The sequence below is a fragment of the Oreochromis aureus genome, linkage group 22 (genome assembly GCF_013358895.1).
Source record: "Oreochromis aureus strain Israel breed Guangdong linkage group 22, ZZ_aureus, whole genome shotgun sequence".
NCBI classification, from domain to species: domain Eukaryota; kingdom Metazoa; phylum Chordata; class Actinopteri; order Cichliformes; family Cichlidae; genus Oreochromis; species Oreochromis aureus.
Genome location: NC_052962.1, coordinates 16,814,410 through 16,957,283, shown reverse-complemented (window position 1 = coordinate 16,957,283; position 142,874 = coordinate 16,814,410). Strand labels below are relative to the sequence as shown.

General features: G+C 40.7%; 8 protein-coding genes and 1 long non-coding RNA gene across 14 annotated transcripts; 7 read left to right on the top strand and 2 right to left on the bottom strand.

Annotated features, from left to right (window-relative positions):
• Window positions 1-5,092: 5,092 nt before the first annotated feature.
• LOC116333644 (galactose-specific lectin nattectin-like) lies at window positions 5,093-6,579 on the top strand. The gene is made up of 2 exons (XM_031756879.2): window positions 5,093-5,284; window positions 5,620-6,579. Exons 1-2 carry the CDS (start codon window positions 5,209-5,211, stop codon window positions 6,051-6,053), a joined length of 510 nt encoding a protein of 169 aa, XP_031612739.2. The 5' UTR covers window positions 5,093-5,208; the 3' UTR covers window positions 6,054-6,579.
• A 5,620-nt stretch (window positions 6,580-12,199) lies between these two features.
• On the top strand, window positions 12,200-17,918 carry LOC116333675. Its single transcript, XR_005609938.1, has 3 exons — window positions 12,200-12,540; window positions 16,722-16,963; window positions 17,384-17,918. It is a non-coding gene; the product is annotated as an uncharacterized LOC116333675 (long non-coding RNA).
• Window positions 17,919-28,315: 10,397 nt separating this feature from the next.
• LOC116333645 (galactose-specific lectin nattectin-like) lies at window positions 28,316-30,261 on the top strand. Its single transcript, XM_031756880.2, has 2 exons — window positions 28,316-28,392; window positions 29,822-30,261. The coding sequence occupies exons 1-2, from the start codon at window positions 28,329-28,331 to the stop codon at window positions 30,259-30,261; spliced, it is 504 nt and encodes a 167-aa protein (XP_031612740.1). The 5' UTR covers window positions 28,316-28,328.
• A 5,060-nt stretch (window positions 30,262-35,321) lies between these two features.
• cdca7b (cell division cycle associated 7b) lies at window positions 35,322-42,543 on the top strand. The gene is made up of 10 exons (XM_031756904.2): window positions 35,322-35,501; window positions 37,244-37,387; window positions 37,478-37,578; window positions 37,805-38,027; window positions 38,179-38,244; window positions 39,275-39,457; window positions 39,827-39,982; window positions 40,128-40,277; window positions 41,194-41,330; window positions 42,043-42,543. The coding sequence occupies exons 1-10, from the start codon at window positions 35,454-35,456 to the stop codon at window positions 42,062-42,064; spliced, it is 1,230 nt and encodes a 409-aa protein (XP_031612764.1). The 5' UTR covers window positions 35,322-35,453; the 3' UTR covers window positions 42,065-42,543.
• Window positions 42,544-49,653: 7,110 nt separating this feature from the next.
• On the bottom strand, window positions 49,654-56,544 carry sp4 (sp4 transcription factor). Its single transcript, XM_031756902.2, has 7 exons — window positions 55,742-56,544; window positions 55,388-55,458; window positions 54,033-54,383; window positions 52,740-53,940; window positions 51,856-52,054; window positions 50,583-50,782; window positions 49,654-50,276 (listed from the first exon to the last, which is right to left on the bottom strand). The coding sequence occupies exons 1-7, from the start codon at window positions 55,746-55,748 to the stop codon at window positions 50,005-50,007; spliced, it is 2,301 nt and encodes a 766-aa protein (XP_031612762.1). The 5' UTR covers window positions 55,749-56,544; the 3' UTR covers window positions 49,654-50,004.
• A 20,553-nt stretch (window positions 56,545-77,097) lies between these two features.
• sp8a (sp8 transcription factor a) lies at window positions 77,098-79,539 on the top strand. Its single transcript, XM_031756912.2, has 2 exons — window positions 77,098-77,268; window positions 77,778-79,539. Exons 1-2 carry the CDS (start codon window positions 77,248-77,250, stop codon window positions 78,975-78,977), a joined length of 1,221 nt encoding a protein of 406 aa, XP_031612772.1. The 5' UTR covers window positions 77,098-77,247; the 3' UTR covers window positions 78,978-79,539.
• A 625-nt stretch (window positions 79,540-80,164) lies between these two features.
• Window positions 80,165-99,784, bottom strand: itgb8 (integrin, beta 8). 3 transcript variants are annotated; one of them, XM_039605787.1, is made up of 16 exons: window positions 99,193-99,784; window positions 98,182-98,267; window positions 94,232-94,403; window positions 93,301-93,407; window positions 92,737-92,876; window positions 92,343-92,508; window positions 89,592-89,750; window positions 89,360-89,455; window positions 89,091-89,183; window positions 87,929-88,069; window positions 86,229-86,643; window positions 85,910-86,132; window positions 85,678-85,790; window positions 83,903-84,025; window positions 82,893-83,059; window positions 80,165-81,791 (listed from the first exon to the last, which is right to left on the bottom strand). In XM_039605787.1, exons 1-16 carry the CDS (start codon window positions 99,284-99,286, stop codon window positions 81,666-81,668), a joined length of 2,421 nt encoding a protein of 806 aa, XP_039461721.1. In that variant the 5' UTR covers window positions 99,287-99,784; the 3' UTR covers window positions 80,165-81,665. The 3 variants fall into 3 exon arrangements, with proteins under 3 accessions (XP_039461721.1, XP_031612778.2, XP_039461722.1); XM_031756918.2 differs by having other exon boundaries at window positions 85,687-85,790; XM_039605788.1 differs by lacking the exon at window positions 98,182-98,267 and having other exon boundaries at window positions 99,193-99,783.
• A 9,222-nt stretch (window positions 99,785-109,006) lies between these two features.
• On the top strand, window positions 109,007-132,556 carry LOC116333677 (transmembrane protein 196). Of its 4 annotated transcripts, none has more exons than XM_039605952.1 (6): window positions 109,011-109,096; window positions 112,960-113,353; window positions 127,454-127,510; window positions 129,152-129,287; window positions 131,660-131,778; window positions 131,858-132,556. In XM_039605952.1, the coding sequence occupies exons 2-6, from the start codon at window positions 113,351-113,353 to the stop codon at window positions 131,927-131,929; spliced, it is 387 nt and encodes a 128-aa protein (XP_039461886.1). In that variant the 5' UTR covers window positions 109,011-109,096; window positions 112,960-113,350; the 3' UTR covers window positions 131,930-132,556. The 4 variants fall into 4 exon arrangements, with proteins under 4 accessions (XP_039461887.1, XP_039461886.1, XP_039461885.1 ...); XM_039605951.1 differs by lacking the exon at window positions 109,011-109,096 and adding an exon at window positions 112,421-112,572; XM_039605953.1 differs by lacking the exon at window positions 112,960-113,353 and having other exon boundaries at window positions 109,007-109,096.
• Window positions 132,557-135,813: 3,257 nt separating this feature from the next.
• On the top strand, window positions 135,814-140,106 carry polr1f (RNA polymerase I subunit F). Its single transcript, XM_031756915.2, has 4 exons — window positions 135,814-136,165; window positions 137,436-137,577; window positions 137,818-138,026; window positions 138,921-140,106. The coding sequence occupies exons 1-4, from the start codon at window positions 135,864-135,866 to the stop codon at window positions 139,429-139,431; spliced, it is 1,164 nt and encodes a 387-aa protein (XP_031612775.1). The 5' UTR covers window positions 135,814-135,863; the 3' UTR covers window positions 139,432-140,106.
• The last annotated feature ends 2,768 nt before the right edge of the window (window positions 140,107-142,874 follow it).

Genomic DNA, 142,874 nt, shown 5'->3' with positions numbered 1-142,874 from the left:
CCCAGTGTACATTTTTATGTTTCTGTGAACTGTTTCTGTTACTTCCTATTTACACCACCAAGTCTGTGTCCTCTTTCCTCTGTCCATAAGATACACCAAACACCTCTTTGGCATTTTTTCTTTCCACTGAAGTCCCTCCAATACAGGGCACACAATCACTGCATTCAACTAAATAATGATTCTAGACATCTGAGATTTATGTAACCAGATGAAAACTCGAATGTTTGATTTTTAAAATATGAAACAATTTGATAATATATGTTTAAATCTGTTTGTGTTTAGGTGTAAAATAAAAATGAAACTTTTTGGTGGGAATATCCTTATATAAATTTTATTACCTTGCTTGTGAAAAAAGTGCAAAGAGTAATTGATAAAGTCCTTCTGAGATTCAAGTTTAAAGTTTTATTTTGTCATATACAGGTAACAATGGCACATCATGACTGGCAATGAAATTCTTAGGCTCATGGAAACTTGCACATAAGGTAGCATTTATAAAGTAAACTATAAAAATAAGGAAATATATATCAATAAGAAAGAGTAGAATAAATACATGTACAGTGTGTACAGTAATTGTGCCTTCCTCATACAAAGCTGTCTGTAGAGGTCCTGGATTGCTGGTGTCACACAGTGGAAATTTGTATTTATCTTGTATATTGTTTTTATTCTGATTTTTAGTGGTTATTTATGAGTGTCATTTTATTTGCATGGTTTTATTCTATTTCTATTGCATGGTTTTTAGTGTTTTATGTGACATGGTTTTTATCCACTGTGGACTGGCTACACCTGGGACAAATTAGCTGATAGGTACCACCTGCTGAGGCATGGGTGTGTCCAGAGGTGGCCTATCAGCTGTGTAAAGACCTTTTAAAAGCAGGCTAGCTGAGCGCTGAAGGGAGAGAGGCCTCAGACTAGAAGGTTAGTGCTAGATGGCCAGCGTGACACAGCGACCCGGCGACCCGGCGACCCAGTCCTGACCTCATGGAACGGCAACAGTAGGAGACAACGCGTGTGACTGGCAGCAGGGCAGAGGTTTACCTCTGCCTGCATTTGTGAGTAGGGTCTCTACTGTTTACTGGGTGCAGCTGGATTGGGAGAGGGTCGCCATGGCCATGAGCCGGGCCGCTTCTGGGACCATTGTTCTGGCCCCTATTTGTTATGTTACAGGACACCGACGCAAGGGGAGCTGTGGCGGTGGTCGCATAACAGATTCGGGTGCAGAACGCAAGCCGGGCTGGGAAGTGATGGGCCAGCGGAAGAAGAAGATGGGAGGCTCTTTCTCGTCTGCTGAAGACGAGGCTGGTGTGGACTCAGCTTTAAAGAAGAACTTCCTGGCCTGCTGATGGACCCATAATGAACATGTGGCATAATTATAGCAGGGAGGTTTTTAGTGAATGTAGAAAATGGTAGTTTTATGGGTTTTAGAATTGTTTTATTTAGTTTTAGTAGATAACATTTTATTTCTTACATTTTAAGGGTGTTTTTATTTGTGATCCCTGGCCTAGAAATAAACTGTTTCTGATGAGACCTGCTGCATCTCTGTGCCCTGGGTATCTGACTCGCTTGCTCCCCCTTGTATTTTAAAGAATCTTTCTTTTTAGCGTAAAAAGTCCGCCCGTGTTACATTGGCATTTCAAATATTTACTCTTCATGCTTTTGAAGTAGAATTTTTAATTTATTAGTTAACATTTAAGTAAACAGTGATTTAAATTTAAGCTAAAATGCAGCTACACACAGGTCACAAGTTAGCAAAACTAACTGTTTGCAAATATCATATCAATTGTCATACAAAGGCCCTGTATTAGTCATTTTAAATATGAACTTGTACATGACTGAGACATAAAAACAAACCTCAGTGAATTCTTCAGGGATTTAACAATTAAGACGTAACCATGTTTTGTAGCCGGTTGAGGGCAGCAGTAGATTAAGTGAGTGTGATGATGATCAACCTGCTCTTAAACGCTGTAATGGAGGAAATCAACACAAGCATATTTTGCTTTACGAGCCATCGTTAAAGTTCTGTTTTTTTTTAACAAAACACACAGTGTGTGTTTTGTTTTTTGTTTTTTTTCTAGATTATTCTTCTAACTCTTAACAGACTGCTAATGTGTAAGCAAAAGGCTATATTTGTTATTTATTTGTAGTAAACTGAAATAAAAACACATTACTAAAAAGATCTATTCTAAGATTCATATTTATTTTCTTACTCTTCTTATATTTATTGTTTGCAACTTTTACACACAGGTAAGAGTCCAGAGCATCACAGCAGATTCTTTCAATCCATTCAAACAGCTCCAACTCCCCACAGAGAGCCATCCACTTCCACACCTCGGCCCAAATGTCACTGTCTGTGCCCTGCTATGATTTAAACACACGTCCTTTTGGAAGAAATAATTGACAGAAGGTATTTACATGACACTGTTATGAAAAAAAATCTTCTTTGTACTTTTTGTAGTGCTTTATCATTTTAGTGCTTCTTGTTCCGCTAACACCATCGCTTGCATTACATTGAAACTATCGTCACAGCTTAGTGACAAAATAAAGACCTTCCCTCTACATATAGGAAGCAACTGCCATCTCTACCTGTCTATGAAACTTTCTCAGTAAATGGCATTGGTGTGACATCTTTGTGACATCATGTTGAATTTATAATAAAGTGTAACTTAAAAATAAGGGTTAGGGTTAGGGCAGCCCTGGCACCGATTCTGTTCATAATTTTTATGGACAGAATTTCTGGGCGCAGCCAAGTGGCCGACACTTTCACTTGGGTCTCAGACTCTCATCTCTGCTTTTCATGGATGATGCGCTTCTGTTGGATTCATCGGGTGATGGCCTCCAACTCGCACTGGAACGGTTTGCAGCCAAGTGTGAACCAGTGGAAATGACAATTAGCACCTCCAAATCTTAGGCCATGGTCCTCAACTGGAAAAGGGTAGAGTGCTGTTGTGGAAAATTTAACAATAACCTGCAACACACCCAGTGAGCTTGATTTGAAGTGGGTTTATTGAACACATTGCAATTTGGAGAGAGCATCCCAGTGAAACACTTGGACCATCTCTGCCTTGTGGCCACCGCCCTTACATCTTATATACAGACACACAGACAAAGAACATTCCACAAACTCTTACATGTTGGCCCCTCTCATGGGGGGGCTATACCTTCTCCCTCACAGAGAGAATTATGACCTTGTTTTCTGCTTGGCCGTCACCTAAAGATTTACATCCCTGAGAAGCAGAATCTCACTATCTGTTTAACGTCTCCCATTACAATGGCCTCACTGTGTTAACATTCCACATGCAACTGGTGACAGGAGTGCTCTTACTATAGTAAAGTGAGAAAGTGATACTACTATAACTAATGTGATATGATTAAATATGTGATTAATACATGAGAAAAGAAATCTGCCACCACAGTGCCCACTCCGGACAAGTTCCTGCCCCAAGTGGAAGAGTTTTAGTATCTCAGCTTCTTGTTCACGAGTGACGGGAGAAGGGAGTGCGAGATCGACAGGCGGATTGGTGCTGAGGCTGCAGTGATGTGAATGCTATACCGGTTCTTCGTGGTAAAGAGAGAGCTGAGTGTAAAAGCGAAGCTCTCAATTTACCGGTCGATCTATGTCCCTCCCCTCACCTATGGTCACGAGCTGTGGGTAGTGACCGAAAGAACAAGATTGCGGATACAAGCGGCGGAAAAAAGCTTCGTCCGAAGGGTGGCTGGCCTCTCCCTTAGAGATAGAGTGAGAAGTTAAGCCAGCCGAGAGGGGCTCAGAGTAGAGCCGCCAGTTGAGGTGGTTCGGGCATCTGACAAGGATGCCTCCTGGGTGCCTCCTGGGTGAGGTGTTCCAGGCATGTGCAACCAGGAGGAAGCTCCGGGGCAGACCCAGGACACGCTGGAGAGATTATATCTCTTGGCTGGCCTGGGAACGCCATGGTGTTCCCCCGGACAAGCTGGAGGAGGTGGCTGGGGAGAGGGAGGTCTGGGGTTCTCTTCTTAGGCTTCCCCATGCCTGGCCCCAGATAAGCGAAAAAAGATGGATGGATAGATAGTAAAAAAAATGTAATTCTCTATTAACGCCAGTGACTGTGGTGTTTGTAAAAGCGTGTTTGTTTTTTGTTTTTAAATCTCAGAACTTCATGAACTCGTTAATGTGGGATTAAATGATCCTTTAACACTTGAAGCTACTGAAGGTCATGCTCTCTTTCTGCACTCCCGAGCGGACAGCCTCTCTCACCTTTTCTCTTTGTGCATGTTTGATTGTAGGAATGGAGTCCGCTGTGCAGGTCACCAAATACTACTGACACAAGTACCTGAACTTTGCTGTACTGTAATTTATGTATCATAAAAGTCCTTCTTGGCAAAATGAAACATTTAGATTAGATGTTAAAATGTGAGCTCTCCACTCCCTTTTTCATAACAGGAAACCTGCATGAAAATGGATCAATTATGGAAGGCCTACTTAGAGTAACTAAATAACTCTCTATACAGTAGTTTCTATATACAAACCACTTGAAGGCTATTAAAAGATAGAGGTTCACTTCCAAATGTCAGTTTCACTGTTAGAAATGTTATCAGGAAACTTCAGTAAAGGGATATGGTGGAAGCTCAGATGAACAAAGCTTTAAGACCATCACACAAACCTCTCACATGAGTGCCAAATATCTGCAGGACAGTGTAGCTGACACAGCAGTGGTAATGATCTGCTTTTAGATTAGTCTGGTTACTGCAGGGGTTTTATTTTGGATGCTTTACAATTGTAATAGACACAAGGGTGAAGTGAAGTAAGTCTACTAAACCAAAGGTCCTAATAGTTTATCTATTTCGTCATTTACTCCAATCAGGCCTGCGACAGCAGTCACATGTCTCTGGGTCCAGTACTAAGAGAGGATCCTCTTGATTGTGTGGAGTTCATTCTGTATTTGTTTAATGGACCAACTCAGGAGTTTTTACCTGTTAGAGCTCTGACCTGTCCTGTTTGATTAGTCATTGTGCTGATAACGCCTTTATGGTGCAATAAATACAAATAACACAGCAAAAAAACAAACAACCTTTGTTCCTGTTTTTGGAATTTTATCTTTTTTTTCTGGTTTGTGTTTAGTGTGAAAACACCCTCTCAGACAGCAATAAAAGAAAGCAGCTCCAACTCTCTGCAGGAATCCTGTACAAAGAAGCTTCAGCAGCTCTTCATCAAAGGTTGAGACTTAAAGCTCCAACATGATCTTGCTCCTCTTCCTGTTCAGTCTGACTCTGGGTGCTCCTTCTGATGGAAGTGAAGTGAAGCTAAAACTTGGTAACCAACCCAAATTCTAAATCTTCCCTTCCCTCCTTTATTTCAGCTTTATGTGTGTGTGTGCATTTATTATCTTAATTACATTTTAGTCAAACACATAGATTTTTTTCTGCATGTCAGATTGGTTCTACTATACTGTAGAGTTATGATAAAGACCTGCTTGTAAACATAATAAGAGCAGCTGCATGTTTTAACTTTCACCGTGTCAGCTGTGCAGACATGCTTTTCTGATATTCTTTAGTGGGTACATCAAAGAAAAAATGTCAGTCACACTGACAAAAACAGTTATTAGTTTGTATTTCATCAAGTTCTGACTGTGTCTGTGTCTTCTTCAGATGACCACAGAGTTCAACTACTGCAAGAAAGCTGTCCCATGTTCTGGTACAGCTTCAATGGCCGCTGCTACAAATATGTGGCCACACACATGAGCTGGGCTGATGCAGAGCTCTACTGTGTGTCACAGCGAGCCAACCTGGTGTCTATCCACAGTGAGGAGGAAGAGGAGTTTGTTAAATCATTAATTAAGAACTTTGACCTCGCTGAGGGATGGACCTGGATTGGACTGAGTGACATTCATAAAGAAGGCAGATGGATGTGGTCTGATGGTTCCGCTGTGAATTTCACCTACTGGCATGCAGGACAACCAGACAATTATGCAACAAATGAACACTGTGGTCACACTAACGTGTTTGAAGCAAAGAAGTGGAATGATCACCAGTGTTCTCTCAATTTAGCTTCTGTTTGTGCAACACGAATAACCTGCCCTTAGAAACTCTGAGGTTACAGGGCTCGTGACAAAACATTCAAGCACGTATCTGGTGTCACAGACATGCGCTTGCATGTTTCATCAGCACGCATTTAATACTTTAGATAGGGATGAATACAGAAAATACACCTCCTCACTGATCTTCCCAGAATTGATTTTAACAATAAATTTTCCGTATTTGTAGAAACATGACAAATGTTTTGTTAGCTGTAGCTCAGGTCACCTACTAACTGGAAGGTTGGTGGTTCGATCCCAGTCTGCTCCAGTCTACATGTCAAATATTCTTGGGCAAGATACTAACCCCATGTTGCTCTCTGATGCATCCATCAGACTGTGAATGCTGTGTGAATGTTAGTTAGTAACAACTTAGGAAAAAGTGCTTGTGTGATTGGGTGAATGAACAAGTTGTATAAAGCGCTTTGAAATCTCAGAGTAGAAAAGCGCTCTGTAAGAACCAGTCCATTTACATGAACAATCAATCACTTCAACTCTGAGATGAAGAAATAAAATCCTTTAACCACCCTTTAAAGACTGTGTTATAAATTTTTTTATTCTTTTCCTCAAAACCTTACTGACCTCCATAAAGAAGGCAGATAGATGTGGTCTGATGGTTGTGCAGTAGATTTTGTCTACTGGGATGCAGGACAACCAGACAACTGACACAAAGAAGTGGTCTGACTGCATTTTACCTTCTGTTCGTGCAGTATGGATAAACTGCCCTCAGAAACTAAAATTTATATTTTCCCTGCACTGTCTATGCTGTCTGTCTTTAGTGTGTTTGTGCAAAAGTCACAAAATTCCACGAACCTCGATTTTCATAAATGTGGAATCAACCGCTGGCAGCTGCACTCAAAGGGAATATTTACTCATCGTTTCAATGTCAAAATTTATGAAAGCAAAGACTGTTTTTGGTGAACGAATAAATGGTTAAAACTGCTCTAAAGTAAAAGGAATGAAAAGCTGTAAATGAAAACTCATGATCAGTGCCTCCATTGTGTATCTGGGGTTACGAGACACGTCTGCAACATCAGTTACCACATTTCATCAGTAGTAGTTAATAAACACTAAGTATTAAAAAACAAACAAATGGAGATGATACACATCTACCTTTATCATTACCAGAAAAAACTCAAATCTAATTAAGATCTGTTGTTTGGTTTCATCCTAAAAAAAACACACACAGAAGTATATCACTGAGGAGGTGAGGAGAGAGGTACAGCAGTGAGTGTCTACAGCCACAGCTGTAAAGCTAACATCCAAAGAAGAGGTTTGACTGTTTTTCAGGAAACATACAAAGAGGACCACTTACTTACGGTATGCAAACATAGAGAATGTATACAGCAACTGGTCTACTTTTGCAACCTAAATGGGCTTGTAGCCAGTGTTAGCCACTGTGGCTGCCAGTAGTGATAAGGACTCCAACATCCATCCATCCATCCATTCGCTTCCGCTTCTCCTTTTCAGGGTCGCGGGGGGCGCTGGAGCCTATCCCAGCTGTCATGGGGCGAGAGGCGGGGTACACCCTGGACAGGTCGCCAGTCTGTCGCAGGGCCAACACACAAGGACAGACAACCATTCACACTCACATTCGCTCGCACATTCACACCTAGTGGCAATTTGGTTTATCCAATTAACCTATCCCCACAAGTTGCATGTCTTTGGACGGTGGGAGGAAGCCGGAGTACCCGGAGAGAAGACCTGTTTTCTATGAGCCTGGGCCACATAAACCAAACCACAATCGAGCCAGATATGGCATGCCATCACATAGACAGTGCCATCTATGCCAGGCCTGGCCCATATCTGGATGACACACGTCTAATCATGCCAGAAGTCAGCCAGCAGTGCCGGCTTGACACCAGATCCGGGCCATACCTGTCTGCTATGTGGGAGAGGACAAAGAGGCTATAGAAGAACAGGAAGAATGAAGCAGCAAATAGTGAAGTTAGGTGGAAAAACAAAAATAATTTTCACAAAGTAATTTTTCAAGTATTTCAAGGATGCTTTCAGTAGCAGCAGTAGTAGTAGTCATAAACGATATTGATTAATCAAACAGATCAGGCCAGAACTTACACAGGAAGAAAAAATCTCCTGAGCTTAGTAGTAAACAAACAGAGAACAAACTTCCTCCATGCAAGAGGATTTCTTTCTTTCTTTTTGTCTTTTCTTTTTTACATGCTTTAGTGAAAACTAAAGTGACAAGAGGTACACTTGAGAGACGTCAACAAGATCTTGAGTTAGCAGCCACAGACCACTGCTCTTTTCTTGTCTCTTCTTACTGATTTTTCTCTAGTTTTGCTTTTGTTAGTGTCTTTTTCATTGCTAGTAGCATGAAAATGTAGCTTTAGCTTTAGTTCATGATGAAAATGAAGTAAAGCTACAGCTTGGTAACTGTCCCACACTCTGGCTCCTCTTTTCCTTTAAATGCACTTTTATCACGTCCCCCCAACCAGGATGCAGTAAAAGGACTAGATGTTATAATCCCTGATGCATTGCTTCAAATGGAGAAAGTCTTGAGGGATTGCTGCTATGAGGAAAGGCACCCCAGAAACTTTACCAGCGGGACACATCGTTGTGTGCCTCAACTCCACAGGGTCTTTGGATAGAAAAGGGATACAAAAGGTGATAGAGAGAAGTAAGACAAAAGAGACAAGATAGTAGAGAGGAGAGCTGGAAGGGGGGGGCCTGATCTGGCATCCCACACCTCCCTGTCGGATCGGGCTGTAGGCTCTACCTCCCCAAGTCCCCAAGGGGAAAAGAGCAGAGGGGAGAATAACCTTTGTCAAAAAGGAAAGCTTAATATTAAAAGTATAGAGGTCATCTGTCTCCTGAATAGCTGGTTCCACAGTAGAGGAGCCTTTAGCTAGAAGGCTCTGTGTCCCATTCTACTTGAATTACCCTCAAAACCACAAGTAAACCAGCAGTCTGAGAGCGACGCACTTTATTGCTCTGGATTTAGCAGGGAGCCGATGGAGAGAAGCTAATATCTAATGTTTCTTTCTATTCTCTGAAGTACATGCAGAAAAGCAGCCTGACAGCAGGTCTCCCCTTTAGGATCTCAGCAGTACAGATCAGTTTTGTTTCAGTCACAAAAAAATTATGATCTTTTTCCTCTTCTTGTTTCTGTCTTCTTCAGATGACTGGGCAGTGAAGCTGCAGCATGGAAACTCTCTATGCTGGCTTGTACACGAGAGTTCTGGGACACTGAACATGGGACAGGATGGATGTGGTCTGATGGCTGTTTGGTACATTTTTTTTTAACTGGAAAACAGGTGGGCCAAACAATTACAGAGGAAAGGAAGACCGTGTTACAAACAACTATCATACAGCTAAGAAGTGAATTGACAGCAAATGCGCTGATAGTTTTGCGTCTGTATAAAACACAAAGTCTGTGCTTAGAAATTAAGATACTAATTCATCATGAACATGCTATGGTGACATGCATAAATGATGCTCTTTAATGTAAGGAATTTGATTGGTCTTTCTTTATGAGAGCAGCTACTTGCCTTGTCTTGTTACAACTGTCCTGTTTCTTTAATCGTTATGCTGAAAAGGTCTTTGATCAAACCATAAATATAGAATTACATCAAAAACAGTCACGTTCTCCTGGAAGTACCAAGAAACGTGACTGTTCAACAACTATTAACTTTTTGGCATGTGATGTTTTTTCTGGCTTCTGTTTAGTGTTATTGTGTACAATGGAAAACTTTGGTCCATGTGGCCAATGATGTCACACCAGGAGTGAAATCACCCTCTCAGGCAGCTATAAAAGAAAGCAGCTTCAGCTCTGCAGAAATCTGAACATCCTGTACAAAGAAGCTTCAGCAGCTCCTCATCATACTTTGAGACTTAAAGCTCCAACATGATCTTGCTCCTCTTCTTGTTCAGTCTGACTCTGGGTGCTCCTTCTGAGGCTCCGTCTGATGGCAGTGAAGTGAAGCTCCAACTGCTCTTTTCTCTATATTTACCTTTATGTGTGTCTTTATTTATTTCACTGTGAGAACATGTTGTTCATGTTTCTGATGTTTCCGTTTCAGCAGATTCTGAGATACAAAATTCTTGGTGTTGAACTGTAGCATAGATTTTTTCCCAATGTCTATACTGTAGAGTTATGATAAAAAACTTGCTTGTAAACACAATAAGAGCAGCTTACTTCTCTGCATGTTTTAACTTTCACAGTGTCAACTGTGCAGATATACTTCTCTGATGTACTGGAGAGCCAAACAGTGGTGGAACAAATGAACACTGTGTTCACACTAACTATTCAAACTTAAAGAAGTGGAATGATCAGAAATGTTCTGTCAATTTACCTTCTGTTTGTGCAACACGGATAAACTGCCCTTAGAAACTGAAATGTACATTTAACCTGCACTGTTTATGTTATCTGTCTCTATGTGTTTGTGCAAAAGTCACAAAATTTCACCAGCCTTGATTTTCATGAATCTGGAATCAACAATTGGCATCTGGCAAGGGGATATTTACTCATCGCAAAGACTGTTGTTGACACATAAATAAATGATTAAAATAGCTCTGAATTAAAAGGAATGAAAAGTTATAATGAAAATTCATGAAAATTCATGATCAGTGCCTCCACTGTGTGTCTCTGGGGTTACGAGGCATGTGACAAAATGCAAGCACATGCCCGCAACATCAGTTACCCCAATTTCATCAGTACACAGTTATTGAAGCTGAGTATATCAAAAGGAGGCAAATGGAGAAAAGATACTTCTACCTTTATCATTACCAAAACTAACTCAAATCTTATTAAGATTTATTTATTAAGATTTATTTAATTCATTCATTAATTTATTCATTCTAAAAAGAAAACAAGACAGGAGTATATCAATGAGGAGGCCAGGAAAGAGGTACAACAGTGAGTGTCTACAGCCATCTGCAAAGTGAAAAAGTTAACGAAAAAAAAAAAAAGCTTTGAATGTTCTTCAGGAAATCTGGAGAACTTTTCCTGAAGACTGAAGTCATACCAAACATTGACTTTCAAGCTTCCCTCCCTCCTGCTTTAACAGCAGCAGATTAAATGTGCACATCTAACCTTACTGCACAAAGAGATTACTTGTTTTTATTTAAAGTGTTGTACATTTCGTCATAGATTTGTTCCTCGTGCATTAGGTTTTATTGAAGTTATCATCTTGTTTTTGTCAGGAAAAAAAAGGTTGTTGACGGTGTGTTGATGCTTTTCTATAGTCCTGTCCAGCTCGTCTCAGGTAACAGCCTTTCTCCTGGTACCTCCTACACACTCTTGAGACTGTGCCTGGGACTCACAGCAGACCTTCTTGCAACAGCATGTATGGATGTGCTAACACTGACTTTCTGGCTGTAAACCTGTGTCCCTATTATTTGCCCAGAGAATTCACACACGCTGTTGTTGTCATTGTTTACATTCCTCCAATCTGACGCAGAGACTGTGAGTGATGTCATCCACTCCACTGTTGCTAAAGTGCAACAGTACCTACTGTATGGAAACAAAGAGAATGTACACAAAGTTGTCATTTGCCAAGTTCATTTGCACCAAAGCATGTGAAATGGATTCAAAATATTTATGCTTCCTAAATGGAAAGATTAGCAGGTAAACTTCAGAAAATGATGTTCATGAATCATACTGTGATGCTTCAGTGCTACCATACATTGTAGTTTATTTGATTTGTTTTTTTATTTAATGAGCTCCCAGAACTTCTTCTGTATTTTTACATGTTTATTTCTTACAATTTATGTCCAAAGAGTTGTGCTGACAGATTTTTTTCTATGTCATGTAGAAAAACAATATGTAACTTCTTCACACTGACAGAAAGGGGAGTTTAACTGGTCTGCCCCACTTAAGATCAAAGTGGGCTGTATGTGGCCCATGGTGTAAAATGAGTTTGGGGCTGGCTATAAATTGGGACCCATCAAGACCATCATGGCTCCTCCAGCTTCCAACCCGGCTGTGTCTTTGTGTATTGTGTCTGATAAAGTTTGTTTATCTATAAGGGCTAGAATAGTTATTTGTGTATATATTGTACATATTAGTTATTGCCAAATGAAGCTTTCTGAAGCATTGAAAGTGTCAAGGCTGGGGCGGCAGTCGTGTGGAGGTGAGAAAGGAGGATCCAAAAGCAGACAGCGGCGGAGGTGCAAGTGGGTTTTATTTAAGTGCACAATAACCAAGGTGTGGGCAGAACTGAACATAAACTTAAACTGGGAAAACTAATACAAAAGGAGGACATGGAGCGAGGAGCAGAGAGACACGGAGAAACACGGAATAACATTAAATACACGGAAGATTCACAGGGAAACACAGACGACGCGACGAGGAGCACAGGCAGACACACAGTATAAATACACACATCAGGTAATCAGGAAATGGCACACAGGAGGGGACACAGCTGGAACTAATGGACATACTGAGACACAGACCTACAAAGTAAAGCAGGAAACACACGGACTATTTTACAACACAAACGCGGGGACCCAAATGGAGCACAGAGGGAAGACACAGGTAGGGATAATAAACACGACGACCAAACCCAAAGAACTAATACAAAATCAGAATAAACTAGAAAAGGACCACGACAGAAAGTAGTGCTGAAAAAGGGTTCATGACTCGAAGCTTTTTAACACTGTCCTCTTTGGTGACATCTAGTGGTCAGAAATATGAAGAGCTAATTAAATGAATTTTTAAATGAAATTAAATGAACTGCTTCATTATCATTTCCCACTCTACAGACCTAATTTAACAGGTCGTGTTCAGTATCATTTGTCATTTCTGTCTGATATGGGGCTACCACTGTAGGTTTTGGGGTAAAAAAATTGTTTTCTCTATTTAATGAATAAATCAAATAGAAATAGAATTTGGCCCCCCACACCATCTGGTGTGGGGGGCCAGGAGAAGGAGCTGGCTGTATGCTTGTCTCCACCCCAGAGTAAACGGAAACATCTCTTGGATCTGGGGGCGGATTGCCCCTCTGGGGGTGATGGTACCTGGACTACCAAAAAGCACCACTGAACAACACAGGAAATCATTCCTGCCCGTGGCCATCTCCCTGTACAACTCCTCCATCTAATACACTGTAGACACTGCAATAGTTACACCCTTTTTGAAGACGCTATTTCTACTTTCCTGTAACATTCCTGTCAATATTCTTGATATTTATTTATAATCACCGCTGTTAATCCTTGAATATATTAGTGCTATTTTTAGATGTAAATCTGTAACATATTGTATCGTTTAATTAGTTTAGTCTGTTATTGACTGTACTGTAACCCACATAATTTTCTTAGGGAAGAGGCAGGGTACACCCTGGACAGATCGCCAGTCTCACAAAGGGCATGTTATTAGCAGTACAAGGATAAAGGTTTTTACCATTACTAGACAGTTTAACCGCATAAAATACAGACACTGTGTTTAGTGTTTCATCATTGAAAGAGGCATAAAAAGGGGCTCATACAAAAAATATACTGCAGTAGTTAGTTAGTTAGTTAGTTAGTTAGTTAGTTATAAGTGCAAAAACTTCATGTGTTGAGAGGTAGGAGAGAATAAACACTTTATTAACATTCAACCTGGTCTTAATTAACAACAATGCAAACAACTTTTCCAAGTCCCCACAGACTAAGAAGATTTTAAACTGTTTAAGCAAGAGATAGTTAACAACCATATCTATATTTTTTTTTTTACATTTTCTATATCTTTTCATCTGATTATGCAATGAAAGAATCATCATCATCATCATCATCATCTGACCCCTCAGCCTGAATGTAGCAAATAAACCAGGCAACATTTATGAGAAACTGCGCGACCTGGCAGGGACCATCTGAATGCCCTCCCCAGCTTTCTTAAGACTGTTTATGAATAAATAAACATTTTAATAGCACAATTTGTAAAATGCGTTACATAGTTATCTTACCAGGAGTTTTACTAATAATACATGGATTGCACAATTTTAAAATGTAGTAAATTGTCTGCTGTAAAGAACTTGTTGTGTTTTTTTTGGGGGGGGGGGGGTGTTTACACTGGATAAAAAAACAAACAATATTAATACTGGACATTTCTTGTAAATCACTGCAGTAATTTCAAGGCCAAAAGCAACTTTTACACACAGGTAAGAGAGTCCAGAGCATCACAGCAGATTCTTCAATCCATTCAAACAGCTCCAACTCCCCACAGAGAGCCATCCACTTCCACACCTCGGCCCAAATATCACTGTCTGTGCCCTGCTATGATTTAAACACACTTCATCGTGGAAGAAATAATTAACAGAAAGTATTTACATGACACTGTTATGAAAAAAAAATCTTCTTTGTACTTTAGGTCAACATTACATTGCAAGCAGCAACTGTCATCTCTACCTGTCTGTGAAACGTTCTCAGTGAATGGCATTGATGTGTTTTTTTTTTTTCCTTTAATAAAATTAATCAAAGAAGATTTGATTCTGGTTGTAATCCAGAGTATATTAATAAAACTGGTCTTAAGATATCTGCAAACTTTGTGACATCAAGTTGAATTTATAATAATATCATTTCCACTTGATAGAAATGACTTCTCGATGGAAAGTCAGAATATGCCTGTTAAGTTTTTTTTGTTTAGGTTTGTTAAATAAGAGAAAACAGTTTTCAGGTCAGAGCTGTGTTCATTAAAACTGTGGCATCACAGTATCACTCTTGTTATCTTGGTGTAATTGTGAGAGATTCTACTCTCCTCGGGAGACATCGCCAGCAATTGTTTTCAACAAAAACTTAACAACAACAACAACAACATTTTATTGGTAGTCTTCTACCTTCCCGTCAGAGGCGGAGCCAGACATTTTATAAACATTTTATGTTATCTCTAAAAGAACCCCAGCATTGTTGTTCGGCTTTTCATTTCGCCATTTGTTGATTCACTCGAAGAGCAAGTAACGTAATATGGGTAAAGTGATCAGTTTGATATCAATCTTTTGTGATACACAGTCATATTTATATTATTTGTACAGTACGAATGATTTGCTTTGGTACCTGGTCAAACTTAAGCTCTCCTCTGTCTGCCTGGCTGCACTTCTACAGCAAACTCGCAGGCAGCAGCTTCTCTCCCCTCGCTCACATGCGTAAGTGCTGTGCTCAGTCGGCTAGTGCCTGAGCTCGGACCATACTAAAATTAGAGGGAATTTACGACTGTGCGCTATGTGCTTCGAATATTGTGTGTAGTTTTTGTTTTATACAGTTGTCAGTCAGGCATCTAACTATGAAACAAATTACACTCCAAAAGACCCCGGGCTTCTGAAACAACAACCCGGGCTTAAGCCCAGTAAACCCCCCCCCGCTCGGCCGAAGCTTCCCATGAGGCAACCATGAGATTGCTTTGTGAGTTTAGATGAATGTGAAGTGTTACAGCCTGGAAACAGTCCTGTGTTCTGGTACAGCTTCAGTGGCCATTGCTGCAGTTATACAGCCAAATTTAAGACCTGGGCTGATGCAGAGCTGCACTGTGTGTCAGAGGGAGCCAACCTGGTGTCTATCCACAGTTTGGAAGGAAGTTTATTAAACTGCTACTCCAAAACTTTGATCCTGCTCATAAACACATCTGGACTGGAATCAGTGACTCAGTCAGGATGGATTTGGGTTAATGCATGTGAAGTCAGCTTTGTTCTTAGAAATGATGGAGAGCTGAGCAACAGAGTATATAATGAGCACTGTGTGCATTTCAACCAGGCCACAGACTTGTTATGTAACAACAACACATTTGAAAAAATTCTCTTGTGTTTGCTGAACTCTCGCACTGAGCAGCTTATTACTGATTTAACTCACTGATTTTACATCTGCTTTTCTGTGGTGATGATTAAGTGTGCTTAAGTACAAAAGTCTGAAAATTGTATTTTCATGCGTGCAAACAAGCCAAAAACATTTGGATAAAATCGCTGCACTATTTTTCCTAATTGAACAATAAAATAAAGATTTAATGTAAAGAGTGTAAACAAATCTATTCTATCCACTGTCCTTCATCATTATCATTCACATTCACAGGCAAAAATATTATTGTATCCTAAACAAATATCGGAGCATTCTGCAGTTAAGACAGAAGAGAAACAGATTTTAAACAAGTTTTATTAAATGTTTAAAAGGACAGTTTTAGATTTATCCCTTCAGCTGCAACCTTGATGGTTTTTAATGGGCTAAGAGCAAGGAAATAATACATGTAAAAAGACTTCAACTTATAAGCTCGTGCAAATTTGGTACAAGGTCAGAAAGTACCAATATGTGTCCTGTCAGGATCAGATATTAATAAATTACAGAAAATTAAAGTTGCTGTAAAACTGTTTGCATCCAACAGGTTAAAAATCAAGTAAATAAGCTGTATGTGTAATTCTATAGAATTTACATTTCTTACTGATTCTTAGGGAAAGATAAAGACTTCAGATGCCTTTAAAATCTCAGACCCTCCAACTGTCAGTTATCTTTCAAGCATCAACGCAAAAAAGAAAGAAATCCTCTTGCATGGAGGGAGTTTGTTGTCTTTCTGTTTACTAAAGCAGCTCTGGAGTCTCTTCTTTTCTCCTCCTGTAAAACCTCTGCCCTGTCTGTTTACTTAATCAATGCCTTTTATGACACAATAGAATATAATTGGACAGTAAAATCAGTCACAGTCACGTGTTGGTATTCGTTGGAATTCAATGGTCTTTTCTGGCTTGTGTTTAATGTTGTTTACAGTGGAGGGTTCTGGTCAGTTTGGCCAGTGATGTCACACCAGCAGTGAAAACACCCTCTCAGGCAGCTATAAAAGAAAGCAGCATGAACTCTTTGGAGGAATCCAGTACAAAGAAGCTTCAGCAGCTCCTCATCACACGTTGAGACTTAAAGCTCCAACATGATCTTGCTCCTCTTCTTGTTCGGTCTGGCTCTGGGTGCTCCTTCTGAGTCTCCTGATGAAAATCAAGTGAAGCACCAACTTGGTAACTGTCACACATTCTGACTCTTCCATCCCTTCCTTTATTTTAGCTTTATTTGTGTGTGTGTTTAATTTTCTTTTAATCACAATTTAGTCAAACACTCCAAAAACATGTTGTTTAGATTTCTCATATCTCTGTTTCAGCAGTCAGTGATACAAAATTCTTGGTGTTAGATTATTTTGTTTTGGATTTTTTTCCCTCCGTCACATTGGTTCAACTAGACCGTAAAGTTATGATAAAGACTTGCTAGTAAACATAATAAGAGCAGCTTATTTCTCTGCATGTTTTAACTTTGACAGTGTCAACTGTGCAGACATGCTTCTCTGATCTACCCTCTGAAAAATACATTTTTTCTAAAATGTCAGTCACACTGACAAAATTAGTTTGTATTTCATTAAGTTCTGACTGCTGTGTCTTCTTTAGATGACCACAGAGTTCAACTACTGCGTGAAAGCTGTCCCATGTTCTGGTACAGCTTCAATGGCCGCTGCTACAAATATGTGGCCACACACATGAGCTGGGCTGATGCAGAGCTCTACTGTGTGTCACAACGAGCCAACCTGGTGTCTATCCACAGCAACGAGGAAGAGGAGTTTGTTAAATCATTAATTAAGAACTTTGACCATGCTGAGCGATGGACCTGGATTGGACTGAGTGACCTCCATAAAGAAGGCAGATGGATGTGGTCTGATGGTTGTGCAGTGAGTTTCGTCTACTGGCATGCAGGACAACCAGACAACGGTGGAACAAATGAACACTGTGTTCACACCAACTTGTTGGACTTAAAGAAGTGGAATGATCGCACATGTTCGCTCATTTTACCTTCTGTTTGTGCAACACGGATAACTTGCCCTTAGAAACTAAAATGTGTATTTTCCCTGCATTGTACAGAAGCAAAAACTTTTTTGCACATGAATGTTTAAAATTGCTCCAAAGTAAAATGAATAAACAATTATACATGAAAATTCATCATCAGTGCCTCCACTGTTTAATTCTGAGGTTACAGGGCCCATGACAAAACATGCAAGCGTGTAACTGGTGTCACAGACATGCGCTTGCATGTTTCATCAGCATGCAGTTAGTATTTCAAATAGGGATGAATGCAGAAAATGCACCTCCTCATTGATCTTCCCAGAATAACCTAAAATCTTGTTTTGTACAGTTTTTCTCAATTGATTTGGCTGAATTATCACAGCAGATAAGTCTTCATGCAATTCTCAAAACAGTGAGGGCATTTTTTCATAACACTCAACTGGACAAAATACGTTGATTTTTAACAATAATTTTTCCACATTCGTCAAACTTTGATAAGCCTTTTCGTGGCTGTCGCTCAGGTGGTAGAGCAGGTCACCTACTAACCAGACAGTTGGTGGTTCAATCCCAGTCTGCCCCAATCTTCATGCCAAATATGTTAATTTTTTTCCTCAAAACCTTACTGACCTCCATAAAGAAGGCAGATAGATGTGGTCTGATGGTTGTGCAGTAGAATATGTCTACTGGGATCCAGGACAACCAGACAACTGACGCAAAGAAGTGGAATGACTACCCATGTTCTGTCATTTTACCTTCTGCGTGTGCAATATGGATAAACTGCCCTCAGAAACTAAAATTTACATTTAACCTGCACTGTTGATGCTGTCTGTCTTTAGTGTGTTTGTGCAAAAGTCACAAAATTCCACGAACCTTGATTTTCATAAATGTGGAAACAACCGCTGGCAGCTGCACTCAAAGGGAATATTTATTCATCGTTTCAATGTCAAAATTTATGAAAGCAAAGACTGTTTTTGGTGAACGAATAAATGGTTAAAACTGCTCTAAAGTAAAAGGAATGAAAAGCTGTAAATGAAAACTCATGATCAGTGCCTCCATTGTGTATCTGGGGTTACGAGACACGTCTGCAACATCAGTTACCACATTTCATCTGTAGTAGTTAATAAATACTAAGTATTACAAAAGGAGACAAATGGAGGTAATACACATCTACCTTTATCATTACCAGAAAAAACTCAAGTCTAGTTAAGATCTGTTGTTTGGCTTCATCCTAAAAAACACACACTGAGGTATATCACTGAGGAGGTGAGGAGAGAGGTACAGCAGTGAGTGCCTACAGCCACGGCCTGTAATGCTAACATTCAACGAAGAGGTTTGACTGTTCTTCAGGAAACATACAAAGAGGACCACTTACTTACGGTATGCAAACTTACGGTATGTATACAGCAACTGGTCTACTTTTGCAACCTAAATGGACTTTTAGCCAGTGTTAGCCACTGTAGCTGCCAGTAGTGATAAGGACTCCAAAAATAAAAGCAAAACTAGAGAAAATCAGTAAGAAAGGACTAGAAGAGAGCAACGGTTTGTAAAATCACTCCCTTCTTGATGATCTTTTTCCAGTTGTCAGTGTCATTTGCACCAAAGCATGTGAAATGGATTCACAATATTTATGCTTCCTAAATTGACATATTAGCAGATAAACTTTAGGAACTGATGTTTGTGACATTGAAATGACTTATACTGTGGTTCTTCAGTGCTACCATAAATGTTATTTTATTTAATTTATTTATTTTAAGGAGTGTATAAGTGGGTTCACTGGAAGAAAGGAATCCTCTTGCATGGAGAGGAGGAGGGGGTTTATTCAGTCTTTGTTTACTGGAGCAGCTCAGCAGTTTCTCCTTTTCTCTTATTGTTCTACCTCTGACCTGTAAGTTTGATTAATTATTATGTTGATAAGGCCTTTTATGATACAATAGATGTCCAACTATGGCCTTTTTCAAGCTTATGTTAAATATTCCCAGTGTTTTTCTCTCATTTGACTTAACTTCAGTAGTTATAATTATTATTATTTTATATACTTGCATCTATGGATTTTTTCTTATCTTTTCTTTTTTTTCATAAGAGAACTGGAGCAATAGATTTACGGCCAATATCAGGGACTCTGGAGGTGGCAAGAGAGACTTTAACCATAACCAGGGGTTAAAGTGGGCTGGAAGGATCCATAACTGTGATCTGGTTCCTTCAGTTGACGAGCAATTCAGTCTGATAGACAGATGAATGTGTATTACTGGGAATGAATGAATTTATTGTGTACTGCAGCCTGGTGGTGAGTCTACTGACAGAGACACTTGCTCGGTAAGAAGAAAATAAGACTTCTGACGGCTCGCTTATCTGTACACGATGTGCTGCTGAACTATGTTCTTCTGAAGTGGCTTGAAAAACAAACTGCAGAAACATATGTTTTTGGGGGTTTTTTTGCTATTCAGAGGTTGCATGAAAATACTATAACAGGCAGTTTTGTTCAGGCTAAGCTAGTTTATAGTGATGAACTGTGCTGGGCTGCTCCACTGCAGTTCTGTGGTGTTCATGGTCAATGTTAGGATGTACATCAAGGGTAAGAGACATGAATTTATATTTAAAGTGATGATACTGATTAGTTCAACACACCAAATTACCTTTTATACCAGCTTTATGGTCTCAAGGAAATTAGTTTGAGAAATATCTGTTTATATCTTGTTGAATTCAGTTGGCTAAATTCACAAAGAGCCGTGAACATTAGAAAAGTGCAGGTCAGTGGATAACAGTCGGAGATAACAGGGGCAAGTGGGGAATTTTATATACATATAGCTACTTTGGGTGGCTGTAGCTCAGGTGGTGGAGCAGATGATTTACTAATTGGAAGGATCTAGTTTGATCCCTGGCTGCTGCAGTCTACGTGCTAAATATCCTTGGCCAAGATAATAACCCCAAGTTGCTGTCTCATGCATCAACTGAAGTATGAGCGTGTGTGAATGTTCTGTCTTTGTTTATGAGAGCAGCTCTACTTGCTCCTTCCTGTTACAACTGTCGTCTTTCTTTAATCATTATGCTGAAAAGGCCTTTGATCAAACCATAAATATAGAATTACATCAAAAACAGTCACGTTCTCCTGGAAGTACCAAGAAAACGTGACTGTTCAACAACTATTAACTTTTTGGCATGTGATGTTTTTTCTGGCTTCTGTTTAGTGTTATTGTGTACAATGGAAAGCTTTGGTCCATGTGGCCAATGATGTCACACCAGCAGTGAAAACACACTCTCACTCAGCTATAAAAGAAAGCAGCTTCAACTCTGCAGAAATCTGAACATCCTGTACAAAGAAGCTTCAGCAGCTCCTCATCACATTTTGAGACTTAAAGCTCCAACATGATCTTGCTCCTCTTCTTGTTCGGTCTGGCTCTGGGTGCTCCTTCTGAGGCTCCTTCTGATGAAAATGAAGTGAAGCTCCAACTTGGTAACTGTCTCATATTCTGACTCCTCTTTTCTCTAATTTCTCCTTTATTTATGTCTTTTTTTTATTTCACTCCAAGAACATGTTGTTCATATTTCTGATGTTTCTATTTCAGCAGAGTCAATGATACAAAATTCTACAAAATTACCAATATCAGATGGGTTCTACTCTTGTTAATCTCGTTAAAGCCATAACCGCATTAACGTGGCAAATCTCCGTTAGCAAGTTATCGCGGATCGCCCCATCCGTGGGGCTGGATGGCACTAATGCATTAACGAGCTAACCGTGCTAAGACTTTGACACCTTGCACCTTCCCGCGTTGATGCGGCTATGCCATTAAAGTCATTTTAATGAGATTAACGCTGACAGTACTAGTTCTACTATACCACAGAGTTATGATAATGACTTGCTGGTAAACATAATAAGAGCAGCTTACTTCTCTGCATGCTTTAACTTTCACAGTGTCAACTGTGCAGACATGCTTGTCTGATGTGCCGTCTCTGAAGAATACCAAAGAAAAAAGTCTGTCACACTGACAAAAACATGATCCCTTTCATTCCTACTTTTTCATCAAGTTCTGACTGCTGTGTCTTCTTCAGATGACCACAGAGTCCAACTACTGCAAGAAAGCTGTCCCATGTTCTGGTACAGCTTCAATGGCCGCTGCTACAAATATGTGGCCACACACATGAGCTGGGCTGATGCAGAGCTCTACTGTGTGTCACAGCGAGCCAACCTGGTGTCAATCTACAGCAACGAGGAAGAGGAGTTTGTTAAATCTTTGATTAAGAACTTTGACCATGATGAGGGACGCACCTGGATTGGACTCAGTGACCTCCATAAAGAAGGCAGATGGATGTGGTCCGATGGTTGTGCAGTGAGTTTTGTCTACTGGCATGCAGGACAACCAGACAACGCAGGAACAAATGAACACTGTGTTCACACTAACTATTCAAACTTAAAGAAATGGAATGATTACCAATGTTCTGTCAATTTAGCTTCTGTTTGTGCAACACGGATGAACTGCCCTTAGAAACTGAAAAATACTTTTAATCTGCACTATTTGGGCTGGAAGGATCCATAACTGTGTTCTGGTTCCTTCAGTTAATGAGCAAATCAATCTGATAGACAGATGAATGTGTATTACTGGGAATGAGTTAATTTGTTGTGTACTGCAGCCTGGTGGTGAGTCCACTGACAGAGACACTTTATAAGTAACAAGAAAATAAAGGCATCTGACGGCTCGCTTATCTGTACACGATGTGCTGCTGAACTATGTTCTTCTGAAGTGTCTTGAAAAATAAACTGCAGAAACATGTGTTATTTTTAGTGATGAACTGTGCCGGGCTGCTCCACTGCAGGCTGTGGTGTTCATGGTCAATGTTAGGATGTACATCAAGGGTAAGAGACATGAATTTATATTTAGAGTGATGATGCTGATTAGTGCAACTCACCAATTTACTTTTTATACCAGCTCAAGGAAATTAGTTTGTAAAGCATCTGCTGATATCTTGTTGAATTCAGACCTTCTCTGCAGGTCACCAAATTATACTACCCTAAGTATCTGGACTTTGCTGTAGTTTAATTGTATCATAAAGGTCCTTCATTGGCAAAGTGAAACATTTAGATCAGATCTTAAAACGTGAGCTCTCCACTCTTTTTTTGTTATAGAAGGCCAACGTAGAGTCACTATAAAAACATAGACATGAGCTTTCAAGTATCAGCTTTCATTGTCAGAAATGTCATTTTAAAACGCTTAAGTAAATTTTTATGGTGGGTGTAAAGATGAGAGCTGTAGAAAGCTGATGAATCTGATGAAGAAAGCTTTAAGGCTGGATTTCACATTTTAGGATGGAAAGCCACACAAACTCCCAACATGAGTGTCGGATATCTGCAGGACAGCCTAGCTGGCACAGCAGTGGTAATGATCTGCTTTAGTTTAAAAGTCTATTTACTGCAATGGTTTTGTTTAGTTTGGCTTATTTAAAATAGACACAAGGGCATTTAAACATTTGTACATACTGTAGATAAAGTGGCAAAGTAAAAACAAAAATTAAAGATTAAGTGTGTAACTCTTACAGTTACATAGACGGTCTTTCGTTCTTTATTGACTCTGAACAGGCCGGCCACAATCACTTCATTTATATGTGTTTACTGCAATAAAAAGTGTGCACAGGGTTTGTTTTAGATTTGTTTACTGAGAGTGATTGCACACTTCTATTTCCTCTTCCTGATATAGTAACCTATTCTGTTTAGCATTTTGCTGATGATGTGATTTTATAATATAATAAAACAATAAATACTCAGACAAACAAAGAGTGAAGTTCTCTGGAAAAGGCCAGAGCTCAATATGTGTCAGTAAGTAGTTAAGTTTTGTCTTTGAGTTGTGGATAATTTTACCCAAACACATCTGAATGGGTTTTGCAAAAAAAAAAAGACTAAAAGCTCAACGATGATCTCATAAATAAAAAATATGTCTGTCCTGAGGCTTTAGTTAGAAATGAAGTAAGCTAACTAACACTAGGAAAGACAAGCAGTTTCTTTCATATGGACTTCACTATGAGTTTAATTTCCACCTGTTTTGCTTTTCTTTTTTGAAAAACACAGTTTACTTATAGCGGACCCATCCTACTGTCTCTTTCTCCTGCTGAGGTCCAGTTCTAGGCTCAGCATCAGCTGGGAGCACGTGCACCTGGACCAAACCAAAACATGAAATAAGGAGGGGGGAGGCTGACTGGATATTATTGTTGTTGCCAAAAACAAAACTACATTAATCATCCTCTCTGTTGTAGCTCAGGTCTGTTTTTTGATACTGAAATTATTCGGATTAATATTAATAAGACGTGACCAAAAATACTTTTATAAACTGCTCAATGTCATGATTTCAGAGTTTTCTAATGAAATGTAGCTTTAGTGACAAGTATTTAACAGCTGGTTTGATATCATGATAAATATCACGCATGGTGTGTATCAATATGAATGCATGAAAACATTATTACTTTACTTACTTTTATTCTAGTAATTAGAGTAATAGTAGTAAGTATTTCTGGCTGTCTCCCTTTGCATATTTGCACAGAGGCAATCAGGCGATATTCAATATGCAATCTAAGAAAAAATCAGTTTATTAATATCCATTGATGTCTATTTAAAGCATTGTGAGATTATAAAAAGCTTGATAAACACTAAATGTTAGTGACATTGACATTTGGAAATTTTTTTAAATTAAAATTAAATTAAAATTTTTTACATTTTAATGTCTGTTTTCACATTTCTTATTAAATTTAAATCAGAACAAATGTTTAATATGCAGTATTTACATATTTACAGAACAATTTAAAACAATGTTTTAATGTATTAAAAGATCCATCTATAAACCAAAGGTCCAAATTGTATTATTTAATTTTTTTTTTTCATAGTGTTATTTACTTCAACTTTGTCTGCCATAGCAGAGTCACACATCTCTGTCTGGGTTGACTACATAGAGAGGATCCTTCTGAGAGGGGAGAGTTCAATCTGTCCTTGTTTACTGGAGCAGCTCAGGAGTTTCTACTTGGTCCTTCCTGTTAGAGGTCTGATTCACCCTGTTTGATTAATCATTATGCTGATATAGCTTTATGGTACCACAAACATAAATTACACATCAAAACAAACAACATTGGCTCAGTTCATTGGAATTTGATGTATTTTTCTGGCTCATGTTTAGTGTTATAGTTTACAGTGAAGAGGTTTGGTCTATTTGGTCAATGATATATACCAGCAGTGAAAACACCCTCTCAGGGAGCTATAAAAAAAAAAGCAGGACCAAATCTCTGCAGAAATCTGAACATCCTGTACAAAGAAGCTGCAGCAGCTCCTCATCACACTTTGAGACTTAAAGCTCCAACATGATCTTGCTCCTCTTCCTGTTCAGTCTCTGGGTGCTCCTTCTGAGTCTCCTTCTGATGACAATGAAGTGAAGCTCCAACTTGGTAACTGTCCCACGTTCTAGCTCCTCTTTTCCTTTTTTATTCATTGTAGTTTTTAAATTTTTTTATTCTCAATTTAGCAGGGAGCCGTTGGAGAGAAGATAATATGCAGCTTCTTTCTAATGTTTCTTTCTCTTTACGGAAAAGCAGCCTGACACCAAGTCTCACCTTTAGGATCTCAGCAGTACAGATCAGGTTTCTTCTGTTACTAAAAAACAAATCATGATCTTTTTCCTCTTCTTGTTTCTGTCTTTTTCAGATGACCGGGCAGTGAAGCTGCAGCATGGAAACTGTCCCGCGTTCTGGTGGAGTTTCAATGGCCGCTGCTATAAGTATGTAGCTACACCAATGAGCTGGTCTGATGCAGAGTTCCACTGTTTGTCACAAGGAGCCAACCTGGTGTCTATCCACAACATGGAGGAAGAGAACTTTGTCAAAACCCTGATCGAGATCTTCGATCATGCTCAGAGAGCCACTTGGATTGGACTCAGTGATGTCCACAGAGAGGGCAGATGGATGTGGTCTGATGGCTCTGTGGCACGCTTTTTTAACTGGAAAACAGGCAAGCCAAACAATGATGGAGAAGACAACTGTGTTACAAACAACTATCATACAGTTAAGAAGTGGAATGACTGGCCATGCTCTTCTAGTTTTGCCTCTGTTTGTGTAAAACACAAAGTTTGTGCTTAGAAATTAATTAAAATTAATTACTAATTCAGCACGGACATGCTATGGTGACATGCATGGGGCATCACGATACAGAATGTAAACTTTTATGTTTGTATATAAACAGCAATTCACTGAACTTTAACATGAATGCCTTAATCAATCATACTAATCAATTTACACACTTCCTAATGAGCTGAAAACTGAGAATGTAAAATAATTTTGGTAACAAACATGTTCTGGTAAGAAGTATTTGGATTATATAATCAAGCTGCATGCTCACTGTACTGTTAGTTACAGAAGCTTTATGAGGTCTTTTCAAGATAAAAAAAAAAAAAAAAAAAAAAAAAAAAAAAAGCCCAAAGGAGTTATTAACAAAATGTGAAATTTAATGATCAGTACCTCTATTGTGTAGTTATATGTATAAACAGACTATTGTATAACATGCAGCCAAGTCAAGTCATGTTTTTGTGGAAAAAAAAAGTGCTTGGTTTTCTAACTACACCTGTCAGCAGCAACAGATCACTGAAGCTCACTTAAAGAGACAAAGAAGGAAACCACACGTGTTGCTTAATCACTCCAGAAAAACTAAAAATCTTCAAATAGATGACAAAAGGTGCACATGTTCTCCTTAAAGATAAAGGCAGCAGTGGAGAGGTGATCGTTTTAATTTCAGATTACTTGTGAAATTAAAAGCCCCAAAGTAAGTTGTTGCTGCACACAAGGCACTGAAGTACTAAGTTAAAGTACTAGAATTTGTGGTCTCTTTAATACACTGTTAGAGAAATATTTTCATCATATGTTTGTTTGTTTATTTGTATCACTCTTTAAATCAATAAAATGAAAGTGTTGCACAGCAACAGCCAGTTTGCATCTCCTTCATTTTTTTAAATTATTGTTTTGGTTTCTTTTATTTTTAAAAAAAAAAAAAAAAAAAAAAGGAAGAATTTTTAAAAAATACTCTTAATTTTCAAATAAGGAGCTCTGGGACTATTTAAGGCCAGGATAGAACAGTTCAGCAAATCAGTGTTTGGAGGACATTAGAGCCAGCGTCTCTAACACACCCTGCTATCAAAATATGATAAAAGTAACCGGTGCATGACAGAGTGGCCAGAATCCAAACACACATGTTTGTCTGCACAATCAGCCTAATGAGACTTAACAACTTTCACAAAACAGTAACAGAGACCTTTTCTTTTTCTTTTTCTTTTTTTACATTTCACAGCTGGAATGTAAGTACCTGTTATGAACATTATGTCCACTTGAGGGCAGCAGAAGAAAAAGTCAGTGTAATGCTGTTGATGTCACATGCTTTAACATCCATTAAGATATAAAAGAGTGTTATTGGAAGCATTTGTGTATGACAAATAACATGTTAGATACTCTATTCTAGTTTTATATCTGTGTAACATAGATAGTAGTTACATATTAGCATGGTATTATTCATATGCTGAAAATTAAAAAACAAACAAAAATCATCTAAGTCTACATTTTACATTACAGGTTTTAAGTGATACTCCCAGGTTATTGGAGGGTCTTGTGTTCATCTTCAGTGCCAAAGGTTCAGGCTTAGGATCCCGATCCCACCTGAGCAGTGCACATCAGTCCTGTCAGCGTGACAGAAAGCATTATCTTGTTTGTTCTACTTATGTCACACATCAGTAGTGATGTGATTTAATATACCCTAGTAGAGGGTCTTGTAATTGTGTCATTGTTTCCTGAACCCACAGTGAGTGGAGCTCTGCAGCCAGACGTGTACAGCTGTTTCACAGGCAGCAAATTAAACACATTTCATATTTTTATGTAAGTTAATTGAACTCTCCTTCCAATGAATTGCTGTATGCTTCTCATTATGAGCAGAAATTATTTTCTCAGATTATTTTTTTGCTTGCGTGCTTGTTATGACATAAATATAATTCCATACTCATACAGCACTGTCTGTAGAGATCTCAGATGGCTGGCAGTTCACACTGTATTTACTTTTCTTTCTAAGAAAGAAAAAGAAAGAAAGAAATCGGGCTCGAGGGAGTTTGTTGTCTCTCTGTTTACTAGAGGAGCTGAGGAGTTTTTTCTTTCCTCTTCCTGTAGATGGTCTGATCTGTTTCAGTAATCGATTCCTTTTATGACACAATAGAATATAATTGCACAGTAAAAACAGTCACGTGTAAATTTTACCTTTTTACTGGCTTATGTTTAGTCAGTTCGTTTTGATTAGTCATCATGCTGATAACAATAAATATAAGATACACATCAAAAAACAAACAACCTTTGTTAATCTCTTTGGAATTTGTTACATTTTTTTTTCCTGCCTTATGTTTACAGTTGTTCACAGTGTATAATTTTGGTCCATCTGGCCAGTGATGTCACACCAGCAGTTAAAACACCCTCTCAGGCAGCTATAAAAGAAAGCAGCCTCGAATCCTGTACAAAGAAGCTTCAGCAGCTCCTCATCATCTTTGAGACTTAAAGCTCCAACATGATCTTGCTCCTCTTCTTGTTCGGTCTGGCTCTGGGTGCTCCTCCTGAGTCTCCTTCTGATGGCAATAAAGTGAAGCTACAGCTTGGTAATCATCCTGTTTTATTATGTTTCTAATGTTTTTTGTTTCAGCAGGTACTGTTATACAAAAAGTATTAGTGTAGGATTATAATATGGATTTTTTTTCTTCCCATACCAGATGGCTTCTGCTAAATCATAGAGTTGTGATAAAGACCTGCTAATAACCATAATAAGCCCCACTTTCTTCTCTGTGTATTTTAACTTTCACATTGATGGACAGACTTTCATTTTTCATTTTGGTGCTATAAATAAGTACGAATAAAGTTAGATAATAGACTAATTACAAAGTGAAGCTGCGTACACAGTAACAGTCATTTTAACTTTCACAGTGGTAGTTATTTATAATATTCATTTGTAAATGACAGACATGTAACCACACCTCTGCGAATAGTTCAGGGGTTTAACAATGAAGATGTAAAAGCTAGACCAAAGAAAACAGTCTGTCACCAGGTGTTACCCTTGAGATACGACGGCTGACCAGCTTTATTTCTGCAAAAACACAATCTCTTTAACTCTTACTTTTTCACCCGATCCTAACTAGGGATGGATATCATTTAGGTTTTATCTGATACCGGTGCCAAACCGGTACTTTTGAAACAGTGCCAGTGCTTAAACGGTGCTCAAACCGGTGCTTAAAGAATGGAAAAAACACAAACTTTGTCCAAAAATCTCTCATGTTTAGCTGTTTTCCACTTTTTCTTTGGTCATTTTAGCCTTTTTGGCCAGGGTGAAGGGAGTATCTGCCATCAAACAAGAAGACAGCCGCATGTAACTACGACGGTGTTTGCTAGTTCACCTTACATGCATTAATGTAATAACGTGGTTAGCGTACTCAACGTAAATTACACACGAACAACATTAAGCTACTGACCCAGAGAAGAACGGCTGCTGCTGCCATCATCATCCGTCATCATTTCTGCTACACTGGCAGGGCTAGGGGCCAGGACTCTACTCTTCGTGTTCTTGGGGGATGTTGCTAACTGTGCATTTCTCGGCTTTTAAAAAAACGCTATGCGTCGCCAGGTTCGTCGTCAGATTCAAGGTGTTACCTCCTTTGCACAGTATCACAGTATCACCTTAAAGCACTTGTTGCAGGCTGCTGAGTTTGCAACTTTTGCCGTGACGTACAGCCAGACTTTTGACCGCTTTGCCTTGGGCATTTTTAATCTGTAGCTGCTCTAAAACAATGTATGTACCTGGGCCCGCCTACTATCCTTGCAAAGGTAAAATGATTGGCTAGAATCCAAAGTGTATGACAGCTTAGGAAAACAAGAAGACACAGACACAGTTAGGATTAGGGATGGGTACCGGTATCCGGTGCCACTATGGCACCGGTTCTGACATAAACAGTAGTAACCAGAACGAAAAGCAGCGCACATTTCGGTGCTTTATTTCTGTGCTTTTTTTTTCAGATGACCACAGAGTTCAACTACTGCATGGAAACTGTCCCATGTTCTGGTACAGTTTCAATGGCCGCTGCTACAAATATGTCGCCGCACACATGAGCTGGGCTGATGCAGAGCTCTACTGTGTGTCACAGGGAGCCAACCTGGTGTCCATCTACAGCGAGGAGGAACAGAACTTTGTCAGAACCTTAATTAAGAACTTTGACCACACTGAAGGAACCACATGGATCGGACTCAATGACCTTTATAAAGAAGGTAGATGGATGTGGTCTGATGGTTGTGCAGTTCGGTTTGTCTACTGGTTGCCAAACCAGCCAGACAACTGGAAGGGAATTGAACACTGTTGTGAGATTAACTCTTTCGACTTAAAGAAGTGGAATGACTGCTCATGTTCTACAGTTTTACCTTCTGTTTGTGCAACACGAATAATCTGTCCTAAAACGTAAAACGAAACAAAAATGTACATTTAACCTGCACTGTTTTTGTTATCTGTATTTTTATGTGATTGTGCAAAAGTCACAAAATTCCATTGACCTTGATTGTCGTAAATGTGGAATCAACAACTAGCAATAAATAAGTAAAGAAAGAAAAAAAATACATTATATTGTCAAAAGGTATGTTATACTTTTGTTTTTTCTCCCTTCTAAATTTCAAATTCAAATTTTTATTTGTCACATACACAGTCATACACAGTACGATATGCAGTGAAATGCTTACACAACTGCTCGTGACCTAAGGAAAAAAGAAAGGGCTATGAATAAGATAGGAAATAAATATGAAAATTAAAAAGGGTAAATTTAACTAGGAAGGAATAAAATAAAATATATATATGAATTTGTTGAAAATAAAATAACTGTACAACACAAATTAGAATGAAGGGTAAATTTAGCTGGGAAGGAATAAGATAAAATATATATGAATTAAAGTTTAAAATAAAATAACTGTACAGCAAAATACACAATACACAGTATAGAAATATATAAGAATGTATGAAGAAATATAAATATATATACAATAACAGCAGCATTTTACAAGTATTAAATGGAAATGGAGAAATATAATGTCCAGTGTTGTGCAAACCACATTGTAGGTGTCTTGTGCAGTGCAAATATGCTTAAAGTGATTAAGTGTAAACAAAGTCCAGACTGTCCAGTGTGTGTGTGTAAGAACCATATATGTGGGTCCGTTCTATGTGGTGGTGTGATGATTGAGAGACCTCCTTAGTGGTGTTTAGTTTACTGACACCAAGGAAAAAATCAATGTAACAGATTTCAAATATAGTTTAGCTTGGTGATATACTCTTGTAAATACTGATACACCTTCTCAGTACAGAAAATCCAAAGTTAACCCTGAAGTTGGGTTTCTAGTCTTCTCTTTGAAGAAGATGAAGAGTGGAAAGGCACCTGGTCCAGATAACATACCCATACCAAGTACAGAGCTGTCTAGAAGAGAGGGGAGTGGACTATGTAACCAGAATGTTTAACACAATCTTGGAAAGTGTCATGGTATGGCTATGTAGGACCCAAACGCAAATGGAGGAATACACCTAAAGAGGCTGCTTTATTGCATTTGCATAAACTTCACGAAGATAAACTTACAAAAACAAACCAAAAAGTGTGTATTTTTCGTGCACATATGGATTAGTCCTTCATATTACCATTATTTACCCCTTAAGGTGTAGCAATACACAAAAATAGAAAGAGTATCCTAATTACTTGGTGACAACTTCGCTTTTAGCCTTTATCAGAAAGCCTTAAGCCTTAAGTTGCCTAGTTATGTATCAGGCTAACGTTTAAACCTTTCACTCCAGGGAAGTAACTCACATTACTGCTACTGCTAAGTATTGAATGTTACTGAGAGTTTCCGTGTCATCTGTGCTTACCTCCACATTGGGTGTGAGTGGAGCCCTCTAGTGATCCATCACAACAGCACGATCAATAAATCACCATGCCATAACTAACTGCTATAATAGCGCTGCCGTACTGCATCTCACTCAGTGCATTTCAATAATTTATCCCGCAAGTTTGCTAGCTAGCAAACTAATAATGATAATTTTAAAAATTAGCATGTGTAAGATACACATCCTCGAAAATTATTTACTAGGACTCGAGAGCGCAAACTTCACAATTTTCCATCAAACACTCATTAAAACAGCAACCTCCAGGCATGTTAGTGCACTCATCCCCAACTGTCCGGGGGAGGGGCGGGATCACAAATTGAAACAGACATGCAGAGGTTCAAGGCAGCCAGGGCGGAGAAATTTTACTCTTATACTCATTTTATCTGATAGCAACAAAGATTTCTGGCACAACTTCACCTGCTTCCAATGTGCATGGATAAGTATAACAACTCGGAGCCTCCAGCAACACTTGTAGAACTAAAAATGTAATAAATAAATAAATGAAACATTGCCCATGTAATAAAATGTATATAGGAGAAACATCCAGCCCTCTTAAAGCTCGAATTCATGAACACAGAAGTTCGAGAAGTAAGAGAATTTAACCAGTCCTGTTGCAAAACATTTTAATGAAAAACATTAGAATTCACCTTTATTTTTTATAGAAATTGAACCCAGTCACAGAGGTGCTGATATTAATTTTATCAAAAGCATTCTAGATATGTCGTTTACAGAGTTTACACCGGAGAGGCATGAATGAGGATTTTTCTATTAATGAGTTTCTGTGAAATGTACCTTTTGTGTTTTTATGTTTTTAACTAGATTTTGGCATTGTCTCCCTCTTTTAATGTTCTTGTACTTATATAAATTTTTATCTTTTTGTTTTTTTATTAACGTATTTGCATTTTTCTGTGTGATTTTGAGTATGTATCATGTTAAGACATGTGGGGATATTCATTTTTTAAATTTTTTTCCCCATTTTTTATTTTTATTTTTATTTTTTTAAATTTTTCTCCCTCCCCCTTTTAATCTTCAATTAACCAAATAGCCAATACCACCTCGTTAAATGTCGTTAAATATCAGTTGGTCAGCTGGTTTATTTGTGAAGGTGTGATTGGTCCATTTGAAAAATTATTTCAGTTTCTTGTCTTTTATTTAAACACAAACTGTTTCACATATTACAATGACCCTGATGAAGGCCACAAGCCGGAACGAGGTCACGTAATAAAGTTGTTTCTCATTACTTTTAAGTGTTGCTGGAGTCTCCGCGTTGTCAACTCTTTTTATTTCTCCATCTGATAAGAAAACTATTCAATCAGATAGTTATTTGTGGTGAGTGAAATAAAGTTACAGTTTCAAGCACCTTTAAGCGCCACATCTGAAATTCAAGCACTTATCAAACCTTGAAAATATAATATTAAAATTCAAGTATTTTCAAGGATTTCAAGCACCCGTACGAAGCCTAATAGATTGATCTGAAGGTCAAAGTGGAAATAATTCTATATAGACCTTTTTATTAAAACTATGTTTCATACTGCCATTGTTTGTATTGACAGGATATAGACAGTGAGAAAATGATATGTGGGGATTCTAAATATCACATTACTTTGGACCTCTGACCTTTTCTATAAGGTCAAACTTTCCTAAAATGTCTTTTAGCTTTAAAATTTGCTTAAAACTCTACTGCCTTTAGAAACTTTGTTTCTAAAAATACATTATAGTTTACATTCGAATATCATGTCACATTTCAGACACATCACAGTTAATCTCTGATTTTAACTGTAATACAAATGTCTCATAGCACGTTTAAAAACAACAAAGAAAACAAAATGTTTTGTTTTGTTTTGGTGGTTCAGTTTTTTATTGACAGTAAGATGGCCTGCCATAATCAATTTATTTCTGTGCATTTACTGTTATTAAAAAAAAATTTCATGTACTGTAAAACCTCACAAACTTCTATTTCCCCTGTTTAATTTATTTATTGAGTTTATTCAAAATCCTTTCAAATAAGGAGCTCTAGGACTTCCTGGGCTGTTTAAGTGGGCCAGAGTAGAACAGAACAGCAAATCAGTGCATAGAGGATATTAGAGCCAGTGTCTCTAACACACCCTGCTATAGAAAATATGATCAAAGTAACCAGTGCATAACAGAGAGGCCAGAATCCAAACACACATATTTGTCTGTACAATCAGCCTAATGAGACTTAAATGAACTGGACTGGTACTTATTTAGCACTTTTCTACTCAGTTGAACTCTCAAAGTACTTTCTACTCCAAAGCTTCATACAGCAGCATTTTTGTAATGTGATTTATTTTTGCCGTGACATCAGAATACTCCTACAACTGTGTGAGTTTTTCGAGGGTTAAGCCATGTAGAAGAGCACTCCTGAGAGGAAAAGGTGTTTGTGGTCTGAATCTTCACAGCTGGAATGCAAGTACCTGTTATTTACTTTGTGGCCACTTGAGGGCAGCAGAAGAAAAAGTAAATGTGATGCTGCTGATGTCAGATGCTTTAATTAACAGGTGTCTTATCAATACTTTAAGATCCATTGTGATGAGTGTTGTTTGAAGCATTTCTGCATGACAAATAACATGTTAGATACTCTGTACTAGTCATATGGTATTATGATATTATCATATATATCATGAAAGTTAAATAAAAAACAACAACAACAACAACAAGACAATCCACAAGTCCACATTTTACATTGCAGGTTTTATGTGATACTCCCAGGTTATTGGAAGGTCCTGTGTTGTACAAGTTTTGACTCCTGGAGTTCTATATAAGGACAAAGATTGCTAATTCAAAGTCTTCTGTGAACTCAGTCTCTGAATCATTATAAAATAGGTAGCAACAAGACAATATGAGTGAAGGTTACATGAGTAACAACTAGTTTAACTGTCTAACCAAGAAGCTGGCAGCTTCTTTAGCTGAGCACCTGACAGATCTTAGAGCTTCTTCACAGCATCATCATCTTTTCTGTGATGAAGAAAGCACTCTCAGTGCCCGATCTGCTCGTGGTCCTCTTCATCAGTCTGCATCAGTCCATGAGTGCATGAACTTTCACGACAGCGAAGTCAACCTCAGTGGGTTCTTGATCTTCTGAGCTTTTTTCACATCATTTCACTTCATTTTCAGATTTTGGTCTCTTTGTCCTCTTTCCATGGTTACATCAAACACCTTCTTTTCAGTTTTCCTCAGTAATGCAAAAAAGTTAATAACTCTAGAAAACTGAAGTATTATAAGAGTCAAGAAGAAAAGCACCTCAACATTGTATTTCCCTGTTGTCTTTAAGTTATTGTTCTTAATTTATATTCCACCACTTCAGAAAATAGAACCGCGTTAAATATGGTCAGCAAAAAACTCCTATCATAACGACAAGAAACTTGCCTTCAGGCAAAGGTTTCCCTGGCTCTAAACATAGACACGCCCACATGCCGTTTTTCGCGCGAAAAAGTGGACTAGACCATTTTGAGTAATGGGGGAAAGTAGAAGTATTACTACTTCAAAACGTAGATAAACCTTTTTACCAAAACCTACAAATGAGTGAGACCGTTGTGTTTTGTTATAAAGACCATGAGTGGAGTCTCAAAGTTTAAGCAGTTGGACTTAACTATAAATTAAGCAAAAGACCAGCAAATACAAAACCCCCATGTTTGCATTCGCCGGGCTTTTCTAGCGGTTAGTTTTTAAATCCACCTCTAATGCCGAGTCTCATGTAAAAAGATAAAAGTTATTGTCATGCCACAGTCTGGTTATAAAAGGAGTAAAATGACCCTCACGTCAAAGGTAAGTCGTAGAGCAAATCTCGTATAAGCGTGGCTTTCTTTTGCCTGTTGGATTTTAGGTTAAAGAAAAGTCCTGCCGAGTCACTAAACGAGATCCAAAGCCGCTAACATCGGTGGCATGGTCGGCCTGAATCACTAAAGTTACGATTCGTTTTCTGAATTATGTACAGGCTAGTTCAAAGGTTTCTTTTGTACATGTCATCTGGCAAACCAGCGACTTCATACGTGCTCAGCTTCAGATTAGTGTTCAGGTACATTCTGAGTTTAAGCTTGTGGTAAAAATTAGCTGATGATGGGTTTAGTTTTGTTTTTATGGAGGGGCTTCATAGGTGGGTTCCGGTTTGTTTTTCTGCGAGGTCAAAGGTCAGCTTCGCTGAAGCTGAAAGGGGTGGTTTAGCCAAACAACTGGGACATCAGCTGCTTTGCTGAGACAAAGTTTTACTCAGTTAAGCTCATTAGATGACATAGATTAATTTACAGCGAGTAAAATCTGAGCCTCTCCCCTACATAAATGCCTGTGAACAGACTTTACATTTGATAAGCTGCCTATAAAATTGATTTTGAAACAGTGATGCTACTATAACATCTGATTTAAGGTGGTGGATTCTTTTATATTTACTTCATCAGTAATGGTGGAGAGATGTTTTTTTTTTATTGTAAAGCCCACATCTCCATTTAAAATTTGGAAATCATACATATCATATGTAATTTAAAAATACTGACTCTTTTTTTTTTTTTTTGCACAATCAGTGCTTTGGTATCTTCTCTCTATTTGACCTACACTGTCAAAATGTAGGCACCCAAAGTATGTGAAAAGTAGGGCTTTAAAGGGTCATTCACCTTGCCTAGAGCCAGCTTACTCTGATTGGCTACACCTAACAAACAGAAGGTTTGTCCACAAGGTGGGTGGTACTTCTACGCGCAGCCACAGATGTGTGCCAGAAACGATCACAGATTTTTACTTTTTGACATTATACAGAGTCAAGTGTGAAGAAAAAAAATATTTGTGATAGGCTTGTATCAAATTATTTTACTTTTTTTGCCATGTTAAATATGAGCATCTAGAATACAATAGAATAGAATAGCCCTTTATTGTCATTGTACATAGAGGAGTGCATGTGCAGGAGGAGTAAGATATAAATCGTAAGACGACAGGAATAAATGGCAAACAGAAGAAATGTGTACAATCAAGAGGAATATATACAAAACAAAAGAATAGCACACATTGGAGAACCTATAATTGTAAATGTGTGACAAATGAAGGAAGAGCAAAACAGGCCACCTTTAGATCTCTCAGAAGAAAAGAAAAACATCATATGAAGAAAAGGCATATTAATATGAATATTATTATTATTAGCCACAGAAAATGAAGGCACTGGAGAATCAAACAGCAATGCACTGTGTGGAGGACCACACATAGGAGTCTGTCAGGATTGACGTGCTTTTGGAGTCGGCCTCAAGTGGCAATGAAAGGAACTGGCATGTGCATTTTGGCCTCATTTCACAGCTCTGGAAGTTGCCTCTTGTTTTCACCACACCTTTCACATAGTGGAGAAGCTTGTCCACTAAGAGCGAAGTAGCTCCCTCTAGTGAAGAATGTAAACACTGATCTGTGACTTTGGTATATGCAGTACCTTTACTGTTTTCTCACTGCTTAATCCTAGGAAAAATTTTCATGCCGATGTACAGGAAGGGCATTGACGGCAACTTGTTTAATATGGTGCTTTACATATCTGCCAACAGGCTCCATGCTTTAAATCCAAGTTTATAACTGCTGAGCTGGCTCATCTGTTCACCCAGTCAGACAGCGAGGAGGACTTTGAAGGTTTCAGTGAGGATGAGGAAGAAGAGGACAGAGGACGCTTTAATAAACAACTAAGGACTAAAGTATGAAACTGCTAATGCTGTGTTGTTTCACAAAAATGTTACAGCCAAAGCAGAAGCTTGCATGCTTTCTTTTTCTTTGGTTTTCTGCAGGTGGTGGATTCAGAAGAGGACAGTGACATAGACACAGGCTTCCATTCTGATGAGGAGGAGGCCCCACCAGCAAAGAGAAGGAGTCTTTTAGTAGCTCTGAGGTAGGTGCATGTGTAAAACTGGTTTAAGTAAGTTTTGGGTTGTTTTTAGTTTCTGTTGTTGTTTTTAAGTAAACTGATTAGAGTGAAACTGGGCGCTATTATTTAAAATGAAAAAGCATAATGAGCATTCAGATTATCATTTTTTTTTGTTTCTCTTTCTGTCTGTTTCATGTCTGTTGTGCTGCAGTGATTGAATAGAGACTTTTTTTTTAAACTTTCTCCTCAGGTTTCCCGTCAAAAGAGTGTCTTCACCCAAGAAGGAAACACAAGAGAAAAGTGTTAAAAAGCCAGTCAAAGGAAAATCTCTCTCACAGATATCCAGAGGAAGGCAGACGGTGAAGCAGAAACAGGATGAAGAAAAGGAGGAGGAGGATGAAGACAAAGAGGAGGAGGAGCTCTCTCATAGCCTAAAGAAACGAGACAAGAACATCCAAGAAAACAAGGCCATGGTATTGAACCCTTCCTGCCCTTTCCTCATATTCTGACAAAGTGTGACGTCTTGACATATTTACAATAATACAACAGCTTTTTCTTTGTCAGTACTTCTTAACTTGATTATGTGGTGATGTTTTTTTGTTTGTTTGTTTTGTTTTTTGTTAGCTGGCCAAGTTGTTTGCTGATCTGAGCACCACGATGGCTGACCTGACAGCACCCACCACTCCTCAGGTGAGTATATGTGGCAGTTTCATGTGATGGGGACATAAATAGACAAAAAAAAAAATAAAAATAGTGAAGCAATCTGGAAGCCCATCGGATGTTGTATTGAGGTCAAGACTTCCTGACAGTTTCCTTATGCAATAATGATACTATACTGGTCATTGTTACAAATGTAGATTAATTTAAAAAAAGCTAATGGCTAATATTACAAGGCTGACTTGCAGCCAGATGATAACCAGTGGTTGTAAAACTGTATTTCAGTAAATAAAATCTCTCACTCGTTGTTGTCTTGGACCTCAGCCGTAAAAGGCTGATGGGAAATTGTCGTCACCATCTTGAATGAGGTGACGTATGTTTCAAAATGATACAATTGATGCATCTACTAAAAATCTAATCCCAATGACCTTGACCACAAGGCCAGAGGCAAGTCTGAAAATCTTGTGAATGCAATAACTTGAGAACAAAGTGACATATTATTTTGAATGGATGCCATAGATGTATGTAATAGGAGGCTGAGGGGTAACACTGACAGCCACCAGTAGTTTTTTTTTTTGTTTGTTTGTTTTTTTAACCTACAGTACATTCAACCAAAGCACTGTCAAATTTAATGGGTCCATACTACTCGGACTACAATCAAAAAGCAGAAAATGTCCAGCATCAGTTGGTTAAAATTTCTACACATTCTTATGAAGATATATTCTCATAGAAATAGATGGAAATATCAGAAGAGTTTATATTTGGTGCATTCAAACTATGTAGAAATAAGACTATACTTGCTAAGTATATGTCTGTACCCAAGTATGAACTGTTCTTGTAAGTAGGCTTTAAAAACACACATAATACTAAAAAACAAGAAAACAAATGCAAAACTGGACACTGGTGTGTATGTTTGACTAAGAAGCATGAACCTCTTAAAAATGTAAAATATTTTTATAGGTGGGGGGTTTTTTTTTTCATGTTTTTGTGTTTATTTTGTTTATTTATTTTACAGATTCTGTGTTTTTTCCTGACAAACATTGTCTTTGCTCTGTCTCCGCAGAAGAAGAAACGGCTGTCAGAGAGGGCAACGCCAAAGAAACGCAAGTCTGAAACGGGTGTGGTGTCAGAAAGGAGGAACCCGTCGCGTAAGGCTCGTCCTCCTGAGAACTTTGCAGTGGAAGAAAAGAGCGAGCCCGTTCATGTCCGAAGCCCCCGTTCTGTAGACATCAAGAGACTGGTGGAGGTACAACACCCAACACACTGTCTGCTGCCATATAGCAACACAAACGCATGGATGAATTCAACAGGAAACAAAGCAGGTTTTGATCAAGCAGGTTATTGAAAATGTCCTTGTCTTTAATCTGGACTTGGTACAATTTATAGTTAGTGTGATAGCAGAGACTTGCATATAAATTGTAAATGTCATACTGACACTCTGTATAGTTGGATGTTTACTTTTGAGAGCTCTTTAGTGAAGTACTGTGTGCACATTTTCCACCAAACCAATTACTCCTAAAACATCCAATATGGATTTTATGTATAAAACTGATATTTAGTCAGTAAGGATGAATAAAATTTGTTTGTGGCATCTCACTTTTATGTAACCTGGCAGGTGGACGAGGACCATGTTGGTGAGAAACAGAAAAAGAGAAAGAGCCATTCTTCCAGGAGGAGTCAGTATTCCGTGAAGTCGGTCGACGAGATCACCAAAGAAGACCTGGACAACATAGCGTACCGCAGCAAAGACAAGATCTGGGACAAGGAGAATGTGAGTCTCATCAGGCCGTCCTCAGATTAGGGCTAACGGTAGTCTGCAGCAGTGTGTTGTATTCTCAGGTTTCCTGAGTTGGTGAGAGTTCCTGAGAGGTTTTTTTTCACCCTGTATGTGTGTCTGTGTGTGTGTTCTCTTCCAGGGAAGCTCCTGTCACCAGTGCAGACAGAAGACTCTGGACACTAAGACAGTGTGCCGCAGTGGTTTCTGTGTGGGGGCCAAAGGTCAGTTCTGTGGACCGTGCCTGAAGAACCGCTATGGAGAGGATGTACGCACCGTGCTGCTAGACCCGGTTAGTCCTAATCCACACGTGTTAAACATGTTTCTCACTGTGGGTTTGGTGTACCCCAGGCGATCGTGGTTTCTTTTGTCTTTTGCATAAGTAATAATCTTTTGGTTGTTGTGATTACATTCTTAAATTTTTTTTTTTTTTTTTATTTGTTTTTACAAAAAGTCGCTGCAAAGTGAGGAAGTCTTACATAGTGGACAATATTCTGAATCTCTTTAAAATCCTCTGTCATCAGGAATTTTTAAATGAAACTAAACTTAGAAGTGAACAGCAGTTAGTACATGCATAGCTCAAAGTACAAGGCAGAGAGCTCCCCCTGCTGAAACTTCAATGTAATTACTGGAAAGTCTGAGCACAAAAGGTACAAAATGTTGTAAATTTGTCTAAAATATATTAAGGCACATGTGCAGGCTTTTTTTTTGTTTGTTTGTTTGTTTGTTTTTTTTGTTTTTTGTTTTACATCAAGTGTTCTTTTAGCTGATGATCATTGCTGTCAAGTATCAGTTGTAATTTAAGTATGGATGGAGTATGGAGATGAGGAATATCTGTGTTAGCACATAGTGTCCAGCCTGAGATGTGTCTATGGCAGCTGTGCTTCATATTGATCTTGGTTCCTCCACTAAGGAGCTCACATGTGGCTCAGATTTGAGTGAGAGCTGTGATTTAAGTTGAGGAGGAGTTCAGTATGACTGGGGGCAAACCGAGGAAGCTTCAACAAACAAAAATTTAACAAAGAGATGAAAGGTTATAGATTTTTCACCAACAATTTGTTACTTATTCTTTATTACTGAGCTCAAAGCAGAGACCATTTATATGAATTATTTAATCATTTCCAATAGAGTGTGCTGAAGCACAGAGCCTGAAGAACAGACAATTAGTGACCAACTGAACAAACAGAATTGGGATCTTTCCTTTGTAGATGTGGTCGTGTCCCATCTGCCGAGGGATGTGCAACTGCAGTCTGTGTCGTAAGAAAGAGGGCCGCTGTGCCACCGGTATTCTGGTCGGTTTGGCTCGCTACAATGGCCACGACAACGTGCACGAGTATTTGGAGAGGTGAGTCTGTGGTTTGGGATTTTTGTTTTGTTTTGAATATCACAAACTGGATTTCCCAAGAAACTGATATGGTGTAAAATTATTTTTCTAAATTTATTAACAATAAAGAGCACCAATTACTAAACAGCATAAGTAAATGGCGTGTGAGCGCAATCCCCAAATAGCGCTCATAGGTGTGGTTAGTTTTACAGCTGATTTACAAAAGTTACACTGTTTTATTAAGTACAGGTGGAGTCGGTTCATTTCGTTGTCAACCACAAAAATAATGGGTTTTTTATGTCTTTAGATAAAATTGCTTGTTGCAAATATTATCATCAGTTTGGATACTTGATGTTGATATTTTATATTATAAAGTAAACATTTCCTAAAATACCTTATTTTGATGCTTACTAATTGAGTGTGAATCTAAGCAATTACTGAAATGATCATTGCAATGATTAGCTGGCACATGAGATGGATAGATCGTAAATATAAGTGTTGGGTCTTGTTTGCTTTGTATTTGTTGTGTCATTGATTTTTTTGGTGTCTTTGGTTGAAGGCCAGTATGCAGGCAGTGATCGATTCAGTCTTGAGCTCTGAGCACCATGTGTTCAGACTGAAATTGTTGACGGATCAATGATGATCATAACCACTGGTTGCAGCCTTTATTCAGCCAGCAGCTAAAAACTAGAGCTGTCATGTCTTATTGTTTTTTTTTTTTTCTCCATTGCAGTATTCGAAAAGAGCTGCAGTGAAAACAAGAGACCCGATCAGAGGAAAGAACTTGCAAAAACAGATGATATCCAGGGGAGGAGGATCTGATGCTGCACAGTACATGTACTGTAGAAATCATTTTAAATGCACATTTTTAGGTTTAGAGCAAACTTTACTAGACATACTAAATCAAAAGTCTGTTATTGTTGTTTTCACCTTAAGCTGAAGCACCTATACTGTTCTGTGTTTTATATATGCTGATTTTTTTTTTTTTTAAGACTGCATAAGATGCAGGGATGCTTTTTCTTTGTTTTAAAGCCAGTACTCACTTTTTACTTGGAGGTTTGTTTTCTTTTGGGTTGTTTTTAATCGTGATGTCGCTCAGACAGCTGTAATCTTTTAATTTTTGTGATTCGGGTACAAACAGCCTTTAACACAAACTACTGTTTTAAAACTGAGTTACTTTGCAGCTTTTCTGTCCGTCTACTGTTAATCCTAATAAAGGACATTACTATCTGAACAGTTTGGTTTTTTATGCACTACTATAATAATAATAATCATCATAAAAATAATAATAATGTAAGTGTTAGAACAGCTCAACCGTTTTTTGGAATCTGTTTGACCTAAAGTTGTGAATATTACATTTCTGAACCAAGACTCAGCTTCAGTTTGAAGAGGTTTGCTGTATTTGGACTCTCTGTATTTGTAAAAAGATTTTAAAATATAGGGCATCCTCAGGTTCTGGTCATGAATTTATGTCTTCGATCACTAAAGAAGAAATGTTTACCCCTACATCCTGACTCACAGTGCAAACATAAATCTGTATCTGTCTGTTGAGTTTAAGTAGTATGATCCCCACTCTAACTGCACACCAAAACAAATATCTAATCAGCCCATCACGTCGGCTCAAACTCAAAGCATGTAGACATGGAGGAAAGGACATGCTTCTATTCAAACTGAACATTAAAAGAAAAAGTGACTTTTGTTGATGTCCAATTAGTTTTGGACCCTTTCTGAACTGTGTGGATGCAAGTGAAGTGAGTACCTTCTAACTGTCCCATAGAGATCCATTGTATTTCCAGTGAGGAGTTTGTCTCAACAGCAGGAAAGACTGAACTTTCTTCATTCCTGTGACCACATTTTTGACACCAGTAACATTAAAAACACACTGTTGTGTAGAACAAGTCTTTCGGACCCTCATGTTTCAAACAGTATTTTGATAGGAGTTAAGATTAGTTAAGTTAAAACTTTTCATCAGGTGCACCGAGAGAAATTTGACCAGGATTTCCCACAGAGTAACATACGTCAGTATTTACTGCAGTCTAGCTCGAAGCTGTTGGCTTTTATCTTCAGATGGTGAATTTAAATGTATGGAAATTATAGAGCATTCTGATCGGTACATTAATTTCAGGCTTATTTTTCATTGGTGGATTTGTCTTCAGCAGGCAGCTGGTTCAAATCAGGGCAGTTGATGACTTGTAGAATCATTTTTTCCGACTGGATGATTAGAACTGAAAGCATTTGTCTGTCTGTAGTTGATTCTCCCACATTTCAACTCATCTAACCTATTTTAATGTCTCTGTTTATAGTGTGTAAAGGTGATCTCCCAACTAACACAGTGAGTCTTAACGTGAAATCCACAAAAGAGTTCAAGATTAAAAACTATTTTACCTGTTCATTTGATGCCAGTTCCCCTCTTTCTCTATATGTCACTCACTCGCTGATACTCACACACACAGAAGATATTCTGCAAATATTATGGTGTTTCCTACTTGAACTTCAGCTTTGAACAGCTCTGCACTTTGACTTTCATTGGAATGATTCGTTGTATTTCAGCTTATTTAACACTTTTTTTCACCAAAGATTCAGCAGTTATAAAAATATAAATCAAACCATTTTTTTGAGGGAATGTATTCTGAGGTTTTATATACCAGTTTCAGTTACTGTTGTTAATATGTTAACAGTAAAAATGAGTTAAGTTTTCTTAAAAATGATAATACTAATATGTTATGTTACTTACTGGACTTGTGGAGGAACCCTAAGAGACTCTTATAGACATCTAAAGGAAAAAAAAATTTAAATATAGATGCAGACTCATGCAGAAATATTGATGAGTTTTTTATTTGATTTTGTAGAGTGAGAACAGACAGATGCGAGTCTCATAGTCAGTCAGTTTCAGTGGGTCTGACACAGCAACAGCACAGACTTTTGAGTTTTTGGAAGAAGCCCCGTTCTTTCTTCTTTTTCCTCCTGATTTTAAGGTCTTCAGACTTCTCTGGAATATTGATAACAGATACAGCTGACTGAGACATGGATGGAGTTTCAGAAGGAGGTTCCTCACAGGGAACTTTTAAAAGGAGGTTCTTCGCTGAGAGGAACAGCAGGCATTGGTAGACTTTCAGAATGAGGGTCTTTCAGAAGGACATTCTTCATTGGAAAGAACATCAAAAATTGGTGGAGTTTCAGAAGGGGGCTTGAAGATCTTGGATTTATGGTTCTTTGCTACATCAGCAATTGAAATGAGCAGCACTGGCGCAAAGTTTGCAATGTTGGTGAATAGAATTTCTTGAGGATATTTCTCTGATTTCTGCAAATATGCTCTGGACCATGTCATCCCTAATGGAGCAGGAGAAGATGGCCTGGCTTTCCATCGCTGTGAAAGTTTTAGTGACACTGAAGGAGATTATGCTCAGATTCTGGGAGGCCCTGTTCAACAGGGGGCGAGGAGGAAGCTCCCAGAAGCCCTGCAGGATGCAGGGAACTACCTCTATAACCAGTTCATGTGCGGTGCTTTGTGCTTCCTGATGCTTCTCTTTCAGGATTTGAATGTAATTTCTCACCATGCTGAGGACTTCAGGTGTTCTGCAGAATAACATTATAGGAATGATCTTTTAAACATATTTAAAGAATCACAGAAATATTGAAACACTGTAGCTGGACGATTAACAATTGTATGTCAGATGTGACTCATTGAAATTTAGGATGTATGGCCTTTGGAAATTTAAGGAGCATCCACGCTTGAAACTCTATATCCCTCATTTTGTTAATGACATTCACTGCCCACACCTAAAATGAAAAACACATTTACAGTGCATTTTTTTTCTAGAGATATGTGAACATAATGAAAAAAAATAAATCTCCAAATGACTACAAGTCTTGTGAGCTTTCTAGTCTCTCCAGTTTCAGAAGAGGTTTGGCTTCCTCTTCATCGAAATCGTCTAATTCAAACTCCCAAAGCCTTCAAAAGAAAACAAAACAGGGGTTTTCTGTCAGCATTTACACTTCTTCACAAACAGACTTTCAGGTGTCACAGTAACTCACTGCTCTGTGAGTGTCTCTTTGCTTTTCTCCACCAAAAGATCTCAGATTTTCAGCAGTGATTTTTGACGGGATTTTGTTTAATCACCACCACTCAGGTCCTCAGAAATTACCTGATATTTTATGTCCATTTTGGTTTGTGTGGATCTGGGTCTTACCTGAGCCCTGTAGCCTGGAAGATATCAGCAGATCTTCACAGCCATGTCGTAAATGCATGTGAAAATGCACATACCCTGATGGGCTTGTAGATTCCTCTACTTGCTTTCATTGAAATGTTGTAGTTGTATCACAGTCGGGAACAAAAAATGTCAAATACTCTCCAAAAATTGTGTAATGTAAAATGTAGACCTGAAAATACTCTGAACACGATGGTTTCTCTTGCACAGATGAGCTGTGTGAGCTGCAGGTTGACAAAAATATTGGTGTAGGGGACTAATGCATGAATTTAAAGCCTGGCAGCATGTGGTCAATGCACAGCTTTGGTCATTTGGAGTAACTGGCCCTTTAAACAGTCCAGATCAAAAGTTCCCAGTAGAGATTTTGACCTTCACCACCATGGAGCTGTGGGTTTTTAAAAAAATATATCTTACACACTTTACTACACTGTACACTGTAACTACTATACTTCTAATTTCTGAAAAAAATACTATAAAGCTTCTTCTGATGCTTCAAAGTCAATTTGGACATGACAACCATTGACTGAAGTATAAAATTATGCGTTCCGAGGTTCACGTTGGGACCCATGGGGTCAGGAGTAAATTAGATTTAGTCACTGTCTGAACCTTAACTAAAAAATATTCATAATTAACACACTTCCTATTGTGTGATAGGAAGATGCTCCTATTACTCTTTATCTCACTCACTTGCTGATACACACACACACAGACATACACACACAGAAGATGTTTTACAAATATTCTGTTTTTTATTTGAGATTCTTGAGTTTAGGCTTTTAAAATACATCATTCCACTCTTAAAGTGATTTAAAGAATATGAGATTTTAATATTCATTCAGATTTTTTCTGAATCAAAATTTTCTTTGATCATTGTACATGTAAATAGTAAAGATGTTCAGCTACTTTACAACTTCGAAACTTCGTCTGTGTGAACTTTATCAAATCATAGGTGAATAATTCGATGTATTCCCATTAAATTTACCAAGCTTCCCAAATATTTCAGCAATTACAGGATTTCAGCTAAAACAAAAACCCTATGAAACGCTAAATTAATGGTGCCAAAGCCGTACATTTACAGGCTACAAGTTAAATGATTTCAGCTCTCACAGTTGTCGGTATTACATCAGAGCATCTTCAACGAGAGGTAAGGGGGGGAATCAAACACACATGTTTAAACTACAACACAGTAGCCTAACAGGCTGCACCAGCCGAGCCTGAATTAGCAGTTATTTTGTGTGTATCTGGTATTATTTAGCCCTGGTGAGTGGGGTCAGGTGCAGGTCATCTGCTGGTCTCTCTGGTTACCAGCTTGTGTCATGTAATAACTAGGAACCTCAGGACAAGGGTGAAAGCATGGTCAGAGGTCATCCTGAGGTCACCGGCTCTCTATGCATCTCATTATTATGCAGACTGAGTGAGAAAAATATTACAGCTATCATTTGAAGCTCTAATCTTACCCATGATGCCTTAACTATCAGTGTGGGTCTCCTGGTGCTCACTCAACATTACTGGGATTTTAAAAGCACTGAAGAGCCACAGAGAGGCTTTATTGTAGAAAATTCCCCCCCCTTTTCCCGCCCCTCATGTTTCAGTGTGTGATAGGAGAATAAGAAAAGTCTGCCTTTGTTCTGATACTTCTATAGCTTATTAGATTAAAATAATTGATACCTACAAAACTTGACAGAAGCACCTGAGGGTGCAGAAAGAAGGGCTGCGAACTGTTTTTGAAGTGCTTCAAAGGAGTGACGCGCCAAAGGTACACGTGAGGTGCCAACTACGTGACACGCTTTGTAAACCCGACAGAGTGACTTGTGGGTGAACCCTCACATGCCCCGCTTGGCGTTACAATTAAGATGTTGTTTTTATTGATTTTTTTTTATTTCTGGAGTTTCCATCATCTAAGAAAAAGCCCCAGAAATAAACAAGAAGAAATTCATCCAAGCAGGTTTGACAAATTTCTTATTGAGTGTCAAACGATTGTCCTGCGACTCAGGTCAGATCTTCGCAGCGCCATTCCGAAGGCCACAAGCGGCACAAAGAGGAACCCGGGAGCAGTAATTGTTCCCACAGGGAGGGCGGCTACTTCATCATCACTGCTGTCAAAACACAGCTGAGAGAATACCCAGTAATAAGGAGGAGGCACGAGTTATAGCTGTGTGTCTGTGCAAAGAGCACCATATGTAAAAATAAAATAAATTCCCCGTGACTCACTCCCCACTCAGAATCATCAGAGATGAAATGTGAGCCTCACTTTAAGAATCACTTTATTGTCAAGTGTTATGCAGGCAAAGCATCTTTTCTGCTTGTAATTTTTTTTTCCCTTTTTTTGTTTTTTGTTGACATAACACATTTGTACAAACCAGTTTTAAAAATATCAATAAACTGGAGCCTTTGAGGCTGACCTGCCAAAAAACCCATTATCAAATGTCATGGAGACGAACAAACATCTTTAGAAAAAGATTTACAAATGAGATGTCACTACAAAATATCAAAGAAAGAAAAAAAAAGAGAAGTCGTCACACAAAATATTACCAAAAAACATCTAAATTTGTTTGGTATCAACCTTTTTCAGCTTTAAACAATAGTAACTTTATTTTTTTTCTTCCTTTTTTCTCTTTTTCTTTTTTTTTTTTTTTTTTTGCTTTCTTCTTCTTTTGTTTGTTGATTTTTTTTCTCCAAAAACACGTTATGGCGCAGAGAGAAAAAAAACAGAAGAAGAAATGAACAGCGATGGTCAGACGTAGAAAGAAAAAAAAAGAAAAAGGAAAAAAACCTGAAGCACAGAGAAGAAAGAAGAGAGAAGCAGCACTACGGCAAAGAACTGAAACATGCTGTACACAACCTCAGAGTCAACGCACACAAATACAACTCCAGCAAAAAGGCAAATATTACAAATCAAGGATAAATAATAAATTAGCCATACACAGTGGGGGTCCTGTGTGTTAACATACTTAAGGAGGGGTGGGGGAGTTAAAAGAATTTATAAATTTTATCAAATAAAAGCATCTTATTATTTTTTTTTTTTAAATTTAAAATGAATATACGCACTGAACTAACACAGAGAAACACCACCAGAAAACATTTCGTAATATCCACGTAGCTAAACGGCCTGACCGACTCCCACCCAACAGCTCCGTCTTATGTATATACCTGCCTGTGCTTTGGTTTGCCCTCTGCGTCACCCTCTTACAAGTCCGGAGAGCTCCCCTCTGACTCCGTCCGGCTCACTCCGGCGATAACTCTGTACGACAGCTTGTGTTAAGGCAATTGTGGTACATCGGTCATGTAGCGGGGTGGGGGATTTAGAGGTTTAGAGGGGCGGTCACCAGAGCACAGAAAGCAAAAAAAATTTGAAAAGAAAAGAAAAGAAAGCAACGCTGTCACCACAGTTACGCCGACCGTGCCGTGTTGTTTCGTTTGATGTTGTAAAACCTTCAAACGTGTGGCGGCGTGAAGTGTGCAGCCGTGATGTCAAAGCCACCCTGTGGTACCAGGTCATCCGGACTACGGCGCTGCTTCTCGACGCCTCCCTTAATCGAACTGGCTTGTTGTATTAACAAGAGAAAACTTCCCCTGACAATGTAAACATGGTTTCACTAGGATTGTCATTGTTACAGTATTGCTTTCACTACACAAACAAAGTTGTAGAAAGCTAGATTGTTTTTCTCTATAGAAACCCTTTTTTTTTCTAATGGCCACTGTGCCTCAATAGGAATGCATTTTATAAATCTTTTTTTATATGTGCTTTTTTTCCTCCCCTACTCTTCTTGTCTTTTTTCTTTTCTTAGAATTATCCCCCTATATTCGTCATCTGATCGCAAAAGAATCAAACACCTGAATCTGATCTGAGGACTTAAACCTGAACTATGAATAAAAACTCAAATTAGGTAGATCCTCTGTAGGACAGCATGGGAGTACACACTCATTCACACAGCTCACATTTACACCCACCCCCCTCCCAATACTGCCCCTGTTCTGTCACTGATCTGCAACAGCTCTGTACCTTGATTGACCCTCAGCACTGCCTGACAGGTGTGAAGCAGGAACACAACTTTTGTGCATAGAGTTCTGTTGTGATTAGGAAAATGTCTCTCAGTGTCGGGTGGTTTCAAATTCAGCAGGTCCCCTGTCTTGTGCTAATCTGCGTACATTCCCTTCCCCGCCACACCTGAAATTATTAATAGATTAAATTTTTATAAATGCCAAACTAATCTTTGATACACTCTAAATTTCTTTCTTTTGTTATTATACGCGTTAGTTTTGTTTTATTTAGACTGTTTATATTTTTCAGGTTTCCCTTCATCGCATGGATCCCTGTCCGTCCCTTTAGAGTCTCTTCGTGAGCGAACCCTTTCAAAATAAGGTCAAATTTGAGAAAAAAAAAAGGAAGGAAAAAAAAAAGAGAAAAGTAACCCCTTACAGTCCTTGCAAAGACCTCCAAAAAAACAGGAAGCCAGCCTTCCAGCGAAGGGACGGGAGGCAGGCGCCTACTCAAACTCCTCCTCTTCCTCCTCCTCTTCCTCCAGGTGATTGGAGGTGGTCGGCGTAGCGGGGTCAGAGTCACGCGACAGTGTTGCTACGGCGACAATCTGCGGGGAGGCGACGAGGTCCTCAGGAGTGTCTTCCTCCATGTCATCGGTCGTGATGATTGCCACCGCGGCGCTGCTCTTCTTGTTCTGGTGGGTCTTGATGTGCTTCGAGAGGTGGTCGCTGCGCATGAAGCGCTTGGAGCATTCGGGACACTCAAAGCGCTTTTCTCCTGCAACAGTGTGGAAAACAAAAAAAATCAGACTAATGTTTTAGGGAAGACTTTAAAAGAAAGAAAGTGAAGAAAAATTATGATTCCACCTTCTTAATTATTTTTTCAGTTTTTCTCTGCCCTATAGATTATTTGGGTGGTGGGAAAAAACAAAAACCTTTAAAAAGATGCCCCTTTGGCTTCTGCTGGACATTTCTCAAGAACTGAGGGTAAAATTAAAACTTTGCAGCTGTAGTTTGCATTCAGCAGTGAATTCAAATTCAATTCAAAATCACCCTGCATGTCTGTGTCTATGCTTTCTCCCACCTGTGTGTGTTCTCCGGTGTCTCTGCAGCTCGTCGCTCCGGGTGAACCTCTTGCCACAGAAGATCCAGTTACAGACAAACGGCCTCTCACCGGTGTGCCAGCGCAGGTGGGCCCGTAGGTGGGATGTCTTTCCATAGACCTTCCCACAGCCCTCCATGTGGCAGATGTGCTGCTTTTTCTTTGTGGGATCCCCGCTGTTCCTACAACACAAACTTGTATTATGAGTGGGGACCAGGAGGTTTGTGTGTGTGTGCTACAGATCAAACTCAAAATACTCCTATAATAAGTACATATTTATATTTGTAATTCCATAATTTTTATATTACAAAGCCTTATGCCCCCCCACCCCCCCCCACCCCATATACTCTGTAACCCTAAAGCTTTAGCATTACCTGAAAGAGACGCATGCAGGAAAACAAATGTTCTCAGGCAAAGTCCCTCCCCTAAACCAAATAGAGCATTTCCTGTAGTGAGAATATGGCTGTCATGCACTCCTCCTGTTGCTGCGTGTTGTATTTAAGAAGCCAATCCTCACGGCATTTTCAGTGCTTCATGTGTGAAAACAGTTTTAGATATAGTTTTGTGCTTTTGTCTCATTTAGTATATGCAGATGCATGAATTGTCGAGTTGGACCCCGCCTTCTCTTTCAGCCGTTTGCCTGCACCCCACCCCCACTTCTCCTCTGCATTTGCAAGCCTCAGAAGTTATCTCATGAGCGCTGGGCCCAACTGCCAACACGTCTATGTATGTTAAGCAGCGTAGCAGAGCAAGGTACAAATTTTTTATGAATCAGGAAGTATACTTTATGTCTCATTAGCATATATACATATATATTTTTTTTAAAAACCATCATATGGCCATGGTAACCAACATATGAGTATGTAAAAATTTCAGCTTAGGAATCATAATCTTTTACTCAAAAGCCATCAAAATTCAATTGCATGTTTTTTTAAAGCACTGTTGGTGCATGATGTTGAAAATTCTGGAAACAATAATTTGGTTTGTAAATTGTGAACATGTAACTAGAGATTTATGGAGAATAACAAAACTGACAAGACTGACACAGTTCAATTTGTTAGTAGTAATCAGTACTGTAAGAAAACTGCTGTGAGGTGATGAAAAAAAAAAATCCACTACGGAAAGACTTAAGTCCAAAAACAAAAAACTGCTTCCTTTGAGATTGTATAGTTTGGATTCACTGTATCCTCTGACCATTCAAAGTCCCTTCAAAGACTAGAAATAATCATGAGTATCTTACGCATGCTTTGCATACCTCCCCTCTCCATCCCTGCAGTTTGGACAAGAGCAGGCAACACGTCGAAGCCTCTTGCTGGGCGGTCCCTCCTGGTCTGAAGAACTTTGCACGGAGCTCAGCTGGTCTGGACTCATTGACGAGCCTGATGCAACATTGCCCACAGTGACAGTCACCGGAGACGACTGAACTTTGACCCCATCCTGACCCTGTGGTTGACCTGGAGGATGATTGAAAGTGTGTAAACACATGATCAAAAACAAGGACAGTTTCTATATTACAACAGAGAAAGTTAAAAACAAGAACACCTTTAACTACAGACTGTACATACAATATGGAGCCACCATTATATCTCCCATTGGTTTGAGGTGATCTGCTTTGAAAGCTTAGGCCTAAAGCATATGCTGCATTGTCTGTTCTATTCTAAATTTACTAAATGAGCATATGAAATTCACTCAAGAAGACTTGAAACTAATACTGAGGGCCATTAACTCTTTAGGAAAAGAATTGCTGAGGTATTAAAACAAGTGAGAAGTAGGATCATTTTTGATAGACTTTTCTACAAACTGATACCAAGAGAGTCACCCTCTGCTGGTTACTAGAAAGAATGTGGTTCAATAACTTGGTCTTCACTTTAAAGACAGAGCGGCAACATGCACTTTTTTACAGACTATGTGTCATACACACAGTCTAACTGAGCAGGCAGGAGAGCAGGACATCCTTTAATTCAAGCTTTATAGATTAGTGTGTCATGATATGAGGGATTAGCGCACTGGACTAATATGATATTTTCTCAAGAAATAAACACTCTCTGTCTCCACAACACCATTGCATTTACAGTTTATGAAAGTGAGCAGATTGGTGCTGAATACACATTTAGACAGTTACTCTCATAATGCCCTTACCCTGTAGACCAGTAATAGTGAGAGGTACGCCCTGCACCTGGACCCCAGCTGTGCTCAGTCCTGCAATGCTGACCGTCTGCACACCTGACCCGGGGTTTATCTGGGCTGCACTCAGCGTCAAGGGAGCTCCACTAAGAGAGACCAGCCCCCCACTTCCAACTGCAGTCCCACCAGCCACCGGAGCCAGCGTCAGCTGCTGTGGCACAGCTGCCCCGAGACCACCCTGCAGGGAGACTCCACCGGGTAGCTGCAGCGTTTGCCAGGTGAGCTGCCCAGAGGGTGATAGGGTTGGGGTACGAATAAGGACCTGGGCAGAGTTCGGGAAGGCCTGGATGGGCTGCAGGGTCTGTCCTGGAGCCAGCTGTAGGGTCTGAATGTGCTGAGGTTGCTGTTGGCCCTGTGCCTGACCCTGACTCTGAGCCTGGGGCTGCAGCTGGATCTGCTGCACCAACTGGTGCCCCACTTGGCCCACAATCACCTGCTGAATGGCTCCAGGTGTGTCTGTCTGGTTCTGTAGCCCGTTGGTCTGATTCTGGCTTTGAGAGTCTGCCTCGCTGCTCTGCACTTGGGCGTCAGCTGATACGCCCTCTGATCCAGCTGAAACCACTTGAGCCCCATCAGGCACGCTGTCGCCTTCGGCTACTGCTGTTGTTGATCCAGCTGCAGCTGTGGTAGGAGCCGCCCCTGACACAGCTGTTGTCACCAGCTGGTTGCCATTAGCAACAGAGAATGTGCCATCTGCTGATTGGATAAGCTGCACAGCTCCACCCCCTCCGACATTATTGATCACAGGCAAAGCCAGGGTCATGCCACCAAGGTTTATAGGTACTGTGGTCATGACAGGAGTTTGGGAGCCTTGCAGAGTCTGCAGCTGAAGTGGGAATGACTGCGCAGGACGGATCTGCAGTGGAACCGTCTGATTGGCTGTACTCGTCAGGATGGCCTGCTGGTTGGTGGGTTGAATGATAGTTTGGGTCTGGCCCGAACTCGGAGTCTGGATGAGCTGAACCTGCTCGGGAACGGCCCCGATGGAGGCTGTTTGAGGGCTGATGTGGATCTGCTGTCCATCTGCAGTCTGCAAGTGCGGGATGACCTGATACTGGACTCCTGCTCCAGCATTGGGCAGGTTCTGAACCTGGATGATCTGAAATTGCTGCTGCTGATTGGCTGCGACACTGTTGGTCCCACCTACTGCCTTTACCTGCCCAACAGGAAGGGAGCAGTAATTCAGTTATATGGACAAGGATTAAAAATTAATAAAAAACATTTGCACAAACACACCACTCCCCTCACCTTACGTCCACCAGGTGAGCTGTCATTAGCCAAGGTGGTGGCCACGGTCACAGCAACAGGTTGACTGGTGTTCTCCTTGGCCATAGTAGGCGCTGCTGTAATGATCTGCCAGCCGTTCCCTGTGAACTGTGCCGGGACCAGTTCTAGCTGCTGGGGCACTAAGGCCTGACCCCCAGCCGTGTCCACCACTATTTGACCCTGGATCTGTCCCGCCTGCAACTGGATCTGACCAGCCTGGACCTGGATCTGCTGGGCCCCTGCTTGGGCCTGTGCCCCCTCTGCTCCCCCCTGCCCTCCGATCTTACTGCAGGTGGCTGCTAGCAGAGCCAATGGAGAGGGCTGAGAAGAATCCTAGAGGAGACGATGGAGGAAAGTGGATGGAGGAGTAATGGATGGATGGATGGGAGGGGTGAGAAGGGTGATAGGGAAAATAGGAGTGACAGGGGAAGGAAGGACAAGAAGGGAGTCAGGGTTAGAAACATACATTAACAGCTTGTACGCAAACACAAACAAATCAAAAGAGTACATGTGTAAAGATTAAAAAAACTTAAGGCCGGGGATGATAGCAGGTATCATTGCAAACGCTCACGCAATGATTAATTTTAAATGAATAAGAGAAAAAGGAAAAAGAGCAAGGGGTGGGAAATAACATGGTGCAGAAAAAAGAAACACAAAAAGCTGAGTGAAAGCGAGAGAGAGAGCTGTCAGTGGAAGTGGGCGGTATTACAGGAAGCGAGTGGGTGGGCGTGTGAGAACCACATTTCTCTTTTCTCAGAACACTGGAAGAAAATGCCGCCTTCTCTCTCCTCCCTTTTCAAAGGAACTAGGTCGCAGGCAAATTTTTAATGCTCAACACCTCACAACAGTGCACGGGGAAACAGCCTAGATTTTGTAACAACTACAAGAGCAGGAAAATTAACACAGCAGCGATGCTCATCATGCACATTTAATGACAATAAGATGCGCTCAAGAACAGCTGCCTGGCTCAAAAATAATCTCAAAGATATATATGTATACAACCTGCTGCAGAGAGAAGTGTCACAGTCTCAGGGCCACTTAAGCAAAGCTGCAGGTCTTTCAATAATATCCACGTGCGGAATTAAATCATTCTGACCATAATTCAAACAGACAGTTCAAAAAGTATAGCGGCTGAAGTGTGACAGCCGTGTAAGCCTATTCATGAGGCTCTGGGTTGGCTCACTGTAGGGCTGCACAGAAGCAGGAAGTGGAATTCACCAGAGAAACGCCCCCAGAGGTGTCTGGCTGGCTGGGCTGGGAGGGAGGGAGTACATTTTTGGCCTACAGGCAAGGGAAAAGTAACGAACTATAATAAACTCCTGTCTCCTTGCTTTTACCTGTGATCCAGAACTTTTCCCCCTTTTAGATGCTTTCCCTCCTTCAGTTCCAGATGATTCCTTCTTCGAGTCTGTGAGGAAGAGGAAGAAATGTTAGAATATTTTCTATTATAATATTATCACTTGGGTATTACTGAGTACTACAAAGTCCCGAGCACTGTACGGGGCACTGCATGCTGCAAATAAAATCCAAGCAAAAAAATAGCATAAATGGCATCACAGAGGTGATCAATATAGACAGAAGAGAAACCAGTAACCTTATCATCAATATCAAAGGGGCATTGAGCTTCCTATCTGTCAAACGGCTAGAAAGAGGGAAAGAGGGGTGGAGACGGGGAGGGGGAGGGTACCTACCACTCATAACGCATTAATATACCGAGAGGGAGAGGGTGTAGTTCACGGTAGAAGGCCGGCCGGGTACACAGGCGGAGGACGGCCTATATGTTCGGCTCTGAGCCGTGGCGGATCTGCCCGTTTGACGAAACCACCCACCGGCCAGGAAGGGCGGTGCCAAGCGCAGGAACAATCAAACAGCCCCAAATAACGGAAATAACAGAGAGAGCGGTGACCGTCCCCGGTCCGCCGGACACCTCACAGATCCGTCGTATGACTCCTTTACCGGATAGACAGTCCATAAACGAGCAAATTGGCGCTTGTCAGAGTGATATCCACAGAGAAGTTGGCAGTGTGTGACCGTAGAGGCCCACCCACTTCCATTTAAGCATCAGGACAACACCCTCCTCGCAGCTCCTGCCTGTCACCGCTGTTTCTCACGCCGCACGACGCGGGGACGCCTCGTCGCTGTCCGTCGCGCGCCGAAAACAAACCGTCACCTGTGTTGGTATTTTAAGCGTGTTCCCCTTTTTTTCGTGCACAATTGATTTTTTTAAGGGGGGGATACAGGGAGATAGCTGTGGCTTTTGTGGGCGGACGCGCTCCTCCCACATATTCAGATTGGACGACGGGGCTCGGCGTGCGAGGGTCGAGATGGGAGTTGTATTTTGGTGAGGCCTCGCCTTCTCGAACTGGCTAGCGCGAGCGGGACTACAACTCCCGTGATGCTCCGGCTCGTCGGAGCGGCGGTGTCGGTAGTCATGTTGGTGTGAGAGCGAGAGGGAAGGGCGGTGACTTCTGTGTTGTGGGGGGTTGGGCAAACGGGAAAGGAGGTGTGTGCGCGCGCGCCCGTGTGTTTTGTGTGCGCGTGTCAGTTTCAGAATGTCAGTAACGATTAAAAAGATAAGATAATCAGGGAAACAAATGATTTAATTATTTTGAAATCATTTAAAAGGTGAAAATGCAACAGTGTTGCTTCTAAGCTGATGTACTTCTATTTATTTACCTCGTATATTTTCCCCTTGTTGTCAACTTTAGATCTTATGTAGTAGAAAATTACATCATTGCATTGCCAGAGGCTTTAGGAAATTCACACTTGTACAAGATTTGTGTGTGTGTGTGTGTGTTTGGCTGTTGTTATGCAATTGTGAATTGAATATGTTGATTCTGACTGGCTAGTTCAACAAAAATGCTTCTTCAGACAAATTGAACTTTTGGGATATGCATTATAGCTTCATTCTGCCAATCAATAGTATTTTTTACAGTGGGGGAAACAATCATTTGATCCTTTTGAACAATTTGTATTTGAATGTGTAAGTTTGGTCAGTTGCAAAGAAATAAACAGTCTCTAATTTTTATGAAAGTTTTATCATGGAGAGAGACTACTTGGATACTAACCCCGAGTTGCTCTCCAATGCATCGGAGTATGAATGTGTGTGTGAATGTTAGGTAGGAAGCACTTAAAAGCATAGAAAAAAGTGCTTCTGTGACTGAGTCTGAATGTGGCATGTTGTATAAAGCGCTCTGAGTGCTCTAGGAAAGTAGAAAAGTGCTATATGTGACTTAAGCTTGGTACCTTGATGCCGCTACAAGATTTCAAGTGTGAGCAAACTTACAAATTCAGCAGGGGATCAAATAATTATTTCCCCCAATTTGGTCCCCCAAAAATAGCTGATTCCAACTCCTTTGATGCTAATATGTTCATGTTTACAGAGTTTAGCCTGTTGGTTAGGGCTAACATCCCATGCCATAAACCACAGATGTTTAAAAGAATGCTGAGAATCTTAACAACTGATGCATTTAAAAAAAAATCATCTACTAATTAAATCACAGTAAATATAGTCATTATTTTTTTGTTCATTAAGTGACTTTGTAGAAGCTGGTTGCTTATATCATCCAGCAACAATACACACTGTTTTCTGTTTAGACTAATAATACATAAGCAGTCCATCTGTTTTAGCATTCAGGAACTGTCCACGAAATAAGAATCAGCCTGGCATGATAACTTTATCCCATAAAGTGACACTGTTACTACTGTTCTGTAAATGCATCTGGGGTGGTTTCAGGCCGAGGAACAACAGCTGCACTTAAGTGTCTAAATAGAAACAAAGTCAAGTCTGTCACTCTAGTGACAAAACCTCTTTCAGACTTCTGAACAGTGTGGTTTTAATGCATCTGAGAAGTAGAGGTTTGTGATGAAGCAGAAGGCCTGTATGAGGGCCTTTAGGCCTGTATGGGTTTCTCCGTGGCTTTAGCCAGTCACAGCCCTGGTTCACTAAGCAGAAAACATCATTAGCAAGAGGCCAACTGAGGATATGGCTCTGGCCCACAGGGGAAATATTTAGGCTTATAGACTGGCAGCCAAGGCAATGCAGTTGTCTCAGTGTCTCACCCCAACATAACATCATAAACACTCAGACAGGATGGTATAGAAGTTCCATATCTAGTATTAATTAAAAACGTGACAACTCATCTCTAATTGATGTGTTAATAAGTTGTTTCCCTGAACATGATACTTTTATGCCTTCATGTGCCTAAATGAGGAAAACGTGCATAGGTAGCCCTAAACCTTTGCATCATCTTAGTATGCACAGACCTCTAAATGTGTAAATAAGTGTCTCACGTGTCTTCACCAGCCTATCTGGTGTGTGCCTGTAAGTTAAACAAACCTGCTCAAACTCTGAAAACTATTGCAATATATGTAACAATCAGAAGTTGTTGTTGAGAAAGAAGAGAAAATTGAAAAAAGAACAAATATACAGTAGGATTAAGCATCGTGCTTGGCTTTTTTTTGCCATCTTAGTTATAAAATAAGTTTAGCACTGGTTAGGTAGCCTGTTTAGCAGCGTGCATCAATGATCCAATGGGACATTAAAGGGGTTGTTAACTTAGGCTAGCATAAAACAAAATGACGTGAAGGAAACAGCTGTTTATTAGCACAGCTGAATTCTCAGCAAAAGGTTGCCAATTGCTTTACGTGTCAGAATGTGTTTAATATATCTCTATATCTATCTTAAATGGTAAAAGATATCATAAGCCTTCAGCTTTGTTCCTCATCGCCCACACACAGCCACTAAGAGGTTACTGCTTCCCTAACTTTGAAACCCTGATGGTATAAACCAACGTATCTGAGACTGTCATTACCATGCTGCAGTCCTAAGGAGGAACTGTTCAGCTGTAATATCAGCTGGTTGGTTTCCTCGTGGCTTTCACACGTTAACGCTGTAAAAAACACAATTTTCACTAGAGCGAGTCTTTCAGCCTTGTCCATGCATGTAGCTTGCATTTGATCAATTTAGTCCCTGTGTGTCCAGCATGGATGTAACAGGTAATCTCATAGATATTCTTAACATGGCCTTTCACATTTGAGTATCATAATGCTGAGACATATCTCATGAATGAGACTTTTCACACTTAAAGGCCTAAAGAGATTTTAAGAACTTTGTTCTTGTAGCATGCTCATACACTTTATGCTTATGTGGTTTCGTTTCCCCTTTTTTCAAAGATTTTTATTGTGTTTGTTTGTGTCATTGTATTTGGGGGAACACTGCAGTCTAAACATATTTTCATAATGAAACTATGTTCACAGGAAAACACACCTGGGCTGGCCTAGAAACATACATGCACATGCACTGTAATTACTGCGGAAGCCACGGCCCTTGTTCCCGCCTTCTGGGCCACTCGGCAGGGCGTTGCTAGGCAACGAGGTCTGCTCGGAAGAAGGGGTGTTGTTATATATGTATGTAAGGTGGTGGTGATGGAAGGGGGTGTGGTAGAAAGAAGGCTGTTCTCTGGGATAGATAAATATCCTGCTAACAGAAAAACTAATATCCACTGCAGTAAAACTCTATGATACAATAAGGCTTTAATTTACAGCAGGTTCAATCCTCGTTAAAGTTGTATTTATCATATTTGTCTAAAAGTCATTGAGTTTCCTGCAAAATTTAGCATCCCTTTATGCTCACTAAAAGACAAATAAATAAATAAACAAATAAATAAATAAAATATCAGCTAATAGATAATAAACATTACAGCTAAAGGAATTCATGATGGGAACAGGTTACAACTGATAGTTTCATTTGTGAACAGCTGCAACCACTAGATGGCGCCATGTACCAGTCAGGACGACAGATTGTGTACTCGTCCTTGCAGCTGTTTCCACAAAAGACTTGTTGAGATTTCTTACAATTAAAAAAAAAGTTATTTAAAAAGAATCCGTTGCAAGTCAAACTTCTGCATTGCAGGTAGAGTCAAAGGTTTTCTGAAGGGTCCTTTTATGGTCCTTTTATTTATTTTCTGTTGTTATACGGAGCCATGAACAAAGTGTTTGTGACCTTGTTGATTTCTTAGTTTTTTGCATATTTGTCACACTGACTAGTTTTAAATCATCAAACAAATGTTCATATTAGACAGAGATAACCAGAGAGAAAATACGGAACAGTGGTGAACCTTCTAAGCCAGCCTACCAAAATTACTCCAAGTGAACCCAGAAGATAATTTAAAGAAGTGCAGGCCTCACTTGCCTCAGCTAAGCTCAGAGTGCTTGATTCAACAATAAGAAAGAGACTGGGCAAAAATGGCATTTATGGAAGAGTTCTAATGTAAAAATCACTGCTGACCAAAAACAACACAAACGCTTATCTTATATTTAACAAAAAAAACATCTGGTTGATAACACATTAACATTTAATTACACTATAGTTTAATTGCACTACAGTTTAACAGCACATAGCTTTGTTGAATTTGTGTTTATAAAATTTGTTGCTACTGTTGTAATTTCCGAGCATCATAGAAAACACTCAAGAGCCTATTCTTGTATCCTTTAATGTAATTATTGCAGTTCAGCTTGAGTTTCTTTCTTTCTGATGAAAGGCAGACTTCACATTTGCTGTGCCGTTTTTCACTTTCTTGTTGTCCTATAACCAAACACATAAAGTGTCCGGACACAGTGTAACTGATGCGACTTCATTTCGGATGGTGCAGAATTATTTCAGTTTCTTCTTCTGAATTTAATGCACTGTGTTTGTTTGTGTGAGTTTGTACGTACGGGATTGCAAGGTTAATATAGTGCATCAGTCCGCAAGCATGTTTGCAGGTATGAGTCAGTACAGGCTTGTGTAGTGTTGTGTGTTGTTTTGCGTGACATCCATGAGTTTGTTGCACACGCATCGTAAGTGTGCATTTGTCACATGCGGGCTTGGCGTCAAGATGTCTCTGTTTCCTAAAGGTTAGGCTGTAAAGACGAAGAGATTTATGACTTCTAGCATGAGTTAATGTTTTGGCAGTGGCCTCTGTTGCTCATCTCATTGTGTGTGTGTGTGTGTGTGTGTGTGTGTGTGTGTGTGTGTGTGTGTGTGTGTGTGTGTGTGTGTGTGTGTGTGTGTGTGTGTGTCTTTGTGTAGGCCTAGAAAATTTGTTGACAAGTGATAACAGATACGCTTCGCATAACTTTCCTATAATGAAATACAAGTCATGATAGATAGATAGATAGATAGATAGATAGATAGATAGATAGATAGATAGATAGATAGATAGATAGATAGATAGATAGATAGATAGATAGATAGATAGATAGATAGGTAGTCATTCTTTAGTCACCCTATGTTCCAGTAAATGTGAACAGGAACAGGTGATATCACTGCTTTGCTATTGCTCATCATCATCATTCCTACTTGTAGTTTTATCCTGTGATAAATGATGACGATGATGAAGCAGTAGACTTAAATATTTCTGTATTTTCTGTTTGTTGAGGAAATGTATCCGGCTGTGATGACATTTTATTGTTTTACTGCTAATGCCACGGAGCATCACATAGGACTGACCCGGACTTGCATGGAGCTCTGTGCAAGTTGGCATTGTTTCAGTTTAAATGTTAGCTGAATGATTGATGCTTCTTGGTGTCTGGCTTGAGTGGAAGACAGCCGGTATGTCTCATTGGGTATTGTGCCAGTTCAGGGTGTGGGTGGAATATGCTCCTAACCCGCAAAGAGAAAAACCTTTGTCAAGGTGAATTTTTTCTGTGACTGGATGTTTCATGGATGTTTTGTTAGACCAGTGCTTTGTGAGTTTACCACCCAGTCCTTGTTTGTGACTCTTTAAAAAGAAGCAGCTAACAATGCTCATCATCTCTTCAACCTTCATCAAAGGATGAATTTCCTGCTGGTGACCTACTGAATTTCAAACCACGGAACAGAATAGTGAAGAAAGGCGATTTATGTGACTTTAGATGCGTCATGGTTGTTGTTTCATTTTAGTATTTCAAATCTACTGATTTTTACCTGCACAGTTATCACTAGAGCTTGCAGAGGATGTTCAAAAAAAGAGAAAATATTCGGTGAGCAGCAGTGGTGAGAATACCTTGTTGATGTCAAATGTCAGAGGTGAATGGCCAAACTGCTTCAGGCTGATAGGAAGGCTACAATGATTCAAATAGCCTCTCATTACAACCAAGGCATGTAGAAGAGCATCTGAATGCACAGCAGGTTGAACCTTGAAGCAGATGGGCTACAGCAGCAGAAGACTACAGCTAAGAACAGGAAACTGAGGCTGCAGTTAAGACAGGCTTACCAAAATTAGCTGGTTTAAATAGTGTGGGGGGCTTTCTTGGTTCACTTTGCTCTTCTTTGTACCAACTGAACATCATTTAAAAACAGTCTACTGAGTGTTGTTGCTCACCATGCCCATCCCTTTATAAACACAGTCCATTAGTCTTGTGATAGATTCTGTCAGCAGGATGTCACAAAGCTCAACTGATCTCAGATATGAACGTGTCAGTAAACTCACTGATTAAGTCACCAGATCTCAATCCAATAGAGCACCTATGGAATGTGGAGGAACAGGACATTCACAGGATGTGCAGTGGAAAAATCTCCATCATGTTAGTGTGGACCAAAGTCTCTGAATGTTTCCAGAACTTTGTTGGATCTGTGCCATCTATGCTAAGAATTAACCCTTTCAAACATGAATTATGATATTTGAAATGATACAACCTCAATCAAGTATTTTTATTCATCTTTAGGCATGAAAAAAGATTGTTGAGCTTCATTTTTATAAAACATGTACTTTTCAAAGAGTTTTTTACACGTCCACTTAGGTCGACAACATACGTTGTGACTTATGAATTTGACAAACTAATAAATAATATACACTGTATGTTGTGTTTATGTGCAAGTATACCATCAACACTGACACAAATACAAGAAAACAGCCTTTGAATAGCTGTCCACTGTAGTGACCATTATGCGTGAAAGGGTTAAGGCAGTTCTGAAGGCAAAAACTGGGTCCAACCTGGTGCAAGGTGTGCCTAATAAACTGACAGTTGAGTGCATAACTCAACAATATGTTTAATGTTATTGTTCCTCTCTATTGTCATACGCTATTCTGCAGGTCCATAATTATTTGTGTCTGCAGGGGGGAGTTAAGAATTCAACAATGTCTTTACTGTCCGCTTTGCCCAATAACACAGTGTAATGTAAAAAAACTTTTCTCAACCACCTACTGCTGATTGACTCTAAATAGGGGAATTAAAACAACGTTTTTTCCTTTTTTGCAAAAAACATATGTTATATATATTCTCATATTCCTTTAATCATCTTTCGATATCTCAGATTCTGCATTTTTATTGCAAATTGCTGAAAAGGAACAGTATTTCATTTTGTTCCCAGTACATCAGACTTCATTGAAAACAGATAAATAGGACTTTTTGTCTTCATTTTAAGTGAATATCAAACTGAATTACAACCTAGTTTTTGTTTTTTGGTTTGTTATTTTTTACATCCCTTTTTAATTATACATCTGAACAGCTCGTAAAAATATAAGTACAGTGTTTGGCAGAAATGAGGGAGTGCTCTGGTTCTTTTAAATAAAGAATGAATGACAGACATAATCCGGATACAGAAAGCTTTTTTGTGACATCAGATACTGGTTGTCACACCCTGCTAGAAGACTCTGATAAGCCTGACAACAATCTTTGACTGTAAAACTAATAACAAATTACCTTGTGACAGGCTGGATTACTGTCTGTGTGGGATACAAGGTTGACAGATTCTGTCTGTGCCCAGAACATTCTTCACACATGGTTTAATTGCCTGGAATAATAAGGTTTTATTGCTTAAAAGAAAAGGAAAAAAACAAAATAAACGTCTCTACTCTAAAGTATGCGTGCATGTGTGAGTGTGTGTGACTGAGAGAGGTGTGTCGGTCCAAAAACAGAGGTGAAGTGTTTCCAAAGAAATACTTCTGCAGTGACCTGCAACAAGAGAAAACAGAGCATTGTGCTAATACTTGAGAAGCATCTAATCAGAGGCTGGATGGCAACACAGAGTAGAAACATGTAGCAAAATATCTAAACACCTGGAATCCAAACACTCACATTATCCAACTGACCTGCATGACATTAAATCAGTATAGATTCTAACAGACACCACAGGTAACATTTGTAATTCTGTGAACTCTTTATGTTCTAATTTTTTAGAAATGGGAAATAAAAGACTTGTTGTTGGTAAATGGACTGTAGTCTAAAGATATATGGTTTGTTATTTTTTTTGTCATGGATCTTGGGTTTTGTGCCCAAGTTTTGAGGTTTTTGTACTAATTTTCAGTTATTGTGTCTCTTGTTTTTGTTATATAGCAGATATTTCCTGGTTGGCGTCAAAGTTTTTTTTACCTTGCCTTTTGCAGTCTAGTGTCTAGTTTGTAGTTACAGTTCATATTTGAGTCTTTGAGTTTTAGTTTATTTTTCTCTCCTGTTTGTGCCCATATCTTGCTGTTAAGTGCTTGTGTTAGGTGTTCTCTTGTTGTGATTTTTCCTGTTTTATTTTGATACTTATTTGTCTCTTTCTTTTAGCTTTACATCCCGTGTCGCAGTATCTGTGATTAGTGTCAGCTGCTCTTAGTTCCCCACCTGTTTCCTGTTCCCTCGTTGCCTCCTGTGTGTATTTAAACCCTGAGATCCCTGGTATTCCTCCTGTTGTCCTTATTATATTTGGGCTTTATCTGCTACCATTTTGGACTATTTCCCTACCTAAACTGCATTTTTTCCTGTTTATTAATTAAATAGAAAATTAATAAACTTTCTCTCTAGTCTGCATTCGCATCCAAAACAGGCAATTTTTCACAGTGTATTTTTTTCCAGTTATTTTATGGACATATTGTGTAATTCAGTCAAAGCTGCAATTATAATAATTAACTTGGCTGTAGTTGAAAGAAAATTGTTTGATTTTTTTTTTTTTTAATTCCTAAGTTAGCTGAATGATTAATCGTTCTCCTATTTTTTTTAATTCAAAGTGGACTGTTGCCTCATGGGTTTTCTGCCCAAAATCCAAAACTTTCTCCTTCAATTGCTTCATGATTTCAAACTGGACATACTGTAGGTGTGAATGTGAGAGTGAGAAGCTGGGTCTCTCTTTGTCTTAGCTCGAATTGGATTGGATAGTTTTCCTACATACATCATGTAGCATATTTTTGCATTCATGGTTTAAATGTGACCTTACTGTTTCAAAACTCACTAGAAGGAATTAGTTATAGTAAAATTCTAATCATCAAAAGAGAATATCTTTGAGTTTTACTGCAGCCTGTACCATTACGCAAACTGTTTACTTGTCTGTCTTCAGCTCTTTGCTCCAACTTCAACCATGCGACTTAAAGCCAAACCTACAGTAATGAACACTTCTGTGACTCAGAAGACATCCTCAAAGATGTCTTCTGAGTTGAAGATCTTCTGAGTGGCATGTGCAGGAGTTTACTATTATATGTTCACATTTGCAAAGTTGATAGAGACATAAAAGATGCACAAAGAGAAGGGAAAAGTCAACCTGCGGTCAGTCTCCAAAACTATATGACCCTGAGAGATCACAGGTCAAAGACCTCCTGAGGAGATGAGATGCTCAAAGATATAACATCATTACAGGAGAGGTAGGAGCAAGACCTTGAACTGAGAGTAAACTCTGAGATGAACTGTGCCCCCGTAAATCATGCAGTACAGCCTAAATTTAGTTCAAATTATGGGCAGCTTAAAGCACAAACTCAGGATTCCTTGTTATTATTATTTTTAGTTCAAAGCACTGGAATTGTTTGGCTTTGTTTATGAGATGCATACACAAACGGGAAGTTTTTTCAGCATCGCCACTTGACAGGAAAAATGTATAGCCGAATTCAAAGACACAGAATTAAGCTGCACTGAAAGACTATTGAAGAGGACAGGTCTCATGCTGTGCTTTCAGACAGTGAGCAAGTATGTGTTTAAACAGTCTCTTTGAAGCTAAATGTGAAATGATTAAGTCCACTTAGAAGTCTGCGTGGCTCTTCGGTGTGCGTTCATGTGTGCGTGCATGGAGCTCTTTGAAGATGGCACTCTTGTGAGTTCAGGAAAACCTTTACAGCAGTGCTAAGTGGAGGGTGCAGCACACTATAAAGATCCAAGATAAGTGTGTAATGTGTATATTCATGAGTGTGTGTGTTTGTGTAGTTGAGGCAGGACCTGACATGACTTGCGGGCCCGGTAGAGCTGACGCCAGCCCCTTGTTTCTGGCTGTCTGTATGCGTCCTGAATGACAGCCCAGAGGCAGTGCGTATGTGTGTGGTTAGGTGGGAAAAGAAAGGTTTCATGTTTGACAGGAACCATCAATAAAACAGCAACCGTCAAATCGCCTCAAAACCACCTGAACCTGCTCTGAGAAAGTGTGGAGGAATGTGTCTGAGTGTGTTTGAGAGGGAGAGCAAGACGGAGAGCGAAAGAGAGTAGAGGATGTGTGTCGACATGTATTTTCTCTCCTTTAATTTGTTCAGTGACTTCAGCAGCTCTGATTGGTGGCCATGTAAAGCATGGTTTGTGTGAGGCTGTGCCTCTCCAGAGATTTGTCAGATACACAGATGATATTTAAGCTTGCCCACATTTCCAGGCAAATCTTGGAGGGCGGGGTCTGCATTTCTGTGTGGAATAAATTAACAATTTGTTGGACGGCAATTAGCATGAAAAAGCAAGCGGCTGTTTTCCAGTCAATTTAACATCAGCCATCTCTCAGTGCTTTTCTTAGCGCCTCCCTTCTTCTGCTCCCTCGGAATTTTATGGCAGGCATTGTGGCGAGTTGAAGCGCAATGATGGGGAGGAGGATAAACTAACCATGAGCGTAGCGTTGATTGTGTGGGTTTGTTAGTATGTGTCTATCTCTGTGCATACGTACGTGTGTGGTTGAGTGCTACTGCATTAAGTTGAACTGAAAAGTGCTTTGGCCTGCAAATCTGCAAGAGGTAATTGACATTTCACAGCAGCAGAGGTAAAAAAAAAAACAAACTAGATTCATGCTTTAAAGAATATAATAGTACATGTAATACAATACTACTACAGCACTGTGTGCACATTATACACTACCTTATGAGTTACAAAGTAAGTTAAAGCACTTAAGTAATTTAGACTTGTAGGATTAGTTGAAGAGAAAGCACTCAGAGGACTTGTGCAGTATTTGTTGTCCCAGTGTGGTGTCATTTTCCATAACTTTTCATAATGAGGTTGTGGGAATTTAACCCATGCAGAGGTTATGGAGATGCACTTGCACACAGTCCTCCCAAATAAGTTCTGTATTCATTACGGTTATAGTCAGTTTACATACACTCTTCATGAATATGAGTGTCATGGTCATTTGGGGTTTTTAATGATTTCTTCAATTGTTCTTTTCCAGAGTGGAATTATTTTACAGTATTTATATTTAATGATTCAAAAAAACAAGAACTGTATGCAGAACTTTGGATTTATTTAGGATGTTCTCTAATACACACAGCATGAGAACATTACTCCTAGTATTTGGATAAATCTCCCTTAGCAACTTTCATCAAAACCAGATGCTTCGGGTAGCCATCATCAAGCTTCTGGCATAATTCTGGCTGGTTATTTGACCACAGTTCTTGGCATAACTGGTGCAGTTCATTTAAACTGGTTAGTTTCCTGGCACAGACCAAGCGTCAACCATCAAACCGCTAATTTGTTATGAAGTTGAATAAGTGGAAGAATTTCTCCTCCTCGTTATTCCATCTACTTTGTGCAGTGTACCAGTACTTGTTAAAGCAAAACAGTCCCACAGAATGATGCTACCACTACCCTGCTTGGTAGCTGATACAGTGTTTTTTGGTTTGAAGGCCTCACCTTTACACCTCCAAACAGTTGTTTTGACACTGCCCCCTAGTAACAGTACACAGCTATACCTTTGCAGAGCACCTTGGACCAGTGCAGCACACATTCACAATTCACCTGTTACCATTCATTAATTAAACTGATAGTGTCTCTTAAGAAAATTTTGACCTATTTAACTTACAGCTCGGTACTTTGCACTTTTCTGAGGGCAAATTCTACTCTTTATGAAGGATCTTTTTTGTACCTTTGGCAATGTTAGCACATTTCATAATATGTAAACCTAATGTGCTTAACATAAAAGTAATACTTTCAAAACACACACACACACACACACACATACACACACAGTTATTAGGTGTAAGCCTGTGAGAACAAAAACGTTCTAATTGACCTCAGGTCAGCAGGCAGGTTGTTCCAAAGAGCATCACAGTAACTGAAAGCACCCTCAGCACACTTAGATCTAATTCTGGAAGCAGATAAAAGATCTGGAGCTGATGACCTGAGAGGTCTAATTGGGTTATAGACAGTGAACAAGTCCGAGATGTACTGGGGGACCAAACCACTGAGAGCTTTATGAACTAATAGAAGGATTTTAAAGGTCATTTTGTGTTGAACTGAGAGCTAGTGAAGTGACTGCTCAAATTTTCTGTTGTCCTACTGATGCAGGTTTATTACTGTCTCTTCAAATATTTCCTGGGGGAAGTTTGAGGGAGTATGCCAGTTATCTTTCAAGCCCTTCTGATCAAATTTTGGATTTGTGATCTGAACATAACAGACAGGTTACTAAACCATGTAGTAATGCCATAATGGATGAAAAATTCAATAGTTGCCCTATAGAGTAATATTCCAATGCTTTTATCCATCACATGGGTCCCAAAGTGAACACCATAAATACCTTAACGTTGTCCCTTGCTTACCCTTTTCTCCACCACTTAAAACCAAGCTGTGATCTAAAACCAATCTCTGATGGATCTTGGCTTGCTTACCTTTTTGTATTGATTTCTGCAATGTTTGTGTATACTGTCAAGCAGCCCTCGGGGGACTCCCACACTCATAACCTGTATGTACTACCGAAACCATAATGTTCACCTTCCACTTCTTTTAATTAAAAAAGCAAGGAGGAACACAATGCCTGTTTACTCTAAAACAGAACAGCGTTTAAGCACAAGGCTAGGTAGCAAACGAGGCGGATGCTTATATAGCCACACCCCATATACTTTACAGGTGTCCTGCAACTATCATCAGAGGGTGACACCTGTAAAAACCGTGTAATTCTATCTAAGCACTGAAATCTTAATTAAACTGAAAGCTTAAAAGAGCCAAACTTTTAAATGTCCAAAATATCACTTCATATGAAGAAGTGCTAGAGAAGCATATGAATGCTTAAAGGAGTCAGAGTGCTTATAAGCATCAGTAGCAGCTGATATCAGTATCCTAGAGGGATTTCAATGAGACTTCCTTTTGCTTTTTGATGACACTTGATCAAAATAATTTAGGATGACTTGTATTAAGCTCATTGGGTCATTGATAAGATTAAGATAGGAGCTGTAAACTCGTAAATGTATTTAATTACAGCTTCTAGATTTATAGAGCTCAGATCTGCACTGATTATACAAGAAGACACAATTACAAAATATATATCATGATCAACAGCTAAAAACTAAATGAAATAAATAAATAAAATTATAAATCTTAATAAACCTGGCTGATGGTCTTCACTTTAGCAAACATGCAAACTTCAATTCTCGGAAAGTTAGCTGCTGCGAATGGTAGTGGTCCAGGTGAAGATGGGAGGAAAAAACCTCACAAACAAGCCTTCTAATGCTGATGTGGGTGTCTACTCAATCACTACTTCCATCAGACAGACAGATGGACTGCTAGCCAACAGGACACACACACACAAGATGACCTAGACCCCCCACGCTGAGGTAGCAGCGATCAGACGCGTCAAGTCCATCCATCAAGACTGAAAGTGAAAAATGACGTCTGGAAGTGTATGATTATGCTCCTGGGCTTCAGCGCATCAATCAATGGACGCACATACATTAAACACAGAGAAGACGCAAAAACCTGAAAAATGAACATGAGTAAATTAATCTTCTTGTCTGAGGAGTGTCTGTGCGGTGGTGAAGAGCAGGAAGAGGAATGAACAGAGTTATTGGTGAGGAGAACCAAGATCACGGTCAGAGCGGGATTTAATCAAGGAGAAGGAGTTTGTCCGAGTGCTCCTCAGTGGTTGAGTTTGGAGAACACGGCTGGCTTCAGGACAAACACTACAGCATCTTAACTCAGACATGTGACATGTGTGGCATCATGGGCTTTTTTGTTTTTATATCTTCATCCTCTTCCTCTTGTTCTTCTGCTCTTCTGTTTGTCTTCCTTCCTCTTTGAAACCCACCATTATTACTTTATGTGCAACCAAAAATGTTGGTTTTGTGATTGTTGAATACCATTCCCAGCTGTCAACACACGCACCATGAAAAAATGCTGCTGTTTTCTTTATCAGGTGTTGCTCTCATAAATCATCTTATAATACAACTACAACCAGTAGCTGATTTGCATTGCACAACACAGGAAACAGATAATAACAGCAAACCTGAGTCAATAAAGGCAACATCTTGTTTTCTGATTTGAATTCCATTTATTTGAACATATCTTTTAACATTGTCTTAGGCTTTTGTTACCTTATCACTACATGCTGTATTAAAAACTGCAACACCATTTGCAGAATGGTGATACACGTGTTTGAAGCTTAGCCATGACTTCCTTCCAGCAGTAGTAGTCGTAAAATAACTTTTTCCCAATAAGACGATGTCATTATGAAGTTCCGCTGATGTTTGGACAGACAAATCCTCCCTCCTCCTCTGTTGCTAACACAAAGCTAGCCAAGAACTCTTTAAACTGAGTGAATGCTGACCCCAGCCCAGCAGCCAGACCCTGAACTTCAACAGGTAACAAACTTATTAGCAGTCAGCATGCAGCCTCTGTTTCTATCTGTTCATGGTTCTAAGGCAAAATCACTGTGGCAATCAGGTTTAAGTCTCTTTGGGCTGTTTTTTTATCTTTGCTTTGTCCTGTTGGTTTTTTGTGCTTTTTACTTACTGAAAAATTAACTTACCGGACAAACTCAGCAGGTGACTGCTTTGATGGTCTTTTAGTACAATACAGCACTTGTACTGCATCTTAGCTGTCACCACCTTATGACCATATTCAGATGAGGAGGGAGAGGCTAAAGATATAGAGAGTTATCTGCTAATGCTAGCACTGGTTAGTGAAGCGCATCGTTTCTGTAGTTATTTCCCTGTTAAAATGTGATTTCATGTACACCACACACTGAACAAAAACTTAACTCTGCATAACTTTAAGCCATTGTAGGATTAAAATAAGCTACTATTAAACCCTCTTGTATTTGCTATGAAGGGGAAATTATCTGTAGAAACACTCAGTCTTTTTATATCAAACTGTAAACATATTTATTTCTGCTATAGATTTTGGGCATTTAAACATAAGAGTCTATGGAGACTGAATCATGTTTAGAGCCAGTTAAAACAGTCATTTGACCGACAGATGCCGAGCAACATGCAGCTGGGATTTTAGAGGAGTGGTTGACAGCACTAATCTGTAGGATCGCTGTAGACATAATTGCAGTACCCTAAAGTTAGCATCCACCTTTACAAACCTTTAAAAACTGTCATTTAATTAATTAACAGCAGTGGTAAAAGATGGCAAGAGAGAAAACAAAGAAAGTATAATATGAAACAATTACTTCTACTTACTATTTACTTTCTAGAAATCACTGCATCACCATTCAAAATAATTATAAAATCTATTTATTCATAGTCAGTTCCTAGCACAGTTAATTGGTAGACTAGTAGTTGGGGTTTTTTTTATACTTTAATATTAAAAGTTGCAAACCTGAGGTGACACTTGGGTTATGTACACTGAGATGATGTGAAGGCAAGGCGGAGGTCTCTCCATGAGGTTTAAGCTACGTTAACAGAGTGCAGCAAGAGTGTATACAAGCAGTGATCTGTAATCAACGTACACACTCCCTTTCATCACAAACATCAACAACTTGTGAGAAAAATCAATGAAGACTCCTCCTCCAGAGGCATCTCATTAATATCTCGGTGCGCAGAACATCTCCTCGGCATAAATCAGCAGCTTTATTGGGAGTAGTTAACAGAGACGAGACAAAAGTTGATGGAGGAGCAGAGAAACTCATAACGCAAGCAGCTTTAGTGAAGACGCTTGTTGAAAAGATACCACTTTCAGCACAACGTGTGTGTGTGTGTGCGTTTTTGTGTGTGTGTGTGTGTGTGTGTGTGTGTGTGTGTGTGTGTGTGTGTGTGTGTGTGTGTGTGTGTGTGTGTGTGAGTGTGTGTGTGTGTGAGTGTGTGTGTGAAGCTGTGAGTGAGACTGAATGAGAGCTTTTCATCCACTCTAGTTACTAATCACAGTCTCATTCTCTCACACCCTGCATAATTCTCCTCCCCACCTTTATAAATCTTTCTTCTCACTCCACCTCTTCCTCTCTTTCTGAGGGCAGAGACAGCAGATGTGTTGGCAGGTTAAATGACCTCTGTGATGTACGACTTAACAAACCCCGAGCATCCATCAACACTAACCCTCAGCGTGTGTGTGTGTGTGTGTGTGTGTGTGTGTGTGTGTGTGTGTGTGTGTGTGTGTGTGTGTGTGTGTGTGTGTGTGTGTGTGTGCGGAATAAAGAGAGGAAAGAGCCGCTGCTCATAAAGTGCAATTTCAATTCACCTTCATCCCAGAACTTGAGCCAAACAAACTCGGCAGAGGTGTCTACACACTCGTCCTCTCAACCTTTCTCTCCTCACTGACAAATCTTCCCTCCTCCTCTTTTTTTTCTAATTTCATGAATGGGTTTGTCTGCTGGTGTATGTATATGCGCTGTATACATGAATGTGAATGAAGCCGTTCAACAGTGTAATTACATTGGCCTGGATTCCCTCAATCTGCTGCACGGGCTGATGAGAGATGCCCTCTCTGACCCCTGTATGTGTGTGAGAGCGACTGAAAAATGAGGGTAAACTTCTACAGATTTCAGGGCAGCTTATTGTCACTGTATCCACTAACCAAAGGGATAATCTATGAAACCAATGGAAACCAGTCCTCTGTACGCTTGCTTTCCATTACTCTAAAGGACTGGACTTTTTAAGATGTCCTCCCCCCATGACCTTATATTTATCTTTTCTTCCTGTTGTATCATATGTAAGCACTGCAATTCCAATAAGCTGCTATATGCTATGTGAGAGATTAAAAGCATACAAAGGGCAAATGAGTCGAAGAGATTTCACTATGCACTGATTCTTTATGGGATGTTTTTTTCTTTAAAAAAAAAAAAGAGGGGGGAATCTTATGATTTCATCACAGCAACTCAAACTAATTTCCCTGACTCTGCTGCTACAGTCGTCCATCAGCTCCGTGCTGACAGACAGGCTGCAGACGTGCCCTCTCAGTGGAGTAATTACAGGAAGCCAAGGAGGAGCTGCTTCAGGCACATCCTGGCACACAGCTCACCTGGATGACTTTTCCTGCACTTTAGAAAAGAAAGTTTATTTTATTTTAACGGCTTAATGTGCATCCTCACATTGGTTGCCGCAAGGTCTGCAACCTATGCTTTTTAAAAAAAACTAAAATAGAGTGGCTACCCCCTGGTTACAATGAATATTTTTGTGTCATGTTTAGCAGCTTTGTCGTTTGACTCTGTGATTCTCCCGCTAATTGTCTCAGCAGGGCAGCTGACCAAGATGGCTGGCCTGCCCTCTGGATCACTCCTGACTATGCTCCAGCCTACAAAAGGAGGAGATGGGGAAGAAAAAGCAAGGAGAAATAAAATACTTCACCCACCCCTCTCCCGGAGAAGTGCCAGATCTTTATTTCAGTCTTTTCTCCCAGCTCTTTCTGTCTCAATGCCCACAAAGTGATTGGAAAGCACACGACAATCTTTTTTTGTTGACGTTCGATGGCGCGTGATAATGCGGTCATTATCGTGGCTAAAGGAACAGGTTGAGGCTCAGACAGGGTTTCACTGGGGGCCTTTAAAGCACACACATACAAAAACACGCACACACTCTCAGTGTGGGAAAAGAATGCTTCGAAAAGAGGGACAGCTGTTTGGGTGGCTTGTGAAGATGGCGATTAGGTTTAGGAGAAGATGGCCCACTGTAAACTCCACCTGTGCATACGGCCTTCCCCGAGGCTGTGGGGGAAAGCAGAGCCTCTCATTTTGTCCAGTCTGCTGAGAGGTGTGTGTTTTCGTGATTTCACTGTAATAACTAAAATACCCAAATCCAAAATTTTACAGCTATGACGCCTAACTTCTAAATTATTTTCTAAGTTTCATTTTAAAGTAGAGCAAGCAAATATTCATTAGAAGCTAATCCAACTTATCAAGTTTATGAAGCCAATTTCAAGTTGAAAGCTGTGACTGTCCACCGCAGCACAGTGATTCTACCAATAGCTGCAAAACAAACTGAACTAAGAAATTGTAGAAACAACTCAGTGTAAAGTGTAGGCGGTATGAAAGAGGGCCGAAGACATCACAGTGTCACCCACTGCTTTTAGATTTTGCATTTTGAAGCTTCAACATGAGCAATTTTGACCGTCACTGTTTTGTTTTTGGTTTCTTGGAGTGAGAGGTTACATTAGATGGATGAAAGTGTGGAATTCCTCTTTAACAACTAATGCTAGCTAGCTTGTTTAGCATGTTACATTCTCAAACTGTATGGGTGCATCTCGCAAACACACATATCGGTTAATTAGTGCTAATAAAGAACTACAGTTTCACTCAAAACTAAAGCATACAGATTTTTTTGGGATGACAGATAATCCATTAAAAAGCTCAAAAAGACAGCAGCAGCACAAACATACAAAGGTTGGTCGGCCTAGCAGACACTGAGCCAGCTGCTACTGGGACACCTGTCAGTCAACATAGCCACGCCCCTTAAACCGTAAACACTGAATGCTTTTGGCTTGTTACACATTTCTCTGAAACTGACAGCTGGTCATTAGACTGCACAGGTTATGGTTGCCTAGGTAACCCTATAGGTGGTTTTATGTCAGTCAACGGTATTCTTCAGTCTCATTGGTAGTCACTTCAGTCGCTCGCCCAAATGTTTCGCATCGCCAGCAGTTATTTCGTACGTAGTTACTTAAAGTCACAAAATCATTCATTATCTAAGGTCTCTGTGAATCACCTCCAGTGTTTATGCAGCTCTTCCAGGGAGATGAGATCTAAAAACATTGACCTCACTCAAATTTATTTTAAACACAACAAAGCAAATGTATGCAAGTTTCCACCAGTAAGAAAAAATGAATTTAAAAAAAACCCCAAAACATTTTGGGTCAAAATTTTTAATTTGGGATATGAAATTGTTAAATTACTTGAAATTTTGAGTTTCTGCTGAACAAGTCAAAATTTTAAGATATTAAATTTAAATTTTGAAATTCAATTTCTTCATTTTTTTTCTTTTTTTTTGTGGCACAAACAAACTTCCATAACAAAGCCACCTGGTTCAATTTACAGAAGAACTTCCTACAGTCAATTTAATTTTAAATTAAGTTGACTGTAGGACGTATTATTATTTAATTTAAATTAAATTAAATTTTAATTTGGTTTTGGGGTAAAGTACCCCTCTAATCTAAGCTGATACACCATGCCATCCTTACTTACTTAAAATTAAAAAGGCTTTGCAGCCTGCTTGTCTAGCTTCTCTACATTTTACAAAAAGGTGTAAGTACACCATTGATGTATTTTTTATTTTCCTGGAGAATAACTGAATCCTTGGAAGGAAGCAGAGGTTCTCTGATCTCGTTCGGAGTTGTTAGGCCTATAAACTACTAATCTAGCCACAGGTCAAGTAAGTCAATGCACTGTACATCATATGTTTGAGATATTCGTATGTTAGTGTGTTTAACTATCAAGTATATGCTGAATAATTTCCTTCAAGAAACAAACAACAAACATCTGCCTTAACATTTTGAAGTGTACATGAAATCTAACCTAAAATGATATATCGGACTTTGCATTGCAACACCAAAAATAATTATGCACACTAGCAGCCACTTGATTTAAACTGTGAGATGTGATTAACTTTTCTGTGAGTGTGCAGCTGACTTCATTTAGGATAGCCAAAGCGATGAGGTAAGGGCAGGAAAGCAGTATATCAAGCAAATGAAGGAAGTAGCTTGAATCCTGCTGTTTTATTACATTTGAAATTCAAATGAAATATAAGTGCCTTTGCTCTTACATTAGGTTATTTCTAGGGTGCATGTGTCATCACAAAGGTTAAACATGCCTGATTTAAGTGTAGGACTATCTATGTATCCAAATAATAAAAGTTATTTCTTCCCACTGTGAGTCTGAGCTTAGCCAGGTGTCTAAATGAGTTATAAAATTAGGGAAAAGAACAGAAAGAGATGCTTTATTTTAAAAAGTCATTTGTTTTGTGTTGAATAAGATGAAATTGTAGAGGCAGTGATGGTGTCCTCCCTTCCCTCCCCCAGGGCTGACTGGATACGCCCCAGGGACAGGATGGGACGGACGTGACCAGCCTCCCATTCATCAGCCTCTCCCTCTGAGTGAACTCACAACTTAAGTAAAACAAAACTGCTCTTTGCTGTTTTACATGCACAGAAAGCTTCCCTTGTGTATTTTATTGTGTTTACTAGCACGCATTATCTTTACTGGCCGATGGCACAAAATCCCCTTATGCCAGTTGCTTTTTGGTTTATTAAATGTTGCCTTTTTATTGCTACATTAAGGGGTAACTTCACCCTAACACAGCTTTAAATTAAACTTTCAGTGATTATGTTTGAAGAATTTTAACTGCAATTTGCCTACTTTGCCTTATCGTGGAGCCTTGCGCTGTTTGAAGTCAAGTAACGAAATAAATGGAGCTGAAACATCAAATATAAATACACGTGGAACTTATAATGGCATCTACTGCTGCTACATTTTTATTAACCTAATGAGGAAATGCCTTAAATCAGTCACGAAACTATTCACTGCCATTTTTTGTGGCGGTATGACGTGTATTTTGACCAACTGGTGGAAGGAAGAACGTTTCTGCGCACTCATCTGTTGCTTCAGTGCCTCCTTTTGAATCTCATGCGTTAAACTTTAAACTATTCGCTCACTCTTACTTTGAAACTATACTCGCTTACAACGTTTGAAATGTATGACGACCCCGAGCACAAATGTTTGGAGACGATGACAGCTGATCTCTGATTGGCCAGCGGATGCTCAGCGCCACTTCAAAGCCACGGGGAAGGTACAACTACTACCAAAGCAGTCAGAGAGGAAAACAGACGCAAGCCACCGAGAGCACACACAGACACTGACAGCAGAAGATATCACTGCACGGAGTCCATGGCTGCCACACTGCTTGGGGTGAGTTTGCGTTTCGACGCAACTTTTGGTTTTTTTTTCTGAATTTTTTTTTTTTTTTTTGCAAAAGCAAATTCCTTAAAGGGTCTGTCCATTTGCTTATTCGGTGAATATTTATGTTATCTCCTTTATCTCGTTTAAATGCCGCTGTTTATAATAAAAGTATCGCTATTTAAATTAATCGAGATTTAGTTGTTTTCCCATCTACATTTTGTTTTAGCTTTCACGGCTTGCGCTATTGATGGCGAGTTGCTACGTCTAATGGAAAAGTTTAGCGATTTAGTTTTTTAAAGATTATTTGCTCTCCATATTGAAAGTTATGTAAGTTACTAAGTTATCCCACCTGCTGTGGTATTGCTGGTATAAGTAAAAAACAACAACAATGTAAGCTTCATTTGTGTTTTGCAGACTGTATCCAACTCATTTGATTTACAAGCTTCATTTTATGCGTGTTTTGCGCACATGGTTTCAGTGGCGTGCTGGCTCTAAATGCGTGCTTTGTGTTCCCGCAGGAGGAGCCACGGTTGGGCAGCACCCCGCTGGCCATGCTGGCCGCAACCTGCAGCAGGATTGGTGAGCCCAGCCCCTCCTGCTCCCCTGCTGTTTCCGATGGAGCCCCCGGACTCGTCAAAGGGTTCCACCCGTGGAGAAGGAGCACGCAAGTCACCAGCAACTTGGGTACCTGCCTCACCTCGTTTGGGGTTTCTTCTGGGACCTCCAGGAGTAGCGGAACCGGACTGACTGACGCCTCTAGCGCTTTCAGTGTGACAGCTGCTACTTCTTCTTTAGGGAATGATTTTTCTATGTATCAGACCGCTGTGCCACCGGACAACTGCGTTCCCAATTCCGCACACGCACAGCGGCCCGTGCTTCTGACCAAATTTCCCTCCTCGGTGGAAAGCATAGCCGGGATATATCCGAGGATGCATGCACATCCCTATGATCCATGGTTCAAGCCCGTGGGGGACACTGGTAACGGGCCTCCTGCTTGGTGGGATATGGGCAGCAGCTGGGTGGAGGCACAGAACACAGTCGGGTTACCCTCTCCTTTGAGCAGCTACACCAGTGACTACAGCTCGAACTTCAGCCCCAGTGCCTCTCAGCACCTGCTCCCCGCGGCGCAACATCTCTTCGACGGCTTCAGACCGCCTGTTCACGCAGCCTACACAGAGCCTCCGGTCACGGCGGCACCTCCTCTTACAAGTTCCCCAGTCGTGTCTTTGCCCCCATCCTCCCGCTCCTCCTCACGGCGCTACTCCGGTAGAGCCACTTGTGACTGTCCAAACTGCCAAGAGGCGGAGAGCCTCGGCCAAGGGCGCACGAGCCCCCGGCGCAGGGGCTTGCACAGCTGCCACATCCCAGGTTGTGGTAAGGTTTACGGCAAAACTTCGCACCTGAAGGCCCACCTGCGGTGGCACACCGGGGAGAGGCCGTTTGTCTGCAACTGGCTTTTCTGCGGGAAACGCTTCACGCGCTCTGACGAGCTCCAGCGGCACCTGCGCACACACACCGGGGAGAAGCGATTCGAGTGTTCCCTCTGCCACAAACGATTCATGCGCTCTGACCATCTCAGCAAGCACGCAAGGACACACAGCCCGGAGGACGGCGGGGAGCCGGGGCTGACAAAGGGCACCAGCGACACTGACAATAGCGGCAGCCCGAGCCCTGGACTGAGACTGCACAGCACCGAGGGACAGAGAGCGGTGCAATAATCCACAGAGCTGAACCCGATGAATCCACACGTGGGTTGTTTGCTTTACAGCGTGCCGTGGACTCTTAAGAACTGAAACAGCACTTTATGGATCACTCTGCTTATACCTCATCTGTTATTTGTACCTTTCTATGAAAAGTCTTTTATTCTGTCGTTTAGGTTCTAATTTTATTTTTTTTTTTCATGTATTTCTCTATTGCCTAATTTATTCGTGGTTTGTTTTGTTTTGTTTTTTGTTTTTTTAATATATATAAAAAAGGGAGAAAAACGAGCCTTTCATAATCCCCTTTGACTTCATTATTATAGTAATTAAATATATAAATTACAATAAAGTTTGAGTGACTACATTTCTATAATTTACTCGTTTGAAAGTCTCTGTTGCACTGGGATTACAATTAAAAACAAACAAACGAAACGACTACTCGCATGCAATAATCTAAGTTTTGTTATATATTACAATTTGCCTCAGAAACAAAGTCTTAGTTTTGAACAGTTTGCAGTGATTATATATAATCAGAAAAAAACTACATAAGAATTGGTACTAATTGTACCCAGTTTGTCTCCCCCCCCCCCCAAAAAAAAAAAATCTAAGTAGGCACATCTGCATATTTGGCACTTTTAGATACAAAGAGTTCTGTAGTCAGTGACGTCAGCCAGCTGCTGCTTTATGGGGGAAAAATCTGCTTTAAGCTTTGTTTCAATGATGAAAAGATGTTACTCTAAAAAAAATTGCTGTAAAGAGTTAGGGACTTGGAGTGAATACTTACAGTGAGCTTTAAACAATGTTGTGTAGGTGGAGATCTCCACCTAGTGTTCAGTTTATGCAGTCAGCAGCTGCTTGGACCACATGGGCCTGGACTGTAATATTGAATGCAGGTCCTGGTTATGCAGCAATCTTTTGTTGCACCAATAAAATAAATTATAATTTAAAAATCTTTGACAGATCTACACAAATATATTTTAACAAACAAACAGATATTAAAAATGTGTAGCGAGTCGTATTCATTAAAAACTACATGCTTCGATTCTGATGTTGGTCTTCAGGGACTATGATGGTTGAATATTAAGAAAGTTTTTCCATATTTTTCATTAAAAAAATAATGTACATGAAATTTTGGGCCGCAGGGCCCAAATAAATACAACTAAATAGAATAACTATAAATTAATAAAACATAGTTCATGAAACAGTTTAAAAACTCTTGCACATTTTTTATTGGAATGAAAACAGTCATGCTACACAACGGTCACATTAATCGACAGCAAAACTACAGAGAAAGTGCTGTTGTTACTCCGAACATAATGCCCGGTAAAATGAGATGATTAATACCTTATTGCTGAATTCATTTCAGTTTCAGAAACAGAGACAGCTCACAGTATTCACTACCTATTTACCGCTACTCAAATATAGCACAACAAATCAAATAAACATAAAAAATATAATAGAATCATAATAAATATTCATTAGTGTTCTGAGGTTACAGTAAAACAGAGCAGCTAATGCTGTAAACAACATGTTACAAAAAAGAGGAACAGGAGTGGGCAAGCAAAATCTCCCAACAAGTCACGAAACTGGCACTCTGGTTTCAGAGGATCTAATCCTCTAAATTTGCTGAAGAGTGAAGTTCCACCTCTGATCTCAGTACCTTTGGAGCAGATTTGTGTATTAGTCTATACTTGTGAAACAGCAGGCGAATGCACACATTATTCTGATACAGAGGTCACATTCTCAGGCTTTTGATGATACTGCCATTATGTCAGTATGTAAAATATAAATCTATATCCATTGTCATTCCAGTGTTCCAGTGGAGCTAATCCACTCCTCCAGTGAATTAGCTTTAAAAGCACTTTAGGTACCTTTAATGCCTAGAGATCCCACACCTTTCAGTAGTAAAATGCAATTGTTCTAGTGCAAGTCTAACCAGATTATTAACAAAAGACAATCAAATCAAAGTATTCTTGCTTGTCATCACACAATGCCATGAAATAACACTAAATTGCAATGCAGCCGATGTTAACAGAAACAAAAACATTAAACGACAAGATTCGCCATGCGTGACTAAAATGTAATCACAGTAACTAAAAGCAAGCTGCTTAGTCACTTGGTGTTTGCAAGGCAACACAGCTGAGGTCAGTAATGTGTTATTTTAAAGAAAATGTCGTACATTAAACTGACCACATGGGGGCAAACTAAGACAGGGAGACAGTACTGTCGGATTATTGTAGTCTGGCACAGTCACATGATTTTTTTTTTTTAATAATATGTAGTGTTGTCACTGTCAAATAAATAGAAAGCATATGTGCACCTGCACCACACACACTCACACATGCACACTTACTCATGCTAGAGCAGTGCATGGCTAAAAAGCGTGGAGTGATCATCTTTCACCCTGTGAAGGAGAAGCAACTTCCCTGCTCCTACAAAGTAAGAAGGAGAGGAAGTGGGGAATTTGTGCTCTTCGTCTTCATCTCCAGGACTCCCAGGATACTGGCCGCGTTAGTCACACAGTCAATAAAAGTTTGGTCAGTTCAATTAACAAATAAAATCCCGTGGAGGTTTCATAGTTTACTTCGCTTGAGTCTCTACGTACTACGTACCGCTGGTTGAAGTTTTATGAAGGTTAGGAGGCAGAAAAGAAGCCTTGAGTCCAGTTTTGCTTCTATATGTCTCTACTGCCTTTGTTATGACCTTTTATTGCCAGGGGTCACCCAGGGGCATCTTAGAAACTTGAATGTGCATTTCCACAGGGCGATCAGGTGGATGGTCCCTCCTGTAGGTGACAGTCTTCTCATTGGTTGTAGGAATGTATGACAGATCCTGGTGTGGGAGGGGACAGGGGAGGGGGGGCAACAGACATATGCGGTCAGTAATATTGGAGTCTGACATGAACACAGATGCTCACTTTAGAAGATTTCTTCACTATTAGTCCAAAATACTACATACTACAGTTCCCATAATGCCTCACAATAGAGTTGCCTTTTTTTTCTCCACATGACTCCTACATGTCATGTATGACGGATGTTTCCGTGGTTACAGGTTGTGAGTGTTCAGATTAGTGGAGAACTTAAAGTGTTAGTCTGTTTAATTGTGATTTATTTCTGGTAAAGTTGGTAAATTTGTTGGTAAAGCCAAGATTATGAGTTAAGAGGTCATTTTCACAGTTCTTTTGAGGCCTTTTCAGGTACACAGAGGATCTTAACCTCTTAACAGCCCCCAGGTCACTGGGTTTGGTTAATGTCCTCCCCTTTTTACAAAATTTCCGCCTGCTTCAAACACCCACATGGAAAAGCTTTTAACAGAAACTCTGTGGCTTTATTTGAAATCTAAATGCGTCCCCTATTTACTGAAAGTTTGCATGTGGCTAAACATGCTAAACTTGGATATTACACAGGTAAACTAAAAGTCTATGTGGCCTTTCCCATGACTGAGAAGTGGAGAGTAAGTCTTTGTTACTCAAAAGCAAAACTTCCCCCTGAGAGTAAAATGTCATAAAAAACATCAGCAAAGAACTGTAAATGTTAACTAGACAGATGGTCCTGATTCTTAAACACAATCCATAATCGTCAGTATCATTAAGATGATATGCAGCAGTGCCATGAACAGGAACCCCCTCCCCGCCCCTAACCAGTAACCATTGCTAAGAAATTCCCATCTTCCTCTTCTCCAAAGTGCTGTATGTCATTATAAGGTCAGAAAGCTGGAAACTGTAGATGCTGAGCTGGGAGTTGGGAGGAAATGTAAAACACAGCTGTACCTCTAAGAGCACACTCACATTCCTCACTGCTGGTTTCAGCTGCCGGTACTACTTCACATAAATATCCTAATGAACCTTTGCTGCTCAGGGCTCCAGGGACACTTTGGCTCTCGTTTAAAATCAGGCAGCACTGAGAAATTCCTCAAGCATATCAGAGAGCTAACCTTTCCAGTGCAATGGTACCCTGCATCCTCAACAGTGCCCCCTGGTGACCACCGCCTCTTCTGCAGCAACAGCCGGGACACTGCCACAACCACCAGCCCGCACAACACAGTCAGGGCGCACACGCTCAAGAAAGTTCTCACCAGCCGGAGGCTGCTGCTGACACAGTCTGTAGACACACACACATAAACACACTCAGTTTTACTGTGGAGAGCTATAACATTGTATTGTTCACTGCTGGGGACAAAAGTTTGGAGTATTTTTTGATCAAAATCATCTTTGAGCAACATGAAAGTACAGATTAAATAAAACTAAAAGTACAGATTCAACAATATGAAACTGTGCAGAGCTAATCAGGTATGTTTCAGTGGCTCTCAACTCAGGTGTAGGCTTTGTATGGTATGTTTTGGATGTAAACGATGGACTTGCATGAATGAATTTGAAAAAAGTTACTAAAAGAGGAAAGATACTGCCCACTGAAAAACAGGGGAGACAAAAAGGCAGTACAAAGCAGAGCTACTCATTTAAATGACATATGACACACACACACACAGAGCTCGCTCGGTGGCAGCTGTACCAGTATTGCCGTACTGAACAGTCAGCTGGCTGTGTATCTGCTGGGGAGCATGTGTGGATGACGGGCTCATTGCTCGACACAAAGAGCCCAAAGATTGCTCTGATATTTTGTAACAGAGTTACCATAGAGACCTGGCTCCTGCTGCACCCGGGAGGAATGGGTGTGAGCAGGAAGAGAGTGTCCCGTTGGGTGTGGGGTGGGGTGGTGGAGGGAAGCTTGAGGGGATAGGGGGAGATGGAGGGGAGATGCACAATGAGCAGTGCTGTTCCAAAAATTGAAAAAGGGTGGGGTGTAAGGGTGGCGGGGTGATCTGTAACACTTAGATGTGCAATAATAATGTGTGTGTGAAACTGAGGGCAAATGTGAACTGTGGGGTTTAAAATTGTGTGTGTGTGTGTGTGTGTGTGTGTATGTGTGTGAGTTTTGACTTTATACCTGGTCTTGTGCTAATAAGAAGCTGAGCCTGACCAGACTTCGAGCTGGTCTGAAAGCGAAAGCTGCTGCGACAGCTGTCGTTACTGATGTACATGCAGTGAATCCACATCTCCCCTGCTTGACCTGAAAATACAGTCAGAGAGAGAGAGAGGGAGCAGTGAGACCCAGACATAGATCCAAGATCCAGAACAAATCCTGGAGGGTTAGTATAAACAAAACAATTGATCGGAGCAGTGCTGCCGCAGAGCTGCCGCAGAGCTGCTCTGTTTTATAGCTCCTCTTGTTTCAATTAAATTGAATTCAGGTTTGTTTATATAGTGCCAAATCACACAACAACAGCCGCCTCAAGGTGCTTTACACGGTACCCTACAGAATTCTGCAGAAAACCCCAGCAATCAATTGACCTGCCTGTGAGTGAGCACTTTGTGGTAGGAAGGAAAAACTCCCTTTTAACAGGAAGAAACCTCCAGCAGATCCAGGCATAGGGAGGGGCGTCCATCTGCCTTGATGGGTGGGGGTTGTGAGGGGAAAGAGAAGAGAAGAAACAGAAGCAAAAAGAAAAAGAGAGCATAGGGAGACAAAACACAGACTAAGGGAGAGAGAAGACACAAATTTGATGAATTTAATGCTGCTGCAGTGGTATATAAACACATGGGGAGTGAAAAGAAGAGAGTGGAGAAGAAGTGCTCAGTGCATAACAATGTATGACATGAAGGCAACCTTTTTTTAGTAAAACCAAAATAAGTAATTGAAGATCTGTGTGCAATGAGAATCTGACTATACAAATCCTCTCAGTAATCTGGGGTCTTGATTCTAGTTCGTGACCAACTGTTAGACATTTTGCATTTTAAAGCTAAAGAAACAGACTTTTAGGAGTCAGTGGAGAACAAAACTGAGCTAAAAGGACAGTGAATGGTGGGCTTACACTCATCAGGTGGTCAGAAATGCAACTCTAACTGTATATAAAAGATGTGTCTGAAAAAATAATGTGATGTAGAGGCAGTCTTTCTAGTGGCCAGCAGGGGGTGGCATCTCTGGTTGCAAAACGAGGTCAAGATACACAGTTATCTATGGGAAACCCAACTTTCCACTTCATTTATGACTTCAGCAAATCCTTGCCTTGTGAGTTTATGGCCTCTGAAGACAGTTTTAAGTCATACTTAATAAAACATGGTGTTCTTTTTTCATTTCATTCATTTTCAATGATTGTATTATTTAAGGTAAAATAGGTGTTAAACAGGATATGGTTTAGTTCGGGGCTACCTTGTGATTGACATGTTGCTATCATGCAGTATGCTCAGTTCTCAGTGAAATCCATCTGTCGCTCTGTTTCTAAATAACCAAATGGCTTTGGCACAAAAATGCAGGCAATGATCTGCCAACATGTGCAACAGCACTTCGTGTAACTTGTCAATGTCGCTTTTATAGTTTGCCAAACTTGCCAAAAAAAGATGAATACAAGCAGCTCTAAGGGTTGCTTGTCAAATAGTAAATACGAAGTAATATATTTCAAACCCAAGAGCAAATTCAAACTGAGCCAATGCTTTTATTAAAATCAGCTAAATCAGTCATAGCTCCAATTAAAGAAAAAAAACTTTTTTAGTGTCCACAAAACTACAAATATGTAAACCTGAACCTGGAGGTTTGTTCCTGTTAAAGGGGAGTTTTTCTTTCCTGCTGTCGCCAAGTGCTTGCTCATATGGGGTCATATGATGGGGTTTTCTCTCTATTATTTACTTTGAGGTGCGATATAAATAAATGGAATTGAATCACACCAGCTCTACCTGACACGTCATCCATGTAGCTGACCAGCGGTGCACAGGTGTGGTTGCACTGTCCCGCCTCTTTTTGGGTCAGACCATGAGAAAGGTGGCAGCCCACACACGTCCTAAGATACAAAGCAACGCAAACAGAAATAAATCATTACAGTTTCAACTTCAAGCATACAGCTCGATCTGTCAGAGCTCCCATCGTGCTTAGTGGTACCAAATATAAGTCGCTAATTACCAGTATGACTGGCAGGTGCTTTGGCATGCAGGGCAGCGCTCGCAGAAGTCTCCGGAGTGTTGGGGGTCGTCGCACACGCACTTACCACACACACACTTCCCTCTCCCGCTGCAAAGCAAGCCATTTGATGACTGGCAGGTTGCTGTGGAGATGGGACAGCCGCAGCTATCACCTGTCCATCCATCCTCACACACACATTGACCTAGCACACACACACCCCGACCTGAGAGACAAGAGAGAGATGAGAGGAAAAGGCGTTAGTCATCTTGACATTTGCAGTATCACTATGAACTAATTTTCAGAAGTGTGCCCCACTTACTTCCACACAACAGCCCGCCCTCGTAAGGGCAGGAGAAGTCGTCTAATTCGCAGTATTTCCCGTACACTGCACCGAGCCTGCTCTGCTCACAAACACACCTCCCACACTCGCACACTCCGCGGCCGCTGCAGACCACATCAGACCCATCTGCTTTGCAGTTCTTGTTAGAATCCGAGTCCTTAATCATCCCGTAGTTCGGCCTCTCCTCCTGATTGTTGCCATTTTGGGTCTGTTTGCATGGTGACGCGTTGGCATCACGGCATTGTCCCGCCGGTCCACATGTGCACTGACATTTAGAGCGGACCCTCACAACAGTGGATTCGTTGTAACCCACGGGGCGGACCATGACTGTCACATCTTCATCTTTACCGTCATCAGGACAGGAGTGCTGGCCAATTGTGATATTGAAGTAGACCTGCGTAAAACAAATATGTTTATAAAGAGCAGCAGAGGATGTTGAAAGAGGGATAGTTGTATATTTATATGGATGGCAAGGTCGGTTGGTCATTTGGTGCACCACCCTGGCCGAGTTCAAAAAGAACTGCTGTAATATTTTATGCTATGAATCTCACCGATTTAGTGATAGTGTCTTGTTTCCCTAGCAACAGCAGGTACAAATTCCAGTTTCTTCAGTACTTTTGTTCACGACTAAATGACCACATCTCATGCCATCCTCATTAGTTGACATACTAAACTGAGGCCCTCAGTATTGTCCTTGTGAGCATGCTGACATAGACATTTACTTCAGAGAGTCGATCTTAAACATCCTCTACACTTCCACAGCGATGTGGATTATACATAAATCATTTTTCTGCACCAAACTGAGGCTGTAAATCTAAAAGGTGTGAATAAGCCAACTCTCGCTGCATGATTACAGAAATCCCTAACAGCTCAAACAGTTGGATAGGAAAATGGATTCTTAGGATGAATTTGAACAATTATTCAGTTGGCTGATGTGGAAAGTTGTGCATGCCAAAGCTTTGAGTTCACAGTCAGCCTTTCTATTGATTTTTATCTCCATTCTGGTAATTGTTTCCATAATTCGTCTCTAATCCACCCACAGATTAAAAAGCCTGAGTTTCTTTGTACAGTGGAGTAACTCTGTAGAGCAGTGATTTAGTATTGCGAGGTTCAATAAAAGTTTAGAACCCCCAAAATGTGATGAAAGAAGTCTCACAGGAAGCTAAGGGGAGAAAAATAATTTCCAAATGCACTGAAGATGCTATAATTAGTGCCAAAGCAAAGGTCTCTTTGGCTGCTACAGCTAAACATTTTGTGAGAGTAACCTCTGATAAAGTCATGCTGCTTAAGTAGGAAAACTACCGTGCACAGCTGAGAAATATCAAAAAGTGCTCTCAGCACCGGTGAAGGTTTCTTTTTCTCCGCTGGATAACAGAACAGGTATTAAGCAGTACAAGTCCAATGACCTAATTCTAAATATAAATGTCCTATTTGTCTGTATCGAGGCTCTCATGTTAGGTGAGGTAAGGATTTCTGGAGGAAAAGGTCGCAAAATCACATGGAAATGTTTTCCTCTTAAATACAGCCCGTGTAATCCGCTCAGCTCGGATTATTTACCAAATCTTCTCTGTCACGTAAAGCTCTCAGTGCGAGGGCGTTTGTGTATGTCAGGATAATCTGATACAACTAATATATGCCTTGTGACATCTCTGGTGGCTCTGACGCTGCTGGGTGTTTACCGTCTGGTCGGGCTGCACCCCCGTGCAACTGTTCTCTGCAGCAGTGGATCCATCGGGGCAGAGAGGAGTTACAGACACCCAGTACCTGCTGACCGCCTTGTCCTCCACCGACACGGACACCACCACCTCTGATAACAACCTCTGGGCACATCGAAAACAGAGAGACAAGCAGCATTGCGTTGAGAGCCTGATATAAAGAGCTTACTGTGCTGACTACAAAGCAATGTAGGTTAAGATAAAAGGGAATGCTAAGAACAGCTTGAAATTTTAATGAACGTAATCTGTGTGAGTGAACAGCAATGACGAAAGAAAGGGGGGGAAAAAGAGGCTCATTAATTAAAGTTGTCACATGTTGCCTGAAAGCCCTTACTGTCGCCCTCTCTTTCTTCCTGAAATACAGGGTTTTATGGGAACAAGGAGGTGGGGCCGAAAATAGCATCTTTGTGTTCCTCTCTGATTAGGACACATGGTTTCTGTGGGGATCTGATAGCCATTATAATGCCAGCTTCTGTTCAGGCGGCGCTGTTTGTGTATGTGTGTGTGTTTTTGCACGTATGCGTGGCTGCGCACCCGATTCTGTGGATTCGGCAGATTCTCGGAGCAAACAATGGAGCGCTGTGCCCGAGGCAAGATTATACTCTGCCAACCGAATTAACCCCGTGGTGAGTCTCCCTCACCCACACACACACATACAAAACCTTAACCTTCCGTAACCTCAAATTCTCGTCTGTGTTGTTTCTTGTTGTTTTTCTTTCTTCAGGCTTTAGGTCACTCCCCATCATCTATTTTCCCCAACTTTAGCACTTTAAGTTTGAGATCATTTAAGATTTTTCTTGCATTCCCCGTTTTCAAACTTCAATTTCTGGGGTACACATAAACAGGACGCACTTTTCAAACAGGAAATGCGCTATTACTCAGTCCACATGATTCAACAAGTCAAGGGGAACAACAAAAGTTCGTGTTGTTTCAGCAGACCGGCAGCAAACTTTGTCTCAACATTTCTGAGCCAGGAATGTGTGGGGCTGTGATTCCAGCTCTCACAGCGCTGCTCTTCTCATCTCTCCCACCTTTCACTTGTCCCCGTCTTTGTCCAAAGAATGAATAAGACGCTACAAAGAGGACAAAGAGCCTACGAGGGGAGGTGTAGCTGAGTGCTTTGTACCTTGTATGCATCCACCACCAGATCTATGAGATTTGGAGCCTGGAAGAGGCCTAATTTTCCCAGGTAGGAGCCAGGTAGCAGACGCATCAGCTCCTGGAAAAGGAAAGGGAGACGAGAGTAGAGAAAAACGTAGTGCTTTTAAAAATCTTCCCCTCTCAAATGTGCTCCTGAAAGGAGCAAGATATGTTCACGAGTCAAAACTTGAGAGTCTGTGGCTGAGTGTATGCCTTCTCAGTATATTACTAAGTGCACGTGTAGGGGCACATTACCTCATACCACTGGTATTGCTGCTTTTCCACAGCAAAGATGGAGTAGATGTGGTTTTCAAGGAGCTTATCAGACAACTGACCCAAACTGGGATGGTCCTAAAAAGCAAAGTAAACCTCCTGTCACCTCAAAGCCTGTAGTAATTCATGTGGTCCACATTAAAGTGAGACTATGTGAGCTTAAACTTGCATTAAATGCTCAGTTTGATGCTTTAGCTCTTGTAAGTTCCCTCACCATCCTGGTGCTGCCTTTGTAGACGTTGTCCTCCAGGTGACACAGGCCATCGTGTGGCACGACGATCCCTGCCAGCCGGCTATCCAGGGCGAGGTGAGAAGGCTGGTCGGTCATCAGGAGCAACAGACGCTTTGCCTCTGGTCTCCAACCAACAGCCCTCTAAAAGACATGCAGAAAGAAGGCAAGATGCAATGTTATTTTTGGCCATTAATTTAGCAAAATTTACATATTTTCATCCTAATACCAAAAAAATTCAAACACAAGCAGAGATCTATAGAACATCTCTGCAGCCTGTTTTTGCAGAGTGGTTTTTGTTATTCCTTTAAATCATGAGTTATTGACATTCATACGGAGTGATGTGGAAAAATGTGCATGCTTCATGTTTTAAGGATTTACAAGTGTGGGAAAAAATGCAAGCTGAAACATTTTACACATCTGAACTGGATTATTTTCCATGATGATCAGGCTTTTCTGTAATGTCCAATTAAATAAAGAACCGGGAGTCTCGATTTTTATGTCTGTGACTCATACAGTGACTCCTTTCTCTCAGTGTGAGAAAATGAGCCAGTATGCACGTGTGTGTGTATTTAGGGAAACCTAGTGAGCTTAGAAGTAGGCCTGGCATAATGGAGAGTCTATTTCTAGACTGATGACCACCGTGGTGTTTCCCTCCGAGATGGTTACTCAGGGGCCCCCTGCATGGTGTGACACATAACCCCCGCAGAAGCTATAATGTAAGCAATTGTGAATCTGAGTATGTGTGTCTGCCATACCCCACATGTGGTGTCAATACTTAGCGGGATTCCTGTGGCAATATGCATTGCTCTCAGGGTGCCACTATTCTTCCAGAAAACAGTAAACGCTTCTTTTAGATTTGCAGATTTAGCACCTACTCAAAACTAGAAAACACCCCTTAGATTTACATATACAGCATCTAATCTACCACTTGGTTGGAATAATGGAATCATGGTCAATATAATTTGGCTTTTTAACAAGAATTCACAAAAGTAACTGTTTATGTAAAGCAGAGGAAATGAATCATCCATTCTCTTCTGTTTACTCTTATCAGAGTCGGGGGGGGGGGGGGGTTGGAGTCTATCTATCTAGTCTATCTACCATAGGGCGAGAGGCGGGATACACCGTGGACAAGTCACCAATTCGACACCGGGCTAAATTAATCAACATTAATCAAAAATATATAATAAATAAGTCACTGCATAAATATTCAAACCCTTTAAAGTAACTGAACTAATTCAACACAGCTCCAGCCAATTGTAGTTTCACAGTTAATGAAGTGCAGATTACCAAAGTGCAGTGAATGTGTCTCAAGTTACTGTAGTATAAAGACACCTGTGTGTGAAAGATCCAGTCACAGGTTAATCGGTATTCCTGGCAACAATTACACCATGAGGACAGAAGAACGCTTCAAGCAAGTCAGGGAAAAGATTAGGAAAACTATAGGTCAGCGTACGAGTCACTGAAATCCCCTGGAGTTCAGTTAAATTCCTCATCACTGGAAGGAGTATAGCACATGTGTAAATCTGCCTAAAGCAGGCCATCCTCACAAACAGTGACTGTGTGAGAAGGATACCAGTAAGGTGGGGGCCATGAAGACACCTATGACTACTCTGAAGGAGTTAAAAGCTTCAGCACCTGAGATGTTGCTCAAGTTTTTCACCAGTCCAGGCTTTATGGAAGAGAGGGGGGGAAAGGATATCTCTACTAAAGTTCATCTAAAAGCATGTGGGAGTCTCCAGAGTCAACTGGAAGAAGAGTCTGTAGTCTGATGAGACCAAAATCAACTTTTTAAGCCGTCACACTAGACACTTTGCTAAGGTAGCGCCAGACATTCTATATATTTTAGCAAACAAACCATCTCTGGCAAAATATAAAATGAATACAGCAACGATAGGTAAATCCTGGAAGACCATCTGATTCAGTCTCCAAGGAATTCCAACCTAATACAATGAAGCGAAGCCTTCAGGCAAGAGCTAGACAGAAATGGTTTAAAGTCAACAAGGTGGGTGTTTTGGAGCGGTTGAATCGAAGCCCAGAGCTCAAGCCGATGGAGAATTTGTTGTTGGAGTTGAAAAGCACTGTTCATGCCTGACCCTGTGCAACCTGACAGAGCTTGAGGAGTTTTGCAAAGAGGAGTTGTGTAAAATTGCAGTGTCCAGATGTGCAACCATGACTCAGACCTCTCCACACAGACTCAGTGCTGTGATAGCATCCAAAGGTGATTTTACCAAATAATCACTTGAATTAAGATCCAGAAAAACAAAGCTGGAGCTGAGCTCATTCCCGATGAGGCAAAGTGAAATTTGTCCTGTGCTTTGACCAATTACAGAGCTCTCTGGGCTGAAGAGGAGCTTGTTATTAACACACATTTCAAAAGCCAGAAGTCTCGCTGGTGTGTAGTGAGCATTGGGGTAACTTGCACTACGGAGGCACCATTAATGCTAAACAATATAGACAGGCTATGGAGTGACACATGTTGCCATGGAGATGATGTAGTTTTTAGGGAAGGCTTTGATTATTTCAGCAACCTAAACTAATACATCTGATGGATTATAACAACAACAATTATGAGAATGCAGGGTTGAGCCGGTACAATCGAGTAAGGGTGGCAAAACTACATTAATTGGTCCCCTCGCTTCCCTAAAAGAGTGCTGTCACTATACGTCACTAACAGCCTCTGAGGGGGTTTTATATGTATTCATGTACGCCAACTACATATGAACAAATGCCCACCTGGCAGACCACAGCTTGCAGCATGGCATCTAGTCCTCCTTCAGGTGTGTCCATGTTACCAGAGATGCGCTGGCGCTTGATCACCCGCGTAAACTCGCTCATATTGCTCGTCATGCTAAGGACATGGTGGAAGCCGTGGGCTGGTCGACAGCGTATTTCAAAATCGCTTGTGAGAGACAAAAAGAATAATAAATTAAAAATGAGGTCCTGTTTGCAAGATTTGGAACTGCAGAGCTATTTGTTATATGCTCAGCTTATCCTGATGACAATGTTGCCCCAAGCAACTAAAAAGCTAAATATCTTTGTATATATTTTTATATGATCACTGAAATGATGACATCACTCTTCTAGTGTATCATTTTATCTGCAAACTCTAGCTAACGAATGATCTTACCTGCAGGGATTGTTGATCTTCGAAGGATGAACGTTGATGTAAGGAGAAACGGGCTTGTCCACAAATGAGCCAAAACCCAGCCAAAGGTCTGAGGAGTGCTCCGTCATACGAAGGGACAGAGCTACACCCACCGTCTTCAGCTGTGCCGCACGCAGAAAGCAGGTTGGAGAGGTAGAACAAGGACAGGTAAAGAGCGGCAGGCGAGAAAGGAGGCGTGCAAGAGGATATAAAATAAGAAGATTTGGAAGATGATCCAGAATAAATCAGGCACATTAGACAAAAAAGAAGCTTATTTACCTCCCATTTCCTCTGCTTCATTTAAAAAAAAAAGTTTAATCTGTAGTAGTTATAAAGTCAGTGTCCATCTCACTGGGCCCACTTATTACTGTTTATAGATCCTGGTGAGACTTCTCATTTATGCAAGCCTTGACTTAATTGTGTTTCTACACAGCAAATAGTCCTTGCAGCTATATTTATATATAGAACCTTCGAGAAGAAGGCGTGGAACAAATCCTCACTGACTCACTGAGCAGCAAAGTGACAGACGAGCATTTTCACACCTACTTGATCAAGGTTTTCCTGCATAGAAGCCGATACATCCACCAGGTAGTACAGGTCCACGGGATAACGCTCCAGCTGCTTCACCGACACTATGAAACTGGCCGCTGAACCTAGAAACAAAAAACACACGCACAACATAAACTGCAATGAGCAAAAATTCAAAAACACTGCATGGTGCACTGCAGCACCAGCATCTCTGTGAAGCAGAGATGCAGTGAAACATTTGTTAGGTAGAGGTTGGCTGAACTGTCCGGACTGCAAGGCATCTTCCCTTTACTCTCACTTTGCTGCTCATCTATATATATATGTAGTTACCAGGAAGGACAGCGATTTCAATGGAAGGGGACTAACTGCACTGCTATTCACAGCAGCCGAACCAGCTACCAAAAGCTCAGATTACAACACACACACACTCACACTTGGACTGTGACTTCATTTAGTGCTTAGGGCACCATTTCTCCACAATAATGTCTTTATTATAGTTTTTTTCCTGAAGGCTTAAACACTAACAGTGATTCTTGAAGCACCCATCTCGGAAACTGTTAACACTTTTAGCCAGTGAAATTTTGAACACCCACCGCTTGGTGCTGTATGCTCCCGTACGGCGCTGCAGGCAGTACTCGCTGTGCTGCCGAGCTACTAAATACAGCACCGCATGTGATGTGGATGAGGTCTTATGGCCTGATCCTTAAAGAAGGTGAGATTTTTCCCATTTTTTTGTTCCTTTTCTTTCCCACAAGAATGTTCTTATTTTCTGATATTGCACTGGTGTTCAGCACATTCACAAACTGCCCTGCTGGGCACACAAAATAATCAAAAACCACAAGCGCTGGTCATTTACACTATCGCCGCAATGGTGTGTTGTCTGCATACTGAATACATTTTTAAGAGTCTGATCGTTTTTACGCCCAACCCAAGTTATCACGTCATCTACCTGGTCTGAGGGTGATGCTGATGTCTCTTGGGGAAACTTGTGTGCTGCTGATGGTGGCGTTGACCTCCACCTTAACCTCTGACTGCTCCATGAACTCCAGTGCACAGCCCCTCCTGAGCAGGTTAACTGGCAAGTCACAGCGCTGACTTAGCCCCGCCCCATCTAGAAAGTCCTACAGGTGAAAACATAAAGTTCAAAATGGTCAGTTTGCCCTTCATTCAAAATATGCTGGTTTTAAAATCCAACCCTGTTTCTAAAACAAGTTAGGATGATGTAAGGAAGACAGCTTCCTTACTAGTATAATTTGTATTGTGGTAACTTGCACAGCACTTTAGGAGCACCTTTGCACTTTATTAAAAGCACTTTATTGAGCACTGCACTTTAAGAATAGACTTGCACATCAATAACCATTTGCACGCAAGAGGTTTAATTATTTATTGAATATTTATTGAGTTATTTAATAATTAGCAGGTGGCCTTTTGTTTCAGGTCCTGCACAGCTGCTCCTCACTGAGAAGTGTGGTGTTTGTCTGTGTGGAAAGGTTGTTACTGGGAGCAAATAAGGTCCACTGCCAAGTAAAACTTAGGCAAGTGTGTGTGTTTAAAGTCTACAGGTAAAAGTGTTGGTGCAAAGATCTTTTCTGTGTCCTCTCCAGGGTGTTTGGGCAAATATTTCCCCAGTGGTCCCGACACCATTTAAAGGTTCCAGGAGAGGCCATGGGTTAAGGGAGTGTGAGAAATCTCTATACATGGGTTTTTAATAGAGTTAAGGTATAAAGTTAAAATATAACATATTTAATTATCAGAGAATGGTGAAAATGTATTTATTTATTAACTCAAATTGTGTATTGTATATAGATGGTGGAATGCTAGAATTTGGTAAACTCACCTGAGAGTAAATAATGGTTTAGTCCTAAACAGCTGAGAGTATTTAAGGCTGCCATTTGTCATTAGACAAGAGATTGTTGTTGCTGTTGGAAAGCTTGATCTACCATTAACTATCATGGTGTTAGATACATGTGGGCAAATAAACCATACTTTGTCTCAGTCTTCACCGTCACTGTAAATTCATCTGCAAAAGCTTTGTCACAGATGATGTGGGAATGGATGGATGAGCAAATAATTTAAACGTGTCCTTGAAAATAGCAAAAAGATAATAAAACCTGAAATGTCATTGTTTTTTTTCCAAAAAGCAAATTCACTTCCAACAAAACGCTAACAACACTGTAGGTAAAAATGTCTCCAAAAGGTGACAGAGTAATCTTTTTGCATTATCTTGATGAATTAAGCAAAGCCTTCTTTTACAAAACAACAATGGGAGCATATGTGACTTCAAAGCCTCCAATATTGAATATTAACGGTGCCTTTGCACATGTAAGTTACTCACGCCATGTGCACTAATGAATACAAATAACAGATGGCGGATGTTGAGATGGTCTCTCTCTTCTTCAGCCCACGGGAGGCGGCGTATTTGATTTCCAAAAGGACTTTTGTTTGGTCAATTTTGCACCCTCCTAAATGAGCTTGGGCCCACCCATTGCAACTGTATTTCTGCATCTTGTGTATATCCTTTTTCCTCCTCTTCATTGTGGGGATAAGTGTGCATACAACGACGATCTGTGAGTTGGCTGACGTTGGTTTTAAAAGTGCTCTGAAAGCCATTAAGTGATTTCCACTGTGTAATTGAGTGCTGCCTGAGGGCAACAAATCAAGGCCATTCAATGTTGGATTTCAGCCTTTCTTTCACCTTTGTTTTCACAGATTTCTCTGGATTCTACATTATTTTATATACTGCAAATAATAATAGGTAATAATGGCGTTATATATATGTTCCCCAGTTAGTTGCCTTTTAAAACACATTTTATCACCCTCTAAATAAAAAAATATATCTTGCTGGTTACAAGTTCAAATGAAGTGTATGTTTCAAAAAACAACATGTTTGAAATTCATCAATTTTATTTAACATTATAAATTTTAATATAGGAGAAAGTCTGTAGGGTATAGCTCACTTGCAATTTTAAATTCTATAAACAGAGCATACAAGAAAGCCATGTTTTCGCTGTAATCTCATCTGTATGATGAGCACATCTCCTTCAGCCAGTCTGGAGCAAGAGCGAGAGTAAACAATTTCAAGGTCAGAAGAAAAATTATAGATTTTCTCTACACTTGTGCCGACGTCTCCCGCTACATCAATTCAAAAATGTATGCCTAACACTCGGCGTTTAAAGGCTGTAATCTAGTTAATGTTTAACCCATTAGTTGATTTTTTAACCTTTGCTCACTGTGAAGTATGTAGTGAAAGACTGTGTGGTTCGCTTCACACATGCTGCAGACTCCTGCACACTGACAAACATAAAAAAAAAAGGATTTACTTGCGACGCTTCTGGAGCCCTTGGGCAACTTTTGATCCGTTTCTCTTTCTCCTGCGCACCTGCCTGATGTCACAGACGTGCAAAGCCTTCCCTCGTTTATTCCACTCAGGGAAACATGCAATACTGAAACCAGTTTCACAATTAATCAGTGGTTTCATTTTTCATTCTTATTGCTTTCAGTGTGTTTGTATTGATTTTTGATGGAGTTACCCCGACATGAGAGCCATGACTGTTTTTGCTATTGGACCCTTGAAATTACTCATCAGTTTCAAGTATCAGGAGGAAGTGCCTGTTTGGATTTACTCGTGTCCGGATTTATTCTCCGTGTATTCCAACACTGAGCGATGGAAATTTGCTCAGTGTTAGTTTGGACAGTTCAAAATGTGATTAGACGCCCTTATTGTCTTCAGATTCTTGATTAAGTTCTCCTAATAGTCAGCTGCCACAACAGCAGAGTGTAACAGTGTCATGCCTTATAGCTTTGGAGAGGCTTAGTGACCTTTGGTACTTAAGTCTGTAGCAAAAACTCTCACAAATACAAGGAAGTGGCACAAAAAACCCTGTAAAACTACACCCCTAAATATGTGTATTTACACTGTAATTAATCTGTCATGGGCCAGACTGAGTTCAGTCATTTTTTAAAAAGCATGAGGGGGAAACAGATAAGGGATGAAAGAGTGAAAATTTAAAAAAAAAAATCCACACAGCCAAGGAAAGCCGTGGTCTACAATAGGACCTGAAACTGTAGCAAACTATGTGACCAGGACCTGAACCTGAAACCTGGACTGGATTCTGTGTATTTATGGTGTTCCCTGTGGCTATAATTTGCCCTGTAACAACTCTGAATGCTAAAAAGTTTCAGACAGACTTCCCGGGACTTTCCTTACACAGTCTGTCTCTTCACTGGACTCTGATATTAACAGCCAAATGTGAACATGCATATTAACAAAAACTGTACCGGCACTGTTTAATACTTATCCAAGCATGGCTCTGTGAGTTTATATGACCTTGTATGTGTGTGTGTGTCTCTGTGTGTGTAGGAGGTAACGTTTGAGGGCTCACACACACACACCAGTGAACCCAGCCCCGCTTGATGATGTCAAGAAGTGTAGGACTTAGAGGGTGGGAAAGCACCTGAAGTCTGTAAATGCACACATGCTGACAGTCTGGTCTGGTATTTTCTATCTGTGTGTTGTGACTGGTGTGGCACCAGGAAGCTTTACAGCTCCTCAAGTCTGTTTCGGGGTGGGCTCTTTACGAGACAGACCGACACACAGACAGAGATAGAGGCATGGGCGGAAGCAGCAATACGTGTAAGTGTGTGGAGACTAAACACATGGATGGAAAAGTGGCTCTGTCTCTGCCTTCTGCCTGAGAAAACGTGCATGGAAACATTCACACGGGCAGCCGGCGCAACTCACACGAGTCATAACGCAGGCCGCCGAGCTCTAAGGTGCATATTATATTCACATTTGTGGACTGGATCAAAGCTTTGGTTCGTGTCATCTGAGGAATGCTGTCCAGTGCCTGCCACGTTTGTGTCTGACACACACAAACACACGTTCATACGCATTCCTACCTCTTTGAAACACCAGGCGCACTGTGGGCCACGGCTGAGGCAGTCTTTACAAGAGGTGACGCCAGGAGACCGACACACGCTGTCACCTGCTCAAGGAAGGGAGGAGGAAAGGTGGAGGAGGCAGCGAGAGAAAAATGATTGCAGGGAAGAAGAAAAAAGATAGGCAAGAGGAGGAGGGAAGAATCTGAGATTAGCATATGAAAGAATGTGTGTGTCAACACTTATTAGCCATGCAGCTGAACCCCTGTGGACATTAGACACTTCTGATGATAGGAGCACCACTTAGCATCTCATAAGAGGCTGTTCAGCACAAATCAGCCACCATCTGGAAGCAGGTACTGGATTTGCTGGAGTGGTAACCCCCCGCCCAACACCAATACACACATCCATACGACATCTAATCATGAGTCAATCATTTAGTGAGAATGTGCATATGTAGTCCATAACTAGGCACTCAAACAGGATATGTCTATGCAAGGTTTGCAGAAAAAAATACAGTAAGGATGCAGACTTTACTGAGTGACAAAGTATGGCTTTTTGTAGTGGAATTAATGTTGTAGTGTAGTGATTTATCTGCTGGAATCTAATTTTCCAGAGTTATTCCAGGGAGCTTCAGTGAGGTTGTAATGTAGGACAAAAGGAGAAAAGCTGCAGGTCTGAGCATCACTAACAGCGCACTCTCACCCAATTAAAACTCTTGGCCTCTGGCAAAAAACGACTGTGAAGGTTAATCATTTAACTTCTAATTTTAAATGTTCGGTAATGTGCTCAACACAGAGGGCTGGAGTGGTATCTGCTACTGTAGTGAGGCTGTCATTACCTCTCATCAATAACTAGTTTGTAACTCCTCCACATGAGCCAAATGCCCATTACGAGTCTTTTACGTTACCTCCTGCAGAGACTACAGAGGGGATGGAGGGGAAGCTAATGATCGCTTGACAGTGATAGCTACAAGATGCAGGCTAATTGCTGAGATGGGATGTAATTAGCCCCCAATGAGCATCCACTCACCGGCACTGAAGGATTCTCCGCTGAAAGTGGCCACCAAACAGCAGAGCAGGAGGCACAGACAGGCGCTGTCGTATGTGCGTAGCCAGGAAGTCATATTATCCTGTCCACACCGGGTAGGAGACCGGAGCCAAGCAGCGAGGAGACACGGGAAGCGGAGCTGTACGGCTACTGGAGATGAACCGGGGGAGACCGGACACCGTGCGTTCGCCGGCGCATGAACAATAACCGCGAGTGCTGGCCCGAGCCGCGGGACATCGTGGTTCACCCAAATAGCCCTCTAATCCCGGAGAGGCATTCACCTCGACCGGTCAAATCAGCTTACAAGCGCGCTCCCCCGTGGGCCACGAGAGGAGGTGAAGCAATCGGCGGAGTGCGAGTCACCTCCATCTATTTCCACCCAGCCGCAGGTGTGCGACGCGTCCCCGAGAGCTTCTCACAGCTTCGCCTCACAGCTGATGGTAAAAGTCTCATCCCGGGACAGAGCACAAGCCGAAGTTACACACGGGAGAGCCAATCAGCGCTCAGCCGGCGCGCAACCGACATGCTGAGTGAACATCATACGCCGAGAGCAGGAGAATAACCGTGTTTTAACCACTGCCATGGTAACCACGCCGCTGTACGTACGAGAGAGAGAGCTCAGAAGGGGAGGGGCGTATGTGTCTGTGTGTGCGCGGGGGGTGGCTGACAAATAAGGAGAGGAGGAAGAGAGGTGAACAAGGAGGAGTTGCGGTGCGGTGGATTCCGAGCTGGTGTTTATGTTGTTTCTTAAGGGAGCCGTAAGGGGGGGCGCTGTGCGCGAGGACCTGCGTGGATGGATGATGTGTGGGGTAGTTGGGGGGGTGGTCAGTAAAAACCAGAGCTCTCGCAGAGGGGTTCACAGGCTGGTGCTACAGCGGACAGGGGGAGGTGACGGGGTGGGGGTCTGACTCCATTGTGCGCAGATTCCAGTGACATAGAGTAACCTCCTCGCCGGCTGCTCCGCTGAGGAGAGCCAAAAATACTTAGTAAATAACTGAACGTTTTATCCACGAGGAAAACAGCCACGAAGCAAGAAAACGCGTAGCAGCCCAGACCATCTTTGGCCTGCTCGTATCTGGTAGAGGTCCTTAAGGTAAAAAAGAAAGAAAGAAAGAAAGAAGAGAGATGTTTGTCTTGGCTCCAGGCCTCAACGGCGACGGTGAATGCGCCAACGCGCAGCAATAAGATCGCGTTTATCTGCTCTTCTTTGGCCTCCATCTGTTGCTCAGGAGCCTGGAGCAGACCCAGCCGGCCTCTCCTCTCATTCATTCATCCATTCATTCACATAATTTGTCCAATGGGAAATTTTGGAGTGCTGACACCTCCCCATCCACACTCCAAGCAGTCACCCTCAATTATGATAATGATGCAAACACACACCCCTCTGTTTTCTAAGTGTGTGAAACATCCCTGAAAAGCAGCTTCCATGCAGTCTCTTTCTCTCTCTCTCTCTGCCCAGGCTCAAGTCTCTCCTCTCTGCAGGCTGAAGGTGGCAGCGAGGGTTTCGTGGTGACCAGAGGGCATAAAAAATAGAGGTATTCACTGCTGAGCAAACTTGATAATGGACTCCAGTGTAAACAGGTCCTCTGCCCTGGTCATCAACACTGGCCTACATCACTATCTTAATGACAGCTGTCATTGTTGTTAACCCGACACAAGCCACTCTTCCTCCGAGTCATTCCTCCCCCACCTTTCCCACCTCCACACCTCCTCCCCCTTCTCTTCTCTTTCTTCTCCCCCTGCTATGTTTGTGTTAGCAGTCGGCTGGGCTTTCCATCACGCTGGTCTGGCCTCATCGTTCTCCAAACACACACACACACACACACACACACATGCACGTGTGGACAAACACATACATACCATACTCTATTTTGAAGCACCTGCCCAACTTTATTCTTTCTTTCTTTCTTTCTTACTAAGTGGTCATTCAGAGAGTTCTCAGTGATTTTCTCTCTGAAGCCTCGCCCTCACTCTCCATTCAGCCTCCCATTCTTTGGATAAGCTGATGCGAGGACAAAGTAAGGGGTCAAATGTGAGAGGGGAGCAGAATGGGGATTCTCATGCATGGATCCAAGCCAGCCACCACGAGTGCACAGAGTGACTGACGTTTGGGGAGATTTGGCACAAATTTTTCTTTGTGTTTCTAAATGTCAGCATTTTTGGGCCTTTTGTTATCAAGTGGAACCGAACAGCCACACAGTCATAACAAATTTGCATTTCATCATGATTTAACACTCGACAGTCTAATCTGAAATCCCCTCTCACATTTATATGTCAGCATTTGGCCTTTGGTGAAATGAATTCCCCCTCAAAAATCAGAATCACCTATCATCGCCTTCCTACTCATTTTTTTTTCTTCTGATGCTGAACTGTTTTTTTGTTTTGTTCAATTTTATATTAGGAGAGGTGGAGGGGGAGTTGAATCTCAAATTTCCACTTCTATCAAAATGTCAGTCTAAATAAGGTATTATGTAAAGCAGAATCAAATGTTTCTACTGCTATTATTCACACGCTGACAGCAGCCACATTTCAGCTTACGGAGGTCTAAAAATAGGAAGACCTACTTCTGTTCCTGTTTTGACTGAATCAGGAAATTTGACAAAGAACTGAAATTTTTTGAAGTCATAAAAAAACTGTTTTTATTTCACTGGCACAGTCTGATCTAGTCTTTTGTTGTGGGTAACCACTACATTATTTTTAATATGAACAGGAAGCTGCTATGTGAACTGATCCATATTTGGTCACTGTGAGACAGTAGTGATCAGGTGATCTAATTTTCTTTTGCGTAAGGTTCAGGTGATGTAAAGTTCTGAGTATTTTAATATCTTTAACACTAACATCGGAAAAGTCATTCTGACTCAGGGAAATGTCAAGATGGGGTAAAAAAAACAGCACCGCCATGAATACAATAAATTTAGCTGTAAAATCATTTTTTCTAAATCAATTATAAGAATAGATTTTCATATGAAATGCTGGGCTTTTAGGAAATAGTACTCTTATAGTAAATAAATGATAGTAAATAAATAGCAGACATATTTGGCATGTTCACCTGAATATCTGGCGCTCAGTGAGTGGATGTAGTGCTGAGTGGCATAACAATAAAAATAACTATGAAATGTGTCAGTTTCAGTGCAACAGTGTGACTTTATAAGTTTGAGTTGTTGTTGCACAGAAGTGAAACACTGTCATACAGCACTGACTGGCAACGTGAGTAACACCGACCTTGTTGTTACAATGTTACTTTGATTCATTCACCCCTCGCCACAATCTTGCCTCTTTCCATCAGGACCAAGAAGAGTCCACGAGCCCAAATGACCCCCAGGTTTCAACTTCAAATCCCCAAAGGATTTGCTGGACTCCCAGATTTCCACTCAGAATTATTTTAGTAGCACAAGGGAAATCTACACTGCATTAAGGAGCTGGTTTTGTTCCTGACTGTTATGATTCCAAGGAAAGATCTATTGCATATTAGGCTGCTAGCAAGATAAAATCTGTGCTCAGTTCATTGTTGATTTTGGCCTTTAATTTTTGTTTCCTCTTTCCTCAAACTCACTAACCATTCTACCGCTTACATCCGGCTGTGAATTTTATGCTTACGTGGTGGAGACAGCAACACTGATATCAAAGTTGCTCTTCAATATAAAAAGAAATCTGTCTTTGAAAAAACCAAACAAAAAACCCCAAAACACATCATGTGGTTTACGTGTTGAGGACATGATGAGTCTTCAGGAAACATAAATGAGAACAAACATTCAAAATAAAGCAAGATGCTGCTTTAACTAAGACATCCTCAGGAAACTAGGCAGCATTTGTTACATAAACGGTAAAAGCATTCAGCACAATTTAAATACCTAAAACACAGAGTAATTATGCAAATGTTTTTATTCAGATTAAGATGTCTCTGCTACGCAGTAATAATCATGTCATATTCTCCTGTGATGCAGTCTTCTGGTTCGTTAGCTAGTGTGACAATAATACCCTCAATATCTCAATATCTAATCAAAAAAAATCACATGGTAGCAACTGGATGCATTTAGGCACGTAGATGTGTTCAAGGTGACATGCTGATTTTCAAACTGAGCATCAGATTATGAAGTGACCTTAAATGTAGCAGGGATGCTGGTGCCAGATGGGCTGGTCTGAATACTTCAGAAACTGCTAATCTGTTGGGTTTTTCCCACACAATCATCTCCAGAGTTTACAGAAAATGTTGCAAAAAAGAAAAAATGTCCAGTGAGGGACAGTTCTCTGAGTGAAAATGTCTTGTTGATGCCAGAGGTCAGAGGCATAGCCAGACGGCTTGGAGCAGATGGGAAGGCGACAGTAACTCAAACAGCCAGTCATTACCTCTGAGGTATGAAGAAAAGCATCTCTGAAAGTAAAATATGCTGAACCTTGTGTACCCATCTATTGATCACTGCTTCTAACAGGAAAACTTCCCATGTCACAAAGCTCAGATCACCTCAAACTGGTTTCTTGAACACGACAATGAGTTCACTGTACTCTGATGGCCTCCAGAGATCTCAACTGTTTGGGTAGAAAACAACAGTCACGTCATGCATGTATAGCTGACCAATCTGCAGCAGCTGTGTTATGCTATTGCACCAATATGGACCAAAATCTCTGACGAATGTTTCCAGGACCTTGTTGAATCTGTGCCATGATAAATTAAAGCAGTTCTGAAAGCAAATGGGATCCAACTGCACCGTGTGTACGTTTAACTGAATTTAAACTCTGAATTATGTTTATAAAGGTGAAAATAGAAGCAACATGAAACATCTTTAACCCGTGGTATAGTTCACGTGAGAGTTTTTCCATATTAAAACCACAGTACCCATAAACCCCATCGCAGCTGTTTCAAAAACGATGCAGCTACCAGACAAAGTTCCTCCTCGATCTTTCACTTTCATGAAGACTTCAAGCCTGATGCTCTACATGGGAATTTCAACGGAAGTACTTCGCTGTTAGCATTGAATTTCCTCCTTTGAAGCAACAGATTTAGCATTTGTATACAATGACACCAAGACATTTTTGCATACATTTCTTCGAATTGAGTCTGAATTCCTGTGAGGTTTCATGGTTGGAATGATGGCATGTGCTAAGATTTCAGAAAACATCCGTTTACTCTCCACTGGACATACCCAAGGAAACTCCGTGGTCACTGCGATGTCACAGCTGATATTTATGGTGACTATCAGTGGCCTTGTGGCTGAATGCAGACGCAGACAATAGTACAGAAACATGCATACACCTCCACTTCACTCAACCACGAGCATGACTGTCAGCACATACAAGAACTAACACAGCAACCCATGTTTTTTGTCACTGTTTTTTTCAAAGAAACTGTGGTTTCAGTAAACGATTACAAAAGAAATTATCCCAAATGACTCACTGGGGCTACAATATCATGATCTGGGATCAGAACTGGCAGTGCTTGCCAATCTTTAAAACGGCAGTGTGAACATTTAATCTGTGTATCTTAGCGGCATTTCATAGATTCAGTTTCTAAGGTCAGATGGAGAGTTTACTTGGGTGGCCTAAAACTCTACTTTTGCATTCGTGGGGTTTTAGATTATCCAACTAGAGCAATCAAATCGAACGGAGGCAGCTGCTTTTGGCAAACTACTTGTAGGCAAGACTAGAGCGAAAGACCTGTAATCAGCAAGGATCCTGTAACCAAATGTTTAGTGGTTGTAGAGTAGACAAGGAATAGGTCAGATGACTAAGCAGTCCTCAAACTACACACGAAATGAGAAGCAGTCAGAGTGCACAAACATCCGCCAAGACAGCTCACTCTCTGGGCAGTATTTACTTTTAAGGGAATAGTGTTTTATTTTCTATATATTCCTTTTTTGTTCTTTTTAAATTCACTTCAGTAAGTGTGTAGCACAGTTGTTTGTCTCTGTGTGTTAGTCCCGCGACAGACTGGTTCACGGTGTACCTCTCGCCCTATGGTAGCTGGAATAGGCTCCAGTGCTCCCGCCACCCTGATAAGGATAAATGGAAGAGAATGGATGGATGAATGATTAGCAAGAAATAGGAAGTGAAAAACAGTTTTGAACACATGTTTATTTTTTTAAAAAAAGCATTAAATTCAATAATATTAATCATAATAATAAAATAAATGTCGCCTATACAAACACAGGCAGTAGAATTTTAAGCATAGTTTGAAAGTTTTAAAGATAAAAGACAATAAAAGGCGTTTTAAAAGAGTTTGACTTTATTTGACATTAAAGATGAGGTCAGAGGTCCAAACCATGAAGATATTTAGATTTCCCATATATAATTCCTTATATGGTGTCATACAACTAATGGCATTATAGGAAACACCATTTTAAATTGGTCTTTATACAGTACCATTATAATTATTTTAACCTTCAGATCAGTCTAATGAGCAAAAGAAAGGTTAGAGGTCAAATGCGTTAGTATATTTTAAACCTTTATATGGTGTTTAAAAATCATCACCACACTTATTGGAGATTAAGTATCGGGATTTCAGGAGCAGGACCACGCCTCCAAACACGCTCCTTCCTGTTCTCATCTATATAGGTTCCCCCAGTCCTACAAGCTGTTCATTCTCATTTACATACCTGGGATCTGCCAGGCCCGGGAGCCGCTGACAGTCCCCTTTGAGGCCTTCCCCAAACCGCAGCTCAATTCATGTCCAAGCCAACCTTTACCTACTAAAACGCTGTCAAACATAAATGAGGACGTGGGCCCAGCTAGTGAAAGACTCATAGTTTCTTAAGTTACAAGCCTTTTTGTCATCTCTCATCCAATAAATCATCAAGCTGACCTTGAAGACCTTGATGGATGTGAGCCTAATTTTAAGGGATGGCCTCACTCTACATTCCTACAAAGTTTTATCATCACACATTAAAATCTTTTCGATGAAAACTTTACAGACAGGAGGACATGCACACAAACCCTACCTACACTGGCAGAGGGAGCAAAGCTATGAAGACTGTGAGATACAATCAACAGCTCGGCCAAAAGATTTTATTTCAGTCTCGCTATTTAAAGTTGTTTTTCTGCATAATTAAGGACAAAATCTGCATAGCTGAGACAGATATCCTGAATTTCCCATGACTGGGTCAAGCACATAAACACTCTCTTTATTACAGGCTCTTGAGTCTGCAATAAAGATGACCTATAATCTAACTCAGTTTGTCCTCTCCCAGGTCTCCTGTCTGGTAAATGCCCACATCCAACCTTGTAATTTCTTTGCTGAAATAATAGTATCAGGTGCTCAGGGCACCTGTCAGAGATGCACACTCACTGTCCCCTGAATGTGAAAGTGAAACCCAATAATAGGGAGAGCTTGGTTATCTATGCTCCTCATTGTGCCCACTTCCACTTAACAAGGAGCTGGAATGCCCCTAAATTTTCACACACACATCATGGGTACCAGCTGCACTCTGCACTTTGTTACTGTATTTCTATGAAGGCCAGCAGGAGCTCTCTGGCTCAGCGCCAGCTTCACCATGAGAAAGAAAGGGAGCGTCAGGGAGAGCGAGGAGGGAGGGAAGGAGCGAGGTCACCGCTCTGAAGGACTTTCAGTTACATTCAGGGGAATAACACATTCTGGCCTGTGGGGCTGCAACATGAAGGCGTAATGGTGATATGCCACTCTGTGGTTTACGCATACACATCCAGACTCACCACCGGTTCCTCTAAATCTCCACCCAGGTTGTATTTCCCTGACACAACTGCACCGCTGTGTAATGTGAAGTCACCCAGGAGTCATGTGGGAATCAGATCCGTTTCCCAGGTAAATGTCCGGTGAGTCAAGGGCAGCACAAACACAGATCAGATCTGCAAAATTAGGTGGCAAAATCAGTGAAAACTAGTGAAAGAGACAAAAAAAAAGCCTTTTTTTTTTAAAGCTTTTGATCTGTGTGTTCTGCTTATTAATGTTACTACAAGGTCAGAGGAAATGAGGAATCACTTTTCACTTTTTGGCTGAGAAGTCAAGTGTAGAAAGGAAATCTACTTTGTACCAGCAGCAGACTGAGCTAAAGGAGAGGAGAAAGTTGGATGGGCAGTGATGCTCAAAGATAAGGCAGAAAAGCTCAAACAAGCCGACACAAAAGCATCGTTTGTTTTCATCACCCACAGAGAGACGCTTAAAACAGTGTCACCACCAGGGACAGTTCTGGTAAAATCCACCAAATCACATGAAGCATGTCAGTTTTCTGCTTCACCTCCCAGTATTTTTCCTCCTTCTTTCCAAGTAAGTCATAACAGCTAAGTCACATTGTAGCTAGCTGATACCAAGGACAGCCAGTACTGTAAACAATAAGTAGAGAAAGATAAGCAGCTTCACACAGTCTCACATCTTTAGCAAAGAACTCATGAATCCATTGCCAGGATGTTCCAGAATGAAACAGATAGTAAGATCAAACACATTTGTTAAATAACTGATTACAGTAAATGTCAGGTCAGAGCGTGGCTCATAGAGCAGGAATGCCAAAAAGAGACAGCAGGCTCTTTTTATCCTCAAACTGCACGGAAAAGAAAAATAATTCAATGATAATTTATTAAAACTGAATATCATTGTTATCTTTTAATTATTTAGGAATGGAAAATCCATTAGTTAGCCTAACCCTACTAACTGCATGTCTTTGGACTGTGGGAGAAGGCTGGAGTACATGAGGAGAATATGCAAGCACCACACAGAAAGGCCTCAGCCAGATGGGGGATTCAAACCCTGGACCTTCTTGTTGCGAGGCAACAGCCCTAACCACTGTGCCACCATGCCAGCCACGCCACCCTGAGACTGTTTTATTGTGGTTAATGGCTCAGTCATGTTAAACATGAATAATCAATTACATCACTGCAGTTCTTACAATGACTACACAGCCTATATTTAGAACATGAGTAAACTATTCCACTAATTCTAAGGGGGAAATGTGCTCAAACAAAATCTTCAAGATCTGCTGAAAACTTCTGCGTAGCTTTAAGGTTTTTTTTTCTAATTCAACAGAAGGCTGCGGTGCAGGAGATCTCAGAAACACGCTGCTTCTGTTCTGGTACAAACAAAACCGAACGAGTAAAGAGAAAGAAAGGAGCCTTTTTATGTCAGGGTTGTGGAAAACAACTCGCAGCAGAGATTTCTAGACAGAGGCAAAGCTTTTGCATTGTTGTTTTTGTTTAAGCGTGACATAACACAGACATGCAAGTTAGGAAGGTGAATCCGATAACCCAGAGTGCTTGGAGCATACTGGAAGTCTTTTTAATGCATCCATTGTAAGTACTGTCCTACAGTTGGCTGAGGCCTGAAGAGGTTTTTCGCCAGTAACTCCAGGAAGCTATTACATCACCTCTACAACTGTGTGGGTGTGTGTGTGTGTGTGTTTCGTCGGTTAATTATTTCTCCAAGCATGGCCAGTGTCCCATGTCCCTCCTCCTCCCAAAGCGTGATTCATGAATTTGTCATAATACAATAGAACTTCTTATCCATAGTTTACATTTCACTGTGCTCTGATCTCCTTCATACTGGCAGCGGATATTAAAGAGGACTAAAGTGCTTTGAAAATATATGAGGTGGGATGGGATTGTTTTTACAAGTTAAAACAAGCTGCGAGTATCGGTATGAGGCTCTCCGACGGTACACTTGAATGAACTGGCTATTGACACAAAGCTCGCCCCCCTTTCCTCTTTCTGTTTCAGAAACACAAACAAACACACACACACAGCTGTAAATCCTGTGCTGACGTCCTTTGGGAAAACAGGGAGTTTCCTTCCTGGGTGAACAAGCTTCGTCGTCATTCAGTGTACTGCTGCCTCTGTGGCCAGGAGCGAGGTGGAGAATGAAAACATCAAAGCGGTACTTTTCACCCTCAGGGTGGATGTGAACTCCACTCCTGCCTTATACTGAACAAATGTAAGCCCAGCCTTCCTTTATTTGCTTTCTTTGGAATATAATCCCACTTCCTTTCAACTTGGCATATAAATAAAACCACTGGATTGGTCACAAAGTAGGCTTGCTTACAAAAATGTGTTTTATATAATTGCGTTAATTGTAGTTTACATAATTTCACATTAAATATGATTGAATGTGATGAGGTTTATGACTCTTGAACAAAGAAACATATTTGAGGAAGCTGGACACTGTTATTACTGTCATACTTAGAACTTAATAAGAAGAAGAACACGGATTAAATCAAGCACTGCTGTGTAATGGCTGATTTAAGGGAAATCAGTCCCATAGTACATAATGATCTTTTACTAACTTGATGTGATGTTGCTGTTTATTTAAGTAACCAATCATTTTTGTGCTTTAACTGTGTGACAGAGCCCCCTAGTGGTTAAACCTTGCAATCATAAATAACGATATGAGATATGCAGCTGAGAAAAATATCCAAGATCTTACATTTTGTCTCCTTCCAGCATTCCTAGTTTAACCTTACTGTTCAGAAACAAGCATAAAGAGGTGAATGTCGTTTTGTAGCTGTGAGTACAAATGTGAGAGTACTCTCCGGAGTTTCAGGGCACATCTGTCCTTAATTTAACTTCAGGATGGTATCTGGTGGTTACTCACTTGGCTTACTCGCTAGAGAGAAAGAGAGAGAGCATGTTTCAAACTCCCACGAGTGGTAGAGCTGAATCAGACTGGCAAGCACTCTGCTTACTAAGTCATTCATGCCTCTCACCCAATAGAGGGTGAGAGGGGACGTGGACAGCCTGACGTTAGAGCGTACAACCTCCTCAAAGAGGATGGTGAGAGACGGAGCGATCTAATTTCACTGTGACTGAAGGAAAAAAAAGAAGCTACTGACTCTGCACATTTACCTACTCTTCAAACGTACTTGCATTTGTGCAACTTTGTGTTAATGTGCAAGGCTGTGTGTGTGTGTGTGTGGCTGCTTTGCGGTCCCTGCTGTGAAGTGTTTAATAGTTAATAAGAGCCTTGTTTACTTGGCAGGGCTGCGGCCCACACAGCAGATGCTGCTCAAATGCTGAGAGACACAACTTACGCAATACGGGAAACAGATCCAGAATGTAGTTTGGATATTTTAACAGTTTGAAAACAAACTGCGAAATATGGCAAGCGATGCGCATTGTTTGAGAGTTTGTTCCAGTCTTCAGATTTATGTGGTGTTGTTTTTTTGTGTTTTTAAAGAGGACAATGTCGGGAAGCCTGACAGAAAGAGACGTGTATTTCTTCTTCTGCGTAAACATTTTAACAAAATGAAATATTGTAAGCATTTGAAATTGAGTGTAATTTAAACCCCCACGACCAAAGACGCACTCCACCGTTTCTCATCTGCACTGTTTTATTTTTCTGCAAACAAAAATCACGTGAAATATTTATGAAGCACAATGTGTGTGCACAGCTCACACACACTCACAGCCTGGCTCCAGACATTACACAAAGGACACAGAATAAATCACCCTTCATCGCTTGTTACACAAACACATATTTGCTTCATTTCACTCTGGTACAAACACACTCTTGTGATGATAAATCCTACCACGTTTCGAGTACTGTCAACTTTCCCCTCTTAACAATACGAGAAGGAAAAAACAACACAAATAAGAGAGATATGTATCTCAGGACCATGAACAACATCCAGAGGTGGGAGGGAGAACCTCATGGTACCCTGCGCGGCTGTTTGTGTATGTACTCTATAGTGATGGATAATGCATGAACCGTAGTTTAAAATTTAAGGGTGATAATGTAACCGTGGCAAAACAAATAACCTTACTGACAGGTGAGCCGGGCCACATCGGGACAGAGAACGAAGGAACACTAAAAAGGCAAAAAAGTGCCCGAAGAACAAAAGCGCTGAGGCAGACCTGCAGAGAGAGTCAGCACCAGGCATTTATATATAAGCAGGTGAGGAGTTTCTCTCCCTGCTTGTGGTTTGTTTTAATTACACTGTCTGTCTGTGAGTAATGACAGTGGATGTCATGTCATCTTCTGCAGGAAGGAATCATTTATTTTACATGCACTGATGGTTTTAAGAGGCTTCTATATTTTATTGTCTGCTATTTTTTGGTCTATTTCAAACAGCTGCAATAAAGAAACACAAGTTTATAGCTGGCTGACAGCTGATAAGTTACTGCTGCTGCAGTAAATAATATCTCTCTGCAGCTGGATGAAAATTTTTTCTTATCATAGATCTCTGTTTATCTTTTTTTCCTGCCCCAGTGGAAGTCATTTACAAGTTTTTTGCACAGCTTTCCACATTATTTGCAAAGCGTTGGGGGGCTGAGTGAAAATGTATTTTTGCAAACCTGAATATTTCTTGATGACATCATTTCTGACATTATGTCTGTCCATCTGCACCTTCCCTCATTTCAGCAAAAAACTGGAATTTGATCCACGTGATATGGGATATCATACATCGGCCTGGGAGTTGTGGACATGTTTATAGGGCACATCATCCTTTCCTTCCCAAAGCAACAGTCTGTTGAGACCTGGTATTTCCAGCTTTTGATAAATGAAGATGATTAGATGAAAATCTTCGATCACAGGCAGAGACCGCAGAGACTGAACGCGTCATTATCCAAGATTTCCATTGGCTGTGCCAAATCATACACACATACAGCTCACTGACAGCGAACGACCCGAGCCCCCCCTTTGCTCTTAGAGAAACTGTGCTTAGTGTCTTTGTGTGTGAACATGCTTTATTTAGTCTGTCTGATTTATAATAGTTTGAATGGTCTGACATGGGATGATTCACTCTCATATACTACCCAAAACTACAGCCAGCCAGTGACAAGGCTAAGGAATTACATTGTACAAATCAACAACTTTGTCCTTATAATCAGTGTTGTAACTATAACAAATTTTATCATCTTATTTTGAGGCAAAGTCAGCAGCGATTTTAAGTGACATGCAGTTTTTATACTCTGGTGACCACTGAAATCAAACTTAATTCTGTTGCAAGCTTTAAAATTCCTAAATAATTTCATTCCCATAATATCTGAAGAGTGACTTTTTCTATAAGGCTGTGGCTACAGTCATTATTTTCTGGGTCACATATTTTTAAGGCTCAGCATGAGTGTTTTTGGCTTCCATCAAGTTGTGTTTTTGGATCCATAAGTGACAATTGAAGAAGAGGTCTGAGTACTAATTTATCCTAAACACTAGCATGTTGGGTTATCAGCATGCATCATCTTGGTTATCAGCTGTATGAATGCAGCTGACAGACACAGATACCTGCTAACTAATGCTAATTATAAGCCTGGAATTTCACTCACCACACTGGAGCACAGTTTTCTTGGCTGGGCTGTGCCAAACAGCAGGTCTGGCAGTTCCTATGCTATTAGCCGATCTTCTCATAAAAAATCATTTGAACCACATGACAGATAAGCTAGATCCCTCCAGTTCAGTGACATCAGTTACCTGAGGTAAGCTGCCATGTTAGCACCTGTGAGTCAAAGTGTCCTCACCCCTCACTTTGATCCTCTTTAGAAATCCAACAAACTGCTTCCCAGCATCTGTACAGTTCTTATGATTGGAGAAACAGATCATATCAATAGGAACCTGTTTAGTTTGCACAAGAATATAAAAACATTAGCTTCATAGCTTTTTATGGAGGTTATGACACCTCCTCTGTATTATTTATTTTAGCTAACCTGATGTCGTGCTAGTTGTAGCTTACTTCTGAGAGAAGTAATGTGAAAATTGAATTAGCGAGCTCTAGAAGTGCTTTCATGAATTTGTTTAACTGCTTGACAAAGAGCTTAAATGTTTTAATTACTTGTGTTGTGCTATGCTATGCTATGCTATGCTAGGTGCTGCTGAGACATCAGCCTAATGGGGAAGTTATGGTTCAGAGCTGGCAACTCTTCAGCAGTCCCCAGTCAACTTCAGACTGCCCGTCAACCTGTTAGACAGCGTCTGCTGTCAGAGATGGACCACTTTGTGGGCTACTCTTGCTTGTGTTGTTGTAAGTACATCACCTAGCCATGGAGAAGAGCCCGGTTATAACACAAGAGCAGCCATTGTTGTGCTTTTCATGCTGTATTTTTCATCCTTAAAGTCTTTTCCTTTTTTCCTGGTGAGCTCTGTTGTTGCTTCGTTCCCTTTTTTGGCCCATGCTTGGAACAATCAGCTTTGACCCAGCTTTGCACAGCGTCATCCACGTCAACAGGAAACAAGAAAAGACAAAAACAGAAATCTCATATGGTAGGAGTCTGTGTGAGTGGCAATTAGAGGTTTTCTTGCTGTCTTTCTTTTTTGGGGGGGGGGGGACACCAAGACAGAGGCCAGCTCCCATGTCTCTCTCTGTCTCTCTGTGTGTATGTGTGTGTCTGTGTGTTTGTGTCCTGCGTTCAAGGGCATACCCCAGCAGTCTCCTGGCTCTGACTCCAGTAACATGCCCTGGAGTTGGAAGAAATGCACATTTTTACGCTGCATGCCCATCAGCACGCATATGCAGAATGAAAAAGCACTTTGCTTGTGTTATGAAACAGGAAACGGGTGCTTTGCTTCATGGTTTTTGACCTGATGTGACAGGTGATTTGAAGCCTACGTCCCCTCGTAGGTGAAGGAGCAAAATGACTTAGTGACTTCACATGCTTGCTAACAGACACACAGAAGTTACTTTACACTCAGGGTGGTGTCACCTTTTCATGTGAGCAAGCTGACCCTTTTTTATTGACCTTTCCCACTGCAAAGGCATTCATTAAGCAAGCCATCAATGTGACCTTTGATCTCCCGTGGCTGGTGCTATCTCGTTGTCAGGAGCTGATGGAGGCGAGGGTGGATATTTGAGCACTGCTAATGTATATAGATTCAACAGCATACATTGAAAAAGTCATTAGAAGAGCAAAATCGAGAGGCAGTAAGGGAGAAAGGGAGAGCGTTACCTCTTTGCTATGAGCCTCAGAGAGGGAATTGATTTTAGAATTGGTTGTTCTGGTCAGAGCACACACAGTAAGAATCTATTGATTGATTGCATAATCTCTCTTCACCTCCTCCTCCTCCCTCAGCTTACATCCTCAGTTCCTCTCTCCTTCATTCCCCTGTACCCATGTCCTCACTTGTCCATTTATTCATTTACCACAGTTTCTGGATGGCTTTTTTATTGTCCTTTCATTTCTCCTTTTCCTAACAGTCCCACTCCAGACACATTCACACGCACACACACAGGCAGACATCAATCTATCAGGTAGATTCTGGTATGTAGAAGACTGACCTTCTCATATCTTACTCCTCAAGAGAAAGAAAGAATGAATGAATTGCGAAGCTCCAGTTTGAATGGAGTTGTGTGTCTGAACGTGTGGGTGGTTGGCAGCAACTGCAGATTAGGATAGTGACAGCTGACCAGCTCTCCATATCTGCTCGAATTAATTAGAGTGGAACAGAATGAGACGTTTCTGCACATTATGGAGCTCACCAATGGGTCCAATTCGGCCCACAGCATGGTTTTAAAAAGTGTGAAACTCAAAGAAAAGGAAAGACGGCACCCGCAGTGTTGGGTTTAACTTGCTACAAAGTAATGGATTACTGTAACGTAATGCAGTGCTGTACTAAACAGGGATGATATCACAGCTAAAATTATTTCATTACTAGTGTTACAAAGATTCCTCAGTTATCTGTGCATCAGGTGGATGGAAAGAAGAAGGGAGGAGAATGGTGAAGCAGTACAGCGATACAGCTTTTTAAGGAGCGGAGATGGGCATTACTTTTACTTTTATTGCTCAAAAGGACAAGAGCACAATGGTGAAGCAGAAAATGCATTTCATTGCTAACAGAACTTCTGCTCTTTGCAAGCATTTGCACAAACAGCATGCTAACACTTAGCTAGCAAAGAACCTAGGGTGATGTTAAAGCTGAGTGAATGCTGACCCCAGCCCAGCAGCCAGACCCTGAACCTCAACAGGTAACCAAAGCAGTGATGAGCAGTCAGCCTGCAGCCTCCGTTTCTACCTGTTCATGTCTCTAAAGTAGAATCTATGTGCTGCGAAGTCGCTTTTGGCTGGTTTTCATCTTTGCTCCATGTCGTCGGCTTTGTGTCCAAACGTAAAAACTAAAAGAAAGACAGTACGTGTGTCCTCATTAGGATAGAAATTTGTATTGTTGTGTGGGACTGTAGCCTCAGGTTTTTATTGTTGACAATATGTTTCATTTTACGACGTAACAAGAGAGTAATGTAGTGTCACGCATTACTTTCTACAGTGAGTAATTAAGTAACATACTGCATTACTTTTAAGAAAAGTAATGAATAATGTGTAATACATTATGCTGACGTGTTTCTTTGATTTACAGCGCTGACGTTTCTTTGTAATGGCAGCAGGTTGAGTGTAGCACATCTCTTTTTTTATTGTTTTTATGGAGTCGGTTAACTGGTCCTGCTTAAGATCGAATTACAAATGACTTTGAGACCCTTTGTGTGTTTGGAGTGATACAATCGATGCAGTCGGAGTACTTGGTAATGCTTGGCAGTGTGTTTTTTTCCTTGTACTGCATATATAATACAATGCTATTTAAAAATATTTATGCCTGAAACTGTGAAAGTGAGTCTTTGTGTATTTGACATTTGAGTTAATGATGCCTGGTCGTCTCATTTCTTTTATATTAACACTTTTTTTCCACATTGAGAGAAGAGGATGTTTAAGTAGCTTGGATAAACAGCACAGAAAGACATCCCTGAGGGGAAAAACCTTTAAAACCAGGTTTCTCTGCCAGGTTGATCATAGCTGCAGACTTTAAGTACAGTTGTTCTTTAATCAGTGTCTCTCAACTGTAGAGCAAACAAATCAGTGTAACCTACTGCCAGATGTGACAGCCCAGTACAAAAAAAACGTGGTCTTACAGTGCTTCATTATTCCTCGCTGCTATCAGTATATCTCAACAGCTCTTGAAACCTGCTGGAGGCAACAGCAAAGTTGCTGTCACAGCTACGGTGAAGCATCTGGGGTACAAAGGCAGTCTCCAAGTGGCCCGTGGTATCTTCGATTTCCTTCACTTATCTCGTGTCCTGGGAGCAATGACAGATAGACATTTGCCCACTGCTACACTAATTATGTGCCGGCAGCCATATATCTCCTAGTGATTCTTAGTCACCCAGAGAAGCAGTATAATGGGCCTCTGGGGACGCCGTACTTCCAGGCTCTTCAGGAGATCTCACATCTTTATCCACTTAGCTGGATAGGAGTAAATATATCTTCTATATCTGCACTCTGCTGCTGCATTGGTTCACTAAAATGGAAGAGTTTGTGGAAAAGCAGGATTTTATGATTGTTTTACTGGAGTTTCAGCTTCGTTCAGTGTAGCAAAAAAAGACTAAATCGTTTTTCAGAATTTAAAAGTACACCTTGAACATCTTCAAACTCGTAGAAGGCAGTTATTGTATTTGTTGTTTGTAACGAGTTGTTATTTGACTTGCTGTTGCTTTCCTACTGGCTTGAAGCAGTCTGGCTATTTTCTCTGTTTTAGATTATTCTCTGTGAACCTTAGACACGACCTTGTGGGAAAATCACAGCAGATCAACAGTTTCTGAAATATTCAGACCGGCCTGTCTGGCTCACAACCATGCCACGTTTAAAGTTACATAAATCACCTTTCTTCATATTAATTCAACCTTGCTTTTCTCCATGTTTCTTCCCCTGCAGTGGCTCCCGCCCCACAGTTTGAGAATCGCTGCTGTAGATCACCACACAGAAATTTACATGCACTCTAAAAACGCACACGAAACAACACAAATAAATCCACAAGTGTTTTGACTTTTTGCTAAGAACACGGGAAGAGAACAAAGAAAGGGAAAGAAAGAAAGGACGATACAATGAGACATTAAATTCTGCTGAGATGGTGGAGACAAAATAATTAATTGGGTGGTGTCTGTCGGTTTGGAAACCAAAGCAATAAGAGAGAAATCTAGAGTGTCATCAAGTCCGCCATTGATCAGAAGTTTATCGGTTCACAGGCAGCAGGCCGAAAGCAACATCTTATCCCAAACTAATAGCAGCCTGCTGGGCCAAGACAACAGCAATTCACTACTGAAACTGCTGCTGTGAAACATTCTTACATAACCAAAGGTTTCACAAACATGGCAGAAAGTATTCCACTAATGTTTCTTTAATCTTTTTTATTTTATTCTGAAAAAGTGAAAGTTTGTGGTTTAGCATGTACACATTATGAGACAGACAGCTGACAGAGGGAGCGACAAGACTATACTCACACTGAGCTGAATGGACACAGGTGGAAGTAAAGAGGGAAATGCAAAGACAGCAAAGACCCAAACACAGAAAGTTATTATCACAATAAAACAGGAAGTGAATATTTCTGAGAATCACGTAGGCAACACCAGGGAAGAGAAATTCACAGAAACAAAGATGTGAGAAAGGGAAACAAAAAAAAACAGGAACCAAAAATCCATTTGTAAAAATTCATTATTAACGATGGACAAAAAAAACAGAACAATCTCACGTGAGGGACTTTATGAACTATATATAGTGTATGGACAGGGTGTCAAACATAAGGCACGTGGGCCAGAATTAGCCTGGCAAAAACTCCAATCTGGCCCACTAGATTTCTTTGGAAAATGTGAAGGAAGCCATACATTTTTATACTTTTAAATGTATTTTAGGAAGTTTGGGATCTTTTCCTTCTGATAAAGACTTTCCCCATCGCTAGTCACACCAGAGTAATAGATTACATTAAATAACAGAAAATTTCCTGTTTTTCACAACGGACTTTTTTTCTTTTGTTTTTTACAGTGGGCCACCAAAACATTTGCTATTCCGCTCTGTAATTACAGCAGCATCTGTGTGAGTGCAATGAGGTACCAGGATGATTTTTTTCTGTAATTTTACACATTTATTTCTTACAATTTAAACCCAAAGATTTATTCTGAAAGATGTTTTTCCATTTATTACACTAGCATTTCTGTACTGCTGATATTGCAGTTATATGTGTGTCTATATGTGGCCCACGATGTAAAATGAGTTTGACATCCCTGGTGTATCGCCTCCTATAGCCTTTCATAACACAGTTACAAAAAAATAATTTCCAATCATTCAAGCAATCATAGCATATATGGATTTCTAGCTTTATAGCTGGCTGTCCAACACATTTCAGCTCTCCCCCTGATTCAGGACATCCACAACTTCTGTATCTATCAACTCAGCTTCATCAAGAATTCAATCAACAGCTTGACAAAGACAAACACTGGAAGATCGTTCTCCCGACATTTGTAAGGAACACTCAGTGCTTAGTCCATATCTGTCTCTGTGACCTTTTCAAAACAAAGCACCTCACTGAAAGATTCTCCTAAATTAGTCCTTTTGATAATCTGTCTTAACCCAGCTGTCACTAGAGTCTTAGTGTAACATGTCATCAACAAAGTACATTTCTACCTGTTCCATGTCACAGCACCTGACATTTACACATGGCCCTTCATCTGCAATAAAAGCATCTACACACACAAACCAAGACGAAAAACCTTTGTCAACACATGACACATGACATGTTAGTACTCAACAAATACTAAACCAAAAAGCAGAAGCAGTGTGTGAAACACTGAGTACACGCTTGCTGCCTCTATAGGAATCAACAGGGTACAGTGGCTTGCAAAAGTATTTGGCCCCCTTGAACTTTTCCACATTTTGTCACATTACAGCCACAAACATGAATCAATTTTATTGGAATTCCACATGAAAGACCAATACAAAGTGGTGTACACGTGAGAAGTGGAACAAAAATCATACATGATTCCAAACATTTTTTACAAATAAATAACTGCAAAGTGGGGTGTGCGTAATTATTCAGCCCCCTGAGTCAATACTTTGTAGAACCACCTTTTGCTGCAATTACAGCTGCCAGTCTTTTAGGGTATGTCTCTACCAGCTTTGCACATCTAGAGACTGAAATTCTTGCCCATTCTTCTTTGCAAAACAGCTCCAGCTCAGTCAGATTAGATGGACAGCGTTTGTGAACAGCAGTTTTCAGATCTTGCCACAGATTCTCGATTGGATTTAGATCTGGACTTTGACTGGGCCATTCTAACACATGGATATGTTTTGTTTTAAACCGTTCCATTGTTGCCCTGGCTTTATGTTTAGGGTCGTTGTCCTGCTGGAAGGTGAACCTCCGCCCCAGTCTCAAGTCTTTTGCAGACTCCAAGAGGTTTTCTTCCAAGATTGCCCTGTATTTGGCTCCATCCATCCTCCCATCAACTCTGACCAGCTTCCCTGTCCCTGCTGAAGAGAAGCACCCCCAGAGCAAGATGCTGCCACCACCATATTTGACAGTGGGGATGGTGTGTTCAGAGTGATGTGCAGTGTTAGTTTTCCACCACACATAGCATTTTGCATTTTGGCCAAAAATTTCCATTTTGGTCTCATCTGACCAGAGCACCTTCTTCCACATGTTTGCTGTGTCCCCCACATGGCTTGTGACGAACTGCAAACGGGACTTCTTATGGTTTTCTGTTAACAATGGCTTTCTTCTTGCCACTCTTCCATAAAGGCCAACTTTGTGCAGTGCACGACTAATAGTTGTCCTATGGACAGATTCCCCCACCTGAGCTGTAGATCTCTGCAGCTCGTCCAGAGTCACCATGGGCCTCTTGGCTGCATTTCTGATCAGCGCTCTCCTTGTTCGGCCTGTGAGTTTAGGTGGACGGCCTTGTCTTGGTAGGTTTACAGTTGTGCCATACTCCTTCCATTTCTGAATGATGGCTTGAACAGTGCTCTGTGGGATGTTCAAGGCTTGGGAAATCTTTTTGTAGCCTAAGCCTGATTTAATTTCTCAATTACTTTATCCCTGACCTGTCTGGTGTGTTCTTTGGACTTCATGGTGTTGTTGCTCCCAATATTCTCTTAGACAACCTCTGAGGCCGTCACAGGGCAGTTGTGGAGCTGTTTTGCAAAGAAGAATGGGCAAGAATTTCAGTCTCTAGATGTGCAAAGCTGGTAGAGACATACCCTAAAAGACTGGCAGCTGTAATTGCAGCAAAAGGTGGTTCTACAAAGTATTGACTCAGGGGGCTGAATAATTACGCACACCCCACTTTGCAGTTATTTATTTGTAAAAAATGTTTGGAATCATGTATGATTTTCATTCCACTTCTCACGTGTGCACCACTTTGTATTGGTCTTTCACGTGGAATTCCAATAAAATTGATTCATGTTTGTGGCTGTAATGTGACAAAATGTGGAAAAGTTCCAGGGGGCCGAATACTTTTGGAAGCCACTGTAAGTATCAGTGAGCTGCTACTAATCGAATGCACTTAATTAACTGGTCATCAGCAAGTGTGAGCAACTCCGTAAAAGCAGAAGGTTTGGCATTCAGGTGCATGTTCACACAATGCCAAGGAGGAAAGACATTAGCAGTGATCTCAGTATATATTCTAGTAATACAGGGAGTGCAGAATTATTAGGCAAATGAGTATTTTGTCCACATCATCCTCTTCATGCATGTTGTCTTACTCCAAGCTGTATAGGCTCGAAAGCCTACTACCAATTAAGCATATTAGGTGATGTGCATCTCTGTAATGAGAAGGGGTGTGGTCTAATGACATCAACACTCTATATCAGGTGTGCATAATTATTAGGCAACTTCCTTTCCTTTGGCAAAATGGGTCAAAAGAAGGACTTGACAGGCTCAGAAAAGTCAAAAATAGTGAGATATCTTGCAGAGGGATGCAGCAGTCTTGAAATTGCAAAGCTTCTGAAGCGTGATCATCGAACAATCAAGCGTTTCATTCAAAATAGTCAACAGGGTCGCAAGAAGCGTGTGGAAAAACCAAGGCGCAAAATAACTGCCCATGAACTGAGAAAAGTCAAGCGTGCAGCTGCCAAGATGCCACTTGCCACCAGTTTGGCCATATTTCAGAGCTGCAACATCACTGGAGTGCCCAAAAGCACAAGGTGTGCAATACTCAGAGACATGGCCAAGGTAAGAAAGGCTGAAAAGGCGACCACCACTGAACAAGACACACAAGCTGAAACGTCAAGACTGGGCCAAGAAATATCTCAAGACTGATTTTTCTAAGGTTTTATGGACTGATGAAATGAGAGTGAGTCTTGATGGGCCAGATGGATGGGCCCGTGGCTGGATTGGTAAAGGGCAGAGAGCTCCAGTCCCACTCAGACGCCAGCAAGGTGGAGGTGGAGTACTGGTTTGGGCTGGTATCATCAAAGATGAGCTTGTGGGGCCTTTTCGGGTTGAGGATGGAGTCAAGCTCAACTCCCAGTCCTACTGCCAGTTTCTGGAAGACACCTTCTTCAAGCAGTGGTACAGGAAGAAGTCTGCATCCTTCAAGAAAAACATGATTTTCATGCAGGACAATGCTCCATCTGCAGCGTCCAAGTACTCCACAGCGTGGCTGGCAAGAAAGGGTATAAAAGAAGAAAAACTAATGACATGGCCTCCTTGTTCACCTGATCTGAACCCCATTGAGAACCTGTGGTCCATCATCAAATGTGAGATTTACAAGGAGGGAAAACAGTACACCTCTCTGAACAGTGTCTGGGAGGCTGTGGTTGCTGCTGCACTAATGTTGATGGTGAACAGATCAAAACACTGACAGAATCCATGGATGGCAGGCTTTTGAGTGTCCTTGCAAAGAAAGGTGGCTATATTGGTCGCTGATTTGTTTTTGTTTTGTTTTTGAATGTCAGAAATGTATATTTGTGAATGTGGAGATGTTATATTGGTTTCACTGGTAAAAATAAATAATTGAAATGGGTATATATTTGTTTTTGTTAAGTTGCCTAATAATTATGCACAGTAATAGTCACCTGCACACACAGATATCCCCCTAAAATAGCTAAAACTAAAAACAAACTAAAAACTACTTCCAAAAACATTCAGCTTTGATATTAATGAGTTTTTTGGGTTCATTGAGAACATGGTTGTTGTTCAATAATAAAATTATTCCTCAAAAATACAACTTGCCTAATAATTCTGCACTCCCTGTACAGAGCAAAGCGTCTTGTATAGAATCTCTATTTAAATATTTCCCAGACTTACTTCACTTGTTCTTTGTTTTCTATCTCTGCTTGAAGCATTCACTTTGAACTCACTCACCTGTCCCTAGAATCCCTTCTGGCTTGTGAGGACACTCACCTCGCTTATGCTGCTCTGTGAATAAAGTCTGCAAAGCTAGTGTCACACTGTCACAGTGTCTGTGTTCAGGTCCACAGCTCTTGTGAAGCCATGACAGTGTTGTTGAGAAAACAATTCCCCAACAAAGTCTACTGAGAGCCGAATAATCATGATAAGCAGGCACATTATGATATATTAGCAAACCAAATGTCCAATTTTTTTCTCAAGCAGAAAAATAATTATTTTGGCCCCTGTTTCCTCGGATCTGTGGTATTCTAAAATAAGACGATAAAAAATTGGCCAAACTGGATGTACAACAACGGGGAAGAAAGGCAACAGAAAAAACTTTTTAGCCCTGCAATAATCAGAACTTGATTACATGCACACTACAGGCTAAAGTAAACTTAAGGTCTGTGTGTGTTCACCATGCAGTTCATCTGCAGCAGCTGATACTGGAAGTGAACTCATGTTGAGCTCAGAGTAAACACTCCCCTGAAACAGCACAGCGTACAGTAACACAGCTCGATGATGCTGTATCCCATAGCAGCTGCTTAGCCTCTGTCAATCCATCATCGATCAGTTAGAAACCTTTACGTGCAGAAAACACATTTAAAAAGCCAGAATCAGTTCATTATCTTTATGCTGCTTGGCTAGCTTTACCATCTCCTGGAGGTGAGTTCAAATGTTTGGATTTAGCGTAGTGGGAAAGGCAGTATGTGGGATTACTGAATATTTAGCCAATGCTGAAAAGGCTGGGAACAGCGTGATGCATGTTGTGATTTTTAATATGCTTTTTTTTGTTTTTGTTTGCTTATAACCAACAAGTCTAAAGGTGTTTTTCTGTTTTCTGCCTGTGTCTGGCACTTTTAAATCGCAGACATCACTCATCTGATGTTTCTGAATGCATCCACCCTGAATATTAACCCTTTATCTCAGAATTTTTTCTCTGATAAAGCATTAGCGTGACTAATGAGTAAGCGGGGGCATTGGCCAAATGTAAAAAAACAAAAACAAAACATGGTGTCTTGAAACCTCTACTTTGACTTTCACTCAAATCTGTGCAGTTCTATGGTGGCTCACAAAGAAAGTATCAGGTTGTCTCTGTAAGTTTTATTTACCTTTGCAAAGGCATCAAACAAAAATACACAGAACGACAGCAGTATCTTTGACCAAAGAGCGATTGTAAACCTAGAATATTTATAGACACGAGTCATCTATCTGCCACAGTCACAGGATGCTGTTAGAACACCGTGTGATAAACATGAACTCGTACATCAACATGTGGTGTGGCTGAAATATGACATGTAGACACAATAAGGCAATCCGGAGCCTCTTGTTCAGTTAGGACAGTTTGACACAGAGAAGTAGTTGAGCTATAAAATCTTCCACAACACTTTGTTGCTTTGAAATCGTCACCAGTTGTCTTTTACCGAAAGGTATTATGAGAATTTTCCCCAGCGTTGCCCCTGAGTCCCTCCTCGGTTTGAATAAGGACAATGAGGCTTATATGAGATATTTTAATTGGTGAGGATTCTGCACTGAATGACTGTAACCCTTGTTTCATAACAGTATGAACTGTGGTTAAAATAAATCAAAAAATTACAGTGGTTAAGTTTTTATTTAGAGAACAGTTCTGACATGAATTTCTACCCAACACCCATTATTAGCATCATGATTGCAAAGCTTTATTGTCCTTCAGCTTAAACAATCGATTTAATTCAATATAGCACACACGAAACAACTAATACACCATTGGATTGGTTCTTTCTTGACCCAGAAGCTGTAATTTTTAGTTTGCAGAACTAACACATGCTCAATTTCATGATAAATTCATATTATTTACAATATCTTTGTCACATTTTCACAAATAACAGCGAGTCACCTGCCTCTAGAGTCTTGTTTTCCACATCAGCTGCAGATTACGTCACTCAAAATGTCCCATGTTGCTTAAATATTTATGAGGTGATAGAGAGCAGAGATCACAGCAGATGCTCACGATCTAAACTAGCATTCGCTGTTATTAAGTTAACCATATTAAATGCAATTTCCTTCAGGTGAAACTCTCAGGAAAGGGAATTAAATCCAGGAATAGAAGAGGGCAGAAGTGTGAAAACATGGTTAATCATTTCTGGTTGTAGATATGCACTTGCTGGAAAAGCAGAGTCACGAGCTGTTACCTTCTTAATCAAAGACTGTAAATATCACTAATGACGCAGAAGTGGATAAATCTACCACCCAAAGCTGGAAGTAATATATAAAGAGAACAAACACTGAGTTCCAGAATGTCTGAAGAAAGCAAACAAAAACAAACAAAAAAACAAGAACTAAACAAGTGGGGTTTTTTTCAGTTTTTGATAAAATGATCTCTGTTCTATTTTATCCATTTATAAAACTTACACATCAGTGTAGCTTTTATATTTATATTTAAATGACAGGTGTTTCCTGTCTGTGGTTCCGTTTAACGAACGTCAGTATATGTCGCGTTTCATCGCTGTGGGCGGAGGCTGAGACTCACGAACTCTTAGTAACGGCCCTGGATGTGCACGCGTGCACTGTTTGTGTGTGTGTATGGGTGCATGCTTGCGCGCGCGCCATGGCGTTTAAGTACCCTGGACAGCGCCGTGCGTTACGCACAGAGGAACTTCAGCCGAACGCTCCTTTACCACAATAATCTCCAACCAGAGAGCCAACGCTTTCCCTACCTCCATGTTTAAATAGTTTGTTAGCCGCTTCTGTAAGTTCGCTCCTCTTCTCTTTGCGCTTGGATACACTTTTTTCGCCTCTTCCAGCCGGATATGAAGCAGTAGAGCAGTGCCGCCCTCGGAGCATTGAGAAGCGGACTCCCGCCTCAGCGCCTCCCTCCTGCTGGAGCTGGAGAGATGCCCGGGGCAGGATGTGCTCCAGCCGCAAGATTCTGTGGAGCCTGCTCCTGCTGTCCTTGGTGGAGGTGGGCCTGGGTGTGGCGAGCATCGTCCTGGGAGCGGTGGGCATCAGCTGGGTCCGGGGCGATCATAAACCGCAGCAGGGAGACGCTTCTCCGGTCTGGAGTGGACTCTGTGTACGTCTTTGGAACAAGTCTTGTCGCGACTTTTTGTCTTTGTCTCACATCCCCAGAGGATAAGTATCTCCAGGGATCGTGCTGAAAGATGAGACCGTTAAAACTCAAGGGAATTACCTTCCTCTTTATAGAGCCTGCTAGAGACAGCATGTGCTGCATGTCTGTAAGCATTAGAATATAAAATAAGGGAAACATATTCTGGTCATATAAGGGCTAAAGTACTAGACTAGACCTTTAATATATTCATACACCATAAACTACAGCACCAAGGTAACACAGATATTTAAAATGTGCAGAAAAACAAAGAAAACTCTTAAAGATTTTTGTATTTTTCCCTCTAAAACTTCTCAAAAAACTAATTGACTCCAAATATTTTTGTCTTATTTAAGTTCCTATCAAATAAATCCATTCTGCTTACAGAAATTCTTTGTTTGAAAAAGTTGAGGCGTGGAATTTCTGTTCATATTTGTGGTTGTTTACTTTTCAAACTCTATACCTGCCGTGGTTTTGCTGACACAGTTTCATATGGTATTTGCCTATAAAAGCCTGGCAGACACACAGCCATTTGGCCTGGCACTAAAGATTGGCTTTATTAATTCCTGCTTGATTTACTGCTCATTGCTTGGAAGGGTCGGGGCTTTTAGACCCATCTACGTCCTCTCAGTCTATTGAATGTGTCTGCTCCTGTTTCTGCGCTGCTCTGAGCCTCACTGTCTCGATTTTGCCACAGAACAGTTAAAAAGTTTTGTTTCTGGCATCTTAAGCAGCCACATACCTTGAATCATCTACTTTACTGTGACAGTCGCTCCAGCGGGGGATATATAGTCTATCTGTCAGCAGTTATAGCTGAGAATTACTATAAATGCCAGGAGCTGAAGCACTATGAGTCATAAAGAGTCATATATAACATTATCATTGGTGTGAGACGGCTGCTTTGAAAGACTGCTTAAGTGTAAATATGTGGGTGTGCATCAGACGGAAAGGAGAAAAAAAGCATTTACTGATATATCACAGTATATAGGTTCCATATCTGGGCGTGAGTGCACTTAAAGTGCGCATGATTCCAGCAGTGTAGATGAAGTTCTTGCAAAGATGTTATGCAACGGGTCGTCTGCGAGTTCAACCACACAGCTGTTGAGCTCTGTCTGCTGAGTCAGCCACCCAGCTGTCCAAGAGTTTCAGTCTTCTTTCGGGACCTGGGAATTATGGTAACCCACTGACCGGTGACTTTAGAGGACACTGACTCTCCAACCTTTAGTGTCTTATTGTGTTGAAACAGTGTGCATTAATAATTTATCATTTCTGCAACTTTGGATTAAGTTTCATAACAGTGGAGCAGTTTGGGTTTTTTTTTTTTGCAATGAACAGCAAACCTGAATCGTGAGACTTTTTGTAAAACAGAAGAATTGTCTGTTTAAAAGAGCTCCAGTTTTGAAAGCAGGCAGAGCCCTAAAATGATAAAATCTAATGTAAAATGATATATTCTAATCTATCTACTGTCTAATTACCTGATTAGGAGAATAGGGCAGTATAGTTATAAGATTGTAAGAATGTTTTTACAGTGAAACAAGAAACTAAACCACAATTTTAAACTGGCAAATATTATCCTAGAAAGTACATATTAGGCAGCTTAATGACCTAAAGTTCACATGAAGATTTGTGTGTATGTGTGTGTGTGTGTCAGCTCAACAACTTGATCCATAGGTAGGAGACTTTATAAAGAGCTGAAAGCTCTTGAGGGACTCTAATAAGTGCACCTGGCTCTTAGAAATATTTATCCATCCATTTTCTTCTCCTTATCCAATTATCTAAGGTTGGGGTGGGGCTGGAGTTTATCCCAGCTGCCATAGGGCGAGAGGCGAGGTAAACCCTGGACGCGAGGCTAACACGGAGAGGCTGTCTAGAAACATTTATATATTAAATAATAATAAGCAGACAGTGTAAATTATCCTGAAATAAAAAATAAGAGGGCATATCTCCTTTTTCCACCAACATCCTTCTGGAAATGTTATTTTTAGAGGGAGAATCTCAGTGACTGTTATTTTCAGCATTTCCCATTGTTGCATCAGGGACGGGTGCCATAAAAAAGAAACATCTAAAAATTTCTCATGACAAACTAACTTGAACTCACAGAGGTGTTAATTTACTAACTTGCTGACTTTCTTTGTTTCCAGTTTCTGGTCTGCGGGATGTGCGGAGTGCTGTGTGCTCGAAAGAGGACTGGCCTTATTGTAAGTACATACATACTGAATGAGCTCGGTTTATTTCTCCAAGTAATTTCCTTTTTTTAATGCCTGTTAGTCTGTAGTGTACAAACAACAGGAGCCCTATGTGAATGCAGTGAAATGATATGATGCATGGGTGGGGTACCAAAATCCGACTTTAAACACAGGTCATTAGTTAGTGATTCACTTTTAGGCAGTTTGTACTGAGCTATTTCCAGGATGGTACCAGTTTCTAGGAATTAGGCAGAGACACCAGGAAATAGCTCGAGAAGGCCTGTAGCCTTTGCTAGAGGTAGAAGGTGGATTTTGTTTTTTTTTAGCTTTGAACCGAGCCAGGTTGTTTTCTTGTTTCTACCTTTTATGCTGAGCTCAGTCAAGCTAACTGTCACGTGCCTGGGAGCCTTTTTCATTACGTATTTGCTGGAATTATGATGCAGATGTCTTCTGTTGTGGATGTCAGATGCAAAGTCAACTGTATCAGGAATACTGAACGCAAAGCATACACAAGGTCTGCATATTCGACAATGAAAGAACTCCCAAAGGTGTGTGTGTGTGTTGCAGCAGGTGCAGTCAGTGTGCTCTGAGAGAGACATCTGAGGAAATAAGAGGAGACAAGCAGTCACCTCTCTTCCCTTTCTGTCGCTCTTTCTGTCTTTTTTACAGTCTCTCAGTGTCTCCCAGTCCTGGTGTTTCTCTCTGACTCCCTGTCTCCTGCAGGGAGGAGACTAATGATGGATCAATGTCAGCACAATCTGCTGTAACAGAGACATCACTCAACCTTTCTTTCCCTCCATCTCACCCTATCCAACTTTTGTCTCCCTGTCTATCTCCTCCTACTCATGCTTTCCCTTTTTTTCATCACTATATCTATCCATTTGCCTCTTCCATTCACTCTGTCCCCGCCGTCATCTTCCTCCAGCGCCCTCCCCATGTCTGCCTGTGGGGTGATGATTACATTAGGTTGGTTTGGCTCCGGACCCCTGCCAGCCACTTTCCACACTTCCCTGGGTAACGACTGAAATAGGAGATGCCCTTTTCCATGTGGTTAAAGGCACTACCGGCATCTGCACAGGGAGCAGTGAAAGAGGGCTTGCACTCCAGATGGAATACAAACACATTCACAATTAGTGGGAAGTATATGAATCATCTGGATTTTATTATCTTGATAAGAAGATGATGGAAGTCTAACCGTTTTCTCATCAGATTCTACCCCGAAACAAATAAATAAAAAGATGAAAAAATCAGATTCTGAAACTGGGATTTAGTTTTCCCGGTTCTGATCACAATTTCCGGAGAAGTAATCCGTAAAATGCGATTCATTAAACACACAAATCAGACACACACTTTAACACAGACACAAACACACAAATACAGCAAGTGAGTGATGCAAGCATATTTACAAGCCGCACATCGCTCCTGGAACAGACAGTCGGCTTTGAGAGTGATCCAATTTTCTAATGGCGAATGAGATTTATTTTGACTGATAGGCATTACTCATCGCCGCAGCCTCGTTCCAAAACAGCAGAATGATGGAGATGGAAGCTCAGTAGTAATTTGTATATCTCCGGTCTCATTGCATTTTGTCACTTGGTTTACAGATTTGTTGATAAGGTCTCAATTTTGCGGCTTACCCCCCTTGTCTTTCAGATGATCCTCTTTTCAGCGTGCTGCATCTGTGGGCTCATTGCCGGGATCTTAAACGTCCAGTTTGTTCGGGCACTGAACAAACGGCCGGACAAGATGCAAACAATCCACCTGGCTGCAATGACTCTGGCTTGTCTAGGTAAAAATAATAACAAGGATGCAAGACGTAACACAATCTGATGTGACACAATTGAAAACAATTCATGTCTTTGTCTATTTTTCATTCTAAGACCAGAATGTTATTAGTCTCTGTTCAAGTATTTGAAAGGGACTAAATGTGGGGGTAAAGATAAAGCATCTCTTTATTAGTCACCTGTCAATACTAACAGTATACCAAGCATTTCTTATTACTGCTAATCACATTTATCTCAGCTCTATCTCAACAACTCTCCAGTGCTCCAACACCCTACCCAAACAAGCTTTGTCAGTTTTATTCAGATAAGAAGTAGAGATGGACCGATCCGATATTATGTATCGGTATCGGTCCGATACTGACGTAAATTACTGGATCGGATATCGGTGAGAAATTAAAAATGTAATCTGATACATTAAATATAAAAAAAAAACACCTCACAAAACTTGCGACACGGCGTAACTCGGCTCATAACCGTAGCACGTCGGAGCAGTATGCCTCACATGATAGAGCGGCTGTGTGTATTTGTAGCCTTGCTACCAAACCAGCATTTCATCTCCGAGGAAGTTATCCCAGAGAGAAGTAAAGCAAGTGTGTAAGTTCATCTCTGAATGTTTGTAAAGCGTTCCCATGTTAAGCTTAACAACCGATATATGGAGCGACTGCCTCTCTCTCTCTCTCTCTCCCTCACCTTCCTGCGGCTACTTCAATCGTGAAACTGCTTAATGATCAGCTGATCGGCTTTTCTGTCGCAAGTCCGTCTCTCTTCTTTGTTTTTGGCCCACTTTGCACCAGCAAGAGGAAACCAGCGGCTGAACAACAGCAGCACGTTTAACCTTGATAAGCTGCTGTTAGAATTTTTATTTAATATTACTTTCTACACCAGGATCCTTTTCTACACAGCTGACGGCTGGTAACTGTGCAGGGGCGGATCTAGCAAAGTGCAGCCAGGGGGGCCGATAGGGCATGAACAGGGAAAAGGGGGCACAAAGACATACTTTTCTTTCTTATTCTCATTTAAAATGTCTAGCTTTTAATAAACAATTATCTGAATCTTACACCCAAAGTTTTAATCTGATGTAAAATGTATAGAAGTCCATTACTGTATATAGTAACTGTTAAGTCTAATATACCCCAGTAAGCTATAGTACTTTTTCCTTTGGGAAAGTACCATCTGTGAATTCTGCAATTCTGTTGAAGAAAGATGTTGAATCTATTTTATTATTCTTGAAAAATAATTTAATTCTGTGCATTTTTTTTCACCCTGCATCAAATTAAAGTTGATTACATCGATTAAGCATCATGAGGTGGAGGGTGGTTCCCCATTTTCTTTTGCTGGGAGTTTGCAACCCTATTAGTTAGGTTGCTTAATATTTCTGCTAAGTACTCTTTAAAATACCAGAAGAGGAAGGATGGAGCAGGTTTAAGTTTATTAGATTGATCAGTGTTGCTGAAATATAAAATATTTTGGGTGCAGTGTATTTTTTACATACAGGTATAACAGAATAGCTTTAGTGTTGTTGTTTATTTAAACTTGAGTATGAACTTATACAAAATGCAGCAAGATATTAAAAAAACAGTTTTATTGATTAAAAAACACACTATATCGGATTCATATCGGTATCGGCAGATATCCAAATTTATGATATCGGTATCGGTATCGGACATACAAAAGTGGTATCGTGCCATCTCTAATAAGAAGTGCCTCTCAATTTCTTTTCTGAAGGTCTGCCGGTATACTAGTCGCTCCATGAGGTTGTGCTTGGAGCTAAATGTTGATACCAATGTTAATATGGATATTTAGTAGGTACGTAACAGTTTTAGCATGCAAACCACATTAGGGACATAATATTTGCTAGTTAGTGATACATCAAAGTCATTTTAGCTTAGAGAAAATGTCAGGGATTAAATGCCCTAAAAGTCTCTGAATGGGGCCATAATTTCAAAAGTAATCAACCAGCAATTGAGTCCATAAGCCCATTAGGAGAGAATTTACCGAGGACATAAATCAAGAGTGAGGTAGTTTAATTTTCTCATAGATATTATTATAATGTAGGGACCAGACCCCCCCCAGACACACACTCACAATTCGAATTGTACAAGTGGAAGAAAATGGATGGCTTGATAACTAAATAACTGAAATCAAATGAGGCATTGCAACGTTGGCTTCACTTGTAGCTGAAGGCTACATCCATCTTTTATGCAGTCCATATACAGACTTTGGCTGAGACATAGAACTTCATAAGTGAAACTCTTTCCATACTAGCACTAAAAAATAGAAATCAGACGATCATCCAGCACAGTATGTTTTATCCTCTGGGGACTGAGTCTTTTTCTGTGCACTTCTGTGTAAAATTTCCTTTTCCTGTCTTATCCAGGGATCTCGACCTGTACCTTATCCACGTGGCTGACTTGTCGCCTGGCAAGCTCGGAGCAGCAAAGGATGTTCTTGGAGAGGGAACACTCGCTACATCATTCCCATGAGATGACAGAGAAGGTAGTAAACTGCATGATTCATCTTCAGCCGCTGTTGGAAGTGTTTGTTAAGCAGGTTTGTGTTTGTGTGTCTCTAACAGGAGGTCCTGGACAACTCCAGTAATGGTATTCCTCAGATCTCCTATAATGGACACACCGCGGCGTCTCCTTGAGGAAGTTTCAGCAGGAGGTGATTTGCAGTCTTAAACAGGAGCAGTTACTAAAACTCATGCTGTCACGCAGCTAATGCAGCTTGTAGTAGACTGCATTTAACTGTATCCTGACTGCAGGGACTGAACCAAATTTGTCGCCTTGGAACCCGTTTACCTGCTGACTGAGTGAAGCGGACAGCATGAAGGAGCCGTTTGTGCTTCTGAATATTATGCAAACATGGGTTCAAATACCTTCGGTTTAACTCACACCAAAGCCGGGATGGTGAGCTGCCGTTTGGATGACAAATGAGGTGACAGACATCTGCGTGAAATCCTCCAATTTGTGAGCGGGAAGGATACATTTCATCCAGTCAGATCAAAGTGATGAGCACAAACCAAGCATGCAGCTGATTCACTTGTTTAGAAGAGCTATTTCAGTCTCATCGTCCTTATTCTCTCTCTCTCTGTCATGTTATTGGTTTATGGAATTCAGATCTTGAGATAGCCTTTGGTAAACTGTATGTATCATCTGATAATGGAATGCTTTGAGAGAAAAAAATTACAGTAATGCACAATGTACTGTATGTATCCATGCTTGTAAATCAAACATATTTTTATAATGCTTCTTATAAAGTTCATTCAATTAAAGTACGACTAATAAAAGAATTGCACAGTCTTGCATTTTGTTTTACTGTTGCTCTGTTAAATACATGTTGAGATGAATCTGGTTTTATGATCGCTGTTTATGCAGACTAGCCTTTTTTTACTTACATAGTTGCCAGTTTGTGTGTTTATAGTACATGAACATGCATGTTTGTGGAAGTGTGTTTGTGTTTGTGAAGTATGTGAGGTTTAAGTAAAATTGTGATGGGAATTACTTTTCAGTTCGTAAGCCAGATTTCAGCATTTTAATCAATACACTACATCATTGTAGGTGATAGTAACACCCAAAGGTTAAAATAACACACTGAAAAATCGCACTACGAAGAACCGTATTTAAATGACTCAGTCATATTAACGAAATCCAGGTGTTTTTTTTTTTTCAAAACACACATTAGAGAGCAACCATCTCACACCTTGTGGGCGGTCTGCAAGCTCGGGTCCTCTACCAGAACCTGGGAGCTTGAGGGTCCTGCGCAGTATCTTTGCTGTTTCTAGGACTGTGCTCTTCTGTACACAGATCTTGGGTGTTGTTCCTGGGATCTGCTGGAGCTACTCGCCCTGTTCAGGGAGTCACTGCACCGAGTAATCCGATTACCACTGGGATCACTGTTACTTTCACCCTCCACATCTTCTCGAGTTCCTCTCTCAGCCATTGGTACTTCTCGAGCTTCTCGTGATCCTTCTTCCTAATTGCTATCACTCGGTATACAGCCGTCTTGCTCTGCTTGTCCACCACTACTATGTCCGGTTGGTTAGCCATCACCAGTTTGTCTGTCTGTATCTGGAAGTCCCACAGGATCTTAGCTTGGTCATCTTTGGTCAGCCTCTATCAATCCTGTGCTTAGAATTTCTCTATAACTGACAATGGCACATGCCGTGCAGGGGCCTGTCCTTCCATGATGGTTCCTCTTCTTGCTCCTCTTCTTTCTGGGAATACTGCTGCCTGAATGCCTGGATATTTATTCACTATCCTGGATAGTTTTTCTGAAACTCTGTGCTCTTCTGCCTCCTTCCTTCTGCTTAGAGTAAAGTCTCAGGGAGCTGGACTTGGGGTGAAACCAAAGCCATGATATTCTCTTCCAGGTCAGCTGTTCTTGCATTCAAAGTACCAGTTGTTTTGGGGGGCTTGATACCCAGAAAGTGTGGAGATGATGACATTCCTCTGACATAATGTGCCCTTATTTTTTGTGTTGTACCTCATCAGTCACTCATTGCAATAGCAGTTGCATCTTGTGGATGTTGGAGCACTGAAGTTCAAGTTTGATGTTCGTCTAGATGCTGGTTGTCAAAGAACCCATAGATCCCACATCCTCATGTAATCCCTGTGTAATACCATCCAGCAGTTATCTATTTTTGCTTGTCCACTCATGCCTTATACTTCTTCTTTTATTTTATGTGCCATTTTATTCACTGAGTCATTTACAAACTATGTACTTATGCATTATTTCCTCTACCACATTTGTCCCCAATATATTTCCTGTAACTTACCTATCTCTATTTTTTAATTTAACATTTTTAATTTCTTTATCCAGTATGGTTCTTTTATAACTAAGCTATTAAATAATGAAAAAATCAGTAAATAACAAGGGAAGTTATATAGGAAAATGCATAACAGGAGAATTAATAGAGACTGAATTAAATACAAAGAAAGTGATAAAAATGATCAAAATCCATGTTGATGGTTATAATGACAATAATATATTTGTTGGGTTGAATTTTAGATTTTGGCAGTTCCAGTCCTTCATAGCATCATCAATTCAGAAAGCCACTGCATTCTTATGAGACCACAGTTTAAGGCAATGATGATGCTGTTCAGGGTTCCCACACTTGTCGTAAAGTTAAGTGACAAAGTAAATCAGTTTCATAGCACCCGTCAGACCTGCAAGCTTAAAATGCTTCACAAAGGAGGAAGAGCAATAAAAACCTGTTTCCTCCACACAGATGCTTGCACACAGACACAGCTGTGACCTCTTATGAAGATAAGCTCTGACAACATCATTGCTGCTCAGCACCTCATTACAGTGTTCGCCAACTCCAGCTCCAAACAGAGATGTGTGTGCATCTGTGTGCATTTATGCATGTTTGTGTGCTGACTGGGGCCCACAGCAGCAGAAGCCACAGGGAGCTAAGAAACCATGCACTATTTATCACCGTGACAACAGACAGGAAAGGGCCATGGCTCCTAACAGAGCACCAGGTCTGCGATTCCTGTTAGAGTGTGTGTGATAAAGAGAGAGAAACGCTGAATCATGTGACCTCCTGCGGTGCTGCCCTGTCAGAAAACAGTAACACTAGATACATCTGTGCATGTGTCAGGATATTTTCAGTGTATGCCTGTGTGTATGGCTGGACACGCTGCACTAGTTGCACTAATTGACACCTCAGGTCACCCTAATGATCTTAATGTGGCTCTGCGGGTGAGAATGGGATACAGAATCAATGATCACCTCCTACCACACGAGCTCCCTAACAGCATGCCTGCCAGGCCTATCAGGGCCGAACTTGTAGATTACATAACAAAGGGCATCAGGTAACTTACGTAAGCATCATAACAGCTACTTACAACAGCAAAGCCGCATGGTGCTCATTTTAATTTGCTAAAATTTTGTCTAAAGCTAAAAGTGATGCTGGCGAATGCCTGAGCCTACTTCTGCAGGAGGTTTCTTCCTGTTAAAGAGGAGTTCTTCCTTCCCACTGCCACCAGGTGCTTGCTCAGATGAAACATATTTATCTGTGGCTGCAGTTACTTTGCAGGGCTAAATTTAATTTACAAATTTAAAATGTGAAAATGAAATAGCCACTCAGAATAAGTTCACCATGTTACACAGGACATTCATTATTTAAACTAACAGACAGTTTGGCCACATGCAATATTTAAATCCATTAACATGTTATGCCAGGAAACATTAAAGCATTACTGCACACAGACTAGCCATGAACAGCCATTAAGTCTGCAGTCACTCATTTATCATCGTTAAAGAGTGTAAAAGTGTTTTGATGATGATTCAGTCTGTGCTCTGCAGACAAAAGGGGCGGTAAGTTATACAATTCTTCATATTTTCTAATTATTTCAAGGTTTTTAGAATATTTCTGTGTCTAAAAAACTATTAAACACAATACTTTTTGACAATCATTACGTAAAGATAGTGAATGGGATCTAAAATAAACTATGAAAGAAGCTTGCAGTATGAAGTTTGTGGGGTGCGCTTCTCTTCTTCACCAGCAGGGGGCAACAATAACAAATGCAAAGCGGAAGTCACCTCTTGTTTGTCTTCCGGTCTTTCTACGCAGCATGGCGAATTTGGAGCATGGTGAAGACAACCCAAAACATGTGAGAATGTCCGGTGAAACTCCCGACGCGTCCGTCCCGGACCAGGCGGCCCAAGAGACCCCAGCACCGGTAAAGACTGCTGCCGCCCTCCCGTTATCGATACCGTCGTTCGCCGCTGCCTCCGAGCTGTTGTCAGCGCCGTACTCGTGTCTGGTCATGAACACCCACCGGAGACACATCGCCCTGCCGCCCGTGTATCTGAACAAGAAGAAGACGGGGATAAAGGAGGAGCTGGAGGCCGAGCTGCTCAAGTTCTCTCAAAGGTGCTTCTTTTTTTCCCCGCCGACGATTTTATCCAGTCAATAAAGCATTTTCAGCCGGACAGTCCACTTTCCCACGTACGCAAACACGCACACGAGCTGGGATGTCTTCTAGCCGTCTCGTGTGTTGTAAAAGTTCATGAACCTAGTAGCTACGCATGAAACGCAGACTTTCAGCTTTAATTCAGGGACTTTAACAAAATCAGTGCATTGTTTGTCCGGAAAATACAACCATAGACACATAATCTAACTCAGTTTAAATGTGTTTTTAAATCCCTTACAGTCAATGAGTGCCTAAAGTCTAAAAGTCATGAACATCACATCACCAACTGCGGTTTCTTCCTTTGAGAAGCTCTAGCAGGTCTTTACTGCAGCCACCAGTTGCTGCTTATTTGTGGGCAATAACTGCATTCAGTTGTTAGTTCAGTAACTGAAAACCTGCTGTATTTGGTAGAGATCAGGTAACTTACTTGGCCATTGACGATTATCTCTGCTCTTTCCTTCGGGAAACCCTTGGGGATTTGCAGTGTGCTTCGGGTCATTGTCCATTTGCACTGTAAAGCACTGGCTGATTAGTTTTGCAGCATTTGTCTGAATCTGAGCAGAGACGATCCCCAGGTCGTCCTGCTGTCACATCATCTATAAACACCAGCGATGCAGCTCCACAGGCAGCCATGCATGCTCATGCTTTAACACTTCCTCCACCGGGTTGACAGATGATTTTGCTCTCTCTTATAGCTTTACTTTGGTTTCTCAGCCTGATGAAGATCATCTTTGTGTGCACTGATATCTCTTTGGGCCACATAATGATAATTCCAGGGAACAGCTACAAAATACAAGTTTAAAATTCTTTATTCTCCAGATCCTTTCTCCTTTATCTGCTTAATTTATTGTTTAACAGAGAGAGCAGGCCTCTCCTGGCTAAAAACAAACACCTGTTACTCAGTGTTACTGAACTGTCCCGTTACTTGTGAGCCTCTGAAAATTGAGGATTAAACAGTTAATGTAGTTATTTTGTTAAACCCCTCCGAGTTAAAGTTTATAATCTGAACTTGAATCACATCTTAATGGTTTGTTTTAGAATCCACTGTGGTGCTCTGCAGAGGTAAAAGTACAAACAATGTGTGATTGTCTGCAAAATGTATTTTATGCATGAATCACTGAGCGTGGCCTCGGTGAAGCATTCAAACCAGTAATGGTAACGCAAAAAGGTTTTTCGGTTTAAATAAACTGTTAATGCACAAGATGACCTCGTTACTGTTGTGTCTTTCAGTCTGAACGGAGTCCCCTTAGCCTACGACGACATCAGGATAGTGAGACACCTCGGAGACATTTATGACGACAGCGGCTACATCCACGTGGACGTGGAAGCCAGCTTTATTGTTTTTCAGCCGCAAAAAGGACAAAAACTACGGGTGAGATTTACATTCACATTATTTAGTAGAAGCGGAGAAGCTGACGGGACTTTACCTGACATATAGTGTCTGTTAAGTGAGACCTGCACTTTTCAGTGTTTACTATTGTTGTAATATTCAAACAAGTGACATATTAAAACCTGGGGCTCTGAGGCGTACCTGTATTTTGTGGGAGTGATAAAGTGCCTCTGATAAAATACAATAACTAACAGCGTGTATCACGTATTCGTCTGTTTGTAGGGTAAGGTAAATAAACTGGGAATAAGCCACGTAGGCTGCTTGGTGCACGGCTGCTTCAATGCCAGCATTCCCAGACCGAATCTGGTTTCTGTGGAAACATGGAGAGACGCGGGGCCGAGGATCGGATCAGAGGTGGAGTTTGATGTGACGGCGCTCGACGCCGACACTGTTGGGGTGCTGCTGATCAGAGGACGACTGGACAAGACCAGGCAAGTGTGCAGTATCAGTGATGGTGATTTTAGTAGCTTCGGGGCAAAACTAAAGGCCCCAGTGTACTCGTCACTTTGTGCACTGCCGGTAGCATCATCACACCAGTAGCCGCTGCAGTATTCTCCTGAACGATAGGCGAGCAACTCAGACCTTCACATCAGCGCTGGTATGGGAGGAGAAAAAGTCAAAACGACGTTAAACAGCACGATTGTACACTTGTGTCTTCAGCCCGGCTGAGCAATGTATGACTACATGTACTGAACAAGGCATTTAGTCAACAAAATCCAAATGTACAACAAAATTGTCTCTGAATCATATTTCATCTGGACTGTGGAGATAAAGAGAGTAACAACAATTCAAATTCTCAATCATCTACAAGATAAAAACAAGTTTAAAATTGAATCTAACGTTATAGGAAGAGAGCGCAGGCAGGATGGAGACGAGTGTTGGGGCTGATTTATGACAGAAGGAAAGAAGCAAGAGTGAAAAGGAAGGTTTATAAGATGACCTGCTCTGATGTATGGCTCTGAGATGGTGGCGCTGACGAAAAGAGAGGAGGCTGAGTTCGAAATGTTAAGATTTTCACTGGAAGTGCCCAGAATGGACAGGATTAGAAATGAGAAAATCAGAGGGACAGCTCAGGTTGAGCGGTACATGTGCAGAGGAGGGATGCTGGATATATGGGACAAAGGATGCTGAAGATGGAGCTGCCTGAGAGGAGGAAAATAGGAAGACCTCAGAGGAGGATGCTAGAGATGTTATGCTCCCTTTAGGAGTCGCTACATCACTGAAGATGAAAATGAAGAAGTCTAACTTTATAGGTGAAACAGGTTTTAGATGTTCTGTGTGCATATCCCTCCTGTATTGATTGTTTTTGTCTTTGTGTGCCTCAGGGTGCAGGAGCTGCTGGCCATGTGTGAGGGCACAGAAACCAGTGTGCCTGCAGGCGAGGAGGGCACAGAAACCAGTGTGCCTGCAGGCGAGGAGGACCCAGAACCCACCCAGGATGCTTCTGAAGAAACCCCGAAGAAGAAAAAGAAAAAAAAGAAAGTCAAAGAAGAGGAGATAGAAGAGGAGATACCAACCATATCTGCATGCCAGCTGGACAACGGTGTAACACCAGAGCCGAATGGGATAAGGGATGAGGTAAACGGCAATGAAGCCGGAGAGAACAAAAAGAAGAAGAAAAAGAAGAAGGAAAAACGTATAAAAGAAGAGGAGGAGGAGATGGATGTCTCTCACGTGGCGGTCCACGGGAGCGACTCCAGCAGTTACGTAAGTGACAAGCCAAGCAAGAAAAGGAAACGTGAATCGGGACACGATGTGACATCATCTTTTAGTGAAGATCCCGACCCGTTAAAACCAAAGAAAAAGAGAAAAGTCAAAATAGAGCAGCATGCCTAAAAAATGGTATCTTTACAAATTAAGTGAAACATTTGGAATAATCAAGGACATACTGAGTGTGTTAGTGATAGCGATGGCCCTGGAGGAATATTCTGACCTGTGCCTTAACCATGAAAGAGCCTGATTGTCATCCCAACGTTGGCTCCTTCTCGCCTTCATAAACAGAATGTCGGACATGCAAGAGAACATGGAAATGAGAGATCAGGAGCCGGCTTGACAAAGATTCCTCACTGGATTGTAGTTCCAGCCTTCGCCACATGGTGGAGCCAAACTGCTGCTTACAATCAGTCTGGCTGACAAAAATCCAGAGGCGAAAACTCACCAGCAGAGACGGTTTGATCATCTTTTGCTATGCTGCTGTTTTTATATGTTTTCTCATGTTCAGCATTTAAGAAACAAAAGCCAAACGACTAATGCCGCCCAGCTCAGTTCAAGACTTTGGCTCGTGCTTCCATACAGTTCTTAAACAAATTGTTCTGAGTGTGACCGCAAAGCAAGGAGAGCACGTTTTACTTAAATCCACAGTAATTAGTGAAAGGTCTGGAAATAAATCAGGCACAGTGACAGTGAAGCTATGAAATATTACTTTTGTGTCACTCACTTTTGTCTTTTCATGGATTTTTCTTTGACTGAGAGCAGAAATTAGCTGACAATAAAAAATATATATTATTCTCACCCTTTTAAAGAGTTCTTTATTTTGATATTTTGTCATGATGTCTACTTTTCAGTGACAATTTGACACACCTGTGCTTTGCAAACACACTCATGAACAGCGCTTCGATTCAGTGAGACATAAATTCCTGTATTTTTGCAGTTTGCAGTGGAAAATTTTGCAGCTAGCTCTTTTGCTTTGACCAGTGGGAGTCGAGTGATAAAAAGCTGAGAGATAAGACTAAAGAGCTAAGTGTTTTCTTTACTCCCCCCCACACACACACACACACAGAGTGAGGGAGAGAAATCCCCCTGCTTTTCAGCGGGGAGTCTAATTAGCTGTTAGGTGCTAAGAGTTGGAGAGCTTATCGGAAGCTGCCTAAGAGGAGAGATAAGGGGGTGCGATTAACTTGGCTCATCTTCATCAGTCACACCTGATCTTACTTTTCTGTCATCTGCATGAGCTGCACCATCTGTGTGTGCATCTTTTTTGGGTGGACAGATAGAACACTGCAGAGAGCCATTCAATGCTGTTAGTCACCACACGATGGTTAAAAGAACTAAAAAAGAAAAAAGGGCTGCTTGTATCCAAAGCATGCAGTCTGAGAAGAAACAACAGCAAAACTTCATTGTGAATTTTTTTTAGCTGTTTATCAATCATACACTAATAGCAAAACAATAAGAAAAACTTGCCAAATATTTCAATTTTAAAAAACCCCCAAAATAAGCTTTTAAAGGTTCAGCTGTCTGTTACCAAATAAAATCAGCTTCAAGAACTTGGTCCAAGAATCCAGTTATAAACAGCTTTTTAACGCAACCTCAGACTTACTGGAATAAAATATGAGCGCGTCAGTATTTATCAAGGGCTCTGTGGGGAAAACATTTACATCTATTTCTGAAGCAATGGTCATCAGCCAGTTAGCTGATAACTCAATGCTTAACTTTAAGACTGGAAACACCTGTTCTGTCCAAAGCCAGGGTTCTCAAGGTGTGGGCCGTGAGCCGGTGGTGGGTCTCTAGGTCAAAACAAAGAAAAGGGGGCACTACCTGCACTGCCAAAATAAGACGAAGGGAGTGCTGTGCCTTTATTTGTCCATAGCAAACGAAACCTTCCTAACACTGTGAAATAATGTAACATCTGCAGTCATCTGAAAGGGAACTTTTTGCAGGACTGTACAGTGCTGTGAAAAACTAAGTACATCCCACGATTAAACAGCTTACAGAACCACCTTTGGCAGCAATAACTTCAACTGCTTTCTGTATGACTTTGTCAGTCTGTGATATCATGGAGGAATACACAGTGTTGCTTAATTTTATTGAGGTTTGCAGAGATGTTTTAAGCACAGCTCTCTTAAGGTTGGAGGAGGAGAATCAAGGTGCTGCAATGACCCGGTCCTTCTGTTGTAGATTCACTGCTGTGCTTGGGAACATTGTCCTGTTGCATGAACCAGACTGGCTCGAGCTTTAGCTGTCGGACAGATGGTCTCGCATTAGACTCTAGAATGCTTAATTTTATTAACTATTCTTGTTAATAATACTTAATAAACAGAAGAGTTTGCGATTGACTCAATAACTGTCCACGTCCTGTCACTGCAAAACAAGCCCAAATCAACACGTCTCCACCTCCGTGCCTGATAGCTGATACTGTATTCGGCGTTTGGTGTTCACCAAATGTGGCGCTGTGCATTATTGGCCAAACATCTCCAAATGGAGATCTCTCAAAATCTAAGTTTTGTTGTAGGGTCCGGACTTTTACCTTGATTCTTTTCTTTTTCAGCCATTGCTGTACTTTTAATCATCGTCCTGTTGCTTTACTAGTCAGACAGATGGTCTCAAGTTTGATTCTTGAGTACTTTGGTCCACAGAGGAGTTCATGGTTGACTGAGTGACTGCCAGGTCTATTTGGTCTCGTCTGACCAAAAGGACGATGCTCCAGTAGTCCTGTAGTTTGTTCAGATCCACCTTTATAAACCCAAGCCACAATGTCATGTTCTTCTTATAGAGAAGATGTTTCTTCTGGCAAGCCTTCCAAAGAAGGCTGTCATAAACTTTAAATTTTAACTTGCTAACTGAGATTTGTAGTCTGAGATGTAGCTCTACTTTTTTGTTTTTTTGTCATTTTTCTGAGCATCGCATGGTCTGATGTTGGGATGAATTTGCTGAGATGTCCGCTTTGGCAGATTAGCAATTGTCTTGAATGTTTTCCACTTGCTAGTGATCAGTAAAGTGCACTTGATTAGCTGCACTCGCTGCTGCTTATCTTCTTAATTCCTATGCAAGCAGTAAGGACAGACCTATTTTTTGACAGGGCTGCACAAAGTCCCGTGAAAACTTTCTGTCTCACAAGACTGTACTTCACTAATGGTTAACAAAAAAAAAGAAAAACAAACATTTCAGCATAAAAATGTCAGTTACCAACATAAACCATCATCTCCTCAACAGACACAATAAAAACATTAACTCAAACTGTTTGAGGTGTATATGTTGGCTTCCTAAACTGGCACTCAGTCATTAAAACTGTGAGAAACCCTGCGGGTTAACATAGCATGTCTAAAAGTTACAGATAAAGACATTATATCATCTTTGTTTAACCTGTGCAAGAACCAAAGTGTAGGAAAAAATGAAAAGAAAAAAAATGGCATTTTACTGAGAATTATGATTATCAGACTATTTCTTGGCTGGGATCAGCTACTTCCTGGAGTCTCTGCTGGTTCCCTAGCATCTAATGTAAGCCCAGAAATAGTTTGCATTTTTAAAGACTTAATCGTGGCATTAACCCTTACATCCAAACC

Excerpts from the sequence above, each read along its gene's own strand:
- LOC116333677 (XM_031756917.2), top strand. The coding sequence starts at position 125,115 with ATGTGCTCCAGCCGCAAGATTCTGTGGAGCCTGCTCCTGCTGTCCTTG. Across the intron at positions 125,280-127,453 it reads CGGTCTGGAGTGGACTCTGT|TTTCTGGTCTGCGGGATGTG; the intron begins GTACGTCTTTGG and ends CTTTGTTTCCAG. Across the intron at positions 129,288-131,659 it reads AATGACTCTGGCTTGTCTAG|GGATCTCGACCTGTACCTTA; the intron begins GTAAAAATAATA and ends TGTCTTATCCAG.
- cdca7b (XM_031756904.2), top strand. The coding sequence starts at position 35,454 with ATGCCACAGTCTGGTTATAAAAGGAGTAAAATGACCCTCACGTCAAAG. Across the intron at positions 37,388-37,477 it reads ATAAACAACTAAGGACTAAA|GTGGTGGATTCAGAAGAGGA; the intron begins GTATGAAACTGC and ends GGTTTTCTGCAG. Across the intron at positions 39,458-39,826 it reads ACATCAAGAGACTGGTGGAG|GTGGACGAGGACCATGTTGG; the intron begins GTACAACACCCA and ends GTAACCTGGCAG.
- sp8a (XM_031756912.2), top strand. The coding sequence starts at position 77,248 with ATGGCTGCCACACTGCTTGGG. Across the intron at positions 77,269-77,777 it reads TGGCTGCCACACTGCTTGGG|GAGGAGCCACGGTTGGGCAG; the intron begins GTGAGTTTGCGT and ends GTGTTCCCGCAG.
- itgb8 (XM_039605787.1), bottom strand. The coding sequence starts at position 99,286 with ATGACTTCCTGGCTACGCACATACGACAGCGCCTGTCTGTGCCTCCTG. Across the intron at positions 86,644-87,928 it reads GGGTGCAGCCCGACCAGACG|GTCTACTTCAATATCACAAT; the intron begins GTAAACACCCAG and ends TGTTTTACGCAG. Across the intron at positions 83,060-83,902 it reads TCTTATTAGCACAAGACCAG|ACTGTGTCAGCAGCAGCCTC; the intron begins GTATAAAGTCAA and ends GTGTGTCTACAG.
- polr1f (XM_031756915.2), top strand. The coding sequence starts at position 135,864 with ATGGCGAATTTGGAGCATGGTGAAGACAACCCAAAACATGTGAGAATG. Across the intron at positions 136,166-137,435 it reads CTGCTCAAGTTCTCTCAAAG|TCTGAACGGAGTCCCCTTAG; the intron begins GTGCTTCTTTTT and ends TGTGTCTTTCAG. Across the intron at positions 138,027-138,920 it reads GGACGACTGGACAAGACCAG|GGTGCAGGAGCTGCTGGCCA; the intron begins GCAAGTGTGCAG and ends TGTGTGCCTCAG.
- LOC116333645 (XM_031756880.2), top strand. The coding sequence starts at position 28,329 with ATGATCTTGCTCCTCTTCTTGTTCGGTCTGGCTCTGGGTGCTCCTCCT. Across the intron at positions 28,393-29,821 it reads TCCTGAGTCTCCTTCTGATG|ATGACCACAGAGTTCAACTA; the intron begins GCAATAAAGTGA and ends TTTTTTTTTCAG.
- LOC116333644 (XM_031756879.2), top strand. The coding sequence starts at position 5,209 with ATGATCTTGCTCCTCTTCCTGTTCAGTCTGACTCTGGGTGCTCCTTCT. Across the intron at positions 5,285-5,619 it reads TGAAGTGAAGCTAAAACTTG|ATGACCACAGAGTTCAACTA; the intron begins GTAACCAACCCA and ends TGTCTTCTTCAG.
- sp4 (XM_031756902.2), bottom strand. Across the intron at positions 53,941-54,032 it reads GCTCACCTGGTGGACGTAAG|GTAAAGGCAGTAGGTGGGAC; the intron begins GTGAGGGGAGTG and ends CCTGTTGGGCAG. Across the intron at positions 50,783-51,855 it reads TGCAGGGATGGAGAGGGGAG|GAACAGCGGGGATCCCACAA; the intron begins GTATGCAAAGCA and ends TTTGTGTTGTAG.